Source organism: Bos indicus, chromosome 3 (genome assembly GCF_029378745.1).
Source record: "Bos indicus isolate NIAB-ARS_2022 breed Sahiwal x Tharparkar chromosome 3, NIAB-ARS_B.indTharparkar_mat_pri_1.0, whole genome shotgun sequence".
NCBI classification, from domain to species: Eukaryota; Metazoa; Chordata; class Mammalia; order Artiodactyla; family Bovidae; genus Bos; species Bos indicus.
This window is the reverse complement of record NC_091762.1, coordinates 24099925-24244103: the sequence shown is the minus strand read 5'-3', so window position 1 is coordinate 24244103 and position 144179 is coordinate 24099925. Positions and strand designations below refer to the sequence as shown.

The window sequence follows — 144179 nt, the reverse complement described above, 5'->3', positions numbered from 1 at the left end:
ATATAGTGAAAATGAGTATACTACCCAAAGCAATCTGTAGATTCAATGCAATCCCTATCAAGCTACCAACAGTATTTTTCAGAGAACTAGAACAAATAATTTCACAATTTGTATGGAAATACAAAAAACCTTGAATAGCCAAAGCAATCTTGAGAAAGAAGAATGGAACTAGAGGAATTAACTTGCCTGACTTTAGACTATACGACAAAGCTACAGTCATCAAGACAGTATGGCACTGGCACAGACATGGAAATATAGATCAATGGAACAAAATAGAAAGCCCAGAGATAAATCCACGTACCTATGGATACCTTATCTTCGACAAAGGAGGCAAGAATATACAATGGAGAAAAGACAATGTCTTTAACAAGTGGTGCTGGGAAAACTGGTCAATCACTTGTAAAATAATGAAACTAGAATACTTTCTAACACCATACACAAAAATAAACTCAAAATGGATTAAAGATCTAAATGTAAGACCAGAAACTATAAAACTCCTAGAGGAAAACATAGGCAAAACAGTCTCTGACATAAATCATAGCAGGATCTTCTATGAAACCTCCCAGAGTAATGGAAATAAGAGCAAAAATAAACAAATGGGACCTAATTAAACTTAAAAGCTTTTGCACAATGAAGGAAACTATAAGCAAGGTGAAAAGACAGCCTTCAGCGTGGTAGAAAATCATAGCAAATGAAGCAACTGACAAAGAATTGATCTCAAAAATATACAAGCAACTCCTGCAGCTCAATTCCAGAAAAATAAATGACACAATTAAAAAATGGGGCCTATTATACAGAGTGAAGTAAGCCAGAAGGAAAAACATAAATACAGTATACTAACGCATATATATGGAATTTAGAAAGATGGTAACAATAACCCGGTGTACGAGACAGCAAAAGAGACACTGATGTATAGAACAGTCTTATGGACTCTGTGGGAGAGGGAGAGGGTGGGAAGATTTGGGAGAATGGCAATGAAACATGTAAAATATCATGTAGGAAACGAGTTGCCAGTCCAGGTTCGATGCATGATGCTGGATGCTTGGGGCTGGTGCACTGGGACGGCCCAGAGGGATGGTATGGGGAGGGAGGAGGGAGGAGGGTTCGGGATAGGGAACACATGTATACCTGTGGCGGATTCATTTTGATATTTGGCAAAACTAATACAATTATGTAAAGTTTAAAAATAAAATAAAATTAGAGGAAAAAAAAAAAAATAAATAAATAAATAAAAAATGGACCAAAGAACTAAACAGACATTTCTCCAAAGAAGACATACAGATGGCTAACAAACACATGAAAAGATGCTCAATGTCACTCATTATCAGAGAAATGCAAATCAAAACCACAATAAGGTACCATCTCAAGCCAAACAGAAGGCTGCTATCAAAAAGTTTACAAACAATAAATGCTGGAGAGGATGTGGAGAAAAATGAACACTCTTACACAGTTGGTGGGAATGCAAATTCATACAGCCACTATGGAGAACAGTATGGAGATTCCTTAAAAAACTGAAAATAGAACTGCCATACCACCCAGCAATCCCACTGCTGGGCATACACACTGAGGAAACCAGAATTGAGACACATGTACCCCAATGTTCGTCACCAATGTTCGTCATAGCACTGTTTACAATAGCCAGGACATGGAATCAACCTAGGTGTCCATCAGCAGACAAATGGATAAGAACGTTGTGGTTACACAATGGAATATTACTCAGCTATTAAAAAGAATGCATTTGAATCAGTTCTAATGAGGTGGATGAAACTGGAGCCTATTATACAGAGTGAAGTCAGAAAGAAAAACACTAATACAGTATATTAACACATATATATGGAATTTAGAAAGATGGTAACGATGACCCTATATATGAGACAACAAAAGAGACACAGATGTAAAGAACAGACTTTTGGACTCGGTGGGAGAAGGCAAGGGTGGGATGATTTGAGAGAATAGCATTGAAACATGTATATTACCATATGTGACATAGATCACCAGTCCAGGTTTGATGCATGAGACAGGGTGCTCAGGGCTGGTGCACTGGGGTGACCCTGAGGGATGGGATGGGGAGGGAGGTGGGAGGGGGGTTCAGAATGGGCAACACATATACACCCATGGCTGATTCGTGTGAATGTATGGCAAAACCCACCACAATATTGTAATTAGCCTCCAATTAAAATAAATTAATTAATTAAAAAAAAAAGAAAAAGAATAAAGCCAAACAGAAGCCAGCTCTACCCAGGACCAACAGATGGCGCTATTGGCCAATACCCTACACTTTAGGTCTCTGCCAAACATTTATTCTTTAGTATAGTTGCTGCATTTTGGCATAATTTTCAGATGTTTTATAAACGTTTTTGACTCCATATACCTTAGAAGTGCTAAAATAGTGAGACTATTAAAACGTCTACTGAGAAAAGAAGTATAAATATCACAAAAGGAAAGTAGATATAATTTTTAAAAATAGAAGGTGGTGAGAAAATAAATGGAAGGTTGCACATACATATGGAGTTAATTTTTAGATAGTAGAAACAATCCCAAAGGGCAGAGTGAATCATAAAGCCTGAGAAAGGAGTTATGCCTACGCAATTGACAATAATAAGCAAGAGATGCTGGGACTGATGAAACGGATTACAGTACTCAGTGCATGCTTTATCTTTACCACCAACCATCCAAGTTCTTTCTTTCCTTTCAGTTTTATGCAGCCGGCCAAAACCAAGCAATTGCAATTAGGTTGCTTTTTATTCTGGGGAAAGCTGGGGTTTTTTTTTCCAGAAATTGGAACTAAACATGGTAAAAGTTCTGCTACTTAAGTTTCTGGAATAAGTCGTTGTGATATTTTGATTTATAGAGAAAACAGATATTGGGTCATTCGGATGTTCCTGGCTCACAGCTCCTAAAACTCTTGCTATTTCCTGAGTGATAAGAACAATGGCATAATATTTGGTCTCTTGTCCTCAGTTTCTGAAAATGCCTTGGGGTAGGGTATTTTGGCGTCTGACCCAAGGGTAGGGGCCAGTTGCCAAGAGAACCAGCCATGTCATTAGAGGGTTAGAACTTTCAATCCCACTCCTCTGACCTCAGGAAGGGAAGAGGGGCTGTAGACGGAATCAGTTGCCAATGGCCAGTGGTTTAATCCATCATGCCTATGTAGTGAAACCTTCATAAAAACCCAAAAGGACAGGGTTCAGGGAGCTTCTGGGTCAGTGAACACATGGAGCTTTGGGGACAGTAGCCCTTAGAGAGGTCATGGAAACTCCACACCTTTTCTTCTTGCCTTGCCCATCTCGTCTTCTATATGGATGTTTATCTGTGTCCATTATCATATCCTTTTATATTAAACCAGTGCTCCAGTAAATTAAATGTTTCTCCGAGTTCTGTGAGCCACTCTAGCAAATTAACCAAACCTGAGGAGGAGATCATGAGAACTTCTGATTTATAGCTAGTTGGTCAGAAGTACAGGTAAAAACCAGGGCTTGTGACTGGTGTCTGAAATGGAGGGTGGTCTTGTGGGATTAAGCCCTCATCTGTGGATTCTGATTCTGTCTCTGGGTAGATGGTGTCAGGATTGAGTTGAATTCTTGGACACTCTGCTGGTGTCCCAGAATTGCATGTTGGTACAGGAAACCCTCTGCATATGGGCGTTGGAATTGGGCCTGAAAACTCAAAAGATTCATGGTCAGTTCTGTAGTCTTAAAACCAGTTCCAATCTGTACTACTTCAAGGTGGCAGAGCAGCCCAGTCTGATGTTAAGATCTGTTTCTTACCACCCCTGCATAAATGATTGAGAAAGATGGGTTAGATCCATAGATTTATTATAAAACAAACACATCCATGTTAGGAAAAGATACTTGACAGAATGTATCAGCAAGAAGAAAGAGTGCGCCAATGAATTCTTGTATCAGCAAGAATGATTTAAAGCTGTGAAAGCCTGACATCTTCTTAGTTACTGGAAATGCATTAGGGAACTCCAAGCTCAAACTCTTTCAGTTTGAGCTTATAGTGTATAAGCTCAAGTGTATTTCAGCTTGAGTTTATAGTGTATCAGTCAGAACTCAATCAGAGAAGCGGCAGAAGTAGAACATGTGTATTATGAGATTTATTGCAAGGAATTGGCTTACTTGACTGTGGGGACTGGCTAGGGAGGTCCCACGTCCATAGGGCAAGCTGTCAGAAAGGCAGCTGCCAGGCTGCTGTCCACAGAGGGAATTTTTTCTTCTTTGGAAAAGCCTCAGCTGTGCTTTTAAGGTCTTTTAACTGAATGAATCAAGCCCACTGAGATTATCTAAAACAATCTCCCCTATTTAAAAATCCACATGCCTTATGAATGTTAATTACATTTACAAAATACCTTCACAGCAACACCTATATTGTGGGGGTAAAAAAGTGAAAGTATTCATTGCTCAGTTTTGTCCAACTCTTTGCAGCCCCAGGGACTGTAGCCCACCGGGCTCCTCTGTCCGTGGAATTCTCCAGGCAAGAATACTGGAGTGGGTAGCCATACCCTTCTCCAGGGAATCTTCCTTACCGAGGGATTGAACCCTGGTCTCCTGCATTACAGGTGGATTTTTTATCATCTAAGCCACCACTGCTTTGTTAAATCACCAGGTACTGTCATCTGGCCAAGCTGACATACCCAAAAGACCATCACAAATTGTGTTTTAAAACCTAGGCTCTTTCTAAAGAGAAGAGCTTTTAGATTTAAAAAAAATAAATAAAAGATACTCTGTAGACTCCAGGAACTAGATGATTTATGTAGAAGGCATATTGTCATTGTCTGGAGAATCTGGTGGTATTCTTCTTGTGTACACTAACTCATTCATTCATTTAGTTATTCAACAGACATCCAGTACCCCTCCTTTGCCAGTCAGTGTGGAAAGTACTGGGACTATAGAAACATGGTCCTTGCCCTCAGGAGGCTCACAGTCTAGAGGGAGAGACAGAGACACTCAGAGCTTCAGGACCCCCTGGTGACTGTCAGATGGGCCTCTGACCCAGCTGGTGAAATCAAGGAAGGCTTGCCAGAGGAGGAGCATGAAGTAGGGTCTAGACTTAAACCTTGTGGGACTTGGCATGGAGGAGAGCAGAGAGGAGATGGCAGGAAAGTCACTGCAGTGACGTCCTGGCCCCTGGCCCATGCTGACCCCACTCCAAGCAGCTGCTAACCTCGTTAGTTGCAGTGTAAAGGGCAAGCCCAGGGTAACCTCCCACAGATCATTTCTATTTACATTGTTTCTACCTCTGTGTCCCTCAACATGGCTATCAATGATGTGTCCCTGACCCCTTACTCAGGCCTCTAAGCCTTCACAGAGGTGCTGCCTCAGCCAGATGTGAGAGTTTGCTCTGAGACTGATAGCTGCACATGGCCCAAGTATTCAGAATGATGGCTTTCTTTTCCCACCTCAGCTTGGCCAGGTCATCTTCTTCCGCTGAAAACATCACTCTCCTGGCCTGTTTCTCCATCACTTTACCCACATTTATCCTCCCTTTCTCTCTTCCTTCAAGTAATCAGTCTTGTGCACTCATTGTCCACAGTATTCATTACCATGATAAGTCTCTTCAGTTTCTAAATGGATGAAGTAATATCTTTCTTATCTCCCTCTCAAGAAAGTGAGGGTAGGGACTTTCCTGCTGGTCCAGCGGTCAAGACTCAACATCTCTAACGCAGGGAGCCCAGGTTTGATCCCTGGTCAGGGAACTAGATCCCACATGCTGCAAATAAGAGTTCTGATGCCACAGCTAAAGATCCCACGTGCTGCAAGCAAGACTCAGTGCAGCAAAAGTACAGACTAGGTATTGCCATCATCTGTCTCTATCCATCCATCCATTCATCACTTCTAAGTTGTGTCACTTAGGAACAGAGGTCATCTTTGAATCTAGGGTACCTAGTATGGTGTTCTTCACATACTGCTGCTGCTGCTGCTGTCGCTTCAGTCGTGTCCGACTCTGTGCAACCCCATAGACGGCAGCCCACCAGGCTCCCCCGTCCCTGGGATTCTCCAGGCAAGAACATTGGAGTGGGTTGCCATTTCCTTCTCCAATGCATGAAAGTGAAAAGTGAAAGTGAAGTCGCTCAGTCGTGTCCAACTCTTAGCGACCCCATGGACTGCAGCCTGCCAGGCTCCTCCATCCATGGGATTTTCCAGGCAAGAGTACTGGAGTGGGGTGCCATTGCTTTCTCCGTCTTCACATACTAATTACTCATTAACTGTCTTGTAAAGACAAGGATAATGAAATCATCTGCTGCTTTGGGAGACAGATCACTGCAAATAGCCACACCATTGGTACTAGAATGTTCCAATTCCCTACCGTAGGTGAGTTGGTTCTTTAAGACTCAGCTTAAGCATCATCTTTGCTAAGAAGGCCTTTCCTGCTCACACACATGTCTGAGTTGAGCACCTTTTCCTGTTACCATAGAATCTTCTTAATACATGTGTCATTTCTCTTACTGGGGTGGGCTTTGTCTCACCACAGCCAGGGGATTCTCTGAGGTGAGGGATTGTGTCCTAATAATCTTGGCCAGCATGGCATGCCATAAACAATAAAATAATAGCATGACGTTTGTCCCTATTGATATTTGTTTCAATATCAATATTGAGATGGAGAGATAGTGGCCTAGGCTCTGGGATTCAAACATGGTACACAGGGCCCACAGGGTCCTCCTAAGAAGCATACTTTCACTCATTGTTGTTGCTCAGTCACTAAGTCATTTCTGACTCTTTGTGACTCCATGGACTGCAGCATGTCAGGCTTCCTTGTCCTTCTCTATCTCCCAGAGTTTGCTCAAACTCATGTCCATTGAGTCGATGATGCCATCCAACCATTTCATTCTCTGTTGCCCCCTTCTCCTCCTGCCCTCAATCTTTCCCAGCATCAGGGTCTTTTCCAATGAGTCGCATCAGGTGGCCAGCGTTCTGGAGCTTCATCTTCAGCATCAGTCCTTCCAGTGAATATCAAGGACTGATTTCTTTGGGGATTGGTTGGTTTGATCTCCTTGCCATCCAAGGGACTCTCAGGAGTCTTCTCCAGCACCACAATTCAAAAGCATCAGTTCTTCAGCACTCAGCTTTCTTTAGAGTTCAACTCTCACACCCGTGCATGACTACTGGAAAAACCATAGCTTTGACTAGATGGACCTATGTTGGCAAAGTAATGTCTCTGCTTTTTAATATGCTGTCTAGGTTGGTCATAGCTTTTCTTCCAAGGAGCAAGTGTCTTTTAATTTCATGGCTGCAGTCACCATCTGCAGTGATTTTGGAGCCCAAGAAAATAAAGCTAGACAGACTCCTCTGTAGAGGGAATAATGCTTAGGCATGTGCTTGAAATTTCTTTTGTGACCTTGTCAAGTGCGTAGAAAATGAAATGGAATGAGGAGCTGCAGGCTGAGTTCCTGACCCTGTGTTTTCTTAGAGAAGACGTGGTTCTGAGTTACATCTTTGAAGTTTCTCTTGAGCAGATGCTGTGTGTTACTCAAACTGTGTCCCTCACAGGGCTGAGCACATAGGAGTCTAGGTGGCGTGAAGCAGTGACAGCAAAACGCACCCAACACCCAAGGAACTTCTAAGGCAGCTGGTGGAGGAAATGTCATCCTCCCATGTTTTAAAAAAGAAAAAACAGAAAATGTTTATGTCTCTGTAATGTTTCTATAATGCTGGGGACTCTTTAAGGGAGTCAAAATGTCTGAAATCACTTTTGTATGGCTCAGCTCTAACTCAGTTAGGCACTCAATAAACATTTATTGATTTAAGTGTCTGTTGAGCTTGTACCCTAAAGGTTGGGGCAGGGTTCTAATATTATTGCCCCTAGTTATGAATCTGTCTCTCAACTTGACCATTTCCCGTTGCAGTGAGGTGCCTGGCAACGTGAATTTACAGCACATACATACAAGAGCCCAGCCAAGGTATCTCTTTTAGACAGTGAGTCAGAAATACAAAGACAAAGGAATACTGAGTTGCACATTCTAGGGAGGACACACACAGCAAGATCGTCTCGTTCTTAATAGAGGGCTCAGAATTATGCATTAAAGCATTAACTCTGCTGTCTTCTGGAATGTGTCTGCCCCAAAGCCATCACCGTGGGGTTGGTCTGGGTTGGTTCAGCAACTTGCAGATGCCGGCTGGACTACAGGAAGAGTTTGTTGCATTAAGTAATTTATGGGGTGTTAAGAAGTTCCTTAAGCTATTATTGAAAACATGCAAACCTCTCCCTGTTTAGATCTCTAGTAAGTCAGACTTCTAACTAAGCAGAACTGATAGACCATCTTTTGATGTTTAATGAGTTCTGCAGCAGATGGGCGATGTGATAGACAGGGCCGTGGTGGTGATTTACTGGTCATGAAACAGAATGATGAGAGCTCTCTCCTGAAAAAAAGAAAATGTAGCCAAAAGGACAGGTTTTCCCCCTTCGCCATCCTCTCCCACCAGCCCCTTCCCCTCTCTTTCTTGGTGCATGTGGTTTTGATTTCCTCACCCCCGTGCCTCTGAGTACTGGGATCGTTTCCATTCAGGCACACACAGAACACTGCAAACTAATTAGCCTTGGATACAGCCACAGGAAGTCAGGCTGCCAAATCCTCTTTCCCCCACAATTCCTCAACTTTCCCAGCCCGCCTCAGGCCCATGGCCTTGCAATGGGCCTCTCTATATAAGTTGCCAGTTCTAATTTTGCAATTTCCCTTCACCTTATCTAATATGCCCCAAGCCTGCCAGGGAATGGAGAAGGGAAGGCTTTGGAGTCAGTCTTGTCCGCTGGTCTCTTTCCTCTGGGCCCTTCTCTGATTTTCTCCCCACAATTAGGGAGACTTGTTTGGCTACAGTTTCAGTGTTGACTTGTTAATCTGACCTTGGTTAATGCTCTTTAAAGGAAAGCCTTGCCCATCATGTAAAACTCAAGAGACTTCCCTACTGGTCTCTCCCACTCCACTTACACCCCCACCTCCTGGCCAGGGGCCCTGTACCTCTGACTTTTCTCAAAGGTTAACCCATTTTACCATGAGCTATAGGTGTCAAGTCTTCCCCAACCAGTTTTGATTGAAAGCCTTTGACACTTACTGGACTAGGATGTGAGAGAGGAATGCAGAGAGGAGATTGGGCTGAGAGATGGAGAGATAGTGGCCTAGGCTCTGGGATTCAAACATGGTACACAGGGCCCACAGGGTCCTCCTAAGAAGCATACTTTCACTCATTGTTGTTGCTCAGTCACTAAGTCATTTCTGACTCTTTGTGACTCCATGGACTGCAGCATGTCAGGCTTCCTTGTCCTTCTCTATCTCCCAGAGTTTGCTCAAACTCATGTCCATTGAGTCGATGATGCCATCCAACCATTTCATTCTCTGTTGCCCCCTTCTCCTCCTGCCCTCAATCTTTCCCAGCATCAGGGTCTTTTCCAATGAGTCGCATCAGGTGGCCAGCGTTCTGGAGCTTCATCTTCAGCATCAGTCCTTCCAGTGAATATCAAGGACTGATTTCTTTGGGGATTGGTTGGTTTGATCTCCTTGCCATCCAAGGGACTCTCAGGAGTCTTCTCCAGCACCACAATTCAAAAGCATCAGTTCTTCAGCACTCAGCTTTCTTTAGAGTTCAACTCTCACACCCGTGCATGACTACTGGAAAAACCATAGCTTTGACTAGATGGACCTATGTTGGCAAAGTAATGTCTCTGCTTTTTAATATGCTGTCTAGGTTGGTCATAGCTTTTCTTCCAAGGAGCAAGTGTCTTTTAATTTCATGGCTGCAGTCACCATCTGCAGTGATTTTGGAGCCCAAGAAAATAAAGTCTGTCACTGTTTCCACTTTTGCCCCTTCTATCTGCCATGAAGTGAAGGGACCAGATACCATGATTTTAGTTTTATGAATGTTGAGTTTTAAGTCAGCTTTTTCACTCTCTTCTTTCAACTTCATCAAGAGGCTCTTAAGTTCCTCTTTGCTTTCTGCCATTAGGGTGCTATCATCTGCATATCTAAGGTTGTTGATATTTCTCCCAGCAATATTTGTTCCAGCTTTTGATATTGATTCCAATATTGATTCATCCAGCCCAGCATTTCACATGACGTGCTCTGTGCACGCCTTCAATGGAAGCCCCAAATCAAAAGTACAAACTGGTAGCTCTAAAGCCGGATATGAGCCATCAAAATGGAAAATTAGTGATCGACATTTAAAAATCAGGAGATTTCACATAAAAGTCCAACTGCCTGCTTCCGAGAAAAGAAATAGATATGGTGACACTGGGCCAGTGTTCAGGCCTGCATGACTATGGTTGATGGGAGCTGAGCAGCTCTCAGGCTGGAGATACAATGTTGACTCTTCAGGTCAATACTCTCCATGCTCCCCTCTGTTGATCATTAATGTTACCCACCTGGCCACTGTTGACATTTGAATTTGTCATTCTTGCTTTAAATGGAGGAAGGGAAATTTCATCCTGAATCCCAAGGTACTTGACAGGGCTTTGTGCATGAGTTTTCTTCTGCTCCACAGTCATTTCATCAGATCAGAGAGCATACCATGTTACAGCAGTTGCCTGTTGAGTTCTTGGGCTTCCTTCCCCATCAGACTGTGAGCTCCCTAAGGGCAGGATCTCAGATGCCTTATTCATTGTTATACTCTCAGTGCTTTTCAGTGCCTGGATGCTCAACACATTTTTCTTGGCAGATTATGATTTGTTTTCTCATTTGGCAGGCATTTACTGATTGCTCCATGCATTGTGCTAGGTGTTTGGTGTGATTCCAGGTCAGGAACATGACTGTTAATGAACTTAATGAGCTCAGAGAGTAGGAAATATGGGGGGGAAATAAGATATGCATGAAAGGCAGAGATGTCAGAGGGTTTAAAAAAAATCTGCTTTTCACGGAGCAAGTTCTAAGGTAAGGAGGCTACACTGGCACAGGGCTTTATAAGTTCGGTAGGATTTGGGCACAGTACTCATTTTTTAATCACACCCTTGGTATCACCTTTGTATTAGAGGGCTCATCCTCTGGACGCCAATTTTTATCTACCCAAATCTGCCAGTGACTAAACTATTTAATTTCTGCTGCTGCTGCTAAGTTGCTTCAGTCGTGTCCGACTCTATGGGACCCCATAGACGGCAGCCCACTAGCCTCCCCGATCCCTGGGATTCTCCAGGCAAAAACACAGGAGTGGGTTGCCATTTCCTTCTCCAATGCATGAAAGTGAAGAGTGAAAGTGAAGTCGCTTAGTCGTGTCCGACTCCTAGCGACCCCATAGACTGTAGCCCACCAGGCTCCTCCGCCCATGGGACTTTCCAGGCAAGAGTACTGGAGTGGAGTGCAATTGCCTTCTCTGATTTAATTTCTAATAGCTGCCAAATGGCTTTGTTGCTGTGTGGTGGGAGGCCAGATAGTATGAAAAGTCATGAGCTCCAGCTCACTCTGTGGTAAGCCTGTGTGGGTGCTAAGTTCCTCAGTCATGTCCAACTCTAAGACCTGGTGGACTGTAGCCTGCCAGGCTCCTCTATCCATAGGATTCTCCAGGCAAGAATACTGGAGTGGGTTGCCATGCCCTCCTCCAGGGGATCTTCCCAACCCAGGGACTGAACCCATGTCTTAGGTCTCCTGCGTTGGCAGGCAGATTCTTTGTCACTACTGCCATCTGGGAAGCCCTGTAGTAAGCATAGCAGGAAAAAAATAGCAGGGGAAAGAGAGAGTGGGACAATTTGAGAGAGTAGCACTGAAACATATACATTGCTATATGTAAAATAGATAGCTACTGGGAAGTTGCTGCATAACACACAGACCTCAACCCTGTATTCTGTGACAACTTAGAGGGATGGCACGGAGTAGATGTGGGAGGGGGGTTCAAAAGGGACAGGATGTATGTATACCTGTGTGTGATTCACATTGTCGTATTGGAGAAACCAACACAACATTTAAAAATTTTATTTAAAAAAATAGATGCATAATAAATACGATGATAAGGGGGAAGGATTATCAAGTCTTAATAATGATGATAATGAAATAGTATAGGCTAGAAAAATGGTATAGATGAACCTATTTGTAAAGCAGAAATAAAGACACATACATAGAGATTAAATGGATAGATATCGAGGGGACATGGGGGAAACTGGGTTGGATTGGGAGATTGGGATTGACACAAATATACTATTGATATTATGTATTTGTTGTTCAGTTACTCAGTCATGTTCAACTCTTTTTGACCCCATGCAGCACGCCAGACTTTCCTGTTCTTTACCATCTCCCAGAGCTTGCTTAAACTAATGTCCTCACTGAGTTCGTGATGCCATCCAACCGTCTCATCCTCTTTCATCTCCTTCTCCTCCTGCCTTCAATCTTTCCCAGCATCAGGGTCTTCTCCAATGAATTGGCTCTTTGCATCAGGTGGCTAAAGTACTGGAGCCTCAACTTCAACATCAATCCTTCCAGTGAATATTCAGGACTGATTTCCTTTAGGATTAACTGGTTTAATTTCCTTGCAGTCCAAAGGACTCTCATGAGTCTTCTACAACACCACAGTTCGAAAGCATCAATTCTTCACCTCTCAGCCTTCTTTATGTTCCAACTCTCACATCCATACATGACTACTGGAAAAACTATAGCTCTGACTAGACAAACCTTTGTTGGTAAAGTAATGTATGTAATAGCTAACTAATGAGAACTGACTGTAAAAAAAATGAATAAATAGCATGGGCAGAAGGCTGAAACATTAAATGTATAAAATGTGAAATGCAAAGCAGAAAAGCAATCTTGTCTTCATGAGCTGCAATGAAAAAGATATGCAGTGTCATTTAATAGTGGAATTCTTTCCTGACCCTGTTGCCACTGACAAGGGACTATGTGTTGGGTAGCATAACCCACCCAGTCCTTGTGAATCAAGGAAATTCCTCTCATGGGTGGTCTGTGTTCAGAGCTTGGAATTCCCTTTCTGAAAAGCCTTTTTGATGTAACCATCATTTGTCATTCTGATGGGAATAACCTGGGGAACCTTCTCTCACAAGACCTTGCTATAGAGAGGCAGAGAAATTGTGATTATGAGCATTGTTGGGAGGGGAAGGTAGTTGACCAGAATTATTTCATAGGGCTAAAACATGTCAAAGAAGTCAATCTATGCCTAACAAACTTTCTTTCATAAACATTGGCTAGTATTTGAGTTAACACTGAAATAGATTCATCAAAGATATCCCGGAACTATGATTAAATCATGGTAGGTATCATCAGAAAAAACACTGGAAGGAAGGGATTAGCAACTTATTACATACAGTTTATATAGAAATACTTATTTTAGGAGCACTGTCGAAAGATATCTGCAATAGTCATAATCTTTAAGATCTTGGATATCTTGGGAAAAAATTGAAATTGTATATGTGTATAACTGGGCTTCTCAGGTGGCTCTAGTGGTTAAGAATCCATATGCCAATGCAGGAGATGTAAGAGAAACAGGTTTGATCCCTGGGATAGGAAGATCCCTGGAGGTAGTCGTGGCAACCCACTTCAGTATTTCTGCCTGGAGAATCCCATGGACAGAGGAGCCTGGCAGGCTACAGTCCATAGGGTCACAAAGAGTTGGACACAACCGAGGCTTCAGCAATATGTGAACCGTGAACTTCCAGATGTTCAAGCTGGTTTTAGAGAAGGCAGAGAAACCAGAGATCAAATTGCCAACATCCGCTGGATCATGGAAAAAGCAAGAGAGTTCCAGAAAAACATCTATTTCTGCTTTATTGACTATGCCAAAGCCTTTGACTGTGTGGATCACAGTAAACTGTGGAAAATTCTGAAAGATATGGGAATACCAGACCACCTGACCTGCCTCTTGAGAGACCTATATGCAGGTCAGGAAGCAACAGTTAGAACTGGACATGGAACAACGGACTGGTTCCAAATAGGAAAAGGAGTACATCAAGGCTGCATATTGTCAACCTACTTATTTAATTTCTATGCAGAGTACACCATGAAAAACGCTGGGCTGGAAGAAGCACAAGCTGGAGTCAAGATTGCCAGGAGAAATATCAATAACCTCAGATATGCAGATGACACCACCCTTATGGCAGGAAGTGAAGAGGAACTCAAAAGCCTCTTGATGAAAGTGAAAGAGGAGAGTGAAAAAGTTGGCTTCAAGTTCAACATTCAGAAAATGAAGATCATGGCATCTGGTCCCATCGCTTCATGGGAAATAGATGGGAAAACAGTGGAAACAGTGTCAGACTTTATTTTTGGGGGCTCCAAAATCACTGCAGATGGTAATTGCAGCAATGAAATTAAAAGATGCTTATTCCTTGGAAGGAAAGTTATGACCAACCTAGATAGCATATTGAAAAGCAGAGACATTACTTTGCCAACAAAGGTCCATCTAGTCAAGGCTATGGTTTTTCCAGTGGTCATGCATGGATGTGAGAGTTGGACTGTGAAGAATGCTGAGTGCCAAAGAATTGATGCTTTTGAACTGTGGTGTTGGAGAAGACTCTTGAGAGTCCCATGGACTGCAAGGAGATCCAACCAGTCCATTCTAAAGGAGATCAGTCCTGGGTGCTCTTTGGAAGGACTGATGTTGAAGCTGAAACTCCAATACTTTGGCCACCTCATGAGAAGAGTTGACTCATTGGAAAAGACTCTGATGCTAGGAGGGATTGGAGGCAGGAGGAGAAGGGGATGACAGAGGATGAGATGGCTGGATGGCATCACCTACTTGATGGATATGAGTTTGGGTGAGCTCCAAGAGTTGGTGATGGACAGGGAGGCCTGGCGTGCTGCAATTCATGGGGTCACAAAGAGTTGGACACGACTGAACAACTGAACAGAACTGAACTGAATTGAAGCAACTTAGCATGCATGCATGTATAAAATTATATTAAATAGTTTAAGATAGGTAATACAATTAAATATTATAATTAGGCTGTGTAATTCATATACATTAGACATATTCACTATAAATTGAAATTTTTAATTCTAAATGCATTTGAATTTTCACATTAAACATTTTGTCATCTATACGAAATACACATGTTGTCACCCCTCCCATGATCATTACATCATAATCTAGATCTTAACAAAACAGTATTTTTGATGACAGGTGTTAGATTACATAATACTCACAAAGTAGCTATAGATTGTTTCACAATTCACGTGCATTACACAATTCAATCCACCTAACATCCCGGCAAGGTAGATATTATAATTTTTAGGATAAGAATACTGAGATTTGGCTACTACGAATAATAATATTAAAGAAAATAGATATTTTCAGTTTAGTTCAGTTCAGTCACTCAGTCATGTCTGACTCTTTGAGACTCCATGGATTTCAGCACACCAGGCTTCCCTGTCTATCACCAACTTCTGGAGCTTGCTCAAACTCATGTCCATTGAATCAGTGATACCATCCAACCATTTCATCCCCTGTTATCCACTTTTCCTCCTGCCTTCAATCTTTCCCAGCATCAGAGTCTTTTCTAATAAGTTCTTCGCATTAGGTGGCCAAAGTATTGGAGTTTCAACTTCAGCATCAGTCCTTCCAATGAATATTCAGGACTGATTTCCTTTAGGATTGACTGGTTGGATCTTCTTGCAGACCAAGGGACTCTTAAGAGTCTTCTCCAACACCACACTTCAAAAGCATCAATTCTTTGGCACTCAGCTTTCTTTATAGTCCAACTCTCACATCCGTACATAACTACTGGAGAAACCATAGCTTTGACTAGACGGATCTTTGTTGGAAAAGTAATGTCTCTGCTTTTTAATATGCTGTCTAGGTTGGTCAAAGCCTTTATTCCAAGGAGCAAGCATCTTTTGATTTCATGGCTGAAGTCACCATCTGCAGCGATTTTGGAGCCCCCCAAAATAGTCTCTCACTGTTTCCATTGTTTCCCCATCTATTTGCCATGAAGTGATGGGACCAGATGCAGTGATCTTAGTTTTCTGAATGTTGAGTTTTAAGCCTACTTTTTCACTCTCCTCTTTCACTTTCATCAAGAGGCTCTTTAGTTCTTCTTTGCTTTTTGCCATAAGGGTCGGTGTCATCTATGTATCTGAGATTATTGATAATTCTCCCAGTTATCTTGATTCCTGCCCTTGTGGCTCAATTGCTAAAGAAACTGCCTGCAATGCGGGAGACCTGGGTTCGATCCCTGGGTTGGGAAGATCCCCTGGAGAAGGGAATGGCTACCCACTCCAGTATTCTGGCCTGGAGAATTCCATGGACTGTAATTCATGGGGTCATAAAGAGTCGGACATGACTGAGCGACTTTCACTTCACTTACTTCAATCTTGATTCCAGCTTGTGCTTCATCCAGCCCAGCATTTGACATGGTGTGCTCTGCATATAAGCTAAATAAGCAGGGTGACAATATACAGCCTTGACGTACTCCTTTCTCAATCTGGAACCAGTCTGTTGTTCCATGTCTAGCTCTAACTGCTTATTGACCTGCATACAGATTTCTCAGGAGGCAGGTAAGGTGGTCTGGTATTCCCATCTCTTTAAGAATGTTCCACAGTTTGTTGTGATCAGTTTGTTGTTTGCTAAGCTATACTAAGATTAGCACAGCAGAATTTCCTCGATAAAACTGACCTGTCACTCTCTTTCCAATCTCTCTGATTTTGGGAAACTAACTCTCTCTTTGTCTTTCCACTTAACCATTATGCCTCTTTTAAAATTCCTCTTCTTTCCATAAAACTCTATATCTGTACAGATTTAAAGGACAAGAATTTCCAACATGAGTGTAAAAGGAGAGCCCTTGCCCAGCCCAAACTACTAGCATTCAGCACCCTCTAGGGAGGACAGTTCATCCCTCCTTGGTTAAAGCTGTTCAAGCCAACAATCTTTATTCAGAGAGGTCTGTGCCTTTGGAACTTTTAGTCAGAAGGATCCAGATTAACTGTAAGCAACTGGGTAGATTTGTCTTCTTGTTTCCAGGGAAGAATCAGATAGAATGACCAGCTTGAAATTAGCCACAAGGTTCATCTTCAAATGTAGGACCAACTTGACAGGTAGATATTTCCCAGCCATATGTGACCGTGCCTCTCTGTGCACTGCAGAATAAGATAGGATTTAAGTAGCCCTGAGTCCACAGTATCCACGAGAAAGTGCCTAAAGCAAGTTGCTAAGAAGGTCACAAAATCGACGCCCATGTTACTTTGAAATATATCACTCTAAGAATTGACATGAGCATTAGATGATATCTGTCTCTCTCTCTCCATCTCTCCCCATCTCTCTCGTTTTCTCTTTCCAGTATAACTAATTTTGGAAAAGCATCAACCCTTAAGGAGACTATCCAGTTTTGCCTAGGTATTTGAGATGGGGTAACTCCACAGCTTATCAGTACAGTTGTCCCAAGGTTTCAGTTATATTCCATCACCAGACCAAATAACAATCCAGTTGAATACAGTTATCAAGACATCATAGTCCTTAAAAAAATACACATTAAAAGTACATAACTGAATAGAATTTGTGCCCTGCTTTTGTGTGAAAATTGTATAAATCTTAATTATGTTGAATTGGTTCATAGTGCTTTTCAGGTCAACTATATCCTTCTATTTTTACGTCTATTCATTCTATTAATTTTTGAGGATTTGATACTGGACTGCCAACTTAAAATATTAATTTATCTACTTGAAAAATAATTCTAATATATAGTGAAACTATGTGTAACTTTTTTCTGTATTTTCCAAGTCTCCTGTAAAAGTATTATTGTACTTTCATAATTTAAAAATTAAAAAAAAAGAACACGATTTTTAAAAAGAGTACATAACTGGACTTTTTAATCAGGAGCATGAACTTTGAAGTAGGCCAGCTCAACATGGATTGAGCTGAGTCACTGCCCAGTGGTATTTGACCTATATGTAACCTATATATTAATGACTAAAGTCTTCAAATTTTTATAGGTAATTTGGGGGTGACTTTTATCCAGTTATCATGGAAATGACTAGAGAGTCTACTTGTCTGAAATCCTCCTTCAGACCCTAGGAATGGCTTTCTGAAGTGTATCTAATTCCTAACTTCATATGGTCATGGTGCAAGAATAATAACTCTCCTTTTAAGGAGCTATGTTGGTTACCAGAAGATGTTTCTGTGTGATGTCCTTAAACTGTTGCTGAGGTCCAGCCCCAGCTGATCCAGGGAGTTCGAAGCGGGGATGGCGTCGGCGAGGATCAGGATACAATAGCTTCAATTAGATATTAATTAGAGATATAAAGAGTAATAGAATGAGGATAGCTCAGTAGGGAAAATCAGTGGAGAAAAGAGGCTGAGTAGCTTGGTTTACGCGGGAGACCAATAAAACTTCAAGACAAGAAGTTTGCATCACTTACATAGGCCACAGGCGTCCTTCCGTTCTCCCGAAGGAGAGGAAACACTGAGGCCTCCCCGGTCGGATCTTAGAAGCCCAGGCAAAATTAGTAAGCATGGCAGGCTCCACACTCCAGATGGAGACTCAGCCAGAGTTTGAGAGAGAGAGACATGGGGAGACCAGTCTTTTGAGGAACTGATCCCAATTCTTTATTTTCCATGGTCTACTTTTATACACTGAGATGTTATGCAAAAGTCACGCAGGGTCAGCAGTCCTGACTTTTATCAAAGTCAGGTGCTTCATACAAATGTATACAGAGGTCTTAGGGGTGTTACATCATCTTCTGGCCAGGGGGCCTGCTGACAATTTATGACCCTCTCCTTGTGACAATGATCAGTCAACCAGGACACTTATTTCTCCAGGGGTGATTATTCTTAAAAAAGACTCTACCTTCTGAAGGTACCAGATAAAGTTACATTCCTATAGGGTGAGGATATAGTGGGTTTTAATTAAGGAAAGAATTTACTTATCCTAAGGTCTAACGTGATTAATATCAAAGGTTAATACTTATTTCTTCTATATATTCATTAATGTGTGTAAGGGCAGGGGATGTGGAGACTCAGCAACAAACATTGGCTCAACAAATGAAAAACCCTTCATCAATACAGTTTCTAATCAGCCCACTATACTTATGCTAATGGTTTTCTAACTTTTCTAAGGAACCTGTTTTTAGAAGGTTTAAAGCATCTCGTGCCTCTCACGGTTGGGAGGCTGTGAGCAATCACATGTGGCCGGACAAGCCTGTCAGGCAGGCTAGAGAACCTTCAGAGGAGTTCGTAGGTTAAAACACTCTTGTCATGCCCAAGAGTTTTTATTAACTGGAGCTCTAAGTTAACTCCTTCTCCGAAAGAGGTGGTGGGGGACAGCCCCCCATAAGGTCAGAGGTGTAGGTGAAAGCACAAAGTAGTAAAGTAGGCAGGTTGTGGTTATGGGGGTAGATGCTCGAGGATTTCCAGGGGGACTCCTGAGGCTCGATCCCACCTTTGCGTATGTCGAGCCTCCTTCCTCATGACCTTTGCCACGGGCGGAGTGCCTCACGCTGGCCCCCAACAAACTGTGTTCTCCCAGTCTCCTCAGGGAACCATGAAATCTGCTTATTTCCTATGTCGTCAGAATTATCACACATTAGGCAAGAACTTTGTGTTCTGTACCTTCTTGCAGTTACTAATTTACTAGTGTAGTTGTTGTTCAGCCACCAAGTCATGCTGGACTCATTCCAAGCCCGTGGACTGCAGCACACCAGGCCTCCCTGCCCCTCACCATCTCTCAGAGTTTGCCCCAGTTCATGTCCATTGTATCAGTGATGCCAATTTACTACCAACTGTCAATAAATTAGGAACTGGAGTGCACATTTCCACTACACTGCTCTTTTCAGTAACTGTTATCACCTTCTGCACGCTTGTTTTTCTGTTACAAATGACAGATTGAGCTGGTGATTTGGACACTAGTTCAGGAAATCTGGGTTACATTTGATGAAATATATTTAGACTAGAAGCCTCCTGGGTAGCAGGTCAGAAGCTCAAAGAGAATTGTTAACAGCTTATTATTAAATAGAAAAAGCATTTCATTACTGGAGTTAACAATCATCAATGAAGCAATATAGAGTGAGTACTGGCCTAGAACAACTCCTTCCTTTCTGCTCTTGTCTATTTTTATCTTTGTTATGAGCTGACGCATTAACAATAATAATGCCCTCAGTTGTTAAGAAGCAAAACCTGACAAGTAGATGTGATATGCCTACTTCAAAATTTCCTAAATTCTTCACTCTAATACAAGTTTTTCAAATTAGATCAGTAATGTTTTAGCTCAGTTTGTTTTGCAGTAGAGCCAGAAAACCACCTATATGCATGTTATCATCCTTATCATCATTACCCTCAAAAGATCATCTTCAAGCTTTTAAAACCTAGGCTATATCTGGTCTAGTTGGCTTCTGAAGGTAAGAGTGGTTATAAGTAATTAACTGATGTAATTAGACACTTTTAGGAGTCAAGGTTCCTGGTAGAAAAATATATTTTTATTCTTCTAGCAATTAATACTTACTGAGTGTGTGCTTTGTGCCAACAATGAGCAAGATGTTGGAATACAGTAATAAACAAAACAGACATAGTCACTGTCTTTGAAGCACTTACATTCTAGTAAAAAGACAAAAAGATTGTCATCTTTGAGCATCATACTGCAGCCATCACTCAGTCATCAAGGGTATACATCTCTTCAAGTGTCTACTCATCATATATTCCTATAACATTCATGTCTTAAGCACAGAACCCTAAACTTAAGATGGGAAGAGAGTGACTAATGCTTCTTTTTGTTGGTCACCAATGGACGAATCATGTACTTTTAACAAATATTTTGCTTTCTCCAGGATTCAGTTGTCGTATTTATAAAACTATTAATAACTGTTTTATAAGAATGAAGCAACCATGCACAATATGATTTCTGGAATCACTGCAGTCCTCTTTTTCCATATGTAAAAATGAAATGGGGTGGGGAACTCTGGCCTGACCACTAAAGTACCCATGGGTTAAGACTACACTCCTTTGGGATGACAGAGCCGCAGTCTGACCATCAGGAGGTGTGGGCTATGGTTCTAACAGAGTCCACTCTGTAAACTTGGACAAATTATCCAGCTTTGATTTGCTCTAAAATTAGGGGAAATTGAGGATATTTCATATTATTTTAAATAACACATTTTTCTTTTGTAAACTTTACACAAAATTTATAAAAAAGAAAAGGTAATATGAACACAGCATTGAAACATTTATAGGAAAGGAGGATAAGAGGGTGGCAGAGGGAGGCAGATTCTTGACAATTCAGCCTATATTCTTCACTCTCTGTAGTGACTCCCAAAACTCCTCTGTGCAACCCCTTGGGTTCCATGATGCACAGCTTGAGAAGCAGTAAGTCCTTTCCTTGCTAATAACATGTGTGTTGGTATAGGCAGACTTCTCTTAAAGGTGCAGAGTAGAATGATGCCATCACCAATTCAAGTCAACTAAATCCCAGTCAACAAAACAAGACTAGAGAGAGACATCAAGTCAGAGAGCAAGGAAACCCATTCAAGTGACAGGAGCCCCCCCATCGGTCACTGTTTCAGTCCCAACCTTGCACCCATTGTGTACAAAACATCAAGTCATACCACTAGGTGGAGCCAGGATCTTAGCAGAAGGAAGAGTGTTGTGGGCTCCAGAAGACAGTGCACACCTTGCATGAGAACTAGGTTCCTTGGGAGACTAAAAAGGGAAAAAATAATGGAGTGGCATTGTGGGAGATTACATGTCTATATTGTTCTCTGCCTGCAAAAAGATCACTTGAATTGAGAAGTCATTTCTCCAAGCCACCTCAGCCCTTTGTCAAAATTTAAAATAAAAGGCTTAAATATTTAAGTCACGGATTGGTCTCCATTAAACCCATAGTGTTCTTGGAGGTCCCATTCAGACACTGGTTTAATAGGAACATTACTCCACAGGAAGTGGAGCAGCAGCCTGGGAGGTCATCAAATCCAACCATCTCACAGTGGTCTTCTAACCTTGGCTTATACACTTCTAGTGATAAAGAGCTCATGGACACAAGCATATTTCCTTTCTGCCACATATATTTATCATAAAATTCTTTCTTTATATTGAGCCAGAATTTGTTCCCCTATGAACTTCACCTTTTATTTCTGATTCTTGTCTCTAAAGTTGTGGGGAATGAGCATAAATCATCATGAGAGTCTTTCATGTATTTGTAAAGAACTAACATGCTTCTTGAGTGTCTTCACTTTTCCCAACCAAAACCTCTTCCTAATAAGGTTTATTACCTCATTACCTGAGACAGACTGTGGTCTTTTCATTGTAATATTAGAATCATCTTTCTAGCAACCAACTGATGCAACATAGAAAGGATTTTGATCTTAAACAGCTGTAGAGTTCATAAACACAGTATCATCTTATAACAGTGAGTAGTGTTAAGTAACTGGAATGTAAAAGACATGGAAACGGAGGTGGGGAAGGTGAACCAGGCCAGGTTGGGAAAAGTCAAATATTCCTCCTCATAGGTCACCCATCCATCTTTGCTTTATTAAACTAACAAATGTCTCCTGAGTAACTGGGAAGCATATAGTGAACAAAACAGAAATAGTCCTTGCCCTTAAGCAATATGCATTCTAGACATTAATGAATAAAATCATATAAATATAAATGGAAGTGAGTTATAGGCAGTAAGCATAGGCACATATGCAGAAATATAAGTAACTGGAGATATGATCTGGAGAAGGGATGGTCAGGGAAGACTTCCCTGGAGAAAGGACCATTTCAAATGATATCTTAAGGGAAAGAAGTTAAAGACTAGGTAAAGAGAAAGCAGGTGGGGTCAAGTGGAGGAGAGCTTTACAGACAGAGGGAATAGCTTGTACAAAGGTCCTAAAGAAGAGAAACTGAGAGAATGCTGAGGGGCCTGGAGGTCCAAGGGGAAGGTAAGAGTGAAGATTAGGGGACCTAGAAAGCCAAACTAGCAGTTTAATGTTTATCCTATGATCAGCTAGAAAATGTTGAAGGAATATTATCATAAGGTCTTTGCAGTAAGAGACATGGTTAGATCCATGATTAGAGAGATACAGTGGCAGCAGGTGGCGGAGGTTGGACCAGGTACATACCTGGCACAGGGAGAGACTGGTGGTGAGGGAGTAGAATAGACTAAACATGAGGTGCGTGCATGCATGCTCAGTTCCTTCAGTCATGTCAGACTCTTTGTGACCCCATGGACTGCAGCCCACCAGGCTTTTCTGCCATTCCCTCTCCGAGGGTATCTTCCAAACCCAGAGATCAAACCCACAAGTCTCATGTGTCTCCTGCAATGCAGGTAGAAGTGTGAGATGATGAGGGCCAAATCCAAGACCATGACGGTGATGAATCATAGCTTCAGAATGGACCAGAGAGGAAGCTGGAGCAGCTACTGTATCTGTCTCATTGGATGACTGATAGCCTGAAGGGGAAGGAATCTGTATGACTTGCTCAAAATCATGATCAGTTGATAGCAGAGGGAGTATGGGAAGCAGGATCAAAACTAAATTATAGTCTAGTAGTCATCCCATTTTTTTTTTCCCCAAAAAAGACAACCTGGGCATGTCAAGAATGGGTAATGTCAACAGATGCATTTCTCAGACAAGGACATGTAGCAACTGAACCCAACTGTTCATTGAAACATGTGTTCCTCAAATAGGAGACAGGGTTTCCACAAGATTAAGCCATGAATAGGAGGCCTCTGGATTTTAGGGTTGCTCTTCATGAGCTTCCTTCGTCATATTCTCTGCTATTGCAATTGTAAAAATAGATGTTAGGTCCAGAAGATAGTTGGTCCTCTGTTTAGTCTGGTATTTTTTCAACAATGTGTCATAGTTCAACAAGGACATGCACACCCTTCAAAGATGGGCTGCCAGTGTTCACTGAGGTGTGGATTCTCTTTTCTATATCTGAGTGGTTTTTATGGCAATGCTCTCCAACAGAATACTGAATTGAGCGGGGCATGTGATCTAGTAAGAAGGGATCTTTGGACCAAGAGCTAAGACTATGACCTTCAGAACACACAGAGTGTTGCCGGTAGATAGGAGAAGTCAAGACCAGGACAGTACTTGCTTCTGTTATTGGCCACCCAAGAACTAAAGGGGGGTTGTGTGCTGAGAGCCCTCACAGGCAGTGTTGCAGGCATTCTGAGACATTGCTGTGATGATATGGTGATTATGGTGTCATTAGTGGGATTTGGAGGCTTTTCATCCCTTCAGGTGTGCTATCAGAACTCCTAGTGTGCCTAAAATCCCCCCAAATTAAGAACGACTCTTCTAGCCCAAGAGAAAGGCGAGGTGACATTGACCTTGACCCAAACAGGATCAGGACCCAGTTCTCTGATAAAGCTTCTGCTAAAACCAACCACACAGAGGCTCTCTCAGTTAGAAATACAGTAACAAATGACATGAAACTAAAAATACATGAGATAATTCTTAAACCTTTAAAAAAAAATCTTAAAAAGAAACTGATAATAATGCTAGAGTTCCAATGAAGGATTTATTTCCAGAAATCTTTTACATGATACCACAAACAAACCATTAAGACGATGGTCGGTAGACTATGCTCAAGGTTGTTCATTTATCAGTGACAAAGAGGTTTCTTCAAACCCAAAATTTCCAGAAGCAAGAGAAATATATTCAGTGTTAATGAATGATTGCTTAGGATGAACCAATTCCCATCTTAAATAATTAACTTTCTGTATCAGTCTCCCTATCCTCTCCCAGGCCCTTACTTGCTTTCTCTGCTCTCAGAGTTGCCAGCTCTGTACTGGCCAGAGTCTCAAAATCCTCCCAGGTGTTCCAAATTCAGATGAAATACCACACCACAGCTTTTGGAATACCCAAAGGATCAGGTCACACAACCCAAAAGTGCTGAGGAATTACTTCCACAGGGAGGAAATTAACCAACTAGAGACAGGATGGAGAGAGACCAGCAGATAAATTTCCTCTCCATTTCCATCTCTGATGGTCTGTTCTGAGGCACTGTCCACGGCAGAGCCATGTGCAACCAACTCTGACTATTCAGAAAAGAGTGATTCATTGGTTAATAAAGCATCTTGAATTTCCATGCCAACTTTTCCAGCCTGGCATCACTTCTGCCTCAGTCTTGTTGCCCTGGCACATGGGGTTGTGCCTTAGGCCCTATCTTCTAAAAAAAACTCTTTCTCTGTCTCTCTCTCCTTCTTTCTGCTAATGACCTAGCCCCCTTCCTAGAGATTTGAAGAGAAAATACATATGCATTTTATTTAACTAATTAGTTAATTAATTTTGGCCACACTCGGTCTTCCTTCCAGCGCACGGGCTTCTCTCTAGTTGCAGTCTGCAGTCTTAGTTGCCCCAAGGCATGAGGAATCTTAGTTCCCTGACCAGGGATCAGACCCATGGCCCTGCATTGGAAGGCAGATTCTCAATCGCTGGACCACCAGAAGAGTCCCACAGATGCATTTCAAATGGTATTACCACATCCTTGTCTCAGAAGGGAGAATATTACCTCTGAAGGATTCTTATTATATAGACTTCAATGACCATGATTAAGACTTCAACAAGATAAAAATCATAGTTCTGACCCTCTTTTTCATGGAAGCCACAATGCCGAACTAAGAAAAGCCCAAAGAAAGATATATAGGATACTTTTATTTTTTCAGAGATAAACTTTTAGTAATTTTGAAATATTTCTCTGCACTTTTTTATGGTGAAAACATGCATTCAGTCTTTATTACTATGGGCAATACAGAGAAGCCAAAATCCAAGGTGTCCATGCAAAGCTTCTCCACCTTCAGCCAGAATCGAACCTTCCACCTCCTCGTGTTTCATAGTTTAGGCAAATCTGTTGTCGTTGTTTAGTTGCTAAGTTGCATGCAACTCTTTTGTGAGATTACTTTCTCCTATTTCGTGTAGACTCTAATTACTGAAGGGAAACTCACTCAACATCTTCGATTCTAGTAAGTTCATAGGCATCTGTCCTCTGCCTTTGGTACCACTGCAGGTAGGCAATGCCCTTCCACCCCTTCTTACCCATCCCCGGCCCAGGCTTCCTAAGCTGTGTTCTGCCTCTTCAGCCTTAACTCCCTCTTCTGGCTCCTGCCATTCCTTTCTCTCCTCCCCACCCCAACTAAATGTGCCAGTCTTGTCCCTCAGAACATTAGGACATCAGCCCTGAGTCACCCCCGCCACCTTGCAGAGCTGGTATCATCCTGAGTGAGCCCAGCACCAGCCAATGTGCCTGAAAATACCATGACTTGCCTCTTTCAGCTGCCCTTTCCCCTCTGGGAGGCCCTCACACTTCTCTTCTCTTCTCTTTTCTTCACATTCCCTCCTTCACTGAAAATGCAGAACAAGAAGAAAGCAGATACATAATGATGTAAATTTTAAGAATTCATTCATTTATACAGTTGACACTTGAACAACACAGATTTAAACTGCAAAGGGTCTTCTTCCACCACCACCACCCCACCCCTTCACCTTCCCCTGAAGTTCAAAGACACATTGTTCAAAGGTCAACTGTATACCGTCCGTGACTGGTTGAATCCATGGGGATGTAGAATGGCCCATCCTAAGTCAGGGGCCCAAAGTCACACAGATGTGGGTGAAATGCCACAAGGCAGTTCGAGACTGCCGAAGATTAATGTGTTGGGCACAGAGAGGTAGACACCGAGACCAGGGGCTAGACAAGGGCCAGGTCAGGGAGGGAACCTGTGCCCCACCGTCAGGCATTCAGACGTCCCCCTGTGATCACCAGGAGTCAGAACAGTTGTAACTAGTACAGTGACCAGATCTGAAATGCCTTATAAAAATGACACTTTTTAAAAGGATAACATGGCTCATATTATTGCCTTTCCCAGGAGAGGTTTATATTCTTTTGGAAGTTAAGCCTCAAGCTACATCAATGAAACTCATTAATATTAGAACTCAGGAGTCACACAGTACAGGAAGGGGAGGGATTTGGAGAAGATAGATTGAGACTTCTGTTCATAGAAATCAGGGCTTCCCTGGTGGCTCAGTGGTAAAGAATCCACCTGCCAAATCAGGAGACTCAGGTTTGATCCCTGGGTTGGGAAGATCCTCTGGAGAATGAAATGGCAACCCCCTCCAGTTTTCTTGCCTGGGAAATCCCATAGACAGAGGAGACTGGCAGGGTACAGTCCATGGGGTCGCAAAAGAGTCGGACATGACTTAGCAACTAGACAACAACAACCATAGAAATCACACTTGGAGAATCCTTCAAAGCTTGATTTTCGCATTCTCTTCACCCTGCCTGCCCAGTTCTCCATAACTGGAAGAACTTTAACAGCAGAAAGAAAACACAGAATCCCTGAGCCCCATTCCCACTCGCAGCCCCCTCCTCCTTTCGTTAGAAGGCTCTGTAGAGAGCAGTGAGTGAGAAGATCAAAGCATTCATTTCCTCCCCTTTGATGTGCAGTCAGACAGGCTCTGATGTCAGAGGCGTGTTGCATTTCATTAGACCTGATATTAAGCTTCTTAGAGGTCAGGGTGACGGAGCCACTTTAACCTGGCTAAAAACAGCTTTCATTTGTCTGAAGATAGCAGTGATCTTCAGCTCTCTTAAGGTCCCATTAGGAAATGATACAGGTAAAGAAGTTGCCGTGTAAATATTTTGTCTTGCTGTAAACTGCTTTGCATTATGAGGCCCCTCTTCAAGCTCAATTTTCTGCCCAAACAGGCCTGATTCTGCATTCTAACTTCTTGTGCCTTCCTCATGTCAAGTTTTGGAGTTTCAAGCAGGTATGAAAAGGGGCATGTTTTGGGTTGAAACATCATTTTCAGCTGAGAGAGTCCTCTCTCTCTAAAATGACTTCTGCAACCTCAGCTGATTGCAAGTTCTGTGTTTTTTTCAGGCCAAGTCAGGTGAGCTCTGACTAATGGCACTGGATTTGCTACCAGTATGGAAAGAACCAGAGTACAAGCTCCAGTTAACTTCTCTCCAGAGAAGAAAACTTAACCGTGCTTTTTCCTATTTTTAAGACAAATGGTTTAAGCTGCACAAGCTGTACCTCCAAAGGAGCAGGTCTTTTAATGTTACCAGGAAGGGGACTCCTTCCAGGGCCCAAGAGTGGGCTCTTGTTTAACACTCAGAAATGAATTGTCCAAGAAGACACATGATGACAAAACGAAAGATTTTAATTGGGACAGGTCACCTGGGCGGCTTCCCAGATGGCACTAGTAGCAAAGAAAGACATGGGATCAATCCCTGGGTCAGGAAGATACCCTGGAGAAGGAAATGGGAACACATTCCAATATTCTTGCCTGGAGAATCCCATCCACAGAGGAGCCTGGAGGGCTCCAGTCCATAGAATCTCAAAGAGTCAGACACAGCCGAAGTGACTTAGCTCACAGCACGCACCTCGGCAGAGAGCAACAGGGTGAGGGAACCCAGGAGAACTGCTCTGCCACGTGGCTTAAAGTCTCAGGTTTTGTGGTAAAAGGGTTAGTTTCCAGGTTGCTTTGCCTTGCCATCTCCTGGGCTGGCATCTCGTCCCACCATTTGGCTCCTCCCAAATCCTCCCCAGTTAGTTTTCAGCAGCAGCACCATGCTCCTTAGCAGAACCTCCTGTTGTGAGACAACTTATGCAACCAGTTGTTATAGTGCCTGGCCAGGGCGGGCAGTTTCGGTCCGCGGTTCCTTAACATGAGCACACCTTGATTTCAGGCTGCGTTCAGAATTTGCCACGGGAAAGCCCTTTTAATGGAAAAGCCAAGAATTTTCATGAGTTAGATCTGCTCACTTCCCAGGTCAGACTGAGGACTGGGGCAAACCTGTATGTGGATTAAGAATGCAGCCTGGCGTATCAGGAAACAAAAGGTGCTGCAGCCGTTAAGCCACCACGTTACAGCCACCCTGACGGTGAGCCCCGAGAGAACTCAGGGAGGAAACAATGCCCGCCATCAAGCAGCCGCTGCCCCCCACCCCAACCCCATGGTGCACCTGAGGAGACTCAGGATAAGAAAACACGGTATACCAGCCCCAGATAACTGAAAAGTGAGTGTAGTTGCTTAGTCGTGTCTGATTCTTCGCGACCCCATGCGCTGTAACCCTCCAGGCTCCTCTGTCCATGGGATTCTCAAGGCCAAAATACTGGAGTGGGTTGCCATTTCCCTCTCCAGGGGCTCTTCCTGACCCAGGGATCAAACCCAGGTCTCTTGCCTTGCAGGCAGATTCTTTACCAAACTGAGCCACCAGGGAAGCCCCCAGATAGCTGAGGTGCATATCAAAGGAATGATTTCAGTGAGCCTTGATTCTTGCATCTTCCCATGGGGGGCCTCACGGGTGGCAGTAGTGGTAAAGAACCTGCCTGCCTATGCAGGAGACATAAGAGATGCGGGTTCAATCCCTGGGTCAAGAAGATCCCCTAGAGGAGGACATGGCAACCCACTTCAGTATTCTCACCTGGAGAATGTCATGGACAGAGGAGCCTGGTGGGTTACCATCCATAGGGTCACAGTCAGACATGACTGAAGCAACTTAGCACACATGCAAGATATCTGGTTTTCTTTAATTAACAATAATCTTTTGATGTCCCGGCTACCTGGTCTTTGTTGCAAAATCTCTTATGTATCTTGGCTCCCTACTTTGCCTCTTTAGAGCAGTTTCTCAGCATTACTTGAGATGTCTCCTGGTCTTGAAGTCCTCAGTATGTCCGCCAAATAAAACATAACTCAGGTTTTACATTGTGCTTTTTTTTTTTTTCAGTCCACAACCGGATTCATCTTCCCCATGACTAAACTCATCCTGTCTGCAAAATGAGGAAGTTATCCTTAACACCATTCAGTTGGATGTCAGGCTCATCCCGACACATGCAGGTGACTTCAGCAGCTCTCTAAACCATTTTCAGCCCAGACTTCTCACCATAAAATCTACACAGAGCACTGTGTGGGGATTCAGAGATCCAAGGCAGCCTTCACTTCCCTTCTGAAGATAACCTCTCCCTCCTCTTTCTCTTTTTCCTCTCTCCCTCTAACCTCCTTTCTACTCACAACAAACTGAAGATGGTATGCCCTATTTGGGCCTTGGATTAAGCTTTTCTCTTTGGCTGGAATACACTTTCCTCCCTCCCTCTCTATCCTATTCTATCCTCAAAACTGAGCTCTATTTTCTCTTAGAGGACTTTCCTGAGAGTTAGTAGCATTGTCTTCTGTGATGCTCTAGAATTTCAAGAATATATTATAATATCGTAAGTACTGCACGCATATCTACCTGTTTCAACTAGGCTAAGCACTCCCCAAGGCAGAGGCCAAGTCTTTTGTGTCTTTCTTTACTTATGTAGCACTGCTGTTAATAATAATAGCTACACTGAATTTATTGTGTGCTAGGCAATGTGCTCCTCATTCATTCATTCCATTTTTTTACTCACAAATGTTTATTGAGTACCTGTATTAGTCTGTAAAGTCTGTTTTTAAAAAATGCTTACCATATGTATGTATTCTGAATAGTTTAGCACTTGCAATTTTGAATACACAGGGTGTTATGTCCATCTGCCCTCTGTACCAGTTAGTGGGTCTTTGTGAATTGGTAAATGCCTCGAACTCTAAACAGAATTAACAAGGGGAAACACTTCACAGTGTAAATTAACAATACCCAAATCACCTTCTAGAGAAAAAAGGAAGATTGTCAATGAAAGAACAAGTATCTAATTGGTATCAGACTCTTCAACACTGAAAACGAGAAACCAAAGGGGTAATTTACATCTTCAAACCGTGGAAGGATGGAAAGAACTTTGAACCTGAAATGTTTGGTCTGTCATGATCTGAGGAGGGTGTCCTGAAGGTATCCTGAGGAATGTGTTCACCTCATTTGTGTGTCTTGAGTTGGGTGAAAAATGTAAGCCTGAGTCAGTATGGCAGTAGAAGGTATGAGGAAGAGTGAAGTCCTGTCCCTCCAGACACTCTGTTCCTAGGATGACATACGTGACCATGTGACATATGTGAACTGACAGCAGTTCCTTTCTGCTCCTGTGCCAGCTGTGGGACCAGTTAGGTTTGTGATGGTGGCAGCCAGCCCTGTACTTAATGTGCTGCCTGTAGTTCTACCAATGCCTGACTTCTTCACCACTCCCTGCTCCTTCCTCGTGACTGGAGGAGCAATGGCATCTCGTGTCCTTACAACCAATCAGAGGACAGGAGACATTTCTAATCATGCTTGCCAAGTTCTTAGAAACCATGAAGTTGGTCCAAAGAAACCAACAGTGACCAGCTTCCAGGTATATGTCACCTGGCTGCAGAACCTCAGTTTCTGGTTCCTCATTCTTGGCTATACTCTGGTAGTCAGATATAATAGGAAGAGGAATAAGTCGGGGGGACTTCCCTGGTGGCCCAATAGTTAAGAATCTGCCTGACAATGCAGGAGACATGGGTTTGATTCCTAGTCCGAGAATATCCAACATGCTATGGGGCAACTAAGCCCATGCACCACCACTACTGAGCCTGTGCTCTAGAGCCCATGCTCTGCAACAAAAGAAGCCACTGCGGTGAGAAACCTTGGCTCACCAACTAGAGAGTAGCACCCTCTCATCACAACTGGAGAATGTCCATGCACTGCAATGAAGACCAAGCATAGGCAAAAATAAATAATTAAAAAAAAAAAAAGAAATGGGGTGATGGTGGAGGAAGATTTGTTCCTGGGGCCATAATAATCTGCTAAACAGAAATCAGAACCTTTTACTTTCAGTTAATGCATATGGTATTCCTGTTGCATCAAGTGCCCTTTTGGTTATAAGTAATAAATCTCTTATTTAACCAATAGATCATTAAGGTTGTTGCTTTGACTTTTGATAAACCATGAAGTGGAAAAGTCAACCCACATGGTCGGGAGAGTAGGGCATACATCAAAAGCAAAGACTGAATGCAAGCATTAGCAAAGAAGACAGGCTTAGACCAAATGGACAAAATGTTGCCTCTCAGTGGTTAGACTCTGGGCCAGGTGCTGGAGACCAAGAAAGGCCTAGTCACTGCTCTCAGAGTATACTAGAGAATTTCCAAAAATGGCTACCGCTGATTTTTCCTGCTTTCTATATATGCATGCGTGTGTGCTAAGTCGCTTCAGTCGTGTCCAACTCTTTGCAACCCTATGAACTGTAGTCTTCCAGGCTTCTCTCTCCATGGGATTCTCCAGACAAGAATACTGGAGTGGGTCACCATGCCCTCCTCCAGGGATCTTCCCAACCCAAGGATTGAACCCACATCTCTTATGTCTCCTGCACTGACAGGCAGGTTCTTTACCACAAGCACCACTTGGGAAACCCTTCTATATGAGCATACCACTCCTTTATTGATGGGTATTTATTTTCTCTCCTCTTGAATTTTTGTCTGCATAGACCAATAGAATGCTGCAGAAGCAGTATTCTGGGGCTTTGGAGCTCAGACTTGGAGAAGGTTTGCCATTTCTCCTTTCTTCCTCATAGAATCCATAACTATGCTGGGAGAAGTCCAAGTCCCATAGAGAGGCCATACATGGGCACTCTCACCAACATCTCCAGCTGAGTTTCAGCCAACAGCCTGCACCAACTACTATAGCCATGTGGATAAGCTCCCTTAGACGCCACTGCCTAGTCCAGGCCCCAGGTAACTGAAGCTCAGTTGACACCATCTAGAGCAAAAGTATCACCCAGCTGAGATCTGTCATCCTGTGGCACCATGAGAGTTAATTAAAACCACTGCAGTTTTAAGCCACTGAGTTTTGGGTGGCTTGTTATACTGGAGAAGGTAGCAGAAACATTAAGCTTCTAGTTGAGTGAAGATGACAGGTATTATTAAATAGGAGATAATAGTAAAATGTGATGAGTATGCAGGGAACTATCGAGTGTAGAGTGTGTCCCCAGGTTGAGAGCTTAGGATGAGTAAAAGTTAACTAACTGAAAAGGAGAGATGAATGTTCTGGAGAGAGGCAAAGTCATGTGTGAAGGTGAGAAAAGAAAGAGAAACCCACATAATTTTCATGCAACCTGATCTTGGGGCATGAGGAGGAATAAGACGAGAGGAAGGCAGTAGTGTTTAGAATTTGGAAATCTGTCAGCAGGGAGGCCTTCAAAGGATTGTAAACCCAAAGCTGTTGTTCTGTCACTCAGTCATATCCGAGTCTTTGTGACCCCACGGACTGCAGCATGCCAGGCTTCCTTGTCCTTCACCATCTCCCAGAGTTTGCTCAAACTCATGTCCATTGAGTCGACGATGCCATCCAGTCATCGTCATCCTCTGTCGACCCTTTCTCTTCCTGCCCTCAATCTTTCCAGCATCAGGGTCTTTTCCAATGAGTTGGCTCTTTGCATCAAGTGGCCAAAGTATTGGAGCTTCAGCACCAGTCCTTCTGATGAATATTCAAGGAAACCTGAAGTAGTGTAAACGATTTGTGATTAAGTTCCATCTTGACTGCAGTGTCATGTGTGTGAGTGCTAACCAGTGCAGCCACTTTTATTATACGCATTTTTGGCTAACTGGATGGGAGAATAGAGAATCTTTGGCGTTGTGAAACTCCCATCAGTACTCTCAGCTGTTTCAGGGCATGGGGTAGTTTTGTTCTTGGCCATGGCAGCTCTGGTCCCCTGGCTTGGCCACCTTCAAGTTAGCTAATGGATGGGAACTGATGGCTTCCATATGAGCTGAAAGCTTCTTGGCATGGACTGGTACAGCTCCATCTCCAGTGTTCAACATTGTTGATCAGTCTGTCCCAGCAACCCACCAGAGACGCCTGCCGTCTTTCAGGAAATTCCACGCTCCTGGGCCAAGCTCATTGTTTGAATGCCCCTGAAAGTCTCCCAAGGAGCTGCTCTCAAGCCCGGCCAGAAGGAGAAATAGATACAAACCCAAGGAGACTGGAAAATTGGGGCAGGAAGCTATAAAATGAGATACAGCTTGAAAAAATACAGATTGTTACAACTGGGAGAGAAAATAATACATTACCACCAATCCCTGTATTGCCACCACCTCCCCACCCCAATCCCAGCAAATACATAAGTATATGCAAGCCTGGGAGCAGAGTAGATTATTGTCAAACAGTCCCTCAATTGCACAGACCTCTTCCAAGGCCTTGGGAGAGCCTAGCAATACACTTCTTCATAAGTTTTTGTAAGGTTGCAAAAGTAAGCTACTTTTGCATTCTTTTCTTAATTTAGATAGGACCCCTCTCCCCCAAATTGTACAAGCTTCATGCCACACAGAACCTGGATCTGCCCTTGGGCAGTCTGAAATGTTTGGGCAGTCTGAAATCAGTGACAGTGTTGGTGGTCACTCTGCTAAGTAAGAATCTCTCTTCCTACCTCGTACAGCTCTGTTGGAATAGTCTCTTCAAGCCTTATATAATGAAGTTAGGCTCAGACCCTTTCAGTGCACACCTCTGGGCAAGGCTGTGGGCAAATGCTGGATTGAGCGTGTGCTGGCAGAACTAGGGCATCACACGACTCTAAGATGGGTCTTCAGCAAAGTCATGAAATTAAGGCAGTACATTCTAACACCACCAACCTTTCTGATGGTGAGCCTCTCGTGTGGTATTCTTCTCTCCCCCTTCACTAAATCTTGCCTTTGGTTTTAGAGCATGGATTATGTTCACACCAAAATAGATTATTGACCCAAGGTATTTGGGGATGGAGGTCACTGTCTTCATGTTACTGGAATTCAAAGCCTTAAAGAATTCTCTTTTACCAATAGAGTTAATTTCCGAAATGGCAAGTAGGGATTCCTAGGGATGGATTCCATATGAGCTGATGGCTTTCACAGGAAATCTGGGAAGCCCCCTAAAGCCATGGAGGGCTTGAGGGTTAGGCTGTCTCTCTGTGAGTGCTGACCCTGGGAGTCTGAGAGGCACCACCTGAAACAGCAAGAAGAAGCCTTGCAGTTACTTTTTTGAAAGCTCATAGACAGTGTTGATTATATTCCACACAGAAGAATGTTTTCAACTATGTCCTATTGAGTAAACTTGTCCCCGTAGGAGGACACAGGTGATTATATGGTTCCCACACCACTTAGCCATCTGTCACATAGGCCACGTACCCCAGCTGAAGAAGCCCACTTTCACTCATTTATCATGGAGTTTGCAGGAGCACCTTTGGCTCGAAAGAAGGCCTCCTCACAGCGTAGGAAAAAAGGGAATCTTTGGTATCTGGAAGGGTTCATGCTTTCTATGTTTCCAGTTGCAGTCCTTCGGGACTGGGCTTCTAAGCCAGCCCCCTTAACCGCACACACATTTGGAAGAAGGAGCATCCTCGGTACAGGGTGGCTGTGTGAGTGGCTCCTTGGAAACACTGGGAAGGGTGTTTGTTGACAGCAGAGGTGCGCCTGGCTTGCCTGAGCTGGGTTTGCCCTTTGAGGGTGCTGAAGGTGCTGTCTTAGCCAGGGGAGTGCTCCTCCTTGCCGAAGCCTGGAATCTGTGCCTTCATCAGTCATCACAGAAGGAGCCTCGCATCTAGTCAAGTGTATCCTTCTTCTCTGTGCTCCTTTGTCTGAAGCTTAATAATATCGCATTTACCAAACAATAACAACTTCTGATTAATGAAGACTCCTGACACTGAGCAAAAAGGTACCTAAGTGGGCTTGGCCTTTGACTCTTTCTTGACTCCTTCCCTGTGCCCGCTACCATTTATGTTTTTGTCTTCCACAGGAGTTCCCTCTCCTTTGGACACAGGGCTCTGGTGATTCAGACTTACAGTCACCCCTCCAACCATAGCAAATGTATACTGAGGGCCCAGGCTTGGTGGCTTAGTCCTCTTAGAAGTACTCCAGTGCTTCCCCTGTGGCTGAGGGGTACAGAATGCACCTGCCAATGCAGGAGACATGGGTTCGATCCCTCGTCCAGGAAGATCCCACATGCCGCAGAGCAACTAAGCCCGTGCACCACAACTACTGAGCCTGTGCTCTGGAGCTCAGGAACCGCAACTACTGAACCCACGTGCCACAAGTACTGAAGCCCTTGCACTCTAGAGCCCCTGCTCCACAACAAGAGAGGCCAGCACAAGAAGTCCATGCACCGCAGCTATAGAGTAGCCCCTGCTCGCCGCCACGAGAGAAAAGACTGCAGAGCAACAAAGACCCGGCACAGCCAAAAATAAACAAAGAAACCCACATAATTTTAAACCCACAGAATTACTTAAAAAATAAAAAAGAAATATTCTAGAAGAAGACTTCAGAAAGATGGCAAACTTAACACTAATAAATAAGTCTTTAATGATGAACACTGAAGGACCTACAGAGGAGTTTTGTTTTTACAGTGGGCCTTCTCGGGGAAAAGGCAAGTCCTACCAGAAAGCCCTTCAGTAGGCTTTAGGACTTCCTGAGAGCAAAATCTGCTCAGGCACTCTGAACTAGCAGTGTTGCTCTGTTGAATCAGGGTAATAGTTCAGGAGATGGAGAAATGTACTTCCAAATTGCAGAAGGGACCCCTTGGGCCAAGTTCTATTCCTTCCAGATGCAGTCTTTGCTGCAATGACAAGAGCTTGTAAAGATACATGCTGCTTCCCACGCATCCCAGTCTCAGTGTTGGGTGAGGTGATCCCCAGTCACAGGGGCCTCTGCTGCAGGACCTCTGGGGTCCTCGGTGGTGGATGCACTTAGTCTCCTAGGAAACCAGCCCCAGTCAGTGAGATGTGTGGAGTCCCACATACAAAACAGGAGTAGGCCAATCTGAGACATTTGTGGGGTAAGATGCCTCATAGGTCTGTTCCTTGACTTATTACTGGCCACCCAGTTTTTGAGGCCACTTACTTCTCTAACTTCTTCCCACTTTTTTCTCTAATTCTGCCCTTGTCCCCTCTACACACACCATCCTCCACCTTGCCATCTTTCCTCCAATCTGAGTCATGTCTCAGACTTCTTGATTTATTTCCCAGGGGCTCCTTTCAGGCATAGCTCACACAGGAAATGCTCACCCTGCTTTGTGCAAGATCCTATGCAGCCCTGCTCAGGAGTAGTCCAGCCCCATAGTGCTTTCCCTCAGTCAGCAGTGGGAAGCTGGATCTGGCACGTTCACAGTCCCTGGAGAGGATTAGGAGGAAATTTTCAGTAATTGCAAATGAATTCTAATTATGGGGAATGTACCAGCTTTATTTCAGATCAGATAAATGACAATGCCAAGTGAGAGAAAAGGAGGGTCGCACTGAGGATATTTATCTGTTTCTGTAGTCATCTTTTGTGTGTGTGTGTGTGTGTGTTAGTCACTAAATCATGTCTGACTCTTACAACCCTATAGACTATAGCCTGCCAGGCTCCTCTATCCATGGGATTTCCCAGGGAAGAAAAGTGGAGCGGGTTGCCATGCTCTTCTCCAGGGGATCTTCCTGACCCAGGGATCGAAACTGGGTCTCCTGCATTGCAGACAGATTCTTTACCGTCTGAGCCACCAGGGAAGTCCATTGATTACTATAAGAGGCCAAGAAAAAGCAGTTAATTTCCATGTAAACTTGGCTCAAAATGTAGAGAGCCTCTTAGCAATCAGGGCCAGCCATGTTACAGGGTCACTGCTCCCTGTAACAACCTCTGGAAGGAAACACAAAAAGCTTGCAGACTGGCTGTGTTCCCTTGCCCTGGACTCCATCCCGTTTGGGTGGGTCTCCCTTGCCTGTCATATGTGTGAAAGCATCTGTTTCCCCCATCCTAGTTTAGGCTGAAACTGATTTTTTCCAAAATCTGTTGTGTATTTAGGGTGTGACGTGCCCTGAATACTGGGTTTCAGTGCTATTCCAGGAACTTGTACAATTAATTGCAGTTTCTATACAGGCGATTAGGGTTTGAGCTGGCGTGAAGCGTATATATTGGGCAAGAATAGCATGCAGAAGCTACCTAGTAACGAAACAAATAGCTAACATTTGTGTCGTGTGCTGTCCTTCACAAAGCACTTTAACGTGCGTTATCGCTTTTGGCCCTCACGTGACCCCCTTGAGGTAGGTAGCAGAGTAAAAAACCTTGTTACTCCACTTTACAAATGATAGATATGGGACTCAGAGGAGTTAAAAATGGCATCGTCAGAATTCGAGATCACAGGTTCCAGTAAAGAACTTGCAGGCTGAAAAATATGCGACTTTAGCTCCAAGTGTTCTTTAGTTACTTCGCTTCAAATTCTCTGTCCTTAGTCTGCACTGACTTTTTATTTAACGTCTTTATTGAGGTATAATCAACACACAATAAACTGCACATATTTAAAGTGTACGACTTGATAAGTTTTGACATGTGTGTATACCCATGAAATCAGCACTGTAATTAAGATAATGAACTTATTCATCACCCCCTCTACCAGACAAAAGTTTCTTTGGGCTTGACTGTAACTACCCCTCCTCACTCCTCCCTGCCACTCCCAGGCAACCAGTGATCTGTTTTCTGTCACAATCTGTTAGTCTGCATTTGTTAGGAATTTTATATAAATAGAATTATACAGAATGAGCTCTTTTCAAATTTGACATAAGATTCATTCATGTTGTGGCATCTATCAGTTTTTTTTTTTTTTTTTTTCTCAATAGAAGTCTATTCTATGGTTACATCACAGTTTGTTTACCCATTCACTGTACTGAATGAATATTTGAGTTGTTTGAGTATTTGGCTACTACAGGTGAAGCTCCTGAGAATGTTCATGACAACTCTTTGTTTAGACAAATGTCTTCACTTCTCCCTGGCCAGTAGGTAAGAGTAGAATGTTTACGTTATATGGTAGGTGTGTCTTTAACAATCTATGAAACACCTAAGTTTTTTTCCCCAGAGGATGGAGTCATATTAACATCCCAGCAGCAGTGTAGGAGTGTTCCAGTTCCTCTCCATCCTTTCTAACACTGGTGTGATCAGTCCTTTTATTTCCTCAATCTGAGAGGTATGTAGTAATATCTCATTATGGGATTAATTTGCATTTCCTTAAGGACTAACAATGTTGAATGTCTTTTCATTTGCTTATTTGCCATCTAATTGTCTTCTTTGGCAAAGTGTCAGTTAACACCTTTTGCCTATTTTTTATTGTATTTGTTGTTTTCTTATTGTTAAATTTGACTATTCTTTCTAAGTACTTGTTGTTGTTTTTCGTGTCCTGCTCTTTGCAACCCATGGACTGTAGCACACCAGGCTCCTCTGTCCTCCACAATCTTCCAGAATTTGCTCAAATTCATGGCCATGGAGTTGGTGATTTTATCTATCTCTTCCTCTGCTTCCTTCTCATTTTGCTTTCAGTCTTTCCCAGCATCAGGACCTTTTTTTTTCAATGAGTGGTGGTAGTGATAGTGGATTAGTCGCTAAATCATGTCTAACTCTTGAGACCCCATGGACTAACACCCACCAAGCTCCTCTGACCATGGAATTTCCCGGGCAAGAATACTGGAGTGGTTTGCCATTTCCTTCTCGGGAGATCTTCCCAACCCAGGGATCAAACCCATGTCTCTTGCACTGCAGGGGGATTCTTTACTGCTGAGCCACTAGGGAAGCCCCACAGTCCATGAGTACTAGACCCAAATTACTTTCAGATTTGCACTTTACAAATAGTTGTAGTCTGTGACTTAGCTTTTCATTCTCTTAACAGGGTCTTTTAAATTTTTTAAATTAAATCTAATTTATTTATTCTTTTATAGATTGCTCTTTTGGTAATATATCTGAGAAATCTTTACCCAACTCAAGGTAACAAAGGTTTTCTCTTATGGTTTTATAGTTTTAGAATTTACATTTAGGTCCATGATCTATTTTGAGTTAAATTTTTATATGGTAAAAGAGATGGATAATGGCTCATTTTTTGCATATCAATATCCAATTGATCTACTGTGTAAAAAACTATTTTTCACCATTGTCTGCCATTGTACCTCAGTTGAAATCACTTATCCATTTGTGTATACATCTGTTTCAAGGCTCTCTTTTTTATTCCATGAATCTGTTTGTCTTCATGTCAATAGCACATTGTCTGGATTACTGCGATGGTTACTTTTACATGCCAATTTGGGTATATACCAAGTTATATAAGCAAGCCCTAATTTAGATGTTACTGTGAAGACTTTTTGTTTGTTTGTTTGTTTTTTTATATTTTTGTGTCTGTGAAGATATTTTGTAGATGTGGTTAACATCTACAATCAGCTGACTTTAAGTAAAGGAGATTACCCTTAATCATGTGGGTGGATCTCATCCAATCATTTGAAAGGCCTGAAGAGCAAAAACAGGTTTCCTGAATAAGAAATTCTACCTCAAAACCTAATAGTAACTCTTGCCCAAATTGCCAGCCTGCCCTATAAATTTCATTCTTGCAGGCCCCTCAGTTATGTGAGCTAATTCCTTAACATACACACACACACACACACACACACACACACACACACACACACACACGTCACTTAGTCAAGTTTGACTTTTTGCAGCCCCATGGACTTTAGCCCACCACTCACCTCCATCCATGGAATTCTCCAGGCAAAAATACTGGAGTGGGTTGCCATTTCAGGGGATCTTCCTGACCCAGGGGTAGAACATGGATCTCCTGCATTCCAGACAGATTCTTTATTGTCTGAGCCACTAGTGAAGCCTGGTGTTTCTTGACTTCCTACTTTTGCATTCCAGTCCCCTATAATGAAATGACATCTTTTTTGGGTGTTTTTTCTAAAAGGTCTTGTAGGTCTTCATAGAACTGTTCAACTTCAGCTTCTTCAGTGTTACTGGTTGGGCCATAGGCTTGGATTACCATGATATTGAATGGTTTGCCTTCGAAATGAACAGAGATCATTCTGTCATTTTTGAGATTGCATCCAAGTACTGCATTTCGGACTCTTTTGTTGACCATGATGGCTAATCCATTTCTTCTAAGAGATTCCTGCCCACAGTAGTAGTTATAATGGTCATCTGAGTTAAATTTACCCATTCCAGTCCATTTTAGTTCGCTGATTCCTAGAATGTCAACGTTCACTCTTGCCATCTCCTGTTTGACCACTTCCAATTTGCCTTGATTCATGGACCTGACATTCCAGGTTCCTATGCAATATTGCTCTTTACAGCATCGGACCTGGCTTCTATCACCAGTCACATCCACAGCTGGGCATTGTTTTTGCTTTGGCTCCATCCCTTCATTCTTTCTGGAGTTATTTCTCCACTGATCTCCAGTAGCATATTGGGCACCTACCGACTCAGGAGTTCCTCTTTCAGTATCCTATCATTTTGCCTTTTCATACTATTCATGGGGTTCTCAAGGCAAGGATATTGAAGTGGTTTGCCATTCCTTTCTTCAGTGGACCACATTCTATCGGGGCAAAGGCTAATAGAGTTTTTCCAAGAGAATGTACTGGTCATAGCAAAACCCTCTTCCAACAACACAAGAGAAGACTCTACACATGGACATCACCAGATGGTCAACACCAAAATCAGATTGATTATATTCTTTGCAGCCAAAGATGGAGAAGCTCTATACAATCAGCAAAAACAAGACTGGGAGCTGACTGTGGCTCAGATCATGAACTCCTTATTGCCAAATTCAGACTGAAATTGAAGAAAGTAGGGAAAACCACTAGACCATTCAGGTATGACCTAAATCAGATCCCTTATGATTATACAGTGGAAATGAGAAATAGATTTAAGGGACTAGATCTGATAGATAGACTGCCTGATGAACTATGGACGGAGGTTTGTGACATTGTACAGGAGACAGGGATCAAGACCATCCCCATGGAAAAGAAATGCAAAAAAGCAAAATGGCTGTCTGAGGAGGCCTTACAAATAGCTGTGAAGAGAAGAGAAGTTAAAAGCAAAGGAGGAAAGGAAAGATAAAAGCATCTGAATGCAGAGTTCCAAAGAATAGCAAGGAGAGATAAGAAAGCCTTCCTCAGTGGTCAATGCAAAGAAAGAGAGGAAAACACAGAATGGGAAAGACTAGAGATCTCTTCAAGAAAATCAGAGATACCAAAGGAACATTTCATGCAAAGGTGGGCTCGATAAAGGACAGAAATGGTAGGGACCTAACAGAAGCAGAAGATATTAAGAAGAGGTGGCAAGAATACACAAAAGAACTGTACAAAAAAGATCTTCATGACCCAGATAACCATGATTGTGTGATTACTTACCTAGAGCCAGACATCCTGGAAAGTGAAGTCAAGTGAGCCTTAGAAAGCATCACTATGAACAAAGCTAGTGGAGATGATGGAATTCCAGTTGAGCTATTTCAAATCCTGAAAAATGATGCTGTGCAAGTGCTGCACTCAATATGCCAGCAAATTTGGAAAACTCAGCAGTGGCCACAGGACTGGAAAAGGTCAGTTTTCATTCCAATCCCAAAGAAAGGCAATGCCAAAGAATGCTCAAACTACCACACAATTGCACTCATCTCACACGCTAGTAAAGTACTGCTCAAAATTCTCCAAGCGAGGTTTCAGCAATACATGAACCGTGAACTTCCGGATGTTCAAGCTGGTTTTAGAAAGGGCAGAGGAACCAGAGATCAAATTGCCAACACCTGCTGGATCATCGAAAAAGCAAGAGAGTTCCAGAAAAACATCTATTTCTGCTTTATTGCTATTGCTATTGCTAAGTCACTTCAGTCGTGTCCGACTCTGTGTGACCCCATAGACGGCAGCCCACCAGGCTCTGCCGTCCCTGGGATTCTCCAGGCAAGAACACTGGAGTGGGTTGCCATTTCCTTCTCCAATGCATGAAAGTGAAAAGTGAAAGTGAAGTCGCTCAGTCATGTCTGACCCTCAGCGACCGCATGGACTGCAGCCTTCCAGGCTCCTCTGTCCATGGGATTTTCCAGGCAAGAGTACTGGAGTGGGGTGCCATTGCCTTCTCCGATTTCTGCTTTATAGACTATGCCAAAGCCTTTGACTGTGTGGATCACAATAAACTGTGGAAAATTCTGAAAGAGATGGGAATACCAGACCACCTGACCTGCCTCTTGAGAAACCTGTATGCAGGTCAGGAAGCAACAGTTAGAACTCGACATGGAACAACAGACTGGTTCCAGATAGGAAAAGGAGTACGTCAAGGCTGTATATTGTCACCCTGCTTATTTAACTTATATGCAGAGTACATCATGAGAAACACTGGGCTGGAAGAAGCACAAGCTGGAATCAAGATTGCCAGGAGAAATATCAATAACCTCAGGTATGCAGATGACACCACCCTTTGGCAGAAAGTGAAGAAGAACTAAAAAACCTCTTGATGAAAATGAAAGAGGAGAGTGAAAAAGTTGGCTTAAAGCTCAACATTCAGAAAACGAAGATCATGGCATCTGGTCCCATCACTTCATGGCAAATAGATGGGGAAACAGTGGAAACAGTGTCTGACTTTATTTTTGGGGCTCCAAAATCACTGCAGATGGTGACTGCAGCAATGAAATTAAAAGACACTTACTCCTTGGAAGGAAAGTTATGACCAACCTAGATAGCACATTCAAAAGCAGAGACATTACTTTGCCAACGAAGGTCTGTCTAGTCAAGGCTACGGTTTTTCCAGTGGTCATGTATGGATGTGAGAGTTGGACTGTGAAGAAAGCTGAGCGCCGGAGAACTGATGCTTTTGAACTGTGGTGTTGGAGGAGACTCTTGAGAGTCCCTTGGACTCCAAGGAGGACCAACCAGTCCATCCTAAAGAAGATCAGTCCTGGGTGTTTATTGGAAGGACTGATGTTGAAGCTGAAACTCCAGTACTTTGGCCACCTCATGTGAAGAGTTGACTCATTGGAAAAGACCCTGATGCTGGGAGGGATTGGGGGCAGGAGGAGAAGGGGATGACAGAGGATGAGATGGCTGGACGGCATCACCGACTCGATGTATGTAAGTTTGAATGAACTCCGGGAGTTGGTGATGGACAGGGAGGCCCAACGTGCTGTGATTCATGGGGTCACAAAGAGTCAGACATAACTGAGTGACTGAACTGAAATGAACTGATATGTATACACACATGCATATCAGTCAGGGTTCTCTCTTATATAAATCTATCCATTAATATCTATGTGTATCTATCTATCTCTGCCTATTGGCTTTGTTTCCCTAGAGAACCCTGACGATTACTATAGCTTTACAGTAAATCTTCCAATCAAATGATTTTAATTCTCCAACTTTGACCTTCTCTTTCAAAATCTTAGTTTGTTCATACAGTAAAGCAAAGAAAGAAAAAGTTTGACATTCTGCTTAGTGTTCAAGAAGGCTGTACAGAAAGATAGGGTCTAAGTTGGACCATGAAGTTTTTACAAATAAACCTAGTAGGATGGGTGCTATTCCATTTCAAGAGAAGGAAACTGTTTGAACAAACCCTCAGAAGAATAATTTTCCCGAAATACTCTGGAAATTGGAGTTGTCCAGTATGGCTAGAGAATAAAGGACATAAAGAAAGAGCAGCATGTTAGAAAACATAACTGGGGTTAGTACCCTTTCATTTGCAAATGAAGAAATGAATTGAAACTGACTTCTGGTTTCTGTACAGAAAGGAATTTGTTAATACAAAGTACTGAACAATTCAAAGGTTTACAGCTTCAGGCATGGCTGGTTCCAGAAAGCTCATTCATTCTCTTCCCCACTCCCTGCCCATTGTCAGCCCTGCTTCTTACTATGTGGTTTCAGTTACAACCAGGGCTTCTCCATTAGGTGTACCCTGACAGCTACAGGCTTATGTTACTTGTATAACTTGCCATCTTTGTAGAAAGAAATCTTCTTATTTTCACATTAGTTTCAGTGAAACAAAAATTATCCCAGAAATGAGTGTCAATGGACTAAGTGACGTCACATATCTACACCAGAACCAGAAACTGTGTTCTAGCATACACTGACTTGCTAGACCTCGGTCATGTGAGCATCATTGAAGTGGGGGAAATGGAGGTGGAGGGCAGAGATGGAGATCGATGGAATCACTGCAACCTTCTCAACTTCCTCTCTCAGGGACAAGTTTTGCAACTCTGTTTGCATTTGTTTTTTCATTTTATCCTTAACACCTTCTGTTGACTACTGTTTTCTACATTGCTCCTTTCCTTTACAGAAAAAGTGCCTAAACTCCTGTTTCTTTCACCAGAAGTGTCAGTATCATATGTGCTGATTCCACCACGGTGTGTTGTCCCTGGGTGTTATTCAGTTCTCTCCAGTTTATTGCTGTCACCACTGGAGTTTGCAACAGTTTTCAATCTGGCTCCTTTGTGAATCTCATTAATATGCAGTTATCACCTCTCTCGAGATCATTATCAGACATTAACCAAAACCAAACCTAATAATGAAGTCTGAAGAGTCTGTGGCAATAACTCTTTCACAGGAAACTAGGGAACTTGACAGAGGAGGAATTTGAGTGAGAACATGGAAAGGGCCTCCTTTCCCAGCACTCGGAGTTTTCATCAATCCCAAAGGGATACCTTGAGAGGAAAATGAAAGAACCACTGTGTAAGGACAGAGAGAGAGAGAAATATACCCAGCACCTATTCCTGGAAATTCAGGGTAAAAATTCTAGCCCTGAGTAGATGCAAGGTTCAGAGGTCTGAGGTTACAAACAATGGTTTAAGTGGGAACTCAGTGAGCAAGGCTAAATGGAGGAGCAGTTGACAAAAAAATTTAGCTGTTCTTCTCCACATTCTGAAATATTCACTCTTTGGTCTTAGAAGTGTTGTCAAACTGCTTTTTTCTGGGCTGGTGGTTCAGTTTTAGCCTGAGTGTCAGAGTATGATATCCTTACCATTGCTGAAAAATATAAGCTTCTTCTGTTGACCTACAGTTGGAATTGTTTTATGACTTGGAGCTCATCCTGTTCTATTCACTGTTGATCTTGACTGATCTTCATATTCATCAAATCCATTGATTCACAAGTATTATCCTCGCTCAGCTGGACTACTGCACCAGCTTCCTAGCTAACAGGCCTCCTTACGTCCATCCTGTGCTCCACTCCCCATTATGAAGACACCCAACCCCTTCTCCTTACTGTAGTCAGCGGGAACCTCTCTAAAACACAAATAGATACCAGACAAATAGTAAGGCAAACATTATCAGCACTGCCCTGCTTTGTGTATATGGTAAGAAAGTAAAAACCACTGAATGGATTAACACTATGAGCCTTTGCATGTAGCTTGGCCACGTGCCTATTTCTGTCCAATGAGTTGCAGGGGGGAATCAAGTAAGTTAGTTCTAGGCTGGAGCATTTATGACCCAGGGTGGGGCTTCCCACATTTAGGGTGTGGTGACAGCCTCCATCAGCTGGTTTTCTGTGGGACTGCAATGAGCAGAGCTTTCCTGCCACTCTGCATTGAACGGATAGGAGTAACCACAACCTTGTTTCAAACCACTAAATTTCTAGGGTTGTTGTTTACCAAAGCATAGCCTATTCTGACTGATAAAGATGTCAGAGCAGGAAGAAAGATGATATTGTAACAACAAAGAAACCCCAATGTGACCCCCAAAATAAATGACATTGGCTAATAGGCCAGGTGGTGGGTGGTAAGAAAACTGATATTGGAGGCTGGAAAATTGATGATCCATGTTATAGATAAAGCATTTGATAAAACTGTCACCACCAGTCATTTTGGAGGCATATCATGCATCTAATTAACATACAGATCTATGAGAAGAGTTTGGGAAGCAGAATATTGTAGTGTGCACTGGTCTTAGTTGGTTATATGTAGCAAGGTGCGATTAGAAGGAGATGCAATCAGAAAGAATTTGTTTATTTACAAGCAGGAATGAAAGCAAATAGAGAAGATTTAAAAATTCAGGAACTAGAAGAGTTGCAAAGTCAACTGCTTCTCAGTTCTAAACTATAAAAAATAGGAATAAGAAAGGCTGTGAGCAACAAAGGCTAATTAAAATTCAGCCCTGGGGGGAGGATCAAATTGAGGGTATACCATTGTACAGAGTGTTAAAACCTCTGAACGAAGTAACGTGTCTTGAAGATCCAGTGAAGGGTGGGATATCCAGTAAATAAAAATAAAGATGTGACACTTGAATTAAGAGAGAGAAAGAAAGCAAAGGAGGTGAGAAATAGCAAATATGGAAGCCACGTTTCAGAAAGGACTGAGGGTGTGGTTAGCAGCATATTAAGCTAACTGAAATCCAATATATGAGGACTTTCATTTTTTTGTATTGAAGTATAGCTGATTTACAAGGTTGTGTTAATTACTTCTGTATAGCAAAGGAATACATCCCTGGTGGCTCAGATGGAAAACAATCTGCCTGCAATGCAGGGGACTCAGGTTTGATCCCTGGATTGGGAAGAGCCCCTGGAGAAGGAAATGGCAACCCACTTGAGTATTCTTGCCTGGGTAATCCCATGGACAGAGAAGCCTGGCCAACTATATAGTCCAAGGGGCCACAAAGCGTCGGACATGACTGAAGCAACTGTACAACAAATATATATACATATATATACACACACACACACACACGCATATGTATTCTTTAAAATCTATTCTTTTCCATTATGGTTTATCATAGGATATTGAATATAGTTCTCTATGCTGTATAGAAGGACCTAATTGTTTATCCATTCTGTAGATAAAAGCTTACATCTGCTAACCCCAACCTCCCACTCCATCCCTCCCACAACACCTCCGCTCTGGTTCATGAGTGTTTGAAAGTCATACACCAAGGAATCATAGGCTTTGACTAAAAAGATGGTGACTGTTACGACCTGAGCTTCTAATCATCTAGGGCAGGAAGTAGACTGGCATAAATTCCCAGTGCCCTAGGAAATCATATTCCCTAATGCTTATTTTAGAGGTTGTCAGTGGGATGAAAGAACAGGAAGAACATCCCATAGGGTGGATAAAGCAGTGAAAGAGAAGAACGGATGAGGGAGCTCTTTCAACTTGATGAATCAGAGATTAATTAAAGTACATTTCCACTCCAAGCAGGGGGCCTCAAGAAGTTAACCCAGTAGGGTTCAGAACTTTAGCAGGCCAGTGTTTGCTCCATGTCTTCATTCTTCCTCTTTACTGAATAGGTGTGCTTATTGCGGTTACTATGTGGAGTTACCATCCCCACTGTGAATTGGGAAGTGGGAACAGACCACTTGGATTTTTGGTTCATAGCTCTTGAGATAAAAAGATGCCACATCCAGACCTGATATACAAATTACAACCCAAGTTATCATGAGGAAGGAATGTCTATGCTTCATTCAGATATCCTAAACTTTAATACCTGACTTGGGATATTTAAGATCATGGCATCTGGTCCTATCACTTCATGGGAAATAGATGGGGAAATGGTGAAAACAGTGTCAGACTTTATTTTTGGGGGGCTCCAAAATCACTGTAGATGGTGATTGCAGCCATTAAATTAAAAGACACTTACTCCTTGGAAGGAAAGTTATGACCAACCTAGATAGCATATTCAAAAGCAGAGATTTACTTTGCCAACAAAGGTCCATCTAGTCAAGGCTATGGTGTTTCCAGTGGTCATGTATGGATGTGAGAGTTGGACTGTAAAGAAAGCTAAGCACCGAAGAATGGATGCTTTTAAACTGTGGTGTTGGAGACTCTTGAGAGTCCCTTGGACTGCAAGGAGATCCAACTGGTCCATTCTAAAGAAGATCAGTCCTGGGTGTTCATTGGAAGGACTGATGCTAAAGCTGAAACTCCAATACTTTGGCCACCTCATGGAAAAGACTCTGATGCTGGGAGGGATTGGGGGCAGGAGGAGAAGGGGACAACAGAGGATGAGATGACTGGATGGCATCACTGACTTGATGGACGTGAGTCTGAGTGAACTCCAGGAGTTGGTGATGGACAGGGAGGCCTGGTGTGCTGTGATTCATGGGGTCGCAAAGAGTCGGAAACGACTGAGCAACTGAACTGAACTGAACTGAACTGGGATATTTAAGTTGTCTCAACTGAACTGAACTGAACTGACCTGGGATATTTAAGTTGTCTCAACTGAACTAAACTGAACTGGGATATTTAAGTTGTCCCAACTGAACTAAACTGAACTGGGATATTTAAGTTGTCTCCTTGGGGAGGGGATGAGCATGTTCCACATGTCTTAAGAACACAGCACTAAATTTTGGAGATTGAAGCTAGGCAATAGCAGATATTTCTACTATTGGCCAATATTCAGCTCACCTCTCCTATGAAGAACATAGATAAGTGTACTTGCTCACACTCTTGAAGCTAGATGGGGCCATATGATCCACTCTGGTCAATGAATTGTGACCAAAAGAGAGGTGAGCTAGGGTGTTTAAATGACAGTACAAGACTCTCTGACTCAGTTTCTAGCCAACTGAGATGACTCTGGATGACTTTGAGACATCTTACTCCATGTAGAAGGAGGCTGCTAAACCTGGGTCCCTGAGTGACTGGAAAGAGCAGAGGTTTTCTGCCAACCTGATCTAGACAGGCAGTGAAAAATACACTTTTGTTTCAAGCCACTGAAGTTTTACAGCTGCTTATTCTGCAACATAGCCTTTCATGTTCTGAGGGATACACTTACTTTTTGCAAAAGCAGAAAAAAGAGGTAGAGCTAAGATGTAAATTCACTTCTCTCTGGTTCCGAGGTCAAGGATTAGCCACCAGCACCCTGTCAGCCAATCCTTGAATTAGGGCTGATGAGTAAAATTCAGCACAGCTTCCAAAAACAGCTTCCAAAAACCTACCTCATAGTTTAGTGGTTAAGAATCCACCTGCCAATGCAAAGGACAAGGATTCAATCCCTGGCCAGGAACATTGCACAGCCATGGGGCAACTAAACCCACGCACCACAATTACCAGAGCCCGTGTGCTGCAACTGCTGAAGCCCACGTGCCCTAGAGCGCATTCTCTGCAACAAGAGAAATCACCACCATGAGACGCCCATGCGCCGCAACTAGAGAAAGCCTGTGCACATCAGTGAAGACCCAGTGCAACCAAAAGTAAAAATAAATAAAATGACAAAGGTTTAAAAAACATAATGGAAATGGGGGAGAACAGAGAGGGATCCTAATATGATTGCTCAAAGAACTGGGGGATGAAATTATAACATGTTACCCGGATTAGCTTATGTTCCTCATGTGAAGAAGATGAAAGTTAGAGATACTTAGAAATTCACTCAGGGAATTGTATGAGAATTAGCTATGGAAGTAAGCATTAATTTACTATGTTCTACTCAGAAGATTCTGCAGCAAACACTGAATGACAGGTGGCTGTGTGTGTGTGTAGGGAGGGATAAGATGAGGTTGGGGATAAGGGGCCTGGATGATAATTGGGATGGAAGGAATTGATAATAGTTTGACTAGGTAAATATCGCATTTACTTTTACACAGAAATTGTTAAAAGGATCATAACAGTTGAAGTTCAAGCTAGGAATTTTAGCTATTATACAGTAATCAAGAAATACATTTAGGTATTTACAGAATTTGGGTAGAGGTTTCCCTGGTGGCCCAGTCAATAAGGAAACCACATGCAATACAGGAGACTCGGGTTTGATCTTGGGTCAGGAAGATCTCCTGGAGAAGGGAATGGCAACCTGTTCCAATATTCTTGCCTGGGAAAACCCCATGGACAGAGGAGTCTGGTGGACATTTATATTTTCCATAAAAAGTATGTGTTTCATTCTTACCTTGTTTACTTAATGTCATCTGTTTTAATAAACTTTTTTCCCACCACTATAACAATGGAACTACATAATTATAAATCTCTGTATAGGTTGAGAGAAACGTTGTAGCCTAGAATTCCAGAGGCTGATAAATCTCGATGGACCACGTTGTTACTTTACTGACATCTGGTGGCCATGTAGCTTAATTGCAGGAATATTTTTTAGCGTCACAAGTAAAATGTGAAGATTGACCTTCACATCATGGAGTAATATTTGCAAGTAATATCTGTAGTAATATTGGCCTTTTAATTTTCTCAGTCTTCTATTTATTACTCACTTTTTCATATTTAATATCATTTTCTGGACCCCATCTTTCTCGTTTTCCCTTTTTCTCAGACACATTTATTTGTGGTTTATTTATTTATATCCAAGGTACCCAGTACATTTCTGAAGGGAAAAGTCAGAGAAAACACTGAGCCTGCCAGAGTCCTGTATCCAGGATTTCAGAGTTTCCCAAACTCGTGTAGTAAGAGATCTACCAGAACGTCCATTCATTCATTTATCTAACATCTACACAGGTCCCACTGTGTCCAAGGATGATGTCAGGTGCTGAGAATTTTGAAACAGAAACTGCACTACTTGCCTTCATGGACTTTACTACCTTAAAGGATATAAAATTAATAATTTCTGTATAGTAAGGGCATAATAGGTCACTCTGGAGCATTCCAAATGCTCAAATCCTACAGATTTCAGAATCACTTTCAGCTGAGAATGAAGCTCTTAGGAACAACCTGTGTGTGTGTGTGTTTTATAGAGGAACCCATTCTGTACTTACCTGTTTTATCTTAATTTTAGGTATATTCAGTATAGGGATTGTTGTGTTGTGTGTTAGTCGCTCAGTCACGTCTGACTCTTTGTGATTCCGTGGACTGTAGCCCACCATGCTCCTCAGTCTATGGAATTCTCCAGACAAGAATATTGGAGTGGGTTGCTATTCCCTTCTCCAGAGAATCTTCCTGGCCCAGGGAACAAACCAAGGTCTCCTGCATTAGAGGCAAATTCTTTACCATCTGAGCCACCAGGAAAATCCTGATATAGTGATTTAAAAACAATATATGTAAAGTGTTTAGGTCATTGCCTGAAAATCAGGAAGCACTTGAAATGTTAGCTAATGCCATTCCTCCACTTGTGTATTCCACTAGACTCTCTATGGCCAGGCACCATAATGACAGTTGGGGATGCTTAAATTAAAAGACAGCTCCTGGCTTTAAGGAGTTTATGAGACTAGAGGAGGGAATAAATATGAAATGAAATAAATAATTTCAATGCATGTGATCATTGTCAGATTAGCAGATAGCAGTAGGAGAGGGAGAATTAAGTTATTCTGGGGAACCATGCATAGCTAACCTTTGAACTGAACTACCAAATATAAACTAGATTTTCCCAGGATACCAAGAAGAAGGACATTCTATTAGAGGGTTCATTATGAGCAAAACCATGAGGTGCAAGAGCACATGACCTATTCAGTAGTTCAGGATTACGCAAGTATAAAGTGCTAGGAAAGAGAAGTTGGGATGAGACTAGAAAGGTAATGAGATCCATCAGGAAAGGCCTTGTAGGATTTACCAAAGAAATTAGAATTTTTATGGTAGACCAGGAGTGGCTCAGACTGGTGGCCTGGGGGCTTCGTGGCTAAGAGATGTTGTGTTTGGTTTGTACAGGGTTTTGAAAGACCACATACCTAGACAGGTCACAGTGCCAACACCTGAGTGCATATTGTTTTACTAATGGTCCATACCCTGAGTCCATGTTGAAAGCCCAGTTCTACCTGATGGATGACAGAAAACCGCTGGAGAGTTTTGAGCAGGGGCACAGCATGATTATCTTTGTGTCTCCCTAATGGTAATGTGGTCCATGAGATAGGAGAACTAAGACTTAGTGATGAAGACAAGTAAGAGACAGTTAGAATAGTCCAGATGTGAGAGCCTGAAAGGGGCAGCAGCAGAGGGCATGCACATAAGATTAATTTAAGAAAGAGAAGAATTAATTTATTCTTTATAATAAGAAAGAGAAGAACAGGACCCAGTAAGCAATTGCTTATGGGTTTGTTTTGTTTGGTTGGTTGGTGTTTTAGTAGTGAGTCGGGGTGGTGAACAAGAGGAAGGAGTCTAGAATGACTCCAGGTGTTTAGCTTGGGCGGTTGAGTAGGTGGTGGATGGAGGTACCATTCCTAGAGAGAGTCCCACAGGATATGAGGGCAGGTCAGGGAGCGAGGTCAAGTGTTAGGTCTGGACAGGTAACATTTAAGGAGTATTGTGGACATTCTGGCAAGGATGGTAGTTGGGATGGATTACAGACCAGTAACAAGTTATGGAGGTGAAATAGGATGTGGAAAGGTTCTCAGGAACCAAAGGTATATCTATCTCTTATGACTCACAGAGGAGAGATCCTCAAGCTTAAAGTCAGAATAAGAATCCACTAGTTCTCCCATTGCTGATCCAAAGAGTTCTAAAAAGAACAATAGTAATAAGAATAGTAACAGTAATACAGTGAAAGTGTTAGTCATTCAGTCATGTCCAACTCTTTGCAACCCCATGGACTATAGCCCACCAGGCTCCTCTGTCCATGGGATTTTCCAGGCAAGAATATTGGGGTGGGTTGCCATTCCCTTCTCCAGGGTATCTTCCCGACTCAGGGATCGAACCCAGGTCTCTTGCATTGCAGGTAAATTCGTAAACATCTGAGCCACCAGGGAAGCTCAGCAGTAATATAGTAGTTGTCTTTAATGAAATTCTAGTTATGTGTGAAGGCCTCAATTGTTTCATATATTCCTCATAACAACCATATATAATAGTGTGCTTATTTTCTCCATTTCACAGATGTGAAAACTGAGATGTAGAGAAGTTAAGTAGCTGGCCCAGATCACACAGTGAGTGAAGGGGTGGAGTTGGAACCTGTCTTCGTGCTGGCTACCATTCATGATTCCGAAAACTTAAGCAAGCAATGAAATAGAAGGATACCAGGGAGGCTGGTTTCTTTCAATAAATGTCTACCCTTTCTGCCAGTCTGCACAGTGCCTGAAGTTTAATTTTAGAAATGTATTTCTTAGGGTCTAACTGGTTCATGAAGAAAATTTTCTCCAATCTTTTTATTCAGGTTGAAAAACCTCTGAGAGTTGAAGACCTGGTCTGAATTTACAAAGGTGCTCAGTCTGATTGCACATTAGAATCACCCCAGGTTCGGGGACTGATCTCTGAAAACACCCACAACACACAGATACCATATATATGTGTGTGTGTATATACATGGCATCTAGTCCCATCACTTCATGGCAAATAAATGGGGAAACAATGGAAACAGTGACAAACTTTATTTTGACTGGGCTCCAAAATCACTGCAGATGGTCACTGCAGCCAAGAAATAAAAAGACACTTGCTCCTTGGAAGAAAAGCTATGACCAGCCTAGACAGCATATTAAAAAGCAGAGACATTACTTTGCCAATAAAGGTCCATCTAGTTAAAGCTGTGGTTTTTCCAGTAGTCATGTATGGATGTTAAGAGTTGGACTATAAAGAAAGCTGAGCACCGAAGAATTGATGCTTTTGAACTGTGGTGTTGGAAAAGACTCTTGAGAGCCCTTTGGACTTACAAGGAGATCAAATCAGTCAATCCTAAAGGAAATCAGTCTTGAATATTCATTGGAAGGGCTGATGTTGAAGATGAAACTCCAATACTTTGGCCATCTGATGCAAAGGACTGACTCATTTGAAAAGACCCTGATGCTGGGAAAGACTGAAGGCAGAAGGAGAAGGGGATGACAGAGGATAAGCTGGTTGGATGGCATCACCGACTTGATGGACATGAGTTGAAGCAAGCTCTGGGAGTTGTTGATGGACAGGGAAGTCTGGTGTGCTACAGTCCACGGGGTCACAAAGAGCCAGACACAACTGAGCAACTAAACTGACTGATATATATATGTATGCATATATATATATATACATATATATATATATATATTACAACACATATATACATGTGTTTTTAAATAGTGATTCAGATTTGCAACAGGGGTTAAAAACCAATGAAAATTCAGTAAGATGTAAATTCTTGTTGTTCAGTTGCTCAGTCATGTCCCTCCCGTGAGTCTTTCTGAGAGTCAGGAGTCTCAGGATCCAGAGTGATGCAGAGACTGTGGGGAGTGGGACTTCTGAGATCTGTGGGCTGGAAGACTAGGTTAACCAGACTTTTTTTTTTTTTCATAGTTTTGAGGGAAAGGAAACACATACCACTTGCTGTTAGAGTTATGTGAGCGGAGGATGCCTCCGCATCCCCAGAGAGCTAAATGGAACCATATTGGGCCCTCCCCATGCCACTCAGCAGAGATGCTTTTCAGGGGAGTGAAATGTTTTATTGAAGAAACTCCAAGGAGGGAGGAAAGAAGCTCGAGAGAGGGGGAGCCTGACAGGTCAGCAGATGGAAACAGCCCCTTTCATACATGTGGCTAAAAGCTGGAAGTCCATCCCTCGGAAGGCATAGCAGCAGTCCACAGGTCCAGGACGCCTTTCATCTACCTCTTTTCAGCTTTGGGCCAATAGGAACTGAGAAATTCACAGCCATCCTGTGAGAAATAGAAATGGAGGCTCAATTTTAGGCTCTATTCAGCTGATAGCAAGTGGGACAGAGCCCCTGGAGTCTGCAAACTTGGGCCTTCTATTTAATTTTGCCACTTCTGTAAAATAAGGATAGAAGAAATCTTTTTTCCTGAGTGGTTGTGAAGATTGAAGGAAATTATATATGGGAACTGTCTGGCATGTAACAGGTACTCAACAAATGTCTCTTCCATGCTCCTTTCTCCCAGGAGTGCTCAACAACTGTGTGGTCAAAATATCATGGACTAGTCATTTATTCCCCAGGTCAATTTTCTCAAGAGAAAAAAATGAAAAAGGAAGTAATGAGACCCTCTTCTCCCGAGATGATAGGAAACCACAAATGTGAGCTCCCAATTAAATCAAAGGATTGTTAGTTAGCAATAATATTTGCTAACTAATATTATAGTTATAATAGCAAAGATTATATAATACAATATTGGCTCCTCTACACTTCCCAACCCCTGCAGTTGGTGAGACCATTAGGCCAACTCTAGCAGTGATATGTGAGCAGATATGATGCATGTCAATTCCAGCTCAGGGGGTAAAAGGCCTTGTGTGGCTCTTTAGCCTCTCTCTTCTCTTGCCAAGGTGACTGAGGAGGACTCATGTGCTAAATGCTGAAGTCACAAGATGATGCAACCTCGTCAATTTGGGTCCCTGGGTGACAAAGTGGAACACAGCCCCTGAATAGCACTTAAATTTGACATGCAGTATAAATGAGAAATAAACTTTTGTTTTGGTCTTAAGTCACTGAGATCTGGAAATTGTTACTGTGACATAACCTGTTCTAGCCTGATTTCCTAGTCTCACACCTAGCCTAATGTCAACACCCCACAGTTAATAAATTATTTTTTAACAAATCAAATAAATATCTCTAACCCGGACTGCCTCCCAGGGTTTCATATTTATTCTTTCCAGTCTGCTGCTGGGCAAATCCATTTCTCTGAATTGACCTCTCTTCTGGCACTCTAAACCTCTGCTGGTAGCACCCTAGTTTTCCAGTCACTAAATCAAGAAATATAGGTATCAACCAAGACATCTCCAGTGCCAGCCATTCCACTTCAATCCAGTCATGAAATGCCTCTAAAAATATCTCCTAAATATCTCTTCCGTCTCTTCATCAGCTCTAGGGTGAGTTCCTTAGTTATGGAGCTCATAGTCTCTTGTCAGAACTTTGAACACTCTCTATCTCTTGCCATGTCCTCAACCCATCAAATCCAGCTTCCCTACTCGAGCCAGAATGAATAGCTACATCATAAACCTAACTCTGCTTAAGACCATTGATGGCCCTCTGTCATTTACAGGATGGAGCCCAAGCTTCTTGGCTTGTCTGAGAAACTTCCTGGCACAAACGAGCTGGATCTTACTGCACTTTCAGCCTCACGCCTGTCTCTTGCACACGGTCTTTGCGTGGTAAAGATTACTTGTAGCTTCACCCACTGTGTGTGGCTTCCTGCCTCCTCCCCCAACTCTGCCTGGCTGGATCCTATGAATGCCCAAAGATTCACCCAGACAACCCCTCTACCAACTCTTGTCTGCCCCTCCTTATGTGTTTCCACACACTCAGGCTAGATTTTCATCTCAGTGGTAGTGGCTCCTTTATAGTCCACAGATGTGAAGATGAATGTGCTCTACCTTATGGGAAAGATAGACCCAAAGATCTTTCTTTGACTCCTTCAGGACACATTTCATTTAGACATCACTGGGTTCTAGATCTCTGTCTCGTAGAGTCTCAGAATAATATATCTGAGGAGTGTTCAGTACATAGATGTCCTTCTCTCCAGCCTACCTTTCTTTCGAGTTTCCTTTCCTTTTTTTCTTCCCTCTTTCCATCCCTTCTTTGTTCCTTTTTGGCTAAGGGGTCAGAAAGACTGGGTTCAAACCCAAGCTCCATCACTTATTAGCTGTGTGACCCTAGAAAAAGCCTCATACCTTCTCTGAGCCTTATTTTCCTCATTTGGAAAATGAAGATAGTCATATTCCCCATAGAGATATTCGTCTCACTGGATTCTCTTAAGAATTAAATATATGTAGATGGGGGAGCCTGGTGACCTGCCATCTATGGGGTCGCACAGAGTCGGACACGACTGAAGTGACTTAGCAGCAGCAGCAGCAGATAAAAAACGGATTCCCAAGAGGCTCAAGTGGCAAAGAATCCTACTGGCAGTACAAGAGATGCAGGTTCGATTCCGAGGTTGGGAAGATCCCCTGGAGGAGGAAATGGCAACCCACTCCACTGTTCTTGCCTGGGAAATCCCATGGACAGAGGAGTCTGGTGGGCTACAGTCCATGGGGTCGCAAAGAGTCAGACACACCTGAGCATGAGCACAAACAGAGATACAAAATATTTAGAATAATGCCTGATATAAAGTAAGCTCTCAAATTAATATTTGCTAATATTATTACTAACTTTCTTTGACTTGTTCAATGAACAAATAATAATCAAAATTTAATAGTCATTCCTAACCTAAGTTAAGCCCACTGGTATTTTGGACTTGGGCCCAAACCCCTCATTCACTTGCCTGAATCCCTTGGTCTAGATACTGCAACCAACATTCCAAACCAGAGTTTCAGTCCTTTGACTTAAGACTTGTTCCCCCTTAAAGCACAAATACCACATAAAGTCTTATCAATCACTTATAATGCCCTTATTGAAGTAGTCCTTAGACAACCGCAGCTGGAAATAATAACAACTCATATTTGTATGGCACTTTACAATTTACAAAGCAATCTCACATACTCTTGTTCTTTTGATCCTCAGAAGAGTGCTGTGGAACAGGAGACGCAGGAGTGCTTAGGACTATTTCCATTTTAGAGAGGAGAATACTGAGACTATCTGAGTCTGGGGGTCCAGGTTCCCACAGCTGGATGTGTGGGATAATATGAAATATTGTACAAAAGAAAGTGACCTTAAGGAAGCTTCATTTTCACAGAGGAAGCAAGGAAAATGGAGAGTCATACTAAGGGAGGCTGGAAAGCATAGAGACTAATAAGACAGACCTTAAGATCACTGGCCCCTTTTTCTTTTTTTCCCACATGCTTTCCTTTTATTATTTTTTTAACTTTAATTTTATTTTTCTTGGCTGAACACCATGCATGGCATGAAGGATTTTAGTTCCCTGACCAGGGATCAAATCCATGACCCATGCAGAACAAGAAGAAGAGGACATTATTTAGTACATGAATTCAGACAGTCCGTGTTCTGGCTTCAAATTCTAGCTACATGGTCTTGGGCAAATCACTTACTCTTTTAATCCATTTTCTTTATATGTAAAATGAAAATAGTAAAACCTACATGAGAGGCTCCTTTTAGAATTAAATAGATGCCCATGCAGTGCCTAGAACCTGATAATAAGGTATTATTATCATTATTTTCTCATACTAATAGTAGTGCCTTACCTTCAGAAATCAGTTTAGTGTTTTCACATCCTTTAAAAAAAAACGTATATATCCTCACCAAAGCTATGTGACGTATAGAAAGTACAGGGTGAGTTTGATTATTCCTTTAATACTGATTTCTTTAAAAACATTGACCAAGAGGGTGAGGGTGGGATGATATGGGAGACTGGCACTGAAACAAGTAAAATATCATATGTGAAACGAATCGCCAGTCCAGGTTTGATGCATGATACAGGGTGCTTGGGGCTGGTGCACTGGGATGACCCAGAGGGATGGGATGGGGAGGAAGGTGGGAGGGAGGTTCAGGATGGGGAACACATGTACACTCAAGTCCATGTATGGCAAAACCAATACAATATTGTAAAGTAAAATAAATAAATTAATTAATTAAATAAAAACATTGACCAGTTTGGCCAAAGTCACAGTGAGAATAATTGGTTACTGCCTGAAGCAGGACTCCTAAACTGACACAACATTAGGACTAGAGGGGAGATGGGATCAACCAGTGATCCTCAATGAAAAGCATTTGGAAACATGAGGACATTTTGATTGTCCCAATACCAGGAGGTCCAGCTGGCATCTAATGCCTGGCCCAGAGTGCTAAATATTCCCTAAGTGCAGGATGGGCCTGGACCCAGATGCCAACAGCTCCCCATTGAAAAACACTGGTATTCCAGCCTTGATTTTCAGTTGAAAAATTTGAGACCAAGAATGGTTAGATTACAGGTTCTCCTTGGCTTTCCCATGGGATAAGATCAAAAACTGCTTTTACCCCTCTGCCTGGTGAATGTGGTCCCTGAACACGTTGGTATGACTGTGGGAGGAAAAGGGCCACTGGATTCCACCAGCCTGTGGTGCACAGTTGACTGTGTCTCCAAGAGCAGTTCCTGTTAACCCCCCAGACATAGGTCGCCCACCCAGAACCGGGTGATGCCCCTAGCCCAGATGTGATGAGGGCATAGAAGGAGCCTTCCAAATGCTTCCCAAGTAAGGAAGCATTTATCAAACCTAGTCAGACTTCCCAGGCCTAAGGCTCTGAAATCCTAAAGGTAGAGAGAGCTGAGAACTGGGGATCCCAGGGCCTGAGCAGAACTCCTGGCTGGCTGGGAGTAGTCAGCAGCTCCACCCCTGCCCGCTCTTGCTTGAGCAGCACCAGGTGTGCAACTTCCAGCTAGAAGTGGCCTTAAAGTGTTTGTAGTCCAAAACCAAAATCTTACAGGTAAAGAAAATAATAAAAAGGCAGCTATCATCTTTTATGATTCTACTACATGTGGTCACAGACTAAGCAGTTGGCACGTACAGCCCCATTTAACTGCCATGGCAACTCTGTGAGATGGGTGTTTGTATTCCCCCTCACACACTGAGGAAAGTGGAAATACAGCACATCAGTGTAAAGTGTTAGTCTCTCTGTCCTGTCCAACTCTTTGTGAAGCCCATGCACAGTAGCCCACCAGACTTCTCTGTCCAGCGAATTCTCCAGGCAAGTATACTGGAGTGGGCAGCCATTCCCTTCTCCAGGAGATCTTCCGGACCAGAGGGAGGGATCCAACCCTGATCTCCGGCATTACAGGTGGATTCTTTACCGTCTGAGCCACCAGGGAAGCCCATCAGTAAATCTAGCCCATCACTCAAATCCCAAAGAAAATGAAAGTCTTTAGTCCTTCAGTCATGTTGGACTCTTTGTAACCCCATGGACTATAGCCCACCAGGCTCCTCTGTCCAGGGGGATTTTCCAGGCAAGAATACTGGATGGGTTGCCATTCCCTTCTCTAGGGAATCTTCCCGACCCAGGGATTGAATGTAGGTCTCCTGCATTGGCAGGCAAATTCTTAACGGTCTGAACCACTAGGGAATCCCAAAGGCAAAGGTGGGATTTGAATCAAGGTCTCTCAGATTCCGCAGCCACTTTATGGTATTTGAAAGAAGGCTGTATATTGTCACCCTGCTTATTTAACTTATATGCAGAAGCACAAGCTGGAATCAAGATTGCTGGGAGAAATATCAATAACCTCAGATATGCAGATGACACCACCCTTATGGCAGAAGTGAAGAGAAACTCAAAAGCCTCTTGAGGAAAGTGAAAGAGGAGAGTGAAAAAGTTGGCTTAAAGCTCAACATTCAGAAAACTAAGCTCATGACATCTGGTCCCATCACTTCATGGGAAATAGATGGGGAAACAGTGGAAGCAGTGTCAGACTTTATTTTGGGGGGCTCCAAAATCACTGCAGATGGTGATTGCAGCCATGAAATTAAAAGACACTTACTCCTTGGAAGGAAAGTTATGAACAACCTAGATAGCATATTCAATAGCAGAGACATTACTTTGCCAACAAAGGTCTGTCTAGTCAAGGCTATGGTTTTTCCAGTGGTCATGTATGGGTGTGAGAGTTGGACTGTGAAGAAGGCTGAGCGCCGAAGAATTGATGCTTTTGAACTGTGGTGTTGGAGAAGACTCTTGAGAGTCCCTTGGACTGCAAAGAGATCCAACCAGTCCATTCTGAAGGAGATCAGCCCTGGGTGTTCTTTGGAAAGATTGATGCTAAAGCTGAAACTCCAGGACTTTGGCCACCTCATGCGAAGAGTTGACTCATTGGAAAAGACTCTGATGCTGGGAGGGATTGGGGGCAAGAGGAGAAGGGGACGACAGAGGATGAGATGGCTGGATGGCATCACTGACTTGATGGATATGAGTCTGAGTGAACTCCGGGAGTTGATGATGGACAGGGAGGCCTGGCGTGCTGCGATTCATGGGGTCGCAAAGAGTCGGACGCGACTGAGCGACTGAACTGAAACACAGGAAACGGAGTTTCCCGAGCAGAGGGGTTGGGGGGACCTGACGCCCCAACTTCTCACTCCGGTTTCAGTGTGTTTTCGGCCAAGCTGAGCTGAGTCCGGCTACGGATGTCAAGACAGGACAGTTGGGCGTGAGACGCCTCCCTGCCTCCCCCGGCCTTGGGGGATGTTGCCCAGAACTTTCCCCCACGGCTTCCATCCCTCCCAGCCGTAGCTGCACTGAGGACGTGACGGGAATATTAAACCCCCCCGCCCCACCCCGCCCCAACGGGCAGGGGGAAACCGACCTCCCGTCCCCCAAACCGGAGCCGCGGAACTTCAAAGCCAAGGGCGGCGCGTACGGAGGAGAGGAGGTGTAAATCTCCGCTTCCCTCGGAGCTGTGAACATTCGCGGCCCCGCCCGCTCCCGCCAGGTGTCCGCGCCGGCTGGCCCCGCCCCCGCCGCCCCCGGCCCCGCCCCGCCCGCCGGCGGCTTTCAAGTGAATCGAGGCCGAGAAGATGACAAGCCTCCTGACTGATAGATACGCGGAGACCTCGCTGGTGATTTATTGGCTTTCTGCACCTGACGAGAACCACTAGGCCTATCTGAGGAGGGAAATATATGGGCTCTTCTGACTCCAAGTGGCAGCCGCAGGCCGAGCATGTGATCTCAAGCTGGGCAGGGAGAGAGGAGCTGTGCACTGGCCTGTGTTTTGTAAGCGGGCCCGGGTCATAAAAATGTCAGCACGCGATATATTTCTCGCGGGGAATCCTCTCTGGGCTCTTGCCAGTGCCTTCTCTCCCGTGGCTGGCAGCCTGAGCCGGGTGAGGGTGTCGTCAGCCGCCTTAGCCCAGGCTTTATTCCGCCGGGTGCCCAGCGATCCTGAGGACCGGGCGGTCCCTTTGCAGCACACCCCACCGTCCGCTTCTCCCAGTGCGAGGGTGGGATGGGGTCTCGCGGCGGCCCCTGGTCGCACTGGTCCTCACACCGGTCTGAAATCTCTCACCATTACGTCTGGCGCTGGAGACTTAAGACCTCAGAGCTGCGTGGGCGTTCTGGCCCTATGACAATATTAGATAAAGAAACCAAGTGACGAATTCCCCTGGATCTGCTCCCTCATCTGTAAAATGGGAATGATGAAAACACACGCTGAGCATGGTGGGTCAATGATTTATTTAGGAGGTCAAGTTTCCAACCCGGCTCTGAAGGATGATATTACTAGGAAGACGCCAGGAAAGGGGGCAAGAAGGACAGTGTGGGTGAGACTGGACCACAGAAAGTGAAGTTGCGACTGGGAACCCAGGGTATGGATTTGACTGTCACCCAATCACCCGTCTCCCCATTTGCCACAGTGTTCTATTAGTGTGTGTAGCAGGGCTTCTCTTAAGGCAGAGATAAAATCTACTTTCTCATTTCGGAAAGTAAAGACTCTAGGTCATCTAGGGGATTTAGTTTTTCTGGGGGGGAAAAAATCTGAAGGTCTTCCTTGGTTATGTAAACCTGGAGGCCCACCATATTCTGGCCTTGAGATATAAGAGAACTTCCTGTTACTATGGTGGAGCTGCAAGTCCTTCCACCTACTGGCATGCCAATCCAATCTCTGAAGTGGAGTGGTATCCACTTGTAAAAGGAGCTTGAGAACCTTCTGGGAGAGAAGCACTGGGGTACCCCCAACTAAAGTCCAGGGACAGAGAGACACACTTGGGCTGCAGAAATAACTTAAGGAAAAGGGAAGCCTGCTCGATACAATAGCCAAAAGAATTACAGAGGAGGTCTGGTGCTGACATGGCATGGTGTGGCTGATGCTAGAAGCTCCTCCAGAATCAACTGTTTGTCACAGCACAGAAAAGGACCTTGGATTTTACTGTTCACAGAGCAGGTGGGAGGGGCTGGAAAAACAAAAGATATTAAACTTCATTTGGACCCCAAGTTGGTGAAAAACTTTTTATGATTTTGATGAATTCCAGTATTTTTTTAAAATATTAATTTATTTCACTGCATCAAGCCTTAGCTGTGGTATCCAGGGTCTTTGATCTTTGCTATGGCATGCCAAATCTTAGGTGTGGTATGTGGGATCTAGTTCCCTGAGCAGGGATCAAACCTAGGCCCTCTGCATTGAGAGCATGGGGTCTTAGCCACTGGACCACCAATGGCTGAACCACCAATGGCTACATTATTGGCAGGAAGTCCTGGCAATGCTTTTATCACTAATTGTTGCGTCTTCAGTTAGGAAACAGGTTTCATGAATACTCAGTCCACAATACTCAAGGAATACTTGTCTCTGCTTCTTTCCTAGAACTCCATTTTGCCCTCAATTGTAGAAAAGGAATAACTCTAAATTGTGTTTGGAACAACTTCTTTGAATGTCTCAGTTGACAGCATGCTTTGTTCTTGTCACTCATCTTCTCTCTCTTTTTAATCTCCTGTCTTGGTCTCGGGAAAAGTACTTTATGGGTGAATGTTCTGCTGAATGACTTCACATAGGTATTTGATGAAGAGAGGAAGTGACTGAAGCAAATGAAGCCACAACAGTGAAAGTTCTAAAATGAAATAGGTTTGCACCAGATCAGTCCACAGCCCTCCCCGAATGACCCACTGGGGTGAATCTACCATCCCTCCCCACACCCAACCTCACTACCTATCCACTCACAAGCAGGGACCAGCACCATCCCCCAGTGCCCCCTCTTGTGGATAGTAGAGAAGAGGCCCTTCTCCAGAGGGCCCAGATCACTGAGAGTCGTTATTTAGAACACAGACTGACTTTCAGCCCACAGGTTCCCTCTGCTGGGGGCTCTTTCTACAGGGGTCAACCTGCACAACTGTGAGGGAGACCCGCCCTCAAGGTGCTCTTCTGTGATTGGCCTGCCCCTTCCTGGCCTCCGTTAGGGCTCCTGGTGGGCATCTGAAGTCCAGACTCGTGGGAGTCCCAGCTCCTCCATTTTTTAATCTGTGATATGGGACACTGAGCATACCTGAGGTACTTTCCCCTTTCATAAAACAGGCATAGCGTTGCCTCTCTCTCTGGTTTTTGTTTCCACAGAGAGATAATCTAGATGTTCGAGGCCCACCCCCTCATGTTTCTAATGACAATCTCATTTTACAAAATTGGTGGTAAGGAGATAAATTCCAAACCTTTGAGCTGGAAGGGGCTTTAAGTGCAAGAAAGGGATGGCTGGACGCCAAGTAGTCAGGCCTTGCCAATAGCAGGACTTCTCTGCAGGTGCCCTCCAGAGCCCTGGTGTCGCCTCGTGTACTCCTGCCCCAGGTTTCACTGCAGCATCCGCCCCTCCACTGGCAGGGCCAGGCCAACAGTTCCCACGGAGAGCCTCTGAAGCAAGGCATGGGCCTTGTTCCTCCCCAATTCCCCGAGTCAGCACTCAGATGGGTTTGTCAGCAAGCAGGCCCCCATTAATGTGTGCTGGGCTGGGCTGAGCAGATCTGGAGACTTGGGAACTATCAGTGTCCCCTCACGGCCCTCCATTCCACTGCGGATCCCACTGGCAGCTTGAAAACCTTCCCAGAAGCTTTACATGTTGTCTCTTCTTTGACATTCATGAATTGTGTGAACACTGCCACCCTCCTCCTCTTTGTCCATCCCACCCTTCCTGGACCATGGCCCGTATAGCCCAAGAAGACAGAGATCCAGAAGAAGGTGCCAAGGCACACACGGTTCTAGCAAGTTCTTGGACACTCTGAAACTCTGACTTAGCATCTCAAAAAGAATGGAAAAAGATCTAGGGGCCAGAGAGGTGTCTGGGAATGGCCTCATGTGTCATCTGAGGACACAGGTGTCTGGGAGCATGGCCTGGGAGAGCCTGCACAAGCCCGGCTGTGAGGATCATCCCAGGGCTGCCTTGTGAGCCCAACTTTCCAGGGCACCAAGCTTCCCCACAAAAAGCAAAGTCGAGAGCTTCTGACATGTGAGTGTTTAAGTAAGGCTGACTTGGGTTAGCCAGACTGACAGTGTTGTGGCCCTGTAGAAGAACCTGAACAACTCTGACCTTTGTTCCTCATTTATTCACCTGCCCCAGAGGCCCAAAAGGACCGCTGCTGCTGCTGCTGCCGAGTCGCTTCAGTCGCGTCCGACTCTGTGCGACCCCATGGACGGCAGCCCACCAGGCTCCCAGTCCCTGGGATTCTCCAGGCAAGAACACTGGAGTGGGTTGCCATTTCTTTCTCCAAAAAGGACCACATATACCTGTTATTTACCCAGATGCTAATAAAACTGAGTATTTAATTTTACTGCCAGGACAGTTTTGTTGTTGTTGTCTAGTTGATAAATCACATCTCCCTCTTTCATGACCCCATGGCCTGTGGCCCACCAGGCTCCTCTGTCCATGGGATTTTCCCAGCAGGAACACAGGAGTGGGTTGCCATTTCTTTCTCCAAAAAGGACCACATATACCTGTTATTTACCCAGATGCTAATAAAACTGAGTATTTAATTTTACTGCCAGGACAGTTTTGTTGTTGTTGTCTAGTTGCTAAATCACATCTCCCTCTTTCATGACCCCATGGCCTGTGGCCCACCAGGCTCCTCTGTCCATGGGATTTTCCCAGCAGGAACACAGGAGTGGGTTGCCACTTCCTCCTCCAGGGGATTTTCCCAATCCAGAGATCAAACTCGCATGTCTTCTGTCTGCTGCATTGGCAGGCAGATTCTCTACCACTGAGCCACCAGAGAAGCCCTACAGACAGTTCTAGATGATCACAATTCCTGAACAAAAGGACTTTCTAATGAGGAGGCCAGTTTTTGGTTTGGGTCTTGGGGAAGAAACCAGGAAAGCTGAGCATACTTCCTCTTTGACCATTGATTCTCTACATGGAAACAGCAGATATTTTTCTATAAAGAGCCAGATTGTAAATATTTTAGAGCCTGTAGGTCACAGAGTCTCTGTCTCAACTACTCAACTCAGTTGGGGTAGTGTAAAGGCAGCCGTGGATGGTACAACAGTAAATGATGCAGCCTGTTCCAATAAGGCTAATTACCGAAATAGGCAGCCGGCCTGATCTGGCCCGAGGGCAATAGTTTACAGACCTCTGCTTTGTACCATCCATGCCTCTGAGTATAAAAACAGACATCCTGAAATATTTCCTTTGGCTGAGGCTGGCTGCAACTCCACACCCAGCCTTGTCCCTGTCCAACCCCAAGGTTATGCCTTAGGAAACAGCTGGGGGATAGATGGGACCAGTGCGGTCCACCTCTAGCACAGTACCTGGCACATACGTGGCACCTAATTTATTTTCTGAATAAGTAGCCATTTAATTAGTTGGTTGATTTCTGGGAATGTGAGTTTGTTGTTTGGTTATCCCAGACTACTCTTGGTCTCCAGGTCAGTCACCAGCTTCAATGTCCAAGCCCACAATCAATGTTTTTTTGGCCAAAATCAGTAGTGAGAACAGTTATCTGGGGCCATTAACTGATATATATCCTAAAGGAAATTAACCCTGAATATTCACTGGAAGGACTGAGGCTGAAGCTGACGCGCCAATACTTTGGCCACAGGATGCAAAGAGCCGACTCATTGGAAAGGACCCTGATGCTGGGAAGGGTTGAGGGCAAAAGGAGAGGAGGGGTGACAGAGGATGAGATGGTCAGATAGCATCACCAGCTCAATGGACATGATTCTGAACAAACTCCGGGAAATAGTGAAGGATAGGGAAGCCTGGCGTGCTGCAGTCCATGAGGTCGCAGAGTCAGACACAACTTAGTGACTGAACAACAATGACAACATATTATCTGATCAATTCAAATGGTAAACCCCAACTGCTCTGGGGACCATTTGCTTCAGCTGGGTTCTCTGAGTTTCCTGTCATGAACCTTTCCTATAACAAGCCCTCTCCCATTCCCAGGAGCCAGTGGTGTTTGAGGAATCAGTGACCTTGTGATGCTGATGGCTTCTAAAACAGAGGGTCTGCCTGCACCTGAGCATCTTAGGACATCTTATTCTTTTTGCCCTCTCTGGTCAGTCCTGTCACAGCTATATTCTTGGTGCCTGAGCCAGGTTTGGAACTGAGCAGAAAAATCCACTGAACAAGAGGAAGTACCTCACCGTCCCCCGTGACTGCTGCATCACCTTTGCACGAAAAGCACATCTAGCTTGAGGGCTGGTGGGGTAGGCAGATTTCTGGTTCTGCCAAAAATTTCCAACATTACTTGCTCCCATGACTTATCATCTGTGACTGGACATGTTCTACACATATGGGCTTGTCGTACACATTACTACATGCTTCCTGCATTAGGAGATTTCCCCAGATTGAGGACATTTTCCTGGTGCAGAAGTGAAGACTAGATTGAGGTATTCAGATGGACCTCAGCATCTTTGAGTCTAGAGTAAGTTCGGGATGCCATCTCCCCTTTAGGGGTCCATCTCTGTTCTAAAGAGCAGCAGCGTTTATCACGAGGCCTCAGTCTGACCCCAACAGACTAGAAGGAGAGCTTACTGTCCCAGCCAGTCATCTCCCTAAGCAACTCTGCCTTTCTCCTTCCCCTTTGACATGGGGGGAGGCCGTGGGCTGTAGCTCACAGCTCACCTGGAACGCCTTTGGTTGCTGAAGGGCTAGATGGAGACTCAGACAACCTGATGGATCATCTCATAAACAGAGCCCGCAGGAAGGAAAAGAAAATTATGCCAGCAGAATGCACTTATGAGAAATAGATATGTGCGGTGCAGGGAGAAATGCTTTGATATTAAAATTTTTTGTAACTTAAAAAGGCATGAAAAATGATACCGACCACTAACTAATCAACATTCCTTTGTGAATGCAGCTTCAGTTCCTAACCAAAAACACATCCCTGCTATTGTCTTGTCTAGATCCAGATGCAAACATGATTAATTAAGTTTTGGGCGAGGAGCAGGAGGGGGATGGTCAGAACTGATGGCCTTTACTGAAGATCGCTTTTATACACAGGAGAGAATCTCTGAGGATGGGTGCTTTGCTCCACAAGGCAGGGCTTACATTCTGTGCAAGGTGTGGTGAGGGTTTGCGCCCAGGCCAGAGAGGCACTGCAGGCAGTAAGGAGAGGCTCTTGGTCAAGTTCATTGCTACCTCTGAGCACAGCATAAAATGAAAGTGAAAGTGTTAGTCGCTCAGTAGTGTCCGACTCTTTGTGACCCCTGGACTGTAGCACATAAGGTCCTCTGTCCATGGGATTCTCCAGGCAAGATTACTGGAGTGGGTAGCCATTTCCTTCTCCGGTGGATCTTCCTGACCCAGGGATCAAACCAGGGTCTCTTGCTTTGCAGGCAGATTCTTTACCATCTGAGCCACCAGGGAAGCCCCAGCACAGTATAGCAGAGTAGTAAATGGACAGGAGGCATCTTGGGAGACCTGCTCCTCACACTGCTAGCAGCTAGTTTGGGACCTTAAGCAAGGTGCCTCTGTTTTTGCAGGGGTTTTTTTGTTTTTGTTTTTTTGTAAAATGAAGGGTTGGATTCAACATTCCTTAAAGTCTCTTCCATGTCTGGCTCTTTATTCTGGTGCCTGAGGTCCTTCCGTCATAGCAGGTGTTTATCGATTGATTCCCAAGTGTGGCAGCAACTGTCACCGCTGATGGTGGGACTGGGAGGTGCACCAGGTGGGCGTCTCTGATGCCAGGGCCCGGACTGCAGAGATCTGAGCTGCACATCAGAGGACAGGAGACTTGCTTTCTGATCACAGCTCTCCTGTGTGGAGCCCAGTGACTGAGCAAGACACCTGATTGCTCTGCAGCCTCGGGTCCCCGTTTGAAAACAGAAACACCAAGTCCAGCTTACTCTGCGGCGTCCTGATGCTGAGCAGTGGTGGCCCGCAGTTCTGGTCTCATGCTAGCTGGCCGGAGAGGACAGTGATTTGCACGTGTGCTCAGCAGTCTGCTCCCTGGTTGGAGCTGTGGGTCATGTTCACGTTAACTGAGCGGTTATGGGGGCAGGGTCTGGATTGAGGCTGTCTACAGTCTGGTAAGGAAATGACAACCCACTCCAGTATTCTTGCCTAGAGAATTCTGTGGACAGAGGAGCCTGGTTGGCTACAAAGTGTCGGACACAACTGAGAGACCAATGCTCACAATCAGGTAAACTCCTCCAGCAACTGAACCATCAGGCAAGATACAAACCTCCTTTGGGCCTCATTGACCTCATCTATAAAGTAGAAGTCATAATCACAGAACCTACCTCATAGGATTGTGTGTGAAATTAAAAAAAAAAAAAAAAAAAGCTTATAATCATGGTACTTTCGGCATTGCTAAATGTGTTAGTAGTATCATCAAGGGCCCCTTTTCCCCCACCAAGTGTCCCTTTAGTATGCCCTCAGTCGTGTCTTTTCTCAGGGCAGAGTAAGTGAAGCTGCCCTGACCTTCAGCTACACAAAGCAGGGATATTCATTCATTCATTCATTCATTCAACAGCTATCATTGTGTACCCACAATGTGCCAGGCCTTGAGCTAGGCTCTGGAGAGACTGTTTTACATGGAGCCTCCAGCTAGCCGCAGTCCTGGGCTCACTAGAAGAGCGCATCGTGGATACCTCCCCTGCTTGGTGAGCAGAAGCAGGTTCATGCACAGTTGAAAGTCTTATAAGGCCTGCTGGACCCCAGGGTGATACTGTGCTGTGCCAAGTCGCTAAATCCTGTCTGACTCTTTGTGACCCCATGGATTATAGCCCACCGGGCTTCTCTGTCCATGACATTCTCTAGGCAAGAATCCTGGAGTGGGTTGCCATGCCCTTCTCCAAGGGATCTTCCCAACCCAGGAATTGAACCCATGTCTCTTACGTCTCCTGCATTGGCAGGTGGGTTCTTTACCACTAGAGCCAGGTGTGGGTGCCTGGCAAAATAAAAAAGCTTCACACCAAACCTTAAAGCCCTACTGGGAGGATTCAAACCAGAGCCAAGACTAGAGTTGAGTGAACTAGTTTCGATTTACTGCTTCCTTATAAAGCCACTAGTTTCACCCCCTCTGGAAGTTAGCTGGGAATGACGAACTGTTAGATTACTCAGCCACACCCTCTCAAACCTGATAAGGATAAATTGCCCAGTTCCAGTTCTATAATTTTTCTCAATTCCAGAGGAAAGAAGATGGGTTTTACATGTGTGTGAGCTTGTCCCTGGGAGTATCTATGAAATATGCAGCATTCTTTTACCTAGTTGGGAAATCACTTTGAAAATATTATCTCTAATCCATTTTCATGTTTTCAAGAGGGAGTTTATTATTCCCATTTCCCAGATGGAGTAACTGAGAGCAGAGTTAGGAGATCGCTTGCTCGGGGACTCAGAGCAACAGAAAGAGTCTGTGGTAGGGCTGAAAATGAGTTCTTACTTCCTCCTTCACAATCCATTGCAACCCAGGAATGAACTTTCTGAGCCACGCTAGAAACATGAACGTATGAAATGGAGAATTTAGACTACAATCCCTTGGACCATGTCCAGGACACTAAAATGAGTGTCCTGCTCCTGTGAAACACATTCTAAGGATTATTTACTGTTCTGAATGTAATTTAAGATAAAGCGGATCTTCCAAGGAGGCCCCAGGTGAATCCCAGCCCCATGGAAAATGACTTTCAGTTCACGTCAGCAAAGGTTTAATCCCTGTGATGTGCAGGGCACTGCTTTGCTGGAAATTTTAGAAAGGAATCAAAATGAGAAGGAACAGCATGAGGATAGCTCACGAGATGAAATTTTGGCCCCAGCCTGTGTGTGAACTAGCCCTGCACGTGTGTGTCCCGTGCTCCAGCTGCCCTCTTGGGAAGCCTGGGGGGCTGTCGTGCTACCTTCAGCAGCTGGTAGGAACTTCCTGTCCTCATTCGAGAACAGTTCCTACTCCCCTCCAGCTTCAAACCTCTCCTTATTTCAGGCTGCTTCTGCCCTTGGCCTTGGTGTTGGTGTTCATCCTGGGTTTCCCTGCTTTCTGTTCTCAAGGTCTTGGGTTTGGACTCACTCCTGCTGCCAACACACACACACACACACACACACACACACACACACTCCTTCCTAGAAATCTGTGCCTTCATTTTCCTCCCTCATGGTCATGCCCTAGCATTGACCCTTTTGTCTGGGTGCCCAGAACTGGGGACAGGAGAGGGAACCCCAAGCTCTGAAGTCATAGTCTTGATATGAGGGCACATCCATTATTACTAACGAGGCCTTAGAGGAGAACTGACTCATGGCTTCAAGGCAACTTCCTGCTTATCTCCCTGATTCAAGGTCCCACTGGTCTTTGAGCATCTCTGAGCTCCTCTGTGCTCCCCTGGGAAAGGTTGTGTTCCTAGGAGACTTAGGCCTGTGTCTGCATAGCTTCTGAACCTCCCAGACCCTGTGAGAGCCCAGCTTCCTCTCATCAGCTACAGATGATCAACTTCTTTGGGCTCCATTTTCTTTTGGCTAAATTAGCAATACCTTCTGCTTATGCACGTGCTGAGAATCAAGCAGTATGGAAAAGATGTTCCCCCATTCACTTTGATACTCATAGCAACTCTGTGTGGCAGGCATGTTCCCTGCTTTACAAATGAGAAAACTGGGTGATTCAGGGAGGTTAGGTAAAAACTGAAGTCACACAGCTACTGAGTGACACAATGACAGCTGCAAGATGAGAACAGAAGCCTAAGTAGGTCTCATCTAGGGTTTGCATATCATTCAAAAGCAAGCATGACATTGTTACCGTTTTCAATGAGTTTACGACTTACTAGAGAAGACAAGAGAAGAACTGGTTGAGTTTCTCACACACAAAAAACAAAGATGAAGAAAAATAACTCTTCACTATATACATATTTGAAAACTGCCAGAAACTTTCCTACATTCTTTCTAGAAATAACTGTATAATAACTGTACTGGCTCTCTGACATCTTTTCTTGTAAGGGCACTAGTTCCCACCCCTCATGACCTTATCTAAAGCTGACTATCTCCCAAGGGCCCCATCTCCAAAGGTTATCACAGGAAGGCTAGGCTTTCAACACATGGGTTTCAGAATGATGCAATTAAGTTCACAGCAGATATATAAAATTATTTTGTCAAATATCAGATCACAGCTAAGTGCCTCTAAATTTCTTTAAGGGATTGATATTATTATTGAAATCCTATTTTATTTAAAATAGGATTTTAAATCAGAAATTCATAAACTCTTCTTGTAAATTACCTATTTGTGTTGGCTTCATTACCAACCAGCTTTTGTTTCAGCATCTTTAATCAAGAGTAATCTTGTCAGCCTATCTGGTAACTTTTCTCTTCTCATTTTCTTTGCTTGACTTTCAATAGTAAGATAGTTTAGTTGTATGAAAGACTGGGGAAAACCATAGTTGAGATTTTAGTCAACTTTACAGATATTAAACCACTTTCAAAACATTACCTGAAAATTTTTGCAGCAAACTTGAGAGAAGGTGTTGTGATCCTTGTTCATAATTTGAAATGAGAAAACCCTGATTCAACAGAATTTAGTGCTCAAGGTGACCAAGCAATGAAGAGGCAGTGTCTGGATTTCACCCAGGTCCTCTCATATCAAGGCCAATGCTCTTCTCTTTGCCTGCTCCATTTTGTCCAACTCTTCGTGACCCCATGGATTGTAACCCACCATGCTTCTCTGTCTATGGGATTCTCCAGGCAAGAATACTGGAGTGGGTTGCCATTTCTTCCTCTGGGGGATCTTCCTGACTCAAGGTTCGAACACGTATCTCCTGCATCTCCTGCATTGGCAGGTAGATTCTTTACCACTGAGCCACCTGGGAAGCCCCTCTCCTTAATCCATAGATGCCTTTTTAGCACAAACAAGCAAACAAACTTCTCCACACCAGGATTCCCTGATAGCTCAGTTGGTAAATAATCTGCCTGCAATGCAGGAGACTCTGGTTTGATTCCTGGGTTGGGAAAATCCCTGGAAAAGGGATAGGCTACCCACTCCAGTATTCTTAGGCTTCCCTTGTGGCTCACTGGTAAAGAATCTGCCTATAATTCTGGAGACCTGGGTTCAATCCCTGGGTTGGGAAAATCCCCTGGAGAAGGGAAAGGCTACCCACACCAGTATTCTGGCCTGGAGAATTCCATGGACTCTATAGTCCATGGGGTCGCAAAGAGTTGGACATGACTGAGTGCCTTTCACTTTCACGAGGATTACTGGACAGCATGCTTTCTACTGGGGGTCTGAAGATGGAGAGGATCTGTTTCTTACCTCCTGCATGAAGTCTAGAAAGACTGCAGGCATGACACAGTGCTGTGTATCAACAATGGAGTAAAAATGGTGGCATACCATAATGGAGCCAGAGGCTACCCTGAGTTTTCTGCATCCCTGAAGGGGTATGCATGACCATCTGAAAATACCCAAGGCTCTTGAGTGAGATACAGAAGATAGCTGGGAGAGAGGAAGCCCATGGGGCCTTGGGACCAGCATGAGGGAATGCCACATCGGAATCTTGCAGCCCCTGAACAGGACTACTGAAGTTCTGAAGAACTGCAGTTGCATTTCAGAGGGTGGTTGTTGTGTGGGTGGGTATCTCAGATGGATATGGGACAGGGTCCTCCCATCAGAGCACCAAGGCAAACCAATACTGAGAAGTAGATGCCCAGAACCCATCCCAGCCCTCAACACCAAGTTGGCAAGTATGACAGCAGCCAGAGAAGGGGTGGGTAGCCCTTTCCCCAGTGGAACAAAGACCAAGCTGGGAGAAGGTAAAAGAGAAGAAGGAAATCTTAACCATGATACCCGCCCACACAACAACCATGTAACCCAGGATGACTCAGAAATCACAAATATTTACGTTAACTTTTCTCCAACGGTTTGATTGAGACTCAAGAAAGAAAGTAAGGCTATAAATAGGAAAGATAGAAGTCATTTTTTTGTTTGTTTGTTTGCCCACCTGAGTCTGTTTTGTGAAGTGAATAGTTGTTAACATTAGCTATTGTCTATCATTATCCAGTGTCAATGTTATGTCAAGTACTTTATACATATCATCTCATTTAATCATAACAACTTTATGATGTATTACTATTCCCACTACACAAGACTGGAGAGATTAAGTTAACTACCCAGCTCACCTTGCTAATCATCAGTTAGACCAGGATTTATATCTGTATTGATCACTTGAAAACATACATTCTTGGGATTAGAGGGAAGAATTTATCAAGGATAACATCTGTACCTTTGAATTTTAAATCATGTAACTATATATTGTTAACCTTTATAACAGTGCTGCTGCTGCTGCTAAGTTGCTTCAGTCATGTCCGACTTTTTGCAACCCCATGGACTGTAGCCCACCAGGCTCCTCGGTCCATGGCATTCTCCAGGCAAGCATACTGGAGTAGCTTGCCATGCCTTCCTCCAGGGTTTGTAACAATAAATATAATTGAAACAAAAAAGCAAAAGCTGTTGTCTTTCAATGATTTTTTAATTGAAGTATATAGTTGTTTTACAAAATGCTGTGTTAATTTCTGCTGTACAGCTAAGTGATTTAATTATGCATGTGTACATTCTTTTTTTATATTCTTTTCCATTATGGTTTATCACAGGAGATTGAATATAGTTCCCTGTGCTATACAGTAGGACCTGATTGTATATCGATTCTATATATATAATAACTTACATCTGCTAACCCCAACCCTTCCCCAACCCCTCCCCCATTGGCAACCACAAGTCATTCCTCTGTGTCCATATAAAGCTAATGTTTTTACAATACCTTATCCCAGTCTTCATATCCTCCCCGTACAAAAGTACATTGACATTCACAAACCATTTAATTCTTTTCCCATTTCTTCTTTGTAAATGTCCGTGAAGCACTGACCGCAGAGAACCAGACTTCAACTGAGCAGCAGACCTGTCCTTTCCTTTAAAAGCTGTAAATAGGCAGTGTAGACTGAGATGGCCTCAGGCCCTGGTCAGCAGACAAGATCTGTAATTTTTATTTGTTCATTTAAAATGTTTGCTCATTAATCTGCGTGACTCCCTATTTTGGACAGCGTGGTACCACAGGAAGGATATGCTGGAAGGTCCCACAGACCAAGGGAGGAGGGGCCAGTGCAGGCAGAATAGTATCCTCTGATCTCAAACCTCTGCTCTTTTATAAACATGTAGCAGCCAGAACCAGTGGTCTCTTGTCAGAGGACCCATGGCCTTGTTGGAAGAAAGGATTCTTCCTCTGAACAAGAGACTACTACTACTAAGTCACTTCAGTCATGTCGGACTCTGTGCGACCCCATAGACGGCAGCCCATCAGGCTCTGCCGTCCCTGGGATTCTCCAGGCAAGAACACTGGAGTGGGTTGCCATTTCCTTCTCCAATGCATGAAAGTGAAAAGTGAAAGTGAAGTCGCTCAGTCATGTCCGACTCTTAGCGACCCCATGGACAGCAGCCCACCAGGCTCTTCCGTCCATGGGATTTTCCAGGCAAGAGTACTAGAGTGAGGTGCCATCGCCTTCTCCAGAACAAGAGACAGGGAACATGAAATTATTGCCCTGGTTGAGTGAAGTCTTGGAGGCTAAATTTACATCACACACTCAGTTGTTGGAAATGGGTGTGAAAGGATTATTCCAAAACTGATTTTCAGGAAGAGAAGAAACAGAATGATACTTATTCCTCTGGTCCACAACACTGACCATTTCCCATAGGAATCAAGATTTCCCCTTCCTCAGTATCTATAACTATAAACTCAGGAAAACTAAGAATAAACAGGAAAGTGAAGGGAAGAAGAGGAGAGTGTCAGAGATCCACGTGTGAATGGTTTCCATTTGTATGTGAAATTACTTGTGTCATCAACTTGGGGCACATTTACAGCTGTATTTCTATTAATTTGCCAACAACCCATATGTGTTATGTGGTTGTTTTTTAGGCAGTACTAGTGTGCTCATTGTTAACTGATCTGTGTGCCATCAGCTCTGTGTTGAGCTCCAGCTATCAACTTCAATTCCCCCCCTTTCTCAAGATAATTTCATTTTCAGGGACTTCATCAATCTTCCACATCCCTGGTCTTGCTTAGGGTTAGCCTCATCCACCTCCAGTGTATCATCATAACTTTGATTATTGGGACACAAGGTTGAGATCTCAGACCCTGTTTTCCCAGAAGACACTGGGGATCCTTTTGCGAATAATTCTTAACCTCTTGCAAGACTTCCCCTTCTCAAGGAGGTAGTCAGTTTTACAAAGGCTCAAAACCTAGAAGGTCCAATTATATTCTTCTCTGGAAAATTACAACTTGATCCGCAAACTCTTATGTAAATAATAGAGACTCCTCGGGCTCTGTCTTTACAAAGCCCTGAAATCTTCTCTGGCTGGGAAAAGGTCTCTAACAGAACACATTATTATATAAACATAAGTCTTGGGGTGACATTCTATTACATGTATAATTATAAGGTAATGATCTTAGGAACTACTTTTACATTCAAGAAAACTGAAATATTGACAAGTTGTGTGTGTGTGCTTAGTTGCTCAGTCGTGTCCGACTCTTGAGACCCTAAGACTGTAGCCTGCCAGGTTCCACTATCCATGGGATTCTCCAGGCAACGATACTGGAGTGGGTTGCCATTTCCTTCTCCAGGGGATCTTCCCAACCCAGGAATCGAACCCGGGTCTCCTCTGTCCTGCATTGCAGACAGACTCTTTACCAACTGAACTGCGAGGGAAGCCCCTTGAGAAGTTGCTTTCCCCCTAATTTTAAACACCTAAAGTAATAGAGGAAAACAACGGAATGGGAAAGACTAGAGATCTCTTCAAGAAAATTAGAGATACCAAGGGAATATTTCATGCAAAGATGGGCTCGATAAAGGACAGAAATGGTATGGACCTAACAGAAGCAGAAGATATTAAGAAGAGGTGGAAAGAATACACAGGAGAACTGTACAAAAAAAATCTTCATGACCCAGATAATCATGATTTGTGATCACTCACCTAGAGCCAGACATCCTGGAATGTGAAGTCAAGTGGGCCTTAGAAAGCATCACTATGAACAAAGCTAGTGGAGGTGATGGAATTCCAGTTGAGCTATTTCAAATCCTGGAAGATGATGCTGTGAAAGTGCTTCACTCAATCAATATGCCAGCAAATTTGGAAAACTCAGCAGTGGCCACTGGACTGGAAAAGGTCAGTTTTCATTCCAATCCCAAAGAAGGCAATGCCAAAGAATGCTCAAACTACCGCAAAATTGCACTCATCTTATGCTAGTAAAGTAATGCTCAAAATTCTCCAAGCCAGGCTTCAGCAATATGTGAACCGTGAACTTCCAGATGTTCAAGCTGGTTTTAGAAAAGGCAGAGGAACCAGAGATCAAATTGCCAACATCTGCTGGATCATGGAAAAAGCAAGAGAGTTCCAGAAAAACATCTATTTCTGCTTTATTGACTATGCCAATGCCTTTAAGTGTGTCGATTACAATAAACTGTGGAAAATTCTGAAAGAGATAGGAATACCAGACCACCTGACCTGCCTCTTGAGAAACCTATATGCAGGTCAGGGAGCAACAGTTAGAACTGGACATGGAACAACAGACTGGTTCCAAATAGGAAAAGGAGTACGTCAAGGCTGTATATTGTCAACTTGCTTATTTAATTTATATGCGGAGTACATCATGAGAAACACTGGGCTGAAAGAAGCACAAGCTGGAATCAAGACTGCCGGGAGAAATATCAGTAACCTCAGATATGCAGATGACACCACCCTTATGGCAGAAAGTGAAGAGGAACTAAAATGCCTCTTGATGAAAATGAAAGAGGAGAGTGAAAAAGTTGGCTTAAAGCTCAACATTCAGAAAGCTAAGATCATGGCATCTGATCCCATCACTTCATGGGAAATAGATGGGGAAACAGTGGAAACAGTGTCAGATTTTACGTTTTTTGGGCTCCAAAATCACTGCAGATGGTGATTACAGCTGTGAAATTAAAAGACGCTTACTCCTTGGAAGGAAAGTTATGACCAACCTAGATAGCATATTCAAAAGCAGAGACATTACTTTGCCAACAAAGGTCCATCTAGTCAAGGCTATCGTTTTTCCAGTGGTCATGTATGGATGTGAGAGTTGGACTGTGAAGGAGGCTGAGCGCCGAAGAATTGATGCTTTTGAACTGTGGTGTTGGATAAGACTCTTGAGAGTCCCTTGGACTGCAAGGAGATCCAACCAGTCCATCCCAAAGGAGATCAGTCCTGGGTGTTCTTTGGAAAGACTGATGCTGAAGCTGAAACTCCAATACTTTGGCCACCTCATGTGAAGAGTTGACTCATTGGAAAAGACCCTGATTCTGGGAGGGGTTGGGGGCAGGAGGAGAAGGGGGTGACAGAGGGTGAGATGGCGGGATGGCATCACCGACTCGATGGACATGAGTTTGGGTGAACTCCGGGAGTTGGTGATGGACAGGGAGGCCTGGTGTGCTGCAGTCCATGGGGTTGCAAGGAGTCGGACACGACTGAGCGACTGAACTGAACTGAAAGTAAGACAGAGCCAGGACAGGATCAGAACTAACATTTTCAAGTTCTCTATTCAGATTTCTTTATATTTAAACCATGCTGGGGCGTCTGAAGGAGCCCAGTATATAACACTCCTCTTTTGTGCCCGTGTTCTGTACAAACTGACAGTAAAACAAAAGCCTGGTCAAGTCGAGACATAAATCTCCCTCGTTTGTAACAGAGACCAGGATGGGGGATATGGTTGTCTGTCAGCCAAGTAGATCTGCCAACACTGGACCCCACTGAGGAGAAAGATCCCTCCCCCAGAAGAGCAGGATAGAATCCTTCCTCTCTCTGAGCTGCTTCTCCCAAGAGGAAGAAGGGTGGAGCAGAGCTGAGCACACCCAGATATTTCAGTCAGTTAAGATACTCCATCCTCCCCTAGGGAAATGAGAGTAATAGAGAGAATGGGGGCCAGGAGTTAGACTAAATGAGCTCCCTTTAACAAACAGAAACATCATGAGTTGGGTAAAAATGTTCCTACAATAAGCTGCCTGCTGCTGCTGCCAAGTTGCTTCAGTCATGTCCGACTCTGTGCGACCCCATGGACTGCAGCCTACCAGGCTTCTCCGTCCCTGGGATTCTCCAGGCAAGAACACTGGAGTGGGTTGCCATTTCCTTCTCCAATGCATGAAAGTGGAAAATGAAAGTGAAGTCACTCAGTCGTGTCTAACTCTTAGCGACCCCATGGACTGCAGCCTACCAGGCTCCTCCGTCCATGGGATTTTCCAGGCAACAGTACTGGAGTGGGGTGCCATTGCCTTCTCCTACAATAAGCTAGATTTATTTAATATCATTTTAAGTTAGGCTTCATTAGAAAAGCCCATATTTAATTTAACCCACTTCCATAGAGCAAGATAGATATGTCTTCTGTCTCTATGTTAACAAAGACAGTAATTTTTCAAGCCTTAAGCAAACTGTCAGGTACTGTGGGGTGGAGTGAAATGGACTGTATACTGAACCATCTTGAAATCACACCACCATATTCAGCCACCAGTTCTGCCTCTGTGCGAAGTTGACGTGGCTAACCCAGATGCAAGGAAAACCTTCTGTGCTTCCTCAATTTATTAGCTAATAAGAGACTATTTTAATTCTCATAAAGTTGTCATTTCCCCTCCCACCCCATCCCCACCTTCAGATGTAGTAATGTTCTTCTTTTAAGCCAAACTAATTCATCTTCTTCTAGAAAAAAATCATCTGTTAGAAGAATCTGAATCTTAAACAGGTTGCCATCTTAGCATATTCACAATCCGTTACCTATTCCAACTGCTTGTTTGCTCCTTGCAGCTAATGCACCACGCACAGTGAACATTTAAAGAATAGGAATTGATAGATGAATTCCCCAGACCATGGCAGCAAAGATTACCTATTGCCAAAGCCTTTTATAAAGTCATGGAGAGCAGGAATGGTTCTGATCATATCCTGTCTCCACCATCTTGATTCATCTACAGTGAAAAAGGAGGAGGGCATGGTGTGGAAATGTGTGTGTGTGCGTGTGTGTATGTGTGTGTGTGTGTGTGTGTGTGTGTGTTTCAAATTGCATTTTTTGGCTACATCTCCAGTGAGATGATTAAAGAACTTTAGCTCTTTGCAACCAGCTCAGCCAAGAGTTAGACTATGCTTTGCTTTCCAAATATGGTTCTCATTTGTTTTCAGCCTCATTCATTTCTTATGATTTGTCTCTCAGAGAAAAAGGCAGCAAGAAAAATCAACCTTGGGCTTTGTTAATTAAGGCTTGCATTCTTGCTGGTATATTTTAGGAAGACAATCGGTTCCTTTTACCCCACTCTCTGGAGAACCTTATAATGTGGTTCTATTCATTCACTGGGCTCTGTACAGGTTGGGACCTGTCCTGGTTGGTCCTTAAATTCATTTTCATATAGAATAGTGGGCATTGTATCTGTTTATAAGACTTCTTTCTCTCTGCAGAGCTCAAGCAAGCAGCCATAAGTCCTCGGGAAAACAGAAGCAAGGATTTTTATCTGACTTTGTGATTTTCATAATGAAAAAGAAAAACAAGGTAAGCATTAAATCTCTTACTCTACCCCTCCACCACCCCGCTCCCCCCAGATGCCAAGCATTTCTGATTCCCCATTTTCTTGGTATGTGAGGTCCTGACCCACTTAAACTCAGTCTCATTTTTCATGATAAACAAAAATAAAGGCAGGGAACTTTGGGGTTATTTTCCAGAATGTGGAACCTAAGAGAGTCAGGAAGAGAAGCCATATGTCTTCCTTCTCAAATCTCCTTTCCATTTCACAGGTATGCCTTCTTTTTTAAAAAAAAAATTATTATTTTATATTTGGCTGTGCTGGGTCGTTGATGCTGTATGGGATTTTTTTCCTCTAGTTTCGGCAAGGAGGGGCTCCTCTCTAGTTTTGGTGCACAGATTTCTCTTGTTATGGAGCATAGGCTCTAGAACATGTGGACTCAGGGGTTGCTGCTCCCGGGTTCTAGAGCACAGCCTCAGAAGTTGTGGCTCATGGGCTTAGTTGCTCTGTGGCATGTGGGATCTTCCCAGACCAGAGATTGAACGCATGTCATCTGCCCTGGCAAACGGATTCTTTACCACCAAGCCACCATGTATGCCTTCTTGAAAGACGACCAATGTGGTTTAGTCATTCTACCCAAACCTCTTTTTTTATTCCCACCAAAATAAAACTTTCAGGCTGGATTCCCTAGGTAAGAATGGATCCTTGAAGAAAATTCTCCACCTATTTATTCAGCAGACACTGTTCTGCTCAAGGCAGTGAGTGAGAGTGTTGTAGGGATTCAAGGATGGGCTCACAGTGCATATGTAAGGTGTCCATCCACAAGACAGGAAAGGACAGATTGTTGTTGTTCAGTCACTAAGTCGTGTCCAACTCTTTGTGACCCCATGGACTGCAACATGCAGGCTCCTCTGTCCTCCACTTGTTTGCTCAAACTCATGTCCATTGAGTCAGTGAGCAATCAACTATCTCATCCTCTGTCATCCCCTTCTCTTCTCACCCACAATCTTTCCCAGTATCAAGATCTTTTTCAATGAGTCAGCTCTTTGCATCAGGTGGCCAAAGTATTGCAACTTAAGCTTTAGCATCAGTCCTTCCAATGAATATTCAGGGTTGATTTCCTTTAGGATTTACTGGTTTGATCTCCTTCTTGTCCAGTGGACTCTCAAGAGTCTTCTCCAGCATCACAATTTGAAAGCACCAGTTCTTTGGTGCTCAGCCTTCTTTATGATCCACCTCTTACATCTGTACATGACTACTGGAAAAACCATAGCTTTGACTATATGGACAAATATGAAACAGAAAAAGAAGTAGAAAAGGTGGGAGAAGAAGGGAGATTAAACATGCCTTTTTGTGATGTTACTTTGTCCACAAAGATCTGTCTAGTCAAGGCTATAGTTTTTCCAGTAGTCATGTATGGATGTGAGAGTTGGACTCTAAAGAAAGCTGAGCACCAAAGAATTGATGCTTTTGAACTATGGTGTTGGAGAAGACTCTTGAGAGTCCATTGGACTACAAGGAGATCCAACCAGTCCATCTTAAAGCAGATCAGTCTTGGGTGTTCGTTGGAAGGATTGATGTTGAAGCTGAAGCTCCAATACTTGGGTCACCTCATGCGAAGAGCTGACTCATTTGAAAAGACCCTGATGCTGGGAAAGATTGAGGGCAGGAGGATAAGGGGATGACAGAGGATGAAATGGTTGGATGGCATCACCGACTCAATGGACATGGGTTTGGGTGGACTCCGGCAGTTGGTGATGGACAGCAAGGCCTGGCGGGCTGCAGTTTGTGGGGTCGCAAGGAGTCAGACACGACTGAGTGACTGAACTGAACTAAACTTTGTGATGTTGATCTCATTGTCTTTGGTTTAGTTGACTCTTTCTTCACAGGTTGTCATAATTCCTAGCTATTTCTCTTTTAGCACTGTAGCCAGATGAAGCACTATCAGAATGAAGAGCCACAAAAACTCCCCACGGATCTGGAGGGTGTGTGGGCATGGTCAGTGATCACTTCCTCTTGTTTGGACTGAGTGTTGGGAGAGACCTGATGAAAGTGACCTGAGAAGCTAGAAACATGGAGTTTCCATCTCTGGGATGAAGAAATTTGTGAGGTTGAGTCCTGGGATGCTTCAACATGAAAAAATCAGGAAAATGGGGATGAACCAGCAAGAGGTAAGAGGAAATATGTGATATAATTATGTCCTAAAGGCCAAAGGAAGAAAGAGTTAAAAGAAATAGTGACCTCCTAGCTTAATGCCAGCTTCCCTGGTGGCTCAGTCAGTAAAGAATCTACCCACAAGGCAGGAGGCAACCTGCAATGCAGGAGATAGAGGTTCAATCCCTGGGTCAGGCAGATCTCCTGGAGAAGGAAACAGCAGAGCACTCCAGTGTTTTAACCTAGGAAATCCCATGGACAGAGGAGCCTGGTGGGTTACAGTCCCCAGGGTCACAAAAGTCGGACAGGGCTGAATGACTAAACCACCACCACTTTAATGGCACTGACAGCTCAAGAGGAGACCTGAGAATCAAGCTTGGATTCAATTGTTAAGGCAAGAAACCAAAGCCTGACTGGAAAATAAAAGAAAGTAAAGACAATGATTATAGACATCCCTTTTGAAAAGAAACCTTTGAACATAAAGAAGACATTCATTGTTTGAAAGGTTAAGTTCTCAATTACCTGATCATTTTAATGCCACAGAATAATCGCCTCCCTCCAGGCCTATAGGTTTGCAGTTTTCTAGAACAACAGTGGTTAACATTGGTTGCACTTCAGCTCAGGGCCAGGCACCCTTATAACCTTGTATACACATTTTTTTCATTTATTGAATCCTTCTAGCCCTTGTCAACTACAAATTGGCACTTGCCAAGGGCATTTGCCATCTACCTCTGTGGAGATTGAACCCTGTGCTGCCACAGCTATTGACCCTTAACCCACCCTGAAGAGAGTTCAGGGTGGAGCGTGAGGCAGCCCGTGCTCCAGGGAAACTGATGGAACAGGTCTTTACATAGTTAAACATTCTCAGACACTGATTTCATGACCCCAATCCTTGCATCTCTTCATATCTTGAAAAGCAGTATATCCTTGCATGGTGGCATCAGCTTCTCATGAGTAGCAGAAAACCTTTCATAAAATAAGTGCTTGATTGCACTGAACTCCCCCTTCACCAAATTTTATATATTGACCTCCCACCACCACCTCTTTGGAGCAGTCTCTCAGAGCTATCTAAGATGCTGTCTCCCGGGCTGCAGTCCTCATTTTGCTCCAAATAAAACTTAACTCACAACTCTCACATTGGGCATCTTTTTTCAGTTGACACCCTTTTGTTTAAGTAACTGCTAATCAGTAAAGCCTTACACAGATGAGGAAATGGGAGCACAGAGAGCTTCAGTAGGTCAGCAAAAACAGTATGGCTGGGAAGAGGTGGACCTAGAACTCAATACAGCTGGACCTGCCCAAGCTGTAGCCCATGTATTACCCTGTTGCCAGACTCGGTCCTTGGGTAGCACCAGAATTTGAAACCCTGGGCTCTTTCTTCCAGTTCTTGTTTTGCTGGCCACCACTCAATTCCAGCACTCAGCATTCCAGGACAGAGGGAACAGGAAGCTGGCCAGAGCCCCACTTTACCGTGCCCTCAGCATTCAGGAATCTCACACCTTGGTCTCCTGCTGTCTGTCTCTTCTACTGAACTTCCTAGACCACAGCCACCACCACCTGTGATGGGTGGAAAGCTGGAGTGATGGTAGTGGGCAAGGTAAGAGGAGCCTGGGAAGGCCTGAGGCGGAGTCAGGCTGCTGGAAGAAAACGGGCAATGTCCCTTGAGCCTCATGTTTCTAGCAACAAAGCCCTTTGTTGGAACTGGATCTAGGCTCCAAGGCCACTATTCCTCCTGCTCTTCCTGCTTTACCTGCCCCAGGATAAAACTGAACCAGGAAAAGAAGACCTAGGTCTTGGGGTCAGGGAAGGTCTTTGAGAGCATGGAGTGGGTTCTGCCTAGCAAGAACTGGCTAGAAAAACCCCTCTAGAAAAGTTTGTCTTACCTTCATCCTGCTCCACCTGCCCCACCACTGACCACCTGCATGTTTAAGAGCTTCAATACCGGGACTTCCCTGGTGGTCTAGTGGTTAGGAATCTGCCTGCCAATCCAGAGGACACAGGTTCAATCCCTGGTCTGAGAACTAGGATCCCACAGTCTGAAGAGCAACTAAGCCCACACACCACAGCTCCTGAAGCCCATGCACCCTAGAGCCTGTGCTCCACAACAAGAGAAGCCACCACAATGAGAAGCCCGTGCCCTGCAGCTAGAGAGGAGCCCGCTCACCACAACTAGAGAAAGCCCTCACGCAGCAACGGAGACCCAGCACAGCGGAAAAACAAACAAACAAACAAAAACACTTAAAGATTCATGTTATCAGGCCACTGCTTAGCTAGTCAGAAAAACAAGCCAAGCTGTCTCACTTTGAGAAAGAGGACTGTGGATCTACAGATTGTTTTGTGGTTGAATTACAACCAGCCCTCCTTTCTCTTCCCACTCTGTTTTCCATGCCTTTACTTAAGCCCTTCTCAGAAATTTTTGTGTCCTCCTCTGCCTTCCCTGGGACTTCTCTGATAGCTCAGCTGGTAAAGAATCCGCCTGCAATGCAGGAGACCTTGGTTTGACTCCTGGGTTGGGAAGATCCCCTGGAGAAGGGATAGGCTACCTACTCCAGTGTCCATGGGCTTCCCTGGTGGCTCAGACAGTAAAGAATCCGCCTGCAATGTGGGAGACCTGGGTTCAGTCCCTGGCTTGGGAAAATGCCCTGGAGGAGGGCATGGCAATCCACTCCAGTATTCTTGCCTGGAGAATCCCCATGGACAGAGGAGCCTGACAGGCTACAGTCCATGGGTCGCAGAGTAGGAGACCACTGAGCAACTAGGCACACACACACACACACTGCCTTTCCCGGTAGATTTTACACTCCCTGGGAATTAACATTCTGCCATGTTCCTCTCTCCATCTTCCACACCCATATCTGGTATCTCACTGTATCATTCAGAATGTCTCAGCTAAAGTAACAGAAAAACACTCAAATAGATCTAAACTAATGGACAGTTTGTTATCTTCCCATAACAAGAAGTTAGAATGTCTCAGGGCTGAGGAATGACACAGCTCAAGGACATCAGCAATGTCCCAAGGTCTCTCTGTCTTTGTCCTCTGCCAGCCTCAGCATGTTGGCTCACAACCTGGGTTGACCCTCCTCAAGGTGACAGGCATGCTATTACTCACAGACACATACCCTCCTCAAGGTGACAAGCATGCACAGAAGCTGTACATGACACTCACAGACATGGCAGCTTCCAGTGGCAACTCTGAAAAAAATGAGGAAACCTTTATCGAAAGCTCCCAGAGCAAACATTTCCTCCCCATCCTTGACAGAAACAGGGTTATATGCCCACTTCCAAACTAAGTACTGGCTTAGAGAATGGACTTCCCATCAGCTTTAACCCTTGAGTTGGAAATTGGATGGAGTTTTCTGGGGACATTGCTACATGGAAGAGTGTATACACCTGGAAAAAAATCAGATTCTACTAGCAAGAAAGAAGTTGGGAGTGGGGGAGGTGTGAGGATCAATTTGGTGAATGCAGCCTACAGTGTCTGATCAAATAACGCATGATAGTGATGTCTACTGAATTTCATCCCACCCTAGCTTGACTTATTTCATCAGTTCTGCAAACAAAGCGGTGAGGGGATAGGACTAAGGTCAGACAGACTCTGATGATGAAAGGGAAGGGAACATGTAGAAATTGGGAGCATGAGGCATTGCCCTGCTGCCTACAATGCAGTATGACGTCTAACAAGGGATGAACAAGAAGCCAATCCAGAAGACCCACCACATAGGAAGCATCATATTAGGTTCCCACACACATCATCCTATTTAATTCTCATCAAAGTCCTTCATAAAATACAAACTATAGCTCTCCTATTACAGATAAATCAATCAAGGCTCAGAGAACTTGGGTAACTTGTCATGGGTTCCTTGGCTTGTGACTACCTTCCCACAAGGCTCAAGTCTCCAAGGGATTTATAGGGACAGAGCCCCAGGTGAGCAAATACCTTGTTATGATCTGAGGCTTTGGAACCCACATGTCTGTGAAGTTTCCTGGTGAGGTAGACCATGTGTGAGCCCCAAAGGCTTGTTCAGGCTTCTAGCCTAAGGCTTAGGAGAAAAGCAGCCCAGTTGAGCCCCTTTGTCCAGAGCCAGTGCTTCTCAAATGTTTCTACTGAGGTACGTCCAATGGCAGAGAAGGGGGACACAGGTTAGGGTTGTAATCACAAGAGATCTGTGCTGATACAAAGCAGACTTCTGCAAGTCAGCGAGGCTGGGGAAGATCCTGGAAAGCTCCCCTTCACCTCACTGCTAACTGGCCTATGACTTCATGGGGCAAAGAGCGAGAGCAGCCTCCTCACCCAGACCCAACTTCAGAAAAGGAGAAAATGCAGAACAGAAGCAATACTAGAAAGAAGAGAAGATTTTCATGAACGAGCTAAAAGAGTAAGCCATGGTACGAGAGATCACCTTGGAAAATTGGGCCTACTGGAGCAAGATCTAGTGGGGTGTGAGCTTCTGGAAGTGGTTCAGTCTTCACCAGAGACTAGAAGAAAGGAGAAGTTGTCAGTATGAGAATGATTGGAGTCCAGAGGAGCCAGGGAAGACTCAACAGCTGGTGGCCTGCAGGGCTCAGCCTCCAGAGACTGAGTTCTGGGGGTCCCAGTAGGCTTTCCTCCATGTTGTCTTCCCTCTCCTCCTCAAAGTCTATCTGACCTGGGGTCTACCCAGGTTGCTCAACTCTGGCTGGGAGAGCCCTCAGTCTGCATGTGACCATTCAAATAGGCCCACCCATCACCCAGCCTCACTACCTAGCCCCGGTAGAGGTGGGTGGATTCCAGAAAAGCAAAGAATTGCTCAAAACTCTGAGATGGAAATGTCTACCCATTGGTTTTAATTGCAGTAAGATGGGCTCCTTGTGACTGACTGCCTGCCTCCAGGAGCCTTCCCAAGTTCCAGGTGGAAAATAAGCCAGAGTGAGGGACTGTCCGAGCCTAGAGCAAAACAACTTGAAAATGTACCATTTCTCTTCTCTACAAAATACAGAAAACCTTAGAAGTGGGGAAGAGAGAACATGCCACCCTACCTACTTGGGTTCCCCATGGGGAGACAAGACGAGCAGCAGATGTGGCTGAGAATTCTGCCCACCATCCAGGTCACCTTTCACCTCTATGCTTCCACTTTTGATCCTCCTGGGATGGCTGCTTCATTGGGATGGATGAAGCCAGTGGGGAATGAGGTCGGCTTAGCCAGCAGTGAAAGGGACCCTCTCCATATCAGCAACCTCTGTGGAGGAATGGGTTGACAAGCTGGATGCCACAAGTAAACAGATACTGAGAAAGACAAATATCATATGATATCATTTATACGTGGAATCTAAAATAATGGTATGAATGAACTTATTTACAACACAGAAATAGCATCACAGATGTAGAAAACAAACTTACCCACCCAGGGCAGGGGTGGCAGGGAGAGTGTGGGGCAGGGATAAATTGAGAGATTGGAGAGGACATATACACATTACTATATATATTATAAGGGCTTCCCTAGTGGCTCCTGCAATGCAGGAGACCCAGGAGACATGGGTTCAGTCCCTAGATCAGGAAGCTGGAGGAGGGCATGGCTACTCACTCTGATATTCTTTTCTGGGGAATCCCATGGACAGAGGAACGTGGTGGGCTTCAGTCCATAGGGTTGCAAAGAGCTGGACAAAACTGAAGTGACTGAGCACACACACACGTATATACTATAAAATAGATAACTGACTGGATCTACTGTGTAGCACAGGGAACTCTATCCAATACTCTGTAATGACCTGTATGCACAAAGAATCTAAAAAGAATGGATAGATGTATATGTGTAACTGACTCACATTGCTGTACAGCAGAAACTAATACAACATTTTATTGGGTTGGCCAAAAGATTCATAAGATCTTATGGAAAAACTTGAACAAACTTTTTGGCCAACCCAATAAATCAACTATACTTCAATAAAAAATTAAAAACTAACAGACACGATAAAGCCAGATACTTTCTTCTCACTAAGGTCTGCATGAGGAGATTGTCTGCATGATTTGAAACAAGCTAGAAACCTTTTTCTCAAAACAAGATGTACTTGATATTGAGGATGTTTTTGACCAGAATTCTGGGTGGAAGGTAAGACACTGGGGAGAGGAAGGCTGAGGAGTAGCAAATTGGCCCAGCAAGACCTCTCCTCATGAGAAATGGCACAGCCGGAGAACCAGAACTGGACAGCACTTTCCAGGGCTGTGGGGTCAGGCAGAAGGTCAAACGGAGAAAGTATTAGAGCCCAAAAAGTCCAGAGAGCATGTGGAGACTTGTTGGGGAGGGGCGGGGTGGGGGTGGGGGGAGATGAATGGGTGCTATTGACCTGCTGTAAAAATTTCAGTAAAATGACCCACTTCAGAAAAGGCTAAGTATGGTTGGATTCTTGTGGAAATATGGATCTGATATGAGGTTCTTGGAGGAGAATCAAGAGGGTCAGGAAGAGAAAACAGTAAGAACATAAGGGTAAGAAGCAAGGATTTCTATGGAGAAATCAGGCTTACTCAGTCCTGGAATTGAGGTGTGAGTACATTTCACTTAAATCTCCAAAGGGCCTGTGTGTACTGAGTTGCTTCAGTCATGTCTGACTTTTTGTGACTCTATGGACTGTAACCTGCCAGGCTCCTCTGTCTGTGGAATTTTCCGGGCAAGAATACTGGAGTGGGTTGCCATGCCCTTCTCCAGGAGATCTTCCCGACCTAGGGATCGAACCCTCATCTCTCACGTCTCCTGCATTGGCAAGTGGGTTCTTTACCACTAGCGCCTCCCCAAAGGGCATGGAGGCCCAAGGGACATGTGGGTTATCTGCATATAATAATGCCGAACTGGCGGGATAGCTGTGAGGATCAAACCAGCTCTCTCTCATTCATTCATCAGCGATCCTTAGCACTTCCTGGGTGCTCACTACGTGTCACACTCTGTTCAAAGCCCTTGACACCCCTTCCTCCCTGCATCCTGATGAGACAGAAGGCTGTTGTCATTTTCCCCAGTGGACAGACACCTCCGAGAGGTGGAAGGATTCACCAGCGTCACATATCTCACGGGCTCTGAATCCAGACCAGTCCTCATTCGCTTTTAACCACTAGGCCTCTGAGTGTCTGACACAGGTCAGTCATTAGAGATGCAAACAAGGAAAATACAGACATGGGGTTTGCCCTAAGGCTCTCATAGGCTGACGAGAGCAAAATGTAGGAAGCTTCTGGACATAGTATCCCTTTACCAACATCAGGGATTATCTCTTTAAAACGGATGTGCTACCCACATAATGGTTGCCAGAGATGATACTCAAAATATTTGATAGATATTATGATACAAGCCCCAGCCAATCAGAACTGAAGCCAAATCTTTGGTCCAGCCTCACCAGGATGACACCAGTGACAGCCCACCACTGTCACAGTCCCAGACAGCTAGTCTGACAATGAAATGCTTCCTCCTCAGGCCGGAAGGGGTGTCCCTGGAGAAGAACAAGGAATGCATATTTCCAGATACAGCTCATTTCTGGTGGTGGCATAAGGGGTAGGGGGATGGTTAGGTTGAGGGGAAGCAAGGAGATTTTTAAGGGAAGAGGAAAACTGTTAGGAACCCAGAAGCAAAACCAGCTTGCCAAAAGGAAATTCGCAAAAACCTATTGGCTGAAAGAAAATTAACCAAAAATTCAGCTTTATAAAATCATCCAGAGAAGATATAGTTTTCCTTTGAGAGGCCTTTCATTCATTTTCAATTCTGTTCAGCAAAATCTAAGAGCTAGATAGTTGTCAGCACAGGCAGAGCCTTATCCTAGGCTCCTGGACCAGGGCAGAATGCAGAGCACTGTTTTCCAGGGATTGGAAAAATCACAGGTTCACTCTTGGCCGCCTTGAGCTCCAGTCCCCCCTGGCTTCTGTGCTGGTACTCTTGAGACTCTGGGTGAACGGCAGTGATGACATGTTTAATGAAAGGTAAATATTTATGGTCAGTCTCCAGCAGATGTACTCGGTGGGTGGGTGGGTCAGTGGGTGAGTGAGTGGGTCAGTGAGGGCATCAGCACAGAAGCTGGGATCTCACCCGTGGTTATGCCATGGATCTCACCCGATACTTCGCTGTGTGCCTAAACTTGACCCTTTTGTTGTTCTGACACCAGGGCAGGTAGGAAACCACACACTTAAGATACCATCAGCAACTCCAGGAGCACTGCTGTATGCTTGGAGCTGGAACAACTGCCCTTGTGTTGTTCTGAAAATTCCCAGGTCTTCCCTGATGACTCAGTGGGTAAAGAATCCACCTGCAATGCAGGAGACACAGGAGACATGGGTTCGATCCCTGGGTCAGGAAGATCTCCTGGAGAAGGAAACGGCAACCCACTCCAGTATTCTTGCCTGGGAAATCCCAAGGACAGAGGAGTCTGGCAGGCTACAGGCCACGAGGTCACAAAAATTGAACATGACTTAGCGACTAAACCATAACCATTACCATCGGGGAGGCCCAGCACAGCCAGGCAGTCTCCTGGGACGTTGCTGGCATCTAGTGGAAAGACAGGGGGGCAGATGGCATACAGATACAGCACTCACAGACAAAGGAGGGTCCCAAGGAGACTCCATCCTCTACTGCAGGTTTACATTCAACAGCCCGTGCTCTAGCAAGAGTGGTACTAGCAAAACGAGGAGCCAAAGGAATGGAAAGATGCCGCTCCAATTCACCCGCAAGGACCGTTCTCAACACCATCAGACCCAACACCCTCTTTGTACTGTGTATCCTTAGCTTTTGTCCCCTTTGTGTCACGCTGTGCTAAGACGCTTCAGTCATGTCCAACTCTGCCACCCTACGGACTGTAGCCCACCAGGCTCCTACATCCATGGGATTCTCCAGACAAGAAAACTGGAGTGGGTTGCCATGCCCTCTTCCAGGGTATCTTCCCAACCCAGGGATCAAGCCTGCATCTCTTACAGCTTACATGCAGTTTCTTTACCACTAGCACCATCTGGGAAGCCTTTTGTCTCCTCTACTACTCTAAAATTAAATTCATTGACAATAAAATCAGTTATGCGCATTATTATGAAAATTAATGTAATGTCATAACGATTAATATAATACAAAGGTGAAAATATAGTAGCATATGGTTTTTTTTTAATGTGTTTCAATATGTAGATATTCACACATGAACAAATTAGGACAGGCAATTGGGTCACATGTTTGCACTTACACAAAATGATTAAGTGTGAATTTAAGAAAAGTATAACTGTCAGAAGCCATTCTATACAAGAAGTGCAGGAAAATAAAAGAGGAGAAATATGGGTAGGGGCTAGAATAAATCCTTTTATTTGAATAATTAATAACAGAGCACCCTAATTATTAGTACATGATAGGAGAAAAGAGGAAATGACCTTACTGAAAGAGGAAAGATGTGTTTTACATTTGGGCCAATGAAGAATAAAAACAAGAAAAACAGTTGAAATTTGGGTTGCAAAACACCCCCCAGGCAGTGTTGCTGTCACTGTATGAGCTTTATCAGCAGGACATGGTGCCCAGTTCAACAAAGGTTGGTTGGCAAGTGAGTAAATGCCATTTGATTGAGAAAACTGCCATCTGATTGATGTATAACTCAAGTAGTCTGCTTAAAATTGAGGCTTTCATTACCAGTAGGCACTTTATGTACATTACTTAATTCTTATAACTGTGCGAGGAATTCATTTGTGCTTCCCTGGCAGTTCAGACAGTAAAGAATCTACCTGCAATCTTGGAGACTCAGGTTCAGTCCCTAGGTCAGGAAGGTCCCCTGGAGGAGGGAATGGCACTCCAGTATTCTTGCCTGGAGAAGCCCCATGGACAGAGGAGCCTGGTGAGCTATAGTCCATGGGGTCACACAGAGTCGAACACAACTGAGCTACTAACACACACACAAAGCATTCATTTATGATCTTCATTAACAGAGGTGAAACCCCAGATTTGGGAAATTAAATAAGTAACACAGTCAAACTTTTGGTAGAAATTGGCAGAGCCAAGATTTGAATGCAGCTGCATCTGATTTGAATTTCATACCCACCCTAGCAGGTAGGTGGATAGAAATAGGAATTGTTTCCACTTTGCTTTTGAGGGACCTGAAGCCGAGAGAAGTGATGTGACTTGCTAAATGTCTTACAGCTGGAGTGTAATGTCCTTGTCCTGGCTGCAAATCTGTGTCTTCTCTAACTTTTCCATCATATCCTGGGATATTTATCCTATCTTGTTTAGGGATCTCAGAAATCAGCTGTGATCTTAAGCAAATTAAACTCTACTGGCAGGATATAAGCATGGTAATTTATCAGCTGTTTCATAATGGAGACCAGAAATGTAAATGTCACTTTGGCATTTAGTTAAGATCTGTGCTCAGTATGGGAACAATTAGCTAACAGACTGCAAATAAATTCTCTGATTACTTAGGCCTGGGATAGTGACTTGTTACAAAGCCACTCTTGGAGATGAGGGTGATCTGGCTTGAACATCTGTCATCAAATTGATAGCTGGGTTTGATCCTGCATGGTGGGCTGAGCTATAGTGCCGTCCCCCTTCACCAATCCTCAAGCATCCTTCCTAAGTTTGCATGCTGGGTCTTAGGTCCCAAGGAATGGAAAATCTTTTTCCTATCAAGGATACACAAGAATGAGGCATTTCATAGGGACAGACCGCTCTCTGAAATCTATAAGAACCAATGTTAAGGTTCTTTGACCTGTTTCTCTAAGTAGCGACTATGAGATAATACAATGAAGCCTAGGTGGTAACCAAATTCTCCTACTCCGAGAATGGTGGGAGTACTCTGATGGTTGGGAGTGTGAGATGGCACAATTATTTCAAAGTTCTGGAGAACTTTTCTTACAAAGTTAAAAATGTTCTCACTCTGTTACTCAGCAACTTTACTCCTGGGCATCTATCCAAGAGAAAAAAAAAAACAAAAAACACATTCACAAAAAGAATTGTAAAAGAAATTTTACAGAAATTATGAAATGCTTCTCCAAGCTTCATAATAAACTTTCATAATAACCCCCCAAACTGGGAGCAACTTGAATGCCTACCAACAGGTGAATGGAGAAACATATTTGTGTTATATTAATATAATAGAGCAATGATGTTGTTGTTGTTCAGTCGCTAAGTCATGTCCGACTCTTTGCGACCCTATGGGCTCAGCATGCCAGGCCTCCCTGTCCCTCACTATATCCCAGAGTTTGCCCAATTTCATGTCCATTGAATCAGTGATGCTATCCAACCGTCTTACTCTTCTTCCATAGAGCAATACTCAACAGTTAAAAAAAGAAATAAACTACTCATACAAGGCTTCCCTGTCGGCTCAGAGGTTAAAAGCATCTGCCTGCAATGCGGGAGACCTGGGTTCGATCCCTGGGTTGGGAAGATCCCCTGGAGAAGGAAATGGCAACCCACTCCAGTATTCTTGCCTGGAGAATCCCATGGATGGAGGAGCATGGTGGGCTACAATTCATAGAGTTTGCACAGAGTCTGACACCACTGAAGTGACTAAGAAGCAGTCCACGGGGTTGCAAAGAGTGAGACACGACTGAGCGGCTTCACTTTCACTCATACAAGTAACAACAGAAATGTATCTCTATAGCATTTGTTGAGTAAAAGGACCTATCCATACATAAATAACCATCTAATTGACTCCAATAATGTAAAGTTCTAGGACAGGCAGAACTAAGTTATAGTGATAGGAATCAGAACAGTGATCTCTGCTGTGGGTGGGAAGCCACTGACTGGAAAGAAACAAGGATATTTTCTGTGGCAAGGAAAATGTTCAGTATCTTGACACTGGCAGTGGTTATACCATTTATGCCAAAATTCATCAGACTGTACACTTAGAGTGAGTTTGTTTTATTGTGTAAAAATTACATTCTAATTTTTAAAATGAAACCTAAGATTGTTTCAGCTACTGGGGGAACATAACTGTGTTCTGTTTCTATTTCTGCCTTCTCTTCCACTTTGTTTTCCATGCCTTAGGCCTTAAACCGTCAGGAATCATACAGTCAATCCTTAGTGGAAATAACTGGGAGTTGGGGGCTGGGACAGTGGGATCCATTGTAGTCTAGTAGTTAAATGATAGTCAACCCATGGTTCTAGGAATTAGATTCAGCAGCTTATGGATCATTTTTTTTTTTTGCACTCAGTTGGTTGTTGGTTATGGTATGCAGGATCTAGTTCCCTGACCAGGGATCCAACCTGGGTTTCCTGCATTGGGAGTGCAGAGTCTTAACCATTGGCCCACCATCTGGGAAGTCCCCAGATTTTTTATTAGAGTATAGTTGATTTATAATGTTGTGTTAGTTTCAGGTGTTAGTTTCAACAGAGTGATTCATATATATATCTGAATATATATATTTCAATATATATTGGAATATGGCTTCCATATATATATATATATATATATATATATATATATATATATATATAGCTTCCCTGGTAGCTCAGTGGTAAAGAATTTGCCTGCAATGCAAGAGACCTGGGTTTGAGCCCTGAGTTGGGAAGATCCCCTGGGAGAGAGCATGGCAACTCACTCCACTACTCTTGCATGGAGAATTCCATAGACAGAGGAGCCTGGTGGGCTACAGTCCATAGGGTTGTACAGAGTCTGATACCACTGAAGTGACTAAGAAGCAGCAACAGCAGCACACACACATATATAATATCCTTTTATATTATGTATAATATTCTTTTTCAGATTCTTTTCCCTTATAGGTTATTATAAAATATTGAGTATAGTGCTATACAGTAGGTCTTTATTGGTTATCTATTTTATATATATTAGTTGCTCAGTCATGTCCAACTCCTTGCGACTCTATGGACTGTAGCCCACCAGGATCCTCTGTCTATGGGATTCTCCAGGCAAGAATACTGGAGCAGGTTGCCATGCCCTCCTCTAGGGGATCTTCCTGACCCGGGGATTGAACCTGGGTCTCCCACATTGCAGGCAGATTCATTATCATCTAAGCCACCATTTTATATATAGTAGTGTGTATATGTTAATCCCAAACTCCTAATTTATCCCTCCCCCAAATTTCCCCTTTGGTAATCAATCACAAGTTTGTTTTTCATGTCTGGGAGTCTTTTTCTTTTTTGTAAATATGTTTGTTTGTATCATTTTTTTAGATTCTACATTTAAGTGATATCATATGATATTTGTCTTTTTCTTATTTATTTCACTTAGTATGATAATCTCTAGTTGCCTCCATGTTGCTTCAAATGGCATTATTTCAGTCTTTTATATGGCTGAGTAATATTCCATTGTATGTATGTACCCCATCTTCTTTATCAATTCAAATATCAAATATTTTTGAAGCACATTAAATGCTTGCAGTCACCTCCCTGCAAAATACAAGAATAGCCAGGTAGCCTGTTCATGCGACTTGAATATGCCTGTCCTGAATACGCCTTGTTCAAGGAATGAGCCCTGAGCACATGCAGGAGACTTTCAGGGAAGGAGACCATGCAAAGTCAGTGCACGAAGAGGGAAGGAGAAGGCAGATTCTAGCATCTGCTTTCGGAGACTCTAGGGCCTCCTCTTATCCATAGTGACATCGCAGGCTAGTTAGCCCACTGGGGCCTGGTGCAGCTTATGCAACAACCACAGGGCTGGGCTCCAGTGGGAGTCAATGGCGATGTTTGTGGGCAAAGGGCTGGGGCTGATCAGAATCTAAAGACTTTAATAAAGCTACCACCTCACGAAGCTGATTGTCCCTACATAACCCAGCGTGTTTACATGGAGTTTGGCCCTAGATCTGCTGAGGTCATTGCACGTTCAGAAATGTGAACATCAGTCAACAGTTCACGAACCAAAGTTATCCTGACCTTTGCATTAAACTGGCTGTGCTCTTCCAGTAAGACAGATGATGGAAAGGAGAGAGGAGGGAGAGGTTGGGTAGAAATGTAAAGGGAAGATGCTGACAGCATCTATGCTTGCTTCTTCACCTATTCTCTAATTCTACAACAAATACTCGTCACATGTCAGGCTCTGGTGGGCTCAGTTTCAAGAATGAATACAACAGGGTTCCTGGCCTCAAGGAACTCCAAATCCTGCAAAGCCATAATGGACCAATTGGAATACAGTGTGACATGTTTCACACACACTCACTCACTCACATACACACAGACAGAGTGCCAGCTCTGCCTGACAGCCCTGGGGAGGCCTTCACGGTTGGGAAGACACATCGACTGGATCATAAGGACAAGTAGGAGTGTAAGAATATTCCAGGAAGCATGCATGTGAATCTACAATTATCTCAAAAAAATTTTTTTAAGTTTAATTTTAAAAACTAAAAAAAAAAAAAGGGAAAATTTGAGGAAGAAGGAATAGCAAGTACAGGCAGAGACATGGAAACATCATGTTTTGGTTGCAAGCGGGGACAAAAGTCAGCCAGCGAGCCTCAAAGGCCCTCGCTGAGTCTTCCGGAGTTCCTGATCTCTAGGAGTCCTTCCTTAACTGGCCCACTGGCTCTGGGTTCAGCAGGTCTGGGGCCTCAGCTGAACACCCTAGCTCCGTCCACATAGGAGCAAGACTTGTAGGCTCAACTTCAGACCCACGGACTGGGATTGAAAACAGGAAATAGAATTAAATTTATGTGAAAGCGCCAGATGAACATCTGTTAGTTCAGGTCCCCCACTTCCTTGGTCACCCCAGCCAGAAGCAACCTCTTCCTCCTCTGGTCTCCCATAAGCTACTCTGAAATATGAATTAATAGCATAATAGTTAACAGTGTCAGGCTTCCCTAGTGGCTCAGACAGTAAAAAATCTGCCTGCAATGTGGGCAACCAGGATTCAATCCCTGGGTCAGGAAGATCCCCTGGAGGAGGGCATGGCAACCCACTCCAGTATTCTTGCCTGGAGAATTCTATGGACAGAGGAGCCTGGTGGGCTACAATCCATGGGGTCACAAAGAGTCAGACAAGACTAAGCAACTAACACTTTGTCACTTTGTCTAACAGCGTAGACTCTGGAGCCAGATTTTCTGGCTTTGAATCCCAGCTCTGTGTTTGCCAGCTGTGTGATCTGGAAAAAGTTACTTTCTGCTGTGTGCTTCAATTTCCTTATCTGTAAAATGGGGATAAAGTTGATCCCTATGAATTAATACATGCAAAGCCCTTAGAACACTGCCTGGCACATTGTAAATGTCCTTTAAGTGTTATTGACTATTGTTAAGGATAACACTACCATTTATTGAGCACTCACTTACTATGAGCACAGTGTGAGGACTTTTACACACCTCATCATGGGGCAGCTGTGAGACCCCCTGGTGTCTGAGCAAGACCAAGTCACAAATGAGGTGTCTTTAGGGAGGAAACCACTGCTTCCTCTCCTGTACTAACTGTCCTTCCCTGTCACCTAACTCATATATAAGCTATGCTTGATCCTGAATCAGCATAAACCTTCTGAAGGATACAAATCATCTCCAAGATGCCAGCGGCTCTCATATCAATGGGCTGTTGATGGCGGCTCCCTCATTGTCTCCCATGGGGATAGCCGTGCCCGTGACCCCAGACACCCGGCAGAATCTGAGATCCTGAACTCTTGTCTGCACCCCGCACCCAAATTTCTCCAAGATCTTGGGAAGCTTTATAATCCCAGCTCTTGCTACCTAGCTCACCTTCATATTCAGAAGCTCTCTCTACTTCCTATCAGACCTGATCTATGTAGCAAACTTAGCAAATGGAGAAAGAATTTTCCTTCCCCCTTCAGACCCTGTAAAACAAGGACAGACAATGCAGCCCTGTGACAAACATCACTGGCATATAACCATATTCCCCCAAAAGCCCTTCTTCAGGCTGTGTCCCCATCCTTCCCTGTGACTCACTGCACAATTGCTCCCACCCAGGGGAACAACCACACTGCTGGCCTCTTAGCCTCTGAGAGGTTCAGTAGCTGCAGAAAGATCAAACTGTCCCTCGTTTGACCCCATCCACAACTGGTTGGCTTCAGGCTTCAATAATTCAATATTAACTTGCCTGCACCTCCTTAGGGTCAGGCATGTGGTGGGCTTGAGCCCAGACCTCAAAGTTCCAGGTTCGTCTGATTTCTGGAATCAGCTTAAGCAAGACAGATGGCTGCATGGCACAGCTGGGACCAGGAGGGCCTAGGTGCCCCCCATCATAGGGGTTTGGGGGGTGCCTTTATGCTTGCAGAACTACGTTTGTTCTCTAAGAGCTGGGCCATGACTGCCCAAGAATAACCTATCATTTCCCTTCACCCAAATTAAGCAGGCACATTCCCAGGTGGTGCTAGTGGTAAAGAACCCGCCTGCCAATGCAGGAGACATAAAAAACATGGGTTCAATTCTTGGGTAGGGAAGATCCCCTGGAGAAGGAAATGGCAACCCACTCCAGTATTCTTGCCTGGAGAATCCCATGGACAGATGAACCTCAGGGACTATAGCCACACGATTGAAGTGACTTAGCACATACACATACAATGATTAATAGGTACCCCATGCGTGCATGCATGCTAGGTCACTTTTTAGTCAAGTCCGACTCTTAGTGACCCTACGGACTGTAGCCCACCAGGCTCCTCTGTCCATAGGATTCTCCAGACAAGAATACTGGAGTAGGCTGCCATGACCTCCTCCAGGGGATCTTCCCCATCCAGGGATCAAATACACTTCTCCTTTCTCTCCTGCATTGGCAGACAGGTTCTTTACCACTAGCACTACCTGGGAAGCCCCAGGGCTACCTGAAAAACAACATCTCTTTACAGCCTCCCTGAAACATGCTCCCAGCACACTGGTGCTGTCCTGTCCAACCCAATGTCAAATCCAAAGCTGAACCCATCATGAACACCAGATGGTTCCAGTCTCTGGAATTCAAGAGATGCTACAAACCACCTCAAGAGAGCTCTGCTTGTGTCCCTCTGTGCCCCTGTGGGGATTAATTCACTTAGGCTACAGCAGTGAAGGCTGATACTAAAGAAGAGAAAATGTTCCTTAGCTCAGTGACCAGATTTGAAAGATCCCCAGGACTTCACATTAGATTCAAACTTGAGAACCTAATTTGAAGTTGATTCAAACTATGAATCTAGCTATAAGAGCTATAGAACCTCCACTGTTCCACCGACTACCTGAACGTTGTAAGTATTAACTCATTTACTTCTCATTAAAGTGTAGGAGACATTGGGAGAAACTGCAGAACTCAGAAGTTAGAAGTGGCAACAGACGGGCACTCAGGCGCTCACAAGGCTCCAGGGTCTGTGTTCCTGACCATAACATAATGTCTCCTGGATAGCTAGGAGGTCCGGTGGTGTGAGAGCTGACTGTGGGCATGCCCTGGAGGCTGATTATGGAGGGGTAAAAATCACCGTGGCAAAGGACTTTTCAGATCCTGCCGGAGGGTCACTTTGAAAGTATTTCTGAGGTAAGCCTGCCATCTAGTGGTAAAACAGCAGGTAGCAATTACCCTCAAGTGAATGTAGAATGAGCCTTGAATGGGGAAGGTAAATACATCAGCAGCAAAGTTGTTTTTCAGTTCAGCTGCAGATTCTAAACGATAGGGAAATCCCGCTGCCATGGTCCTTGAAATAGCCTAGAATTTTCACCTGCCATTGAATGGGCTACAGGCTAGATGCAAATCCCAACTCTTCTCATTACTGATGGAAAGCTTGAGCCAGCTAACTTCATTTTCTTTTCTGAAAAATGGGAAAATAATATTGCCCCATATGGTTGCTGTGATAATCAAGTGAAATAATGTGTGTCACATGTCAGGCCTATTGTCAGCAACTCATAACGTGGTTGGTGCAGAATGAGGGGCTGGCTCAGGAGCACAGCGGGAAGGGCCTGGACAAATTAGACATTAATTAGTGACATTAGTGAGCCCCACAGGACTGCTCTTGGGGAATTCTTTTTTTTTTTTTCTTAACATGTACTATTGTGAAATACATTGGCCACCTGATTCGAAGAGCCAACGCATTGGAAAAGACCCTGATGCTGGGAAAGATTGAAGGTAGGAGGAGAAGGAGGTGACAGAGAATGAGATGGTTGGATGGCATCATCGACTCAATGGACATGGGTTTGAGGAAGCTCTGGGAGATGGTGAAGGACAGGGAAGCCTGGCATGCAGCAATCCATGGGGTTGCAGAGTCTGAGCGACTGAACAACAACAATAATATTTGCATTGGCTTCCTCAGACTTACACCTGATTACTGAGTCATTCTCCCACTCAGAAGTGTTAGTGGTTCCCCTGCTTCCCTTATTCGTCTCTGGTCAGGCCTGGAGGACTTGACATAGCACAGCCCTCAGAACAACCTGGCTGGGTCACTGCTGCCTGTGTTCCAGTTCCCAGGTGTGACTGCTCCGTACCCATCCCCTCAGCACTTCCCCAGACAAGCCTTTCCTTTACAACATGGGGGTTTTTGTAATTCTCCACTGAAATCACTGATTCTCTTCCTTTAGCCATCTTTGAAGGATTGGGAAAATAAATTGTTGTTCAGTCACTAAGCCATGTCCGACTCTTTGCAACCCCATGGACTGCAGCACACCAAGCTTCCCTGTCCTTCACCATCTCCAGGAGTTTGCTCAAACTCACGTCCACTGAGTCAGTGATACCATCCAACCATCTCATCCTCTGTCACCCCCTTCTCCTCCTGCCCTCAATCTTTCCCAGACAACTCTCTTCCAGTGAGTTAGCTCTTCACATCAGGTGGCCTAAGTATTGGAGCTTCAGCTTCAGCCCTAGTCCTTCCAATTAATATTCAGGGTTGATTTCCTTTAGGATTGACTGGTTTGATCTCCTTGCTGCCCAAGGGGAGAAATATATGGCTTGAGCAAATTAACAGCTATTTTATTTTGAGGTTGAATTTGGTAATGAATGTCACTTGAATGTGATGTAACTTGGCAAAGTTCATTTCATGGTTAACATGCTTTGGCCCACTTGCTCACTGGCTTCCAAGCTACATGCTGTTCCCATTAAAGATTAACTTGTAACTTTGAACCTCTTCTGTCTTCAGTGGGCTGTGGATAGAGACCTGCCATTCCCACCACAGCCAGCTGTGAGCCAAGATCGGGGTGGCTGCTGCCGGACACCACTATCCCCAGGCACTGGAAGAGGCTAATACCAGGTGTGTTGATGGTTGTCTACCGTGTATTTGGAACTGGGGTGGGAGAGCAGGTGGCAGGTGGGACGAGAAGAGAGGCTAGAGACTTCAGGAGGCACTCAGATCAGATCAGATCAGATCAGTTGCTCAGTCGTGTCCGACTCTTTGCGACCCCATGAATCCCAGCACACCAGGCCTCCCTGTCCATCACCAACTCCCGGAGTTCACTCAGACTCACGTCCATCGAGTCAGTGATGCCATCCAGCCATCTCATCCTCTGTCATCCCCTTCTCCTCCTGCCCCCAATCCCTCCAAGCATCAGAGTCTTTTCCAATGAGTCAACTCTTCACATGAGGTGGCCAAAGTACTGGAGTTTCAGCTTTAGCATCATTCCTTCCAAAGAAATCCCAGGGCTGATCTCCTTCAGAATGGACTGGTTGGATCTCCTTGCAGTTCAAGGGACTCTCAAGAGTCTTCTCCAACACCACAGTTCAAAAGCATCAATTCTTAAGCACTCAGCCTTCTTCACAGTCCAACTCTCACATCCATACATGATCACTGGAAAAACCATAGCCTTGACTAGACGAACCTTTGTTGGCAAAGTAATGTCTCTGCTTTTCAATATGCTATCTAGGTTGGTCATAACCTTCCTTCCAAGGAGTAAGCGTCTTTTAATTTCATGACTGCAGTCACCATCTGTAGTGATTTTGGAGCCCAGAAAAATAAAGTCTGACACTGTTTCCACTGTTTCCCCATCTATTTCCCATGAAGTGGTGGGACCAGATGCCATGATCTTCGTTTTCTGAATGTTGAGCTTTAAGCCAACTTTTTCACTCTCCACTTTCACTTTTATCAAGAGGCTTTTGAGTTCCTCTTCACTTTCTGCCATAAGGGTGGTGTCATCTGCATATCTGAGGTTACTAATATTTCTCCCGGCAATCTTGATTCCAGCTTGTGTTTCTTCCAGTCCAGCGTTTCTCATGATGTACTCTGCATATAAGTTAAATAAACAGGGTGACAATATACAGCCTTGACGAACTCCTTTTCCTATTTGGAACCAGTCTGTTGTTCCATGTCCAGTTCTAACTGTTGCTTCCTGACCTGCATACAAATTTCTCAAGAGGCAGATCAGGTGGTCTGGTATTCCCATCTCTTTCAGAATTTTCCACAGTTTATTGTGATCCACACAGTCAAAGGCTTTGGCATAGTCAATAAAGCAGAAATAGATGTTTTCTGGAATGCTCTTGCTTTTTCTATGATCCAGCGGATGTTGGCAATTTGATCTCTGGTTCCTCTGCCTTTTTTAAAACCAGCTTGAACATCAGGAATTTTACAGTTCACATATTGCTGAAGCCTGGCTTGGAGAATTTTGAGCATTACTTTACTAGCCTGTGAGATGAGTGCAATTGTGCAGTAGTTTGAGCATTCTTTGGCATTGCCTTTCTTTGGGATTGGAATGAAAACTGACCTTTTCCAGTCCTGTGGCCACTGCTGAGTTTTCCAAATTTGCTGGCATGTTGAGTGCAGCACTTTCACAGCATCATCTTTCAGGATTTGGAATAGTTCAACTGGAATTCCATCATCTCCACTAGCTTTGTTCATAGTGATGCTTTCTAAGGCCCACTTGACTTCACATTCCAGGATGTCTGGCTCTAGGTCAGTGATCACACCATAGTGATTATCTGGGTTGTGAAGATCTTTTTTGTACAGTTCTTCTGTGTATTCTTGCCATTTCTTCTTAATATCTTCTGCTTCTGTTAGGTCCATACCATTTCTGTCCTTTATCGAGCCCATCTTTGCATGAAATGTTCCTTTGGTATCTCTGATTTTCTTGAAGAGATCTCTAGTCTTTCCCATTCTGTTGTTTTCCTCTATTTCTTTGCATTGATCGCTGAAGAAGGCTTTCTTATCTCTTCTTGCTATTCTTTGGAACTCTGCATTCAGATGTTTATATCTTTCCTTTTCTCCTTTGCTTTTCGCTTCTTTTCTTTTCACAGCTATTTGTAAGGCCTCCCCAGACAGCCATTTTGCTTTTTTGCATTTCTTTTCTATGGGAATGGTCTTGATCCCTGTCTCCTGTACAATGTCACTAACCTCAGTCCATAGTTCATCAGGCACTCTATCTATCAGATCTAGGCCCTTAAATCTATTCCTCACTTCCACTGTATAATCATAAGGGATTTGATTTAGGTCATCCCTGAATGGTCTAGTGGTTTTCCCTACTTTCTTCAATTTGAGTCTGAATTTGGCAATAAGGAGTTCATGGTCTGAGCCACAGTCAGCTCCTGGTCTTGTTTTTGCTGACTGTATAGAGCTTCTCCACCTTTGGCTGCAAAGAATATAATCAATCTGATTTCAGTGTTGACCATCTGGTGATGTCCATGTATAGAGTCTTCTCTTGTGTTGTTGGAAGAGGGTGTTTGTCATGACCAGTGCATTTTCTTGGCAAAACTCTATTAGTCTTTGCCCTGCTTCATTCCGTATTCCAAGGCCAAATTTGCCTGTTACTCCAGGTGTTTCTTGACTTCCTACTTTTGCATTCCAGTCCCCTATAATGAAAAGGACATCTTTTTGGGGTGTTAGTTCTAAAAGGTCTTGTAGGTCTTCATAGAACCATTCAACTTCAGCTTCTTCAATGTTACTGGTTGGGGCATAGGCTTGGATTACTGTGATATTGAATGGTTTGCCTTGGAAACGAAGAGAGATCATTCTGTCGTGTTTGAGATTGCATCCAAGTACTGCATTTCGGACTCTTTTGTTGACCACGATGGCCACTCCATTCCTTCTGAGGGATTCCTGCCCGCAGTAGTAGATATAGTGGTCATCTGAGTTAAATTCACCCATTCCAGTCCATTTCAGTTCGCTGATTCCTAGAATGTCGACATTCAGTTTGCCATCTCTTGTCTGACCACTTCCAATTTGCCTTGGAGGCACTGGAGGTGCTCAAATGTGAGTCTTCAAAGAAAGAGTCTCGGCAGAAAGACGCCATGTGGACACAGGGAGTAGGACACTGAGGGGCCTGGCAAAGGAAGGCTTTGCCGCAGAGTCACTCCGATGGTTCCCATGAGTTATCTATTATATACAAAAAAGTTAAAAAGTGAAAGTGTTAGTCATTTAGTCGTGTCCAAGTCTTTGCAACCCCATGGGCTTTAGCCCACCAGGCTCCTCTGTCCATGGAATTCTCCAGGCAAGAATACTGGAGGAGGTAGCCATTCCCTTCTGCAGGGGATCTTCCTGACCCAGGGATCCAACTCATGTCTCCTGCATTGCAGGCAGATTCTTTACTATCTGAGCCACCAGGGAAGTCCCATTTTATACATAGTAGTATATATAAAGTAGGTAACTCATGAGAACCTACTGTATAACAAGAGAAATCTACCCAACGCTGTGTGATGACCTAAATGGGAAGAAAATCAAAAAAGAGGGGATATATGTACATAAATAGCTGATTCACTATGCTGTACAACAGAAACTGACACAACATTGTGATACAATCATACTCAAAAAAAAAAAAACTATAGATAGAGAGGCTATGTCTAGGGAAGTTAAGTTTTAGAACCACCTGAGGGAGTAATTTTTTTTTTTTTTTTTTGGAGGGTTGGGGTGAGCCATATCAAGCAACCTGCAGGATCTCAGTTCTCAGGCCTGGGATTGAACCCTGGCCCTAGCAATGAAAGCCTGAAATCCTAACTGCTAGGCCACCAAGGAATAGCCCCGAGGGAGTATTTATGGATGTCCTTAGGAGGGGAGATAGCTTAAAAGATGTCCACTTGAAAGGGTTCTGGAAAATCTAAAAGTCACAGTTCCTGCCCCCGGGGATCTACTTTGTCACTTGACCACTGCTTCGTGGCCACAGAGGATAACAGTGATGCAGCGACTGCTCCTAAAAAGCAAAAAAGTTAATGTTGTCAGACAGTCAGGCTGGTGTAGTTTCTTTGGGGAGTACGTTTACTTGGATCCGGGTAACAATTCCTTCTGGTGTATAGCCTCCTGAAATTATAATTGGGTCAAGCTGAATCTGGCTTCCCCAGTGGCTCAGCAGTAAAAAAATCTGCCTGCAATGCAGGGGGCACAGGTTCGACCCCTGGGTCAGGAAGATCCCCTGGAGAAGAGCATGGCAACCCACTCCAGTATTCTTGCTTGAAGAATCCCATAGACAGAGAAGCCTGGCAGGCTATAATTTGTAAGTTCCCAAAGACTGAGCATGCATGCACTCAAGTTGAATCTATGGATCAGTCCGGGAAGAACTTCCCCCAACAGTGATCAGTCAGGGTGGTATTAGTAGAAAGATACCCAGATCAGTGGATTGTAATAGACAGTCTGGAAACAGGATCAAGGGAGAAATGGCTTTTTGTGATATCCTACCTCCTAACAGGAAGCAAAACTCCAAAGCCTTTACTATTGAAGTAATAGTAATAATTTATTATGATAATTTACTATGATCATTACTATTATTTAAATGATAACTTACTATTATCATTAGGCTATTCTGCATTTGACAAGATCCTTTGATTCTCATAAGAGCTCTGTGGGACAGACAGCCATAACCTAACTTTATAGGTAGATGAGAATTGGAGCTTGTCTAGACTAGATGGAGTGGAACATCACTTATGGGCTACCATTTGAGAAGCAATGGGAATATTCCCACATTTCTGGGTAACCCTTCCTAGAAAAGGATTTCTGTTATAGGCAACATCATATCGACTAAAGGAGAGTCAGCTGTTGAAATCCACCTTCTCTTTTGACTGTAAGCTTCTTGGGAATAGAGACTAACATCATGTAGCTCTTTTTTTAACCTGTAGTGTTTGGCATGATGCCTAGATATAATAGGTTGGGTTTGGCTTTGCTGTGGTAAGGAATAAACCCTGAATTCTTCGTGGTTTAACATTCAAACATCTATTTCTTATTCAAAAAAACCAGCTGATCCCCAGGGCTCCTCCTTTTCAGGTGATGATTCAGGGATCTAAGCTACCTTTATCCTATAGCAATGCCTCCTGATGGACATGGCCCCTGGATGTTGTAACAGGAGGGAAAAAAAGAGAGTCACATAGAAGCTCTTAAATTCTTGGCCCAAAATGAACACAAGTCACTTCCACTTCTAGCCCATTGACCAGAACTAGTCATATAAAGCCTGCCTACCTATAAGCAGCTGGGAACCATCGAGGAGCACGTGCGGAACAGTGACTGCCTCTGCTCGTCCTGGCTGAGAGTGTGCACTAGACAAGCCTTGTGGGATTAACCAACGAGTAAATCCGACACAGTTTGAATTATACCATCACCAGGACCTGGAGTCTGTCATACAGAGTAAAGTAAGTCAGAAAGAAAAACAAATATTGTATGTTAATGCATATACATGGAATCTAGAAAAATGGTACAGATGAACCTATTTCCAAGGCAGGAATAGAGAGGCAGACTTAGAGAATGGACATGCAGACATAGGAGGGGAAGAGGAGGTTGGGATAAATAGGAAATTAGGACTGACAAATATAAACTACCATTTGTAAAATAGCTAGCTGGTGGGAAGCTACTGTTTAGCACAGGAAGCTCAGCTCGGTGCTCTGTGATGACCTAGAGGGGTGGGATGGTGAGGGGTAGGGGGAAGAGGTCCAAGAGGGAGGGGATATTTGTATGCATACAGCTGATTCACTTTCTTGTACAGCAGAAACTAACATAACATTGTAAGGCAATTATATTCCAATAAAAAAGGAAAAAAAATAAATTCTACCATCACAGAATTACTCGAAGGTGAAATCCACTTTCAACCTCCAGAGCCTCAGAGGAGAATGTCATCAACAAGAGAAAGAATGCCAATGGTTCTACCGTTTAAGGATAGTCTAGTCTATACAAGAGCTTCCCTGGAGGCTCAGACAGTAAAAAAATCTGCCTGCAAAGCAGGGTCCTGGGTTCAATCCCTGGTTTGCTAGGCTTCCCAGATGGCGCTAGTGGCAGAGAACCCGTCTGCCAATGCAGGAGACATAAGAGACGTGGATTCAATCAGGAAGATCCCCTGGAGAAGAGAATGGCAACCCACTCCAGTATTCTTGCCTGGAGAATCCCATGGACAGAGGAGCCTGGTCCTCTGAAGGATGGATCACAGTCCATGAAGTCACAGAGTCAGATGTGGCTGAGCGACTAACACTTCCACTGGCACTTTAATCTATATAAGGCACTGCTCTAGGAACATTATGTGAACTGTAGTGTTGAGAATGCCAGGGACGGTGGAGCCTGGTGGGCTGCCGTCTATGGGGTCGCACAGAGTCGGACACGACTGAAGCGACTTAGCAGCAGCAGCAGTGTTTAGTCCTCATGAGGCCCTGTGGGACAGGCATTAATAATCTTCTTTTACAAATAACCTGTTCATGGCACCTGGTGAACAAGCAGCAGAGCTGAGTTTGAGCCCATGTTTCCCAAGACATAACACTTATGAGATCCTGTCCTCCTGGCTCCATGCACTCCCTCAGCTACTGATGTCTCATGGAGCATCGTGAGCAGCTTCTCTGTCTTCTCACTCCTCTCCTGCTGCCTCTCAGGAGCTGCCACTCCTGCGTAGAGCTATGCCTATGAGACCTCAAGTCAGGAGTGAAAATAGTAGAGTTCAGAGCTTGTTCTGAACCTTTGTGTAGTTTCTGAGATCTGTTTAGTGCACTTCACCCTTTCTGAGCAAACGAAGGTGCAGGGCTGTGATCTCCACACAGGACACCTTTCCCAGTGGCCTAGATCTTGTGGGAACTGATCAAGCTCACTTTGTGCAGCTCTTTTATTTTCTGCCATGCCACAAGGCATGTGGGATCTTAATTCCCTGACCAGGGATTGAACCCACAACCCGTGTGTTGGAAGCTCAGAGTCTTAACCACTGGATCACCAGGCAAGTCCCTGTGCAACTCTTCTGACCCTATAGAGCAGAGACCTGAACTGATCTTGTACGTGTGTGTGCTAATTCGCTTCAGCCGTGTCCAACTCTTTTGCCACCCCGTGGACTGTAGCCCATCAGGCTCCGCTATCCATGGGATTCTCCAGGCAAGAATACTGGAGTGGGTTGCCATTCCCTCCACCAGGGAATCTTCCTGATTGAATCCACGTCTCATGTCTCCTGCATTGGCAGACGGGTTCTCTGCCACTAGTGCCATCTGGGAAGCCTAGCAAACCACTAAGACCATGTACTGGCCGACTAAACAATATTCAGAGCAAACCAGAAAATTCCTAGGCAGGCCCTGCCATCCTCATCATGTGAATAGAGACGACTTATTTGAATTTTCTGAGTTTTAATTTTTTCATTTATAAAATGGGACTCTCACCATTTTCGATGCCAGCTCTCACCCTACAAACCACACTTGGCTTCAGATTATTGCTTCTTTTCGTGATGCTTAAGAGCCAAGCCACAGGAGTCAGAGTATATGACTAGATATGTGATGCTGGGCAAAATATTTTAATCTCTCTGAACCTGCGGTTTCTCATCTGCAAAATGAGGATAATGATATTTGTGTTTGGAGATTGCACATTAATGCACCTAAAATAAGCTACGTGACACGTCACGAAGCATTCCATAAATGGTTGCGAATTTATCGTCACTATTCTTGTTATTAAGGAGCCACCACGCTGTCTCCAAGGGCCTTTGTGTAATCAAATGATTCCACTGCTCAAGAGAAGAAAATTCCCAGTCTCTGCAAACACCCTGTGAACCCTTGGATCAAGGTCTCCCAGTACGTCCTAAACGATAGCCAACAGCCCATAGAAAGCACACTATTCACAACGAGGCTTGTGCTCCAAAGCTCTACTAGGAGGTCATTTGTTGGGAACTCAGCGCATATTTTCCCATAGAAAGAAAGCTATTAAGATAGTGGCTGGATTCCTAGGTTACTGAAAATACCCACTTGATTTCCAGAGTAGCAGAAAATTAGCATATTTGCAATGCAAATGAGTATAGAGTCCTGTACGCTAGAAATAGGCTAAAACTGAAAACGAAGAAGTTGCTTACTAAATAGTTTCTTTTGTTTTTATAAATGCTGATGAAGAGGACAAGCAGGCTTAATTAGACAAAGAAAGAATTCTGTGGTGACAGAGGGTAGAAGTCTTGTGCCCCTGAGGGTGTATTCAAAGGCTTTGGAGGTTTTCTTTAACCAAGTCTAAATGGCAACCCACTCCAGTATTCTTGCCTGGAGAATCCTGTGGACAGAGGAGCCTGGTGGGCTGCCCTCTATGGGGTGGCACAGAGTCGGACATGACTGAAGCGACTTAACATGTATGCATGCATTGGAGAAGGAAATGGCAACCCACTCCAGTATTCTTGCCTGGTGAATCCCAGGGACAGAGGAGCCTGTTGGGCTGCCATGTACGGGGTCGCACAGAGTCGGACACGACTGACTTAGCAGCAGCAGCAGCAACGTGACTTCAGAACTTTTTCACTTTGTTCATAATCCAAGGAACTCCACAACACCAGTCTCATCCACCACAAGGGGGTTATTTTTGGTTTGCAAATGGAAAAGGGAAGGATATGGGAGAAACTAGGGAAAGGGAAAAAGTGAGAAAGGTTTCCTGAAAGAAAAATCAACCAATAGTTTGGAGAAATCAGGGAAAGAAGAGAATACGTGTGTAGGATGATGAATTAGCTGGTGGGCCATCTGGGAACCCAGGTGGGGTGAGAACCCACCTGTAAAAGGGAAACAGTGCCCTGACTGGTGGAAGTGTTCCCTGCTGAAGCCTTTGGTTGCACCACAGGGTCAGAAGAGATTGTAAAAACCAGCCTCAAGGTTGGTGAGGAAGAGCAAAGGATGTCTGTGAGCTCCCAGCTGATTGGTGTCAGGAACCAGCCTAGATAAGGGGCTTGTTCCCTGCTCTGCACTTTATCACCGTGAAGTAAGTGCTGAACAAGAATGCTAATGTGATCCATCTAAACAGAGGTCTTTGCATTTTTATGGGCAAAGGAAGCATAGAATGAGGACCTCATAAAACATCAGCCCAACCTTTAATTTCTCTAGTGGCTTCGAATCTGGTATTGTTGTTGTTTAGTCACCCAGTCGTGTCTGACTCTTTGCAACCCCATGGACTGTAGCCTGCCAGGCTCTTCTGTCCGTGGGATTGTCCAGGCAAGAGTACTGGAGTGGGTTGCCGTTTCCTACTCCAGGGAATCTTCCCAAACCAGGGATGGAACCTGCGTCTCTTATGCCACCTGTATTGGCAGGGTTCTTTACCACTAGTACCACCTGGGAAGCCCCAGTGCCATCTGGAAAGCCCCCCAAATCTGGTGGAGATTACACCTAAATATGTAAAACCATAGTTTCTCCAATGAGGAACTGAGGTCCAAAGAGCGGAAGTAACGTGTCTCTGCTCATAGGGCTAAGTGTCAGTAACCTCCTCTGAAGCAGACTGCTTCTCCATCCCCCACAAGTGTGGGTCCACTGACTACACAGGCAAGAATCTAGTCTGTTCCTCCAGCTTCAGCCCCTTTTTGCTAATATTGGCTAACCAAGCAGGGTCAGGAGGAGTTGGAGTGATAAAATCCAGTGTAGATAAGTTCAGTCTCTAGAAACCTCAGGTCTACACTAGAAACTAATGCCCACGTAAGGATAAACAAATTCCAGGTAATTTCGCCAGGCTCTTCAGAGAAATTCTGAGTCACATACTGCATCAGAAAGAGCACTGAGCATGCAGACAGGAGACCTAGGCTCATTTTTTAATTCCGCTGTGCTGTGAACTTGTGGACATCTCTCCATCTCTCTAAAGTCCCTCTCAGCTCCATCAAGCACAGCCGCTCTGTCTTCTCATTCTCACCAGGCAGGATTTGCAATCATTACCATCCGCAGAGGTGGAACACTGGGTCACTAATAACCTAGTTAGGTCACAACAGCTCCAGAATGAGCATTAATATAAATGTACCTCCCCTCACAACCTCACACTCTCCTTAAACAGAGCTCCTAGAGTAAGACAAAGACAGTCTCCATAGTTAGTGGCAGAATAGGTTCTGAAGAGCCCACATGTACTACTCTTCATAGGAAGATGTGCCCACAGCTCAAGAGGGGAATTTTAATGACTGGGGAGAAAAACCAGCTCATGAGAAAGGATGGTGGGGTGGTGGCTGGAGAGGACAGATTATTATTGCACAAACAGAATAAAACAAAACCACGGCCCTCTTGTCCTGGAAGGGGTCCTGAGTCCTCGGCTCAGTGTGGGAAGCCTCAGGGAAAAGGCCAGAGCTGACCCTGGGCTGATAGAGCCCTGGGTACATTCTTGCAGCATTAGACTACCGGCACCTGTCAGACCCACCCTGGGCCCTCTGCCTCCAGGCCCCCATATAAATGCCATCCGTGGTTCCTCAGGGCACACCAGTGTTAGGGACACTCCCATCCCATCTTTACTGACATCTGACCTTATGTTCCCGAGAGTCCAAGTCCTGTCTCTGTTTTTACGTTTTATTGGAGTTTAGTTGCTTTACAGCATGGTGTTAATTTCTGGTGTCCAGCAGAGTCTGCTATTCGCGTACACATATCCTCTCCTTTTTGGATTTCCCTTCCATTTAGGTTACCGCAGAGCACTGAATAGGGTTCCCCGAGCTATACAGTAGGTTCTCTCCAGTTATCTATTTTATACATAGTATTAATAGAGTATACATGTTAATCCCAATCTCCCAATTCATCCCACCCCCACTTTCCCCCTTGGCATCCATATGTTTGCTAGAGAGACATAGAGATGTCTATGTCTCTATTTCTGTTTTGCAAATAATATCATCTATACCATATTTCTAGATTCCACATACATGCGTTAATTTATGGTATTTGTTTTTCTCTTTCTGACTTACTTCACTAGGTATGATAATCCCAAGGTCCACCCACATCTCTGCAAATGACCCAGTTCCGTTCCTTTTTTTTTTTTTTGTGACAAGTAATATTCCATTGTGTTAAATGTACCACAATTCACTTATCCATTCATCTGATGTCCATCAACAGAGGAATCCAAGTCCCTGACCTTGACCTTCCCTCCTCATTTCAGGATTCCCTGGGGGCTCACCTGCCTCAGTTATGGGTGTTGTTGACTCCCATCTCCTGGTCCTGACACTGCCTGTGGCTCCAGCAATACCAGGACCCCTCCTTCCCCTGTCTACACCTTCCACTCCCAGGGCCTCCTCCTGCTACAGCTTCTCTGGTTCCAAGGCCACTGTTGCTATGGCAATGGCTCCAGGCTTTGCAGCCACTGTCCTTAAGATAGTCACTCACAAAGAGATTAAAGCACTGTCAGCCAACCTTGAACAGAGTAATGTCTCAAACAAGGCTGCCAACATGTAGCCTTGATGTTATCTCTACCACTCCATTGGGAAACTTGGCATAAGCTCCCAGGGGACAAGGCCGCATGGACTTAAAGGACACCAAGCATTTGATCCTGGAGGCAGGTCATCTGAGATAGCCCTGAGATTCTCCCTTGAATCTCAGCCACCTGCACCATGATGTCCCCTCACCCCGAGATTTATTACAGAGTGCATACAAGTCAAAGCATTCCTAAAGAGACATCAACATATGAGCCATATGAAACCCCAGTGGAAGACAGGTTGTTATCTAGCCTAATTTGGTAGGTACTTAGCAATTTTGAAGAAAGCAAAATCTGCCTTGAAATGCTAACCAGCCCCAGTCTATGAACTTCCCCTTTCCCTCACTCGGGAAGATTTGAACTTCAGGTCGTTAGCAACAGGTACCACTGAGTGTCTTTACACTTAGGTTTTAGTTTCCTTATTACTGGTATGTAAGTTGCACCTTATCTTCTTTTTTACCCTAGACAAAAAAAAAAGCTAAACAGATGAAATGAGCTAAAATGAGCTAAGCTGTTGATCAGCGAGCAAAGGACTTTCATCCTTTTCTCCCTTTTCTCTTCCTCTTGCATAACTGGGGTAGAGGAGAAAAGAAGAAAAAAAAAATGCTGGAATGAAGGTCAAATGAAATGGGAATACAAAACATACCCGTTAGACAACTTGGACCCTCCCTTTAATTTCTGGGGCTTTAAAGCCAATATGGGTCAAACTGAAATACATAAAAACATATAGTCCTTAGTTTCCTTCCCAAATAGGGAAAACTTGAAACAACACAATTGTCCTTCTCTTCAATTATGAACCTTATGTTAGACCTCTAGTAAAAATTATGGGCTCAGGACTCTACTAAATTTTACATATGCTATGAAAAGAAAATAAAGAAGCATCATCATTATACTTTCCCCCTACAAAATTCTTTTAAACTCAGTATAACAAGTAATTTAGGTAAACCAACTACTTTGCTCTGTACCATGAAATTGAAAATGGAAACTGTCTACCTTTAGAAACTACTAGAAGACATGAGTCTGAGCTTTCCCCTGTAATAATTGACTGTCTAATCCTTCATAAAGTATTTGTTTCCCAGGCTCCATTCTCTTCAGAGGAAACTAACACCTTCTCCATCTCCTTCACTAGGAAGAAAAAGGAAATAGTAGGTGAAAAAGGAAATAGTAGACAGACATTAGATAAAATTGTGTTTGCTATACGTAAAGATGGTGCGTTATTTATTTCCAAGCAGCTTTATTCACATTATCCCAGGTGAGTGATTCTGAGTGAGGCTGTACCATTTCCTTTAGATTAGAAGCAAATACTGTTAAGTTTTTATGCTAAAAGTCTGCAGAAGAACATTTCTGTGAGCGGGTAATGTTTAGGATATGGGGATTTGTTGAGACACTGGGAGCTGAAACTTGATGATGAATTCTCAGCCCACAAAGCAGAGAGATGATACACAGGGGAATGGTAAATTCAAGGAACGAACACTTATGAACAGCAGCTCAGTGTCACATAACGTCCCACTGCTTGGGGAGGCAAAGTGTGTTGGGGGTCTCAGGTTCAGTGATTCACGAGGAAGATCTACAGGACACAGTAGACAGTTGAGGCTATGATTCATTACAGTGAAAGAATGCAAAGCAAAATCAGCAAGGGACAAAGGGCAAAATCTAGAGGAAAACAGGCATAAGCTCCCAAGAGCCCTCTCCCAGTAGAATCACAGACGATGCAGTTAATTCCTCCCAAAATGAGCTGTGACGGCACTTTGTGAGATGCTGTCTACCCGAGAAGCTTGTTTTAGAAAGTTGATGCCCAAGGTTTTTTGCTGGGAGCTGGTCACAGGGACACTGTCTGCCTAGCCCGTACCAAAATTCTGGACTCTCAGAGAGAAAGCAGATGTTCAGCATAGAGCACATTGTTTGCACAAATAATTTAGACACAGAGAGACATTCTTATCAGGAGATGGTGGGAACCCGCTTGAAATCCAAGTTCCCAGACTTCAGCCAAGGTCCAAACTTTATGCAAGCTTTCCGAGGTCTAGCATTCTCAGGTCTGCTTTATTAACCCTTTTATGCACAGAGAGGTTTAAATAATTGATTGCAATACAGCTGGATAAATACAATGATGAATTCATTCACTGAAAGTCACTGAGCCTTTAAGGGTCAGATAGGAATGAGATAAATTAGACATTGTTCCTGCACTTTGCCAAACTCAACTTAGCACCCCAATTGCTCTCTGCCCATGACAGGTTGTGCTGTCCACAAAAAGCTCTGTGATTGTGCTCCAAACTCCACCTCCAGGCCTCCTTGCAGAACTCATGGCACATCCCAGGGGTGCTTCCTGTCTGTTGTATAACTTCTTTCTGCTTAGCCCTTCAAGCGGGTGTTTAGGCTACTTTCCTCTGACTTAACTGGATTCTGGCACAGCCTCACCTCCACCAAGATTCCCAACACCCCACATTTCATCTGGCCTCTCTGGTCCCATCATTCATTAAGGGAGCTGCCTCATTAGAAGCCCTAGTCCCTGGGTCTTATCTGCATCCTTCAGATGATAACTTGGTAGGCACTTAGTTTCTACCCACAGGCTTTGGGTAACTCACCCCATGGCCAACTGCTGGGGAGATGTGCTGAGCTACGTACTACAGATTTCATCACCCTTCATAGTAGAACCTTCTTATGCAGAAGCTCTACATGCTGAGACTGACCGTAACCGGTGCCTTCAGAATTTCTGTAGATACTTGCTCCTACTAGAGAAATTTGCCACCTAATCCTGCCCTTTTTCCTCTTTCAGGTATGGTCATAGCAGAAGTACCAAGCTCCACGTATTTATGAGGTTCAAATAAGGGGATAGGAATGAATGGAGAGAGCATGTATCATTTTCTTTGGCTCAAAATTAGCACCATGCTCAATGACCCAGCCAAAGAGTTGCAAAAAGTCAACTTCCTACCAGATAATGAACTAACTGCCTCATGTATTCATATACCCAGAGGTTCCTAGGAACTCCCAGATATTGATTTCTGTTCAGACCCAGTTTTCTTGGCCTGATGGATCTCCTTCCCAAAAGGCAGAGATACGAAATAGCCTTCCAGAATGTTCAGAAATTGTTTATAGTGACTCAGCTGATGAGAAAAAGCCACCAAGAAATTAAGCTGGTGTCAGGAGCCAGGTCCTAGAAAGGTGCAAATGCCACGCTATGGGCACTCGAAAGCCAACAGCCATGGCCAGACTTGCATTTTAGAAAGGTCCCCGGCAGCTGGAGGGAGACAAGATGGAAACTAAGAGATAAGAAATTTTCATAATATTCTTATAAGAGGTGGTGGGGCCTCAATAAGATCTGAGGCAGCAGGCCTAGAAACAAGGGGACAGACCTGAGGGATAGTGAGGAGACCCAACAACCAGGAGTGGGAGCCGGGGCTGGGAGAGCAGAGGAGGGCAGCACGACTCCCTGCTCTCAGTCTGGGAATCAGCCTGTCTGGCAGCCCCTCCTTGTGGATGAAGATTACACGGGGGTTCACGTTGAATCCAAACAGCTCTGTGCTATAGTCCACACCTACCCCTTCACCCGCCTCAACTATCTGAAGAATTCGCATTGAGTTTTGTTTGGTTGGTTTTGGTTTTTCCTTTAAAGGTCCAGAAATGCCCTTGGTGTGTTTGACAGACTTTCGGGAGCATGCTCGGGAGCACCTATCTAAGTCCACCTGGGATTTTATCGAAGGAGGAGCTGATGACTGCTGCACGCGGGATGAAAACATGGCAGCGTTTAAAAAGTCTGGTCTTCCGTATCCTTTCTATTGCTAAGCTAAGGTGCCCAGGTTGAAAGCTCCTTGGAAGGTAGCAGTCCTGGTTTCTGCCTCCAAAGAACAGAGTATTCAAAACATCGTAATGGGCTTTTGTTGGTGGTGGGGATTTGGGGGGTTCTCTCCACAGGTGAGTGGGTAACTGAGGATAGGATGGGTGGAGAGACCTTTAATCTCTGCACAACTAGCACAAGCTAGCCACCCTCTGCCGATCATGCTGACTCTGCCACTTGAAAAGATAGCGCAACAGTCTCTGGGTCTCCAGCCCCCAGGGCGGGGAGGAGAAGCCAGCTGGGTAAGCCTAAACCTCCTGAATGCCTGAACTTCCAGCTTGGCGGTATAACAGGAGAGAGGGCTCAATGCTGGAGGAAATATGGAGACCCAAGGAGTCTTGGGGAGAGCAGGAGATTGATTCAAGAGAGAAGGGCTGGGCTGCCACAACAGTGGTAAAGTAGGGGTCAGTAAACAGGTCAGGCCAGGCCCACTGCCTATTTCTGGATGGTCAGGTCGGGCCCACTGCTTCTGGATGGTCCACAAGCTAAGGCTGTGCTTTTTTTCATTTTTAAATCATTGACAAAAACCAAAAGAGGAATTACAAAATGTCAAAATGAAAAGAAATTTCCATTTCAATGTCCATAAATAAAATTTTATTAGAACACAGCCATGCTCAGTCATCTACATCTTATCAGTGGTTGCTGTGATGTTACAACAGCAGAGCCAAGTAATTGTGACAAAGACCTCATGGCACTAAGCCTAAAATATATACCATCTAACCCTTTACAGAAAATGTTTGCTGACCTCTGTGATACTGAGGCCAGAAAAAAACTGGAAAATGGGACACAAGGTGAACCCTATCTTCTGTGTTTTCATATTTATTGAGCACTATATTAAGCACTTTAATTGCTTCCTCTCATGTGTCTTCACAAGACTATTAGGAAAGTCGAATTATTACTCCTATTTCACAGATAAAGTAACTGAGGCTCTCTGACGGAAGTTCGCACAATCAGCATTTCCAGAAAAATTTTTCTCAGTTTATGTACAGGAATAATAGTATTTTGTGGAAAACAAGCACTTTTGGACCCCGAAGCTAACTAAGTCTCTGTTGGGACTTACAAATGTGTTTCATATAATTAACACTTGTTAATTTCCCTACCTTCTTCTAAAGTAGTGTTTAAGTCAGATCTTCAATGAATTAGCCTCTAACCAAAAAAAAAAAAAAGTGATAATTCTCTGGGATTTGTCCTCTTGCAATGACCTTTTCTTGCCTTAAAGAGACTTGTGTCTGGGCTTCCCTAGTGGCTCAGGTAGTAAAGAATCTGCCTATAATGCAGGAGACCTGGGTTTGTTTCCTGGGTCATGATGATCCCTGGAGGAGGAAATGGCAACCCCCCCACCCCAGAGTATTCCTGCCTGGGAAATCTTGGCAAGATTTCCAGAGGAGCTTGGCATGCTATATCCATGGGGTCACACAGAGTTGGACATTACTGAGCAACACACACACACACACACAGATTTGTGTTTAACCTAAGAGAGAAGAGCCTAGAACTATGCCCTGCTCATTTATATCCATTCTAGTTCTTGTTATGATGCATCAATCAAAGCCTCCACATGCTGAGAGTCTGGTCATGGAGGCATGGCTCCAAGACACAGACTCTGATTGAGCAGGCAGAGAACAGAAAGACTATATGTGCAGTGGGAGTTCAGGGAAGGCCAGGTCAATGTGGAATAGGGGGTTGGGAGAGGCTTTCCAGAAGAAAGGCGCCTCCTGCTTGTCTATACTGCCTCACCAGCCAACTGACCCCACAAGTGATTTCTTGGGACCCAATGAGGTCCTAGACCTGTGCCAGGAATCTAGAGGTCCCAGCAGCACCTTCATGCTGGAGAATGATCCCACCAACAGAACATCTCTTTGTTGTCCAGCACAGAATCCGCCTCCGTCCCCGGTACCTGAAAGATGTGTCTAAGGTGGACATGCGGACCACCATCCAAGGAGCAGAGATCAGCGCTCCCATTTGTATTGCACCCACAGGTTTCCACCGCCTCGCCTGGCCTGATGGAGAAATGAGCACAGCCAGAGGTATGAGCTGCCCCCACCTTGAGGCTCCCCTCCCAAGGCCCTTTAGGTGTGCAGACATGTCCTTCAGGGCAGGGGCAACCAGCTTCTCTATGGAAGACGCTTATGGACATGAACCTGGTTGGAATCAAGGATAGGAAAAGGAACAGTTAAAGCTACATTTGCCTATCATTTCACCTAAGATTGAGGAAATACCAGTTTTCCATTATAAAGAATGGTTAGGGTGGGAGGGAGCTACAGATGAATAGGAGAGTATGAAAACCCCACCAAGCCATGCCAAGAAAGGGGCACTGGCCCTGTGGGGTAAGGGCTGCTTAGTGTGGCCAGCAGGGGGAGGCCTTTCTTTGAGCCCTCGTGGGCCAGGGCTGGGGCTAAATGCCGAGTCTCTTAATTCAGGACGAGGAGAAAGTCATGACCTTGCTCCTAACATGAGGTCCTAGCAGGTGCTCTCGTCCAAATGTTCCATTTCTCTTATCCTCTGGGAAAGGTTGAAGGCAGGAGGAGAAGGGAATGACAGAGGATGAGATGGTTGGATGGTATCACTGACTCAGTGGACATGAGTTTGAGCAAACTCAGGATGATAGTGAAGAACAGGGAAACCTGGTGTGCTGCAGTCCATGGGTTGCAAAGAACTGGACACAACTTAATGACCGAAAAACCACAGTTGATTTGATCATCTTATTTGAGAAAAAGTTTTCCATTGGCTTTTGTCTTCTTCCTAGTCCCATCTCAGTCTCTTCCCTCATTTGCCACCACCAAAAAACAAGAAGGGAGGAGAAGGGAAGAGCAGGGGGCAAAAATATTCCTGGGATTCATTTGTCATCTTCAACTGAAACCAAATCTTTTTTTCTCAAGTTGCCCAAGGGTTCCCTGGGGTCTTTTCCTTTGACTCTGTCATATAGGAAGTGATGAATCCAAGGATACTAGAGCTAAAGTGACATCCATCTGGTTAGGAACAAATTTGGCTGAGTTAAAATATGAATACCCTGTATGAATATGACTGCTCTACTAAATCTTCATGGTTGAGGGTGTTGGGTTGTTTTAGGCAGGAGAAAGCATTATCTCCTGTTGATGTTAGGAACTGAAATATTAATTGTGATTAGGTCAAAGTCTCTACCTGTGAGTTGTAGAATGGTAGTGACATTAACCTCTTGGGGAATCCCCTCCCTGAAAATGATTAAAATGAGAAATGAGAAAGGTGCAATTGGCACATCATTGTCACCATCGTCAGCATCGTCACCATCATCAACAACATTATTACCAGCATTTGTACAGTACCTCACTTCATAGCTTTAAAAAAAAAAAAGGATACCATAGCTGGTATCCTATTTAATCTTGCAACAACCCTATAAGAGTGATATTATCATTTTCCCCCTTTACAGATAAAGAAAAAGAGACTCAAGGCCACACAGCTAAGAAGTTGTAGAACTAGTTTTCTTCTACCTCCAGATAGCATGCTTTTTCTACTGCAAAGCTCAGTCTTCTCCTTGGAATTATGTTCTCAACCTTCACCTTCTTTAGTTTCTTTCTGCTTCATTAATGGATTCATAAGATGTCCATTTCCTATCTGAAAGCTGCAACATGTTCAAATGGTTTTGGGAAATGGTTTTGGGGACTCAATGTCATTTCTAGCCTGAAATATTTTAATGGAATACAGAGTTTATAAGACCAGTTATACAGTGGAGGACCCAGGCAGTCTGATCAAACACCTCTGATGCCTGCCCGATAGGGAAGAAGAATGAGGTCAAGCTTTATCTTCACTCACAGGCAAGCTGGCCAGAGGGAACACAGACCTATAGGGCATTTCACCCCAGTTCAGAATGTCACTGCCCTCCAACCTGAGCTGTATCATTTGCTTTACAGCTGCACAGGCAGCCAGTATCTGCTACATCACCAGCACATATGCCAGCTGTAGCCTTGAAGATATCGTTGCTGCTGCCCCCAGGGGCCTGAGGTGGTTCCAACTGTATGTGCACCCGAACCGGCAGATAAACAAACAGATGATCCAAAAGGTGGAATCCCTGGGTTTCAAAGCTCTGGTCATCACTGTGGATGTACCCAAAGTTGGCAACAGACGAAATGACATTACGAACCAAGTGGACTTGATGAAGAAGTTATTGTTGAAAGATCTCGGATCACCTGAGATGGTAGGAAAGATACCAGAGCCGGGAGGGCAGGTGTAACGAGGCAGATTTCCATCCCTCTTTCCTCTCTTCTTTCTTTCCTCAAGAAGTCATTGTTCTGTACCTGTTCTGTGCCAGGCACTAAGGATGCAGCAGTTCAAAAAGCAGATGGAGTTCCTGCTGCTCAGAACTTCCAGATAAGCAGAATATAAGACAAATTGTTCTCACCTCTGGAGCTGGCCAGCCTGTCCCCAGAAGTGTTCTGGGCAGGTCTGGATGTTAGGAAATAAGAAAGCTAGGGAAAGAAGTTTTTTGGGTTTTTTTTTTCATGAGACAGAAGAGTAAAAGTTTCTTCCAACATTTTCTACTTTATGGCACACTTAGAAAACGATCATACATAGATAAATGGACCATGTGAAAAAGATGCTCCTATTCAAGGTGAATGCCTATGGAGCAGGACTGCCTTGAAAACTGGGCAGCAGTATCTCTGCACACCTGGAACTCATCCATGGGGCACCAGAGAGCTACAGTGTAGTTTTTTGAACAAGGTGACTACAAAGGCACTTCGTCCATTAAAATCCTTTAGTCCAATGGGATGAAGTGTCCCAGAGAGAGAAAGCTGTGGTAAAGTTGGAATCCCTTGACTGCATTAGAAATAATGATACCAGCCTTTTCAGCCAATGAGCAGCTGCGATATCCAGCCAAGTGACTCAATAGTTCTACCCTTTAGCCACAAATTGGCCTTGAGGGTTTCTGGTATCTTAGCTCAGATTCCAGGGATACCTTGGGGCCTATAGATATTTGATTCACATGGTGAGCAAAGATAAATATGGGCTTCCCAAATGACTCAGTGGTAAAGAATCTGCCTGCCAATGCAGGAGACACAGGAGATATGAGTTTGATACTTGGATGGGGAAGAGCCACTGGAAAAGGGAATGACAACCCACTCCAGTATTCTTGCCTGGGAAATTCCATGGAGAGAGGAGCCTGGCAGGCTACAGTTCAGAGGGTCACAAAGAATTGACATGACTGAGCAGGCACGCAATACTGACTTAAGATTATTGAAGTCTTGCTTAGTTATTGTTACCTTGTACATATCTCAGTCACAACAATCACATTGGCCTATAAATGTTTTTGCTTATCTATCTCACTTAATAAACTCTGAGATGTGGGGGGGGGGGGTTGAAAGTAAGGACTGTGTCTCATTTGTTTTTGTGTTCCCAGGTCTTAGAAAAATTATTGAGCAGGGACACAAGTAATGGTTAACAAATAAGCAATGGGAGTAGAAATTCTTTAACAAAAGTTTTGTTTGGAAAGGAGCTAGACGTAGTGTTGGCTTTTATGGTTCCTCTTTTCAAGCTTACAAATGGCGGCTTTTCAAATGTGCCTCGTCTTTGGAATGAGAGTCTCAAAGGAATTCAAGGCTAAGGTTCTCTTATTCCCCACAGGGAAATGTAATGCCTTATTTCCAAATGTCCCCAATTGACCCATCCATCTGCTGGGAAGATCTCTCCTGGTTTCAAAGCATGACTCGATTGCCCATCATCCTTAAGGGGATCTTGACAAAAGAGGACGCAGAGTTAGCTGTGAAGCACAATGTCCATGGCATCATTGTTTCCAACCATGGTGGGAGGCAGCTTGATGAGGTTCCTGCTTCAGTAAGTAGAATGACTTCAGAGTGGGTGTGTCTGTAAGTGCTGTGTGTGTGCACATGCATTTGTATGTGTGTCCACAGCAAGGCACTCTGTGATATTTGGTGCTCGTTCCCCTCTCCCTAACCGACTATGTTGGTTATATGTGTGTATATATATATATGAAGGTTATATGCGTGTATATATATATGAAGGACTTTTAATCATTAATAATAGTCTAGTGTGTGCCAGGCTATTCTTACAAACTCAACATATGTCATCTCTAAAGCGCACAACAGTCCTGCATTATTATCCCTACTTAACAGATGAGGATACTGTAAGATGTAGAGATGTTAAGTAACTTGTGAGTTTACACAGTTAATAAGTGGTTAAGGTGAAATTTGATAGAAGAGTTGTTCCCAAGGCATAGTGGTCACCTGCCTTCTGGAAGAAGCATTCAGCTGGAAGCTTGCCTGTCTGCATGGATTGGAACCTCATATTTTCTCATATGACACATCCCAGGAAGAAATGGTGCCTCACTTAAGCTAATAAATAACTTTCACAGTAAAACTTAAAATGCTCTATGAATCTTTTGCTAAAAATCCAAGACAGTCTAAATTTTCCCCTAGCTTATGAATTTGTCCATTAGAGATGGAGTCTGGGGAAAGAAAATGAAAAGGAGGGAGGCAGAGAAAGAATTTTTAAAGGAAGTTCATTGATTTCATGGAGACTGATAGCTTGTATTTTTCAAGGGATTCTTCTATGCTGCTTGACTCATTCTGAGAAATGGAAGTGAGTTTTTTTCCTCTTAAGGGTTTTTTTTTTTTTTTTTTTTTTTGGTCTTTTAAGTAGGACATATTCACTGCAAGTAAATTGTAAAATATATCTAAACAAAAAGAATTAAGATAAAAATCATTATTATTAATGACAATAGTTTGGTAATCAACTTAATGTAAATGTAACATTTTAGGTTTGAAAACTATATATGATATTGTGCAATTTTCTTCTCTTCATTTATCAATATATCAAGAGCATCATTTTACTTCAATAAATTCGCTTTTGTTTTTAATGGTGTATAGTATGAATGGACAATTTATATGACCACCTTCCTATTGTTTAACATCTGGATTGCTTCCAAGGGTTCACTCTTTTAAACAATACATCAGTGACCATCCTGAAATCTTTAGCACATTCTCAATTTCTCCTTTAAAAAGAATTACAGGAAATAGAAAAAGCTAACCAGCCAGTTTATACATTTCAAGGTTTATGAAACTTGGAGGTTTCAAATGCCAATCACTGGCCTCCTCCTCTCTACCAGGTTCTACCTCATAGCAAACAAGCATGGGTTGAACTACAGGGAATGGTCAAGCCTTCTACTTCCCATCCCAACTCTTGACCTAAGACTTTAGGAGAATGTAGGTCTTCAGAACATGCGCTGAGCTCTCTCACCCAACTCCATCAAGGATACCCATAAAGCCATCTCTCACGTATCCAGTAATTGACAAAATAGAGTGTGCAGAGCATAGCAGGTTCTGAGCTGACCCAACTGTGCTGACAATAAGAACAGAAAGCAAAGAGCCCCTCACCAACCAGCAGCAAACAGGGTAGAATACTGACTTTTGAAATAACTCTAATAAAACATTACGTAATTGGCTGTCTCTCATTAATCAGTTTAGCTAGTCTTGCTCCCTCAGGGAGTTCTGAGAGAGGAGTGGGGATAAATGGCCCACTAATTTTCACACTGCACTTCCTCAAAAAAGAATGAGCAGTGAGGAAGGAAGGTGCCAGAACAAAAAGAGTTTCTTCTGCCCCATCACACTGATCAACATGCTGTTCTCCCAGGCCATCTGACCTAACAGCCAAACCCAAGATCATCCAGGGACAGTACCAAGATTAGTGGGAGGCTAGTGAAAGACCCACCCTTGGCTCAAAATTCAAGAAGATGCCAAAAAAAACTGAATTAGGAATAATAGTTTCATGCACCATTTGAAAGATGAAAATTAATGCAGAAAAAATCCACAGTGAATAGCAACAGTTTTAACAGAGATAGGATCTGATCCTGCACTTGCATAATGTTGCCTCACTCATTTCACTGTAACCTGGCCCTGGTTCCAATAAAGTTTTATTTATAAAAACAAGCCCCCAGCTTGCAGGTCAAAGTTTGCCATTTGATTTTTATAAACATTGTATTCAAATATTATTTATATTTTTGACACCCTTTAAATTTTGTGCCTGGGGTAAGTTGCTCACTCTTCTCAACCCAGTCCCTCCTTGTGAGGGGTGTGACTGTCTCAGTGATAGTCCATCTCTGTAATGTTTCATATCTAACACTCCTGTGCTTCCTTCCAGAACCAGGGGAAAGCTAGCTTTGGCCCCAGAAGACTCTAATGAATGCCCTATTGTGGCTTATCAAAAGTTAACTCTCAAGCCATACTGAGTGAACCGCAGGCTGAAATTCACCCCCTACTGTGCTTCTTAAACTACTCTCAGTTCCATTGTCCAATGTGGCTCACTAGAAGGGCTTTCCTGGTAGCCCAGACAGTAAAGAATCCCCCTGCAATGCGGGGGACCTGGGTTGAATCCCTGGGTTGGGAAAATCCCCTGGAGAAGGGCATGGCTACCCATTCCAGTATACTTGCTTGGAGAATCCCCATGGACAGAGGAGGCTGGCAGGGTGCGATTTATGGGGTTGCAAAGAGCTGGACACAACTGAGCAACTGAGTGCACAGGGCAGAAGAGTTTGCATGAGTACATTTCTTTCTTTCTCACAGCATGCCCATTCAGGAGACGTGGGTTTGATCCCTGGATCAGGAAGATCCCACAGGCCACAAAGCAACTAAGCCCGAGTGCCACAGCTATTGAGCCTTCTGTAGAAATGTTTCACATAGTACCATGGTGGGACTGTAAAAATACCGATTTTGATGCACATTCTCTCCAGTCTTTACATGTAGGTTAACAAAATGTTCAATTCTCCCCCACCCACTTGGAAAGTACAAAGCTCTTTCCTCCCTGATTTCATACTCTGCTTGGTCTCACCAAAGGATCTCATTCAGGCAGAATTCAATCGACTCCTTCCGCTGCAGATTCTACTCCTCCTCTTCAGTTATTCCTCAAAGAGACAGAACAGGAGCCCTGAGGCAGTTCCAGAAACTTTTCCTTCAGGACCCTCCCCCCAGACTCTGCCATCACCCCTCCTTACAGACTTGGAGGTGCCCAGGAACATAGCTCAGTCTGGGGCACCTTATTTCGACAGGGCTGTTGACCACACAGCTGGGAATGAAAGAGAAAAAAAGGTGGGAGAAAAGATCCAGTTGAGAGAGGCAGCCAGAGTGATCAGGTGTTTTTGTTTTGTCTTTCTAAGGCTTCAACCAAGCTCTTACAATGTTACCACTGCCTTTCTCTCCCGTGTCTCAGATACCCCGTAAGGGAGTCAGGAACAAGTTGCTCAGATGTGTTGTGTCAGGAATAAGTTACAGCCCAGTTACATGGAACAGGCTGTGGTTCAGACACTAGGGTCACGGTTAATCGCATTTATTTTGCCAAAAAGACTTAGGGCCTTAGCAATGGAGAACATTTCTAATTGTGCCACCTTAGAAGCAGAGAAAGTGGAAGAGAATCAAAAGTCAAAATGTCCTTTAAAAAGAAGAAGATTAAAACATTGTGTGCAGCCTGGATGGGAGGGGAGTTTGGGGGTGAGTGGATACATGTATATGTATGCCTGAATCCTTCTGCTGTCTACTTGAAACTACCACATTGCTACCTGGCTATACCCCAATATAAATGTTTGTAAAAAATAAAATGAAATAAAAAGAACAGGTGGCACTACTGCTAAAGAATCTCCCTGCCAATGCAGGAAAAACAAGGAACCTGGGTTCAGTCCCTGGGTTGGGAACATCCCCTGGAGGAGGGCATGGCAACCTGCTCCAGTATTCTTGCCTGGAAAATCCCATGGACAGAGGAGCCTGGAGGGCTACAGTCACGGGGCAGTAAAGAGTCAGACACGACTGAGTGACTCAGCACACAAAAGCGAACACTACAAATGGAAAAATGCCCCCTTGGGGATGTTAAGAAATACCAAGAATTTCTTCCAAGCTGTAAACACCTGAACTCTGGTGGAGCAGGAAAGGGCAGGAGCGGGTAGCCTAGAAAGAGTCCCTGGGCCTTGGGAATGTAGCTACCCTGCTTTGACAGCATCTGCAGCCTCAAGCATAGAAGCCTGAGGCATTGCCCCAGCTTAGACCTCCTGGAGCCAGCCAAACCTGGGGGGCAGTGCTGTCCCGTGACACCCTGAGAGTCCAAAAGGAAGTCTCTGAGCCACACTTGTCTCTTGTTTTCAGATCGATGCCCTGACAGAAGTGGTGGCCGCTGTGAAAGGGAAGGTTGAAGTGTACCTGGATGGTGGGATCCGGACTGGCAACGATGTGCTGAAGGCTCTAGCCCTCGGGGCTAAGTGCGTTTTTGTGGGGAGACCCATTCTGTGGGGTCTTGCCTACAAGGTGAGAGTGGTAAAATGAAAACCAACCGGAAGGCACCCCACTTCTCATTTGTTTCCACGTGCTTCTGTGGTTTAACCCCCAAGTTTAACCAGTTTTTGGAGGTGCCACAGATCCTGAAGGACAGTGACACCTCACCTGCCCCTCCACACTTCTTCCACAGCATGTTGTAAATTTTCAAGAGCTCTCAGCCCCACCTTTTTACTCTTTGCTTTCCTTTATTCCCAACATAGTTCAAATTTCACAGATAGCCCCCATCCGCCCCACCACAGCTCTGAGCTCACTTAGAAGTATTTTTTAATGTTTATTTACTTTGCTGCACCAGGCCTTAGTTGCATCACGCAGGATCCTCAGTTTTGTTGCGACATATGGGTTCTTTAGAGGAGGCACACGAACTCTTAGTCAAGGTGTATGGGATCGAGTTTCCTGACCAAGGATGAAACCCATGCCCCCTGCATTGACAGCATGGACCGCCAGGGAAGTCCCCTCACTTAGTATTGAAACTCAGCCTGTGGTCAGGATGTTCCTTCATGCCACTTTGAGTCTCCTCTTTTCTCTGTCTTGTGAGCAGGGTGAACATGGTGTTAAGGAAGTTTTGGACATTTTAAAAAATGAATTCCACACTTCCATGACCCTGACAGGTAAGTTTTTACCATGCTTTTCCTAACTCAGAGCTAAAAGCAGGCTGTCTAAAGAACAGAAGCTCGGGCCCTTCCTTCTCATTTGCCTCTCCCAAACCCAGAGAGAGCACAGAGGAAATCCCTGAGACAAAGTGAAATGAAAGTGTTAGTCTCTCAGTCGTGTCTGACTCTTTGTGACCCTGGGGACTGTAAACCTGCCAGGTTCCTCTGTCCGTGGGATTTCCCAGGCAAGAACGTTGGAGTGGGCAGCTATTTCCTTCTCCAGGGGATCTTCCCGACCCAGGGATTGAACCTGGGTCTCCTGCATTACAGGCGGACTCTCTACCATCTGAGCCAGTTAAGCACAAATTCAGAATGTGATACCTCTGCCACAAAAGCAAGTGCAATTTCAGATTGTGGTAAAGAGGGTCCCATCTCACTTTGGCCTGCTCAGATCCCATCAAACTTGTCAGATGTAGTTCTTGGGGTGATCTTTAAGTAAGATTCATGGATTGTTAAGAGTAGGGAAATTAAGTCACAGGGAAAGCATGGAGGAACTGTAAAGGTGGAAGCAAGCAGGATGACAGAACAGAGAGAAGGAAAAACATCATCCTGAGTAACCACAGGCAACAAGACAAACTTGAACGTCTCAGAGTTACACACAGGCAGGTATCAGGCATAAACGAGGTAACTATAAAGCAGTGTTCATAAAAACTTACATGTGTTCAGCAAATCCATGTGATCACTGGAATCCAGTGATCCTGTGAAATAGTGGTTCTCAGATAATGATGGTAACTTCCTTCTTCAGAATCATTTAGTTTGGGGGTGGGGGGTGGCTTATCCTTTTTTCTCACTGGCACAATGATGCAGGGTTGGTGTTGGAGGTGTTCAGTACTCAGGGATCAAGGATGCTAAATGTTCTAAAATGCTTGGAGCTGTCTCATAGAAAATTAGCCTGCCCAAATGCCAGTCATCGGTAGCTCTGTCTCTGACTGTCTTTGTCTGCTGTAGATGGTAATAGATTGTAATGTGAGAGGCAGACAAGATAAAACCCAAATAAGACCTCCATTCATGCCTCAATTCTAAAATTTGGTGATAATAGGAACTTCCTCCAGAAGTAACAAAATAATGAATCCAGAGATCTGAAGTGGAGTCGTTTTTGTGCCATTGACTTATTTCCACAGATGATGCTACCAAGTGTCTGCCATCTGCCAGGCACAAGGCAAGGTGTCCAGGTCTTTTCTAGTCTGGTTTTCATCAGCTATCTAGACAAGTATCTTGTACTTAGCATCCAAGCTACATAGTGTTCACTGGGGCTGTGAACTCAGCCTTTTGGGCTTAAGTAGTTTAAGCTAGAAAACTTAGACCAGCATTAATGCCAGTCCCTTTCAACTGAGTAGATTAATAGGAAAAAAAACTGGGGGAGTGGATTAAGGCATCATGGACCAGGACTCTCCATCTGGGGCCAAAGCCTATGAAGATAAGTCAATAAATAACCCAAGGTTACCAAGTCTCTCCCATGAGGGCGAGGAGGGCACAAGTGTGAACAGATATCATGTTGATGTCTTTTGCCCTTGGGAGGGAGAGAGAGATGGAAAGATCTATGAGTTTCTGCAGGTTCCGAGAGATTGAGGTGACTTCTGTTGCTCCCCCAAATATTTTCTCCTGTCTTTGTGACATTATGTCTGACCTTTTAAAACAGAAGCCTGGAGGGGGAATTCACAATAACAAAGCTTTTTTATTCCACCAAAAGTTTATACTTAACAACCACTGGGATGGAAATAGAGACTGGAAAATCTTTTTCTGAAATAAAGGGTAGAGAGCCCTCTTCTTAAATGGGGTCAGGAAAAAAAAGAAAGAGAAAACAGGATGATGAATACTTTTATGCCTAACTTTTTATATTTCTTTCCTTCTAATTGTTCTCCAATGAGAATGTATTGTTTAAATGCAGAGAAAAATGACTAATCAACAACTAAATGTGGGATAGGCAGGAGGGTTTGGGGAAGAAGGGAAAGAAGAGAAAATCTAGGCTGAAGGACATCCCTCAGCATTCTCTGTGGGTATCGGTCCCGCAGGAAAGACTCCCCAAGCTGATCCCTGGGGAGAAGGGGGTCTCAGGTGAGGAGGGCTGTGTTTTCAGTGGAACTCACTCAAATAGAAAATCATAATGTGAAACTCCATAGAGTTTCACATTCAGTTCAGTTCAGTCGCTCAGTCGCATCCGACTCTTTGCGACCCCATGAACCACAGCATGCCAGGCCTCCCTGTCCATCACCAACTCCCACAGTCCACCCACACCCATGTCCATTGAGTCAGTGATACCATCCAACCATCTTATCCTCTGCTGTCCCCTTCTCCTCCTGCCCTCAATCTTCCCCAGTATCAGGGTCTTTTCAAATGAGTCAGCTCTTCACATCAGGTGGCCAAAGTATTGGAGTTTCAGCTTCAACATCAGTCCTTCCAATGAACACCCAGGACTGATCTCCTTTAGGATGGACTGGTTGGATCTCCTTGCAGTCCAAGATCAGCCCTTCCCTGCACAATGCATGTAAGATGCTTGACACAAAACCAGCACCCAGGAGGTGATCAGTCAATATGACTTCTCTATCCTAAACCTCGTGGAGATGTGTGACATTTTTCCTCTGTAACCTTGTGACATCTCAGCCCTGAGAAGAGAACCCTATTTGCATGTGAAATCAAAATAAGCTTAGAAATCATCTTTTCCTAATTGTGAGACCACATGCCAAAACTGTACATATAGGAACGTTACAATCCCAATTTGTCTTGGAAAACAAAACTGTGCACATATAAATCATGTGTACATAGACCTCACTTAGGTCTCATCTCTTGTAAGGGACAGGGGCTGAAACAGAAGATTCAATAGGGGCTGAATCTTCTTGAGTTTTATTGCTCGAAACTACCCACTCTGTTTTAATTTAGCCAAAGTGTTTTAGTGTGAATATCCTCCTAATTTACAGTAATGAAAAAAACATGAGTACCTTGTAATTATGAATTCATTGTTAAACCTTTAGTGAACCTCTACCAAGAACAAGGCAGTGTCCCTGGTACCATGTGGACCAAGACTCCATCTGCTGAGCTCATGCTGATAAGTAGAACAAGGGCTTACACGGGATGCTTCAAAGTGTCTCAAAATGGTATCACACACTTCGATGCAACTACTGAGACATTTTTGCATAGTTTAAATATTTATTTCTACTACAGTGTATCAGCAGTTTCTATTCTGGCATCTCTGCACTCCTTGAGGAAGTCTACCCTCTCCAAAGCTGCACAATTCTGTCTGCCCCGTGGAAACCCAGAGCTGTCAAAATCATTGTCACTTCTGATGAGAGCACCTCTGGCTCCAAATTCCTGCTTCTGCTGACTTAGTTCATTTTATGAGTTATTTACGCATCCCTCACCTGCCGTTCCTGTCACCTATCATCAACACCAGGGGCTTCCCTGGTGGTTCAGTAGTCAGGGGTATTCACTGCACACAAACTGACTTTTCAAAAGGCTGAAATACTGCTTTTATGTTTTTTACCATCCCATTTTGCCATGGCTGTTTTCAAAGAGGACACAAGCACAGGCTCACAAAACAATTCCCAATGTAATCAGAATTACGTGATATGTTCTGTATATATAACATTTTATCAGGGTGAGGGCAAGGGTCAAGGCTTGTTTCTATCCCCATGGTGGGGTGGTGACTGGGGTTTCAGAGAAATGAGCTTTTAAACTACATTTTGTTTTTTTTGTTTTTTTTTAGGTTGCCGATCGGTTGCTGAGATCAATCAGGACCTGATCCAGTTCTCCAGGTTGTAAAGAAAGACAGCCGATGGCCTGACTGCAGAGTTTGCCCATAGGAGGAAGACAAAATCATAGGGTGTGTGATGCCCTCTTGCCTCAGTCCCATCCTGGCCAGCAGTTTATCCCTGCACCCTCAACCACTCCACCCCAAATCCCTCATCTTCCTCAAATATGCCAATGCCCTTCTTTGCCTCACCGCCTTGTATATGTTGCTGTCTTGCCTGAAATCCTCCTCTGAAAGCAGAGATCTTAAAAGAGCAGATCAGCAATGGCTGAAATAACTAGTGATTACAACTATTTGAATATACTATGTTTCTATGAAATAACTATGGAAATCTGTACCCAAGAACAGAAGAGCTATACCTATAAAATATTCCTCAACAAAAATCATACTCCTATCTGTAGACAACAGAGAAATAATATAGTTAAAAACATAAGCTTTGGAGTCATACAGACACAGGATTGCCAGGTCTGTTACTGACAAGCTGTGAGACTTGGGAATGTTTTTTGATCTCTGTTCTTCCATGTCTTTGTGTATAAAATGAGGTTTATAATACCTACCCTATTAGGTTGGGAGAAAGATTGAGGGAGATACCATACATAAAGTTCAGAGCACAATGCTTAGCCCCTAAGTTTAAGAAAGAGTAGTTTTTGGACTTCCATGGTGGTCCAGTGGTTAAGACTTCACCTTCTAATATAGGGGGTGTGGATTCAAGCTATGGTGGGGGAATTAAGTTCCCACATGCTGCAGGATGTGGCCAAAAATTAAAATACATAAATAAAACTTGAAAAAATCCCTCTTAAAAAATAAAGAGCTATTAGCTTTTATGATTATTATTGGGCAAATTCCTATTTATCTTTTAAGATCTTGTTCAAATATCACCTATTCTTACCTGGCTACTTGCTAAAGGTTTCCTATTGTGCTTTGCACATTATACTATTACAATCCTTATTATAATGTGTTATGTTTATTGGTCTCTCTCCATAAATAGACTTTACATGTCTCTGAGCAAGAAACTATATGCTTGGTACTGGGTTTGGCATATAGCAGCATCTCAATAAACATTTGTAGGATGGATAGATGAGTGGATGGACTGAAAAGGGTGAAAGGAGAGATGGGAAAATGAATAAATGCCCTATCAGAGTAAAAACTCCCCAGACCAGCAGTCAGCAAGAATAGACTTCTAGAGCAGGGGCGCTTGGCTAAATAAGATCTGACACTTGAAGACATTAAGGAAGTTAAGGATAAATTCCCGATATCCTAAATAAATATTGATAATTTCATAACTGGTGTTCATGTTCTATCTTGGTCCTTGTTATAGACTGTTTCCTATACAACAGTCATTGACTTTTTTAAGTACAAGCAAATCCTGCTAGTTTAGAGCCTAATTCAGTCGCTCAGTCATGCCTTACTCTTTGCAACCCCATGGACTGCAGCATCCCAGCCTTCCTTGTCCATCACCAACTCCCAGAGCTTGCTCAAACTCCATTGAGTTGGAGTCCATTGAGTTGATGATGTCCATTAAGTTTGTGTCCATTGAGTTGGTGTCCATTAAGTTGGTGATGCCATCCAACCATCTCATTCTCTGTTGTCCCCTTCTCATGCTTTCAATCTTTCCCAGCATCGGGGTCTTTTCTAATGAATGGGCTCTTCGTATCAGGTGGCCAAAGTATTGGAGCTTCAGCCTCAGCATCAGTCCCTCTAATGATTATTCAGGACTGATTTCCTTTAGGAATGACTGGTTTGATTTCCTTGCAGTCCAAGGGACACTCAAGAGTTTTCTCCAACAACATAGTTTGAAAGCATCAGTTCTTTGGTGCTCAGGTTTCTTTATGGCCCAACTCTCATACCCATACGTGACTACTGGAAAAACCATAGCTTTGACTAGACAAAACTTTGTTGGCAAAGTAATGTCTCTGCTTTTTAATACACCGTCTAGGTTTGTCATAGCTTTTCTTTCAAGGAGCAAGTGTCTTTTAATTTCATGGCTGCAGTCACCACCTGCAGTGATTTTGGAGCCCAAGAAAATAAAGTGTGTCACTGTTTCCATTGTTTCCCTATCTATCTGTCATGAAATGATGGGACTGGATGCCATGATCTCTGATAGGCAAATGCTATACCTCACCTGCTTAAGGCTTTTCTATGGCTTCCTATTCCATTCAGTATCAGTTCTACACTGAGCATCAGCTCTCCAGGAGATTGCATGATCTGGTTCTTCCCTCAGCCTTCACTCTCCCCTTCCCTCATCATGCCTTAGCCAAAATGCGTCCTTTCTATTCCTTTCTTTTTATTATTTCTAATTGGAGGATAATCACTTCACAATGGTTGGTTTCTGCTCCATGACAAAGTGAATCAGCTATAAATATACTCATATCCCCTCCCTCTTGAACCTCCCTCCCACCCACTCCCACCCCATCCCACTCATCTAGGTCATCACTGAGCACAAGGCTGAGCTCCCTGTGCTATATAGCAACTTCCCACTAGCTGTCTGTTTTACACATGGTAATGTATATATTTCAGTGCTGCTCTCTCAGTTCATCCCACCTTCTTCCCCCTCTGTGCCCACAAGTCCGTTCTCTACATCTGCATCTCTGTTTCTTAAATAAGTAAAACTCTGGACTTTCATCCTTGTTATTCCCTCTACATAAAATGTCCTTCCCCATCCTCTTCCCATGAATGGCTCTTTCCCTATAGTTAGATCTCAGCTTAGCTCAGATGGTAATCTGCCTTCAATCCAGGAGATCTGAGTTCAATCCTTGGGTTGGCAAGATTCAAGTTGGGAAGATTTCCCTGAAGAAGTGAATGGCAACCCACTCTAGTACTCTTGCCTGGAGAATCCCATGGACTGAGGAGTCTGGCAGGCTACAGTCCATGGGGTTGTAAAGAGTCAGACAAGACTGAGCGACTAACTACACTTAAGTGTCACCACCCCAATCAGATGAGAGTTCCCTGACAATCCCATCTAGAATAGTCTCTCCTTTACTCATCACATCACCCTGTGTTTTCCCCTCCCAGCACTTAATACAATTGGCAATTAACTTATCCTTTGTTTATTGCTCATCTGCACTACCACAGCACCCTTTATCAGCTGTGGTCACCTCTTCATTCCCAGAGCATGAACCAGGCCCAGCTCCATAGAAAGCTTTCAGTAAATATGTGTTAAATGAATTAATCCAAAAAGAAAAAGCTGGATCAAATTGTGTTGCCACATACGGAGAAATATAGTGGTCCCAGAGGGAATACAGTTAGTTAGCAACAGAAAGAAGCTGAATCAATCACAATCTAAGCCAACAGACTCAGAAAGTCTCCTATCATTCCTAGGCCGACACTTTTCTGCATGAACTCCTGCCTTAACAAAAGTCCTCTGTTGCCCAGCTTATTGCATATAAGCAAGATCAAGGGAACATTAGATAGCATGGGAAACACGGAAAGAGAAAGCAGTCCTGTGGTAGCCTCCCTGATCATAACTCTTGATGCTCTAACCATCTGCCTACCCAAAGGTATGGAGTATATGCCACCTACATATTTGTAAAGAGAAATTAAACTATGGTGGCATTAGAGAATCTTGTTTGCTTATACTGGGGTTTATTTAGAACCCAGAATACAGGAGATGTGAACACCCAGACTCCCAAATCATCGATTCCTTTGATTCTTCTCTGAATAAAAGATCTTTAAAGGGCAGATCAGCAATGACTGAAATAGCTCTATTTTTTGTACATCTACTATATCTTTATGACATAACTGTGGAAATTTGGACTCTGGACAGAGAGCTATCCACATAAAATATTCCCCAACAAAAATCATACTCCCTATCTATCAGACAGGGCAGAACAGATGAACCAGAATAAAGAAGGAAAGGAAAGTTACTGTAGTTAGAATACTGAAAGAGCAGTAACCTCTTTATAGAATTGTGGTCTTTGAAAAGAGGCCCAGGAGAGTGAGTTAGATGGCATTGTTAATGGGTTTTAAAAGGAAAAAGGTAATTGACTGTGACCCTTGTGCTAGACCCTATCTTTTTATTCAATTAAAAGTTAAAATTGGCTCCTACATTGTCAGGCTCATGGTCAGTTTGAGGCCAAGAGGGGGTCTTAATTTGGCAGCAAGAATAGGTGCTTGTGCTCAAAGTTTAGGGACATACCAAGGAAGGTCCATGTCCAAGGGCACCTGCCTGGCTGACACAGCAATCACCGTTGCACAGCTGCGGGACAGGAGGCCTAAATGACCATGGGTTTGAAGAAGGCCCTCAACACACAGATTGGAGAAGAAACATGTGGAAGGTTCACAGGACCTAAAAGGGTTATGCTGCAGGGGTGGTCACAGTGCAGACTAATTCCCACACTGCTGCGGGAATCTTCTGGAATTTTTTTTACTTTAGTTCACAGAGCCAAGACCAAAGACATGAGAGAACAGAAAAGCAAGAGAAAGCGTAAAACATTTGTGCTTGTGACCTAGGATGCTACAGGACCTAATGGCCCATTAAGTATGCCTGTTCTGTGTAGCACACTGACCTCCAGGACAGGTAGTAAAGAGAGAGTTTTCAGACAAGAGCTTTGGGGACTCTGAACACAAATTTAAATTGACTGTATCAGTCCTTGCGGGGCTTCCCGGGTGGCTCAGTTGTAAAGAATCCACCTGCCAATGCAGGAGATGAGGGTTCTATCCCTGGTTTGGGAATATCCCCAGGAGGGGGAAATGGCAACCCACTCCAGTATTCTTGCCGGGATAATCCCATGGACAGAGGAACCTGGGGTTGCAAAGTGTTGAACGTGACTGAGAAACCAAGCATGCTCATAGGCATCAGTTCTTGACCAATAAATGAGAAAGGAGAGACCTTCACTGCACTCATATTTTAGTTTTACTAGATAGATGTAGGCTTTCTCCATTAAGTGCTCAACCAACTAAAGAGATTAAAGTCTAAAAAATAATTTCTTACACAAGGGTCCCGAAGAACATGGACTCTGACAGTAGATAGGCTTTGGACAGACTCCTGAGAGAACTGGACAGCCCAGCCACATCATGTCTAGATGGACTTTGCTCTTCTCTGCCCTGTTCCTCAGCCCTCATATCCCTGTTGCCCATTACGACTCGGCATCGCATCCCCTGGGGCTTAGTGCACTTTCTAGAAATTCACTCTCTAGAATTCCACTTATAGATCACAGAACTATGCCTCAGATACCACTTGTTGAAGTCTCTTCCAATTTGTGTTAAGTCTGTGACTCTGGTCTCATGATTCTCTTATGTCAGAAGCCAAATGAGAATATCACAGTACCACACTGTCCTTTGTGGTCTAAAAGAATAAATAGGCAGCCTTGACAGTAAGGTTTGACACCAGAGAAATCACTGGTAAGAGAACATCCACTTCCCTAGCCACCTCACCACAACCTCATAAATCAAATTTTTTATTTTCATGCTAAGATTATCTTGCTGGCTGATGAACATGCAGTAAAATTAGCCAAGTTTCTCTGTAATAACTGTACTTATTACAGGGTATGCTGTCTACTACCCCTTCTAAGTAGGCATGATGGCCAGGAAGTCTCTTCTGTCCTGAAATCACCGCTGGGATCTTGACTGAGTCATCCAGTTTGGGGTAAGAGAGAAATAAATCATAATAGCATATGGCATGAAGGTAATTTGGTGTGCAGATAATGGAGTTAGCTTACTTTATGAGAGAATCTGATGTAAGTTCTCCCTGGGCACTTCTACTTGGGTGATAACTGTACTCTTTTTTGGTCCTGGACACATGTATGTGTTATTTTTTGAGTTGCTTTTCCTTCTGGACTCAGAGGGATGGATCTAAGATTCAAAGGGATATGGGCAAAGATGTTATAAAGAGAGTGTCCAATGAACCAGAAGTGTGGACAACAGAATGGCCTCAGTTACATGGAGGGATACATATGAAACATCAGAAGGCACTTCTTGGCCTCTAAAGATGTCCCATGTGCCTGCGTATTCACTCTCTTCAGTTGTGTCCAACTCTTTGCGACCCTACAGACGTAGCCCACCAGACTCCTCTGTCCATGGAATTCTCCAGGCAAGAATACTGGAGTGGGTTGCCATGCCCTCCTTCAGTGGATCTTCCCAACCCAAGGACTGAATCTGCATCTCTTATGTTTCCTGCATTGCAGGTGGGTTCTTTCCCATGAGCGCTACTTGGGAAGCCCAAAGATGTCACACACTAGAATGCATTTGTAAAGAAGGCAGAGAAATCCTCCCCACTAGAAAGTTTCAACAATTGAACAGAACACTGAGTATGTAAAAGAAATGTGTTCTGATAAAGAGGATAAGCTTTTGAGTCACTCCAAGGTCAGGCTATCTGGATTCAGATTCTGACTCTACTATCTTCAAGACTCTTAGCAAGACCCAAAACATCTTTTGCTTCTTCTACTAAATAATAATACCAATCTCCTTGGATTCTCACTGTGAAAATTAAACACTATAGGGGACTTCTGATTCCCAATATAAGATATAGGGAGCTTGGAAGTTGCTAGTCCATCCCAAAAACAAGCAAAATGTTGAACAAACTGAAACATCGACAGCTCCTCTAGTTCCTTCAGAAAAATGAAGTCACAGGGCACACCACTGCCCCTCAGATTGGAAGAACTAACAGATACAGAGAACTATAATTTGTCTGAGCAGAAATCCATGAGCAGAAGCCTCCATGAAAACCAGCCCTGACATTAGAAAACCTGAACTGTAACTGATGAATAGCTGGAGGCTCATAGTGGACAAATCTGAGAATTCAAAATCCAGGCGGAAACAGTCAGGGGAGACTCTGCCCCATACTTTTGTTTTACCAACAGGAGCTCTACTAGGTTCTCACAGTGAATACCAGAGAAAAATCCCACAGAGCTTCCACTGGGAGGGGGGAGTAACCATTTTGAAGTACTCCGGTGAATTCTGTTCTTTTTTTTTTTTTTTTTTAATATTTATTATTTATTTATTTGGCTGCAGTGGGTCGTAGTTGCGGCATGTAGGATCTAGTTCCCTGACCAGGGATCAAACCTGGGCCCCTTTCATTGGGAGCCTGGAGTCTTAGCCACTAGACCACCAGGGAAGTCCCAATAGTATGTTCTGTTCTTATCTAGGCCTGCCCTCAAGAGGGACTTCCCAGATGGCGCAGTGGTAAAGAACCTGCCAATGGAGGAGCCCAGGAGATGTGGCTGGATCCCTAGGTCAGGAAGATACCCTGGAGGAAGAAATGGCAAAACACTCCAGTATTCTTGCTGATTTAATCCCACAGACAGAGGAGCCTGGCAGACTATAGTCCATGGGGGTCGCAAAGAGTTGGACATGACTGGGTGACTGAACATGAGCATGCCCTCAAGAGAAACCACTTTACCAGACCCTCACGGACTAGGATTTTATCACAACCTAACCAAATTGTTGTTGTTGTTCAATCTCTCAGTCATGTCTGACTCTTGGTGACCTCATGGACTGCAGCACACCAGACTTCCCTGTCCAACACCATTTCTCAGAGCTTGCTCAAACTCATGTCCATTGAGTTGGTGATGCCATCCAACCATCTCATTCTCTGTCGTCCCCTTCTCCTCCTGCCTTCAACCTTTCCCAGCACCAGAGTCTTTTCTAATGAGTCAGCTCTTCGCATCAGGTGGCCAAAGTATTGGCACTTCAGCTTCAGCATCAGTCCTTCCAATGAATATTCAGGGATGATTTCCTTTAGGACGAACTGGTTTGATCTCCTTGCAGTCCAAGGGACTCTCAAGAGTCTTCTCCAACAACACAACTCAAAAGCATCAATTCTTTGGCGCTCAGTCTTCTTTATGGTCCAACTCTCACACCCATACAGGATTACTGGAAAAACCGTAGCTTTGACTAGGTGGACCTTTATTGGCAAAGTAATGTCTCTGCTTTTTAATATGCTATCTAGGTTTGCCATAGCTTTTCTTCCGAGGAGCAAGTGTCTTTTAATTTCATGGCTGCAGTCACCATCTGCAGTGATTTCGGAGCCCAAGAAAATAAAGTGTGTCACTGTTTCCACTGTTTCCTTATATATTTGCCATGAAGTGATAGGACCGGATGCCATGATCTTAGTTTTTTGAAACCAATTTGGGAGATGGGAAATACCCAACTCCAGCCCCCTCTAGCCACCCGGTCCCACTTAAGGGGGCAAGGAGGGACCAAGAAGCACTGGTGAAATTCACAGTCCATGGTTACAGGCTCACCAAAAGACTAAGACTAACCATAGGACTAGAAAACACTTTCCCTATCACAGACCTTACCAGCACATCACTATAGGCCTATTGACTGGAGTTCCTCTTACCCAGTACATCATGTCTGGCTTTACTCTTGAATAACAATGAACAATTCCATTTCCATTTGTCACTAATGCCAAATTCAAAGGTTTCTGTAAACAGGAGTAACTACATATATGCATGGACATCAAGAACTGGCAGGGCTTCCCATTGGTGGTCCAATGGATAAGAATCTCCCTTGCAGTGCAAGGGATGCCAGTTTGATGCCTGGTTCAGGAAGGTTCCACATGCCTCGGAGCAACTAAGCCCGTATGCCACAACTACCAAGCCTGTGCTCTAGAGCCTGAGAGCCAAAGCTACTGAGCCCATGTGCCTACAACTACAGAAGCCCAGGTGCCCTAGAGCCTGTGCTCCACAACAACAGAAGCCACTGCAATGAGAAGCCCGTGCAGGAACGAAGACCCAGCACAGCCAGAAGTAAATAAACGAATAATAAAAAAGAAGCCTACTACTCTCTTGAACAGGTTCTATTTAGAGACAGACCGCTTTTCTCTCTAAAGGGCCAGATGGTAAAATTTAAGCACTGCAGACCATACAGTCTGTTGCATCTACTTAAGTCTGATGTCATAGCATGAAAGCTACAAGTATCGGATATTAAGTAGAGCAGACAAACTGTTCTCATACTCCTTCTCCCTTTGCCTATCTGGTACCCCTCCTTGTTATCATATACTTAGGGTATATTTACACTGGGTTCTGTGTTGAGCTATTGGTACTGAATTTAGAAGGGTTAATGCATTTTTTCAATGATGTGGTACATTTCATGGGACTGTTTAGAGGAAAGTTTTCACTAATCAAATATGTTTAATGATTGTTAACAGTCCTGTCAAGTGTCTAGAAAGAGTGGCTCAGCTAGACTAGATAAGGCTACAGGTTTGGCAGACGCTTAACCTTTTAAATCAATGGGCCTGCAGGGAGTGGGTGAGCCTTTCCTCTGCACTCTTGACCTGTTTACACTCCTTACGCTGCCTACCCTCTGCTGGCTCCAGGAGGCAAAACACATACCTTGCGACATTATTACAAACTGTCCATCTCCTGCCTCTTACAAAATCAACCAACACAGCATAGAACATGGGGTATGAATCTGAACTAGCACATTCTACTTAAAATCGTGGATTTCCAGGGAGTATCACACACCAGCCAGTGGCTATACTCAGACAGACCATAACATGTGTACCTGGCATGTGGTTTAGAAGGACTGCAATGTTTCCTTCTATTGCTAATGCGCCTGTCACCTTTTCTCTGTCTCCATATCACTACTTGAGAGTGAGTTACCATCCTTTGTCTTACACTTCCAAACTCCTTTCCCAATGGATTTCTCTGAGTCTTCTTAGCTTACACTAATCTGTTCTACACACAGGAGCCAAAGTGACCTTTTAAAAATGTAATTCTCATCATGCCACTGCATGACTCAGATTTCTTTTTTGACTTCACATTGCTCTTAGGAGAAAGCCAAAATCATTATCACGACTTCAAGACTATGCATGTCAAGGCCCAGCTCACCTTGACAACCTCATCTAATTCCACCCTCTCCCAGATTCTTGTGTTTCAGACACACACTTGTATTGTTCAGTTCCTTGAACTAACTCTCCATATATACTAACTCTCCATTCCTTTTTCTATTTACCCACTGATGGACATTTAGATTATTTGCATATCTTGTTTATTGTAGATAATGGTGCAATGAACATGGGGGAATGCATAAATCTTTTCAAGTTAGTGTTTTCATTTTCTTTGGATAAACACCCAAAAGTGGAACTGATGGATCATATGGTAGTTCTATTTTTAGTTTTTCAAGGAGCCTCCATACTGTTTTCTGTAGTGGGTGCAATTTACATGCCCACAAATAATACACAGTGGAGGGTTCCCTGTTCTCCATATCCTTACCAACACTTGTTATTTCTTATGATATGATAGATATTAACCCAGCTATATAAATACTTCCTTTAAGCATCAATGGTCTAAATACACCAAATAAGATTTAAAAAACAGAGACTGTCAGAGTGGATCTAAAAACAAGACCCAGTGTTTTTTTGTAGTCGCTCTATTGACGTCATCTGTTTTGCAACATACTCCAATTAGAATTTCGAAATCCATGGAAATTGATCTTACCAACTTACTTATGAACTCCACGTTGTCAAAACCAATGGTCAATTGTTTTCTTCATTGCACTTGATGCTTCAGCAACATCCAACACAGTCGACCACATTTTCCTTCTTTAAGTACTTCCCTCATGTCATTTTCCTAACGTCATACTCTCCTGATTTTCCTCCTGCCTTACTCCACTCCTGCTCCATCACCTTAGCTGGCTCGTCCTCCTCTGTTCAACCTCTATATGTTGTTAAGTTTTTCCCGGGTTTCAGTTCTGAGGCTTTTCCTTGTATCCACAAGCATTCTTTCCGTATAGTATCTCACCTAACCCTGTGGCTTAAAAAATTATCATATGCTTTCTCTTTCCAAATTTGCCTCTCTAGAACTGTGGCACAAGGAACTTAATTGTCCTAAGTGGCCCAGGACTTTCACAACTTATCCAGGTAAAGGAATTCCCTCTTCCCAGCATGAGAGACTGTACCATGAATAGATCCCTTGGAAACAGTGACTTCTTCCCAAAGAGAGAGAAACACTTCCTATGAGCCCCACGGACTCCAGGTGCTGGGCAGTTGTCTTTCCCATACAACTCTTTTTCAAAATTTATTATTTTTAATTGGTATTTTTTTATTTTTTAAATATTTATTTATTTATTTTATTTGTCTACACCATATCTTAGTTGCTGCATATGGGATCTTCTGTCTTCCTTGTGGCAGGCAGGATCTTTAGTTGCAGCATGTGGGATCTAGTTTCCTGATCAGGGACCGAACCCAGGCCCCCTGTATTGGGAGCACAGGGTCTTAGCCACTGGACCATCAGGGAAGTCCCCTCATATAACTTATAAATAGCTGGCACTCCAAATTCAGACTGCTTGGCACCAACAGGATGTATTTTCCTCTACTGATTAGCCTGCTTTCTTGTGCTAATGGGATATCAAAAAAAAAAAATCGAATAAAGGAAGCTTGTGTCCCCACACTAGAATACAGACCCATACTGCAGGCCTGGCAGTTTCCTGAACATTCATGCATCAATCAGTGTAGGGTAGAAGGATGGGGGACTCATGCCCTCTGTTCCTTTGCTGACCTTAGGCCTTTGTGAGTGTCCCTGATACAGCATATTATTCAACCCATGCTGCGTCATATTGAGGAGTTCTTCCCAAACTCCAATGCCAACTGGGGGTAACCCAGATGGGCCTGGCCTTACTTAACAGGCTCTGACCTTCCCTGAACAGGTACAAATCTCAGTCTTGAAGGGGATGGAGGACAGTCCAGTTGTCCCAGAGTCATTTGTTTAAAGGCTATCATTTTCTCCCACTGAAGTTACTCGACATCTTTTCAACTGACCATCTGAACTAGACCATTAACTCACACCACATGCAAAAACCCCCTCAAAATCGATCATAGACATAAATGTAAAGGCTAAAACCATACACTTCTTAGAAGAAAAAATAGATTAAAAATCTTCATGACCTCCCGACATTGAGTTAGACAAAAACACGAGTGGTAAAAGAAAAAAAATGGAAAAATGGGACTTAATCAAAATTAAAAATATTTATTCTTCAAAAGACATTATCAATATCATTTTTCTAGATTCCATACATATGCATTAATATACTATATTTGCTTTTCTCTTTCTGACTTCACTCTGAATTACAGGTTCTAGGTTCACCCACCTCACTAGAACTGACTCAAATTCATTCTTTTTTATGGCTGAGTAATATTCCATTGTATATATGTACCACATCTTCCTTATCCATTCATCAGTCAATGGACATCTAGGTTGCTTCTGTGTCCTGGCTATTGTAAACAGTGCTGCTATAAACACTGGGGCACATGTGTCTTTTTGGATTATGGTTTTCTCAGAGTATATGCCCAGTAGTGGAGTTGCTGTGTCATACGGTAGATTTATTCCTAGTTTTTTAAGGAATCTCCATACATTTCTCCATAATGGCTGTCTCAGTTTACATTTCCACTGACAGTGTAGAAGGGTTCCGTTTTCCCCATATTCTCTCCAGCATTTGCAGGGAAGGAAAGGAGACTTAGATGTAGAGAATGGACTGTGGACACAGTTGGGAGGGAGAGAGCGACAAGAGCGGAGAAAGCAGCATCAACATACACACTATCAGGTGTAAGACAGACAACTGGTGAGAAGTTTCTGTAGAGCACAGGGAGCACAGTCTGACACTCTGTGACGACCTGGAGGGATGGGATCGGGGGAGGGGGGAGACTAGGGAGGGAAGGGGTGTATGTGTCATTATGCATGATTTGCACTGTTATATGGCAGGAACCAACACAAAATTGTAAAAAAAAAAAATGCTTTAAGTATTAAAACAAAAGACATTATCAATAACATGATAAGATAAATTATAGACTTG

At 43.9% G+C, this 144179-nt stretch overlaps 1 protein-coding gene and 1 long non-coding RNA gene across 7 annotated transcripts; one reads left to right on the top strand and one right to left on the bottom strand.

The window, feature by feature from the left end:
• Positions 1–54587: 54587 nt before the first annotated feature.
• On the bottom strand, positions 54588–112778 carry LOC139182148 (uncharacterized). Of its 2 annotated transcripts, XR_011565713.1 has the most exons (3): positions 112629–112778; positions 87618–87817; positions 54588–54868 (listed from the first exon to the last, which is right to left on the bottom strand). It is a non-coding gene; the product is annotated as an uncharacterized lncRNA (long non-coding RNA). The 2 variants fall into 2 exon arrangements; XR_011565714.1 differs by lacking the exons at positions 54588–54868; positions 87618–87817 and adding an exon at positions 101359–104699.
• HAO2 (hydroxyacid oxidase 2) lies at positions 101499–139442 on the top strand. 5 transcript variants are annotated; one of them, XR_011565712.1, is made up of 11 exons: positions 101499–101651; positions 116533–116671; positions 118627–118778; positions 120639–120922; positions 122347–122556; positions 126867–127025; positions 127594–127663; positions 131406–131522; positions 136934–137034; positions 137439–137572; positions 138533–139442. XR_011565712.1 is itself a non-coding variant. In XM_019956715.2 (9 exons), exons 3-9 carry the CDS (start codon positions 116541–116543, stop codon positions 131459–131461), a joined length of 1062 nt encoding a protein of 353 aa, XP_019812274.2. In that variant the 5' UTR covers positions 101518–101651; positions 106730–106936; positions 116533–116540; the 3' UTR covers positions 131462–132733. The 5 variants fall into 5 exon arrangements, 4 of the variants coding, with proteins under 4 accessions (XP_019812273.2, XP_019812274.2, XP_019812277.2 ...); XM_019956715.2 differs by lacking the exons at positions 136934–137034; positions 137439–137572; positions 138533–139442 and adding an exon at positions 106730–106936 and having other exon boundaries at positions 101518–101651; positions 131406–132733; XM_019956714.2 differs by lacking the exons at positions 136934–137034; positions 137439–137572; positions 138533–139442 and having other exon boundaries at positions 131406–132733.
• The last annotated feature ends 4737 nt before the right edge of the window (positions 139443–144179 follow it).

What these genes read in the sequence shown, in the direction of transcription:
- HAO2 (XM_019956714.2), top strand. Translation starts at nt 116,541, where the DNA reads ATGCCCTTGGTGTGTTTGACAGACTTTCGGGAGCATGCTCGGGAGCAC. An exon ending in TTGATGAGGTTCCTGCTTCA is followed by an intron (nt 122,557 to 126,866) that starts GTAAGTAGAATG and finishes TCTTGTTTTCAG; the next exon opens with ATCGATGCCCTGACAGAAGT. An exon ending in CACTTCCATGACCCTGACAG is followed by an intron (nt 127,664 to 131,405) that starts GTAAGTTTTTAC and finishes GTTTTTTTTTAG; the next exon opens with GTTGCCGATCGGTTGCTGAG.